The sequence below is a fragment of the Heterodontus francisci genome, chromosome 31 (assembly GCF_036365525.1).
Source record: "Heterodontus francisci isolate sHetFra1 chromosome 31, sHetFra1.hap1, whole genome shotgun sequence".
NCBI classification, from domain to species: domain Eukaryota; kingdom Metazoa; phylum Chordata; class Chondrichthyes; order Heterodontiformes; family Heterodontidae; genus Heterodontus; species Heterodontus francisci.
Genome location: NC_090401.1, coordinates 8,100,061 through 8,230,631, shown reverse-complemented (window position 1 = coordinate 8,230,631; position 130,571 = coordinate 8,100,061). Strand labels below are relative to the sequence as shown.

Genomic DNA, 130,571 nt, shown 5'->3' with positions numbered 1-130,571 from the left:
CCTCCCTCTGCTGCTGTCGTAACTCCTGGACATCCCTCTGCTGCTGGTATAACTCCTGGACCCCCCTCTGCTGCTGGTATAACTCCTGGACCTCCCTCTGCTGCTGGTATAACTCATGGACCTCCCTCTGCTGCTGTCATCAATCCTGGACCTCCCTCTGCTGCTGGTATAAATCCTGGACACCCCTCTGCTGCTGGTATAACTCCTGGACCCCCCGCTGCTGCTGGTATAACTCCTGGACCTCCCTCTGCTGCTGTTGTAACTCCTAGACCTCCCTCTGCTGCTGGAATAACTCCTGGACCTCCCTCTGCTGCTGGTATAATTCCTGGACCACCCTCTGCTGTTGTTGTAACTCCTGGACCCCCCTCTGCTGCTGGTATAATTCCTGGACCTCCCTCTGCTGTTGTTGTAACTCCTGGACCTCCCTCTGCTGCTGTTGTAACTCCTGGACCTACCTCTGCTGCCGTTGCTGTAACTCCTGGACCTCCCTCTGCTTTTGCTGTAACTCCTGGACCTCCCTCTGTTGCTGTTGTAACTCCTGGACCCCCCTCTGCTGCTGGTATAATTCCTAGACCCCCCTCTGCTGCTGGTATAATTCCTCGACCCCCCTCTGCTGCTGGTATAATTCCTGGACCTCCCTCTGCTGTTGCTGTAACTCCTGGACCTCCCTCTGCTGTTGCTGTAACTCCTAGACCTCCCTCTGCTGCAATTGTAACTCCTGGACATCCCTCTGCTGCTGGTATAAATCCTAGACCTCCCTCTGCTGCTTTTGTAACTCCTGGACCTCCCTCTGCTGTTGCTGTAACTCCTGGACCTCCCTCTGCTGTTGCTGTAACTCCTAGAACTCCCTCTGCTGCTGTCGTAACTCCTGGACATCCCTCTGCTGCTGGTATAACTCCTGGACCCCCCTCTGCTGCTGGTATAACTCCTGGACCTCCCTCTGCTGCTGGTATAACTCATGGACCTCCCTCTGCTGCTGTCATCAATCCTGGACCTCCCTCTGCTGCTGGTATAAATCCTGGACACCCCTCTGCTGCTGGTATAACTCCTGGACCCCCCGCTGCTGCTGGTATAACTCCTGGACCTCCCTCTGCTGCTGTTGTAACTCCTAGACCTCCCTCTGCTGCTGGAATAACTCCTGGACCTCCCTCTGCTGCTGTCATCACTCCTGGACCTCCGTCTGCTGCTGGTATAACTCCTGGACCACCCTCTGCTGCTGTTGTAACTCCTGGACCTCCCTCTGCTGCTGTCATCACTCCTGGACCTCCCTCTTCTGCTGGTATAACTCCTGGACCTCCCTCTGCTACTGTCGTCACTCCTGGACCTCCCTCTTCTGCTGGTATAACTCCTGGACCTCCCTCTGCTGCTGTTGTAACTCCTAGACCTCCCTCTGCTGTTGCTGTAACTCCTGGACCTCCCTCTGCTGCTGTTGCAGGTCCTGACCTCCCTCTGCTGCTGGTATAACTCCTGGACCTCCCTCTGCTGCTGTTGTAACTCCTGGACCGCCCTCTGCTGCTGGTATAACTCCTGGACCTCCCTCTGCTACTGTCGTCACTCCTGGACCTCCCTCTGCTGCTGGTATAACTCCTGGACCTCCCTCTGCTGCTGTTGTAACTCCTGGACCTCCCTCTGCTGCTGGTATAACTCCTGGACCTCGCTCTGCTGCTGGTATAACTCCTGGACACCCCACTGCTGCTGTTGTAACTCCTGGACGCCCCTCTGCTATTGTTGTAACTCCTGGACCCCCCTCTGCTGCTGTTGTAACTCCTGGACCCCCCTCTGCTACTGTTGTAACTCATGGCCCCCCCTCTGCTGCTGTTGTAACTCCTGGACCTCCCTCTGCTGCTGGAATAACTCCTGGACCTCCCTCTGCTGCTGGTATAACTCCTGGACCTCCCTCTGCTGCTTGTATAACTCCTGGACCTCCCTCTGCCTCTGTCATCACTCCTGGACCTTCCTCTGCTGCTGGTATAACACCTGGACCTCCCTCAGCTGCTGGTATAACTCCTGGACCTCCCTCCGCTGCTGTTGTAACTCCTGGACCTCCCTCTGCTGCTGGTATAACTCCTGGACCTCCCTCTGCTGCTGGTATAACTCCTGGACCCCCCTCTGCTGCTGGTATAACTCCTGGACCTCCCTCTGCTGCTGTTGTAACTCCTGGACCTCCCTCTGCTGCTGGTATAACACCTGGACCTCCCTCTGCTGCTGTTGTAACTCTTGGACCTCCCTCTGCTGCTGTTGCTGTAACTCCTGGACCCCCCTCTGCTGCTGGTATAACACCTGGACCTCCCTCTGCTGCTGTTGTAACTCCGGAAGCTTCCTCTGCTGCTGGTGTAACTCTTGGATCCCGTCTCTGCTGTTGCTGTAACTCCTGGACTCCCCTCTGATGCTGGTATATCTCCTGGACCTCCCTCTGCTGCTGTTGTAACTCAAAGACCTCCCTCTGCTGCTGGTATAACTCCTGGACCTCCCTCTGCTGCTGGTATAACTCCTGGACCTCCCTCTGCTGCTGGTATAACACCTGGACCTCCCTCAGCTGCTGGTATAACTCCTGGACCTCCCTCTGCTGCTGGTATAACACCTGGACCTCCCTCAGCTGCTGGTATAACTCCTGGACCTCCCTCCGCTGCTGTTGTAACTCCTGGACCTCCCTCTGCTGCTGGTATAACTCCTGGACCTCCCTCTGCTGCTGGTATAACTCCTGGACCGCCCGCTACTGCTGGTTTAACTCCTGGACCTCCCTCTGCCGAAGGTTTAACTCCTGGACCTCCCTCTGCTGCTGGTTTAACTCCTGGACCTCCCTCTGCTGCTGGTATAACACCTGGACCTCCCTCTGCCGCTGGTTTAACTCCTGGACCTCCCTCTGCTGCTGGTATAACTCCTGGACCTCCCTCTGCTGCTTGTTTAACTCCTGGACCTCCCTCTGCCGCTGGTTTAACTCCGGGACCTCCCTCTGCTGCTGGTATAACACCTGGACCTCCCTCTGCCGCTGGTTTAACTCCTGGACCTCCCTCTGCTGCTGGTTTAACTCCTGGACCTCCCTCTGCTGCTGGTATAACTCCTGGACCTCCCTCTGCTGCTGGTATAACAGCTGGACCTCCCTCTGCTGCTGGCATAACTCCTGGACCTCCCTCTGCTGTTGCTGAAACTCCTGGACCTCCCTCTGCTGCTGGTATAACTCCTGGAAATCCCTCTGCTGCTGGTATAACTCCTGGACCTCCCTCTGCTGCTGGTATAACTCCTGGACCTCCCTCTGCTGTTGCTGAAACTCCTGGACCTCCCTCTGCTGCTGGTATAACTCCTGGACCTCACTCTGCTGTTGCTGAAACTCCTGGACCCCCCTCTGCTGTTGCTGTAACTCCTGGACCTCCCTCTGCTGCTGGTATAACTCCTGGACCTCCTTCTGCTGCTGGTATAACTCCTGGACCCCCCTCTGCTGCTGGTATAACTCCTGGACCTCCCTCTGCTGTTGCGGAAACTCCTGGACCCCCTCTGCTGTTGCTGTAACTCCTGGACCTCCCTCTGCTGCTGGTATAACTCCTGGACCTCCCTCTGCTGCTGTTGTAACTCCTGGACCTCCCTCTGCTGCTGGTATAACTCCTGGACCTCCTTCTGCTGCTGGTATAACTCCTGGACCCACCTCTGCTGCTGGTATAACACCTGGACCTCCCTCAGCTGCTGGTATAACTCCTGGACCTCCCTCTGCTGCTGGTATAACACCTGGACCTCCCTCAGCTGCTGGTATAACTCCTGGACCTCCCTCCGCTGCTGTTGTAACTCCTGGACCTCCCTCTGCTGCTGGTATAACTCCTGGACCTCCCTCTGCTGCTGGTATAACTCCTGGACCGCCCGCTACTGCTGGTTTAACTCCTGGACCTCCCTCTGCCGAAGGTTTAACTCCTGGACCTCCCTCTGCTGCTGGTTTAACTCCTGGACCTCCCTCTGCTGCTGGTATAACACCTGGACCTCCCTCTGCCGCTGGTTTAACTCCTGGACCTCCCTCTGCTGCTGGTATAACTCCTGGACCTCCCTCTGCTGCTTGTTTAACTCCTGGACCTCCCTCTGCCGCTGGTTTAACTCCGGGACCTCCCTCTGCTGCTGGTATAACACCTGGACCTCCCTCTGCCGCTGGTTTAACTCCTGGACCTCCCTCTGCTGCTGGTTTAACTCCTGGACCTCCCTCTGCTGCTGGTATAACTCCTGGACCTCCCTCTGCTGCTGGTATAACAGCTGGACTTCCCTCTGCTGCTGGCATAACTCCTGGACCTCCCTCTGCTGTTGCTGAAACTCCTGGACCTCCCTCTGCTGCTGGTATAACTCCTGGAAATCCCTCTGCTGCTGGTATAACTCCTGGACCTCCCTCTGCTGCTGGTATAACTCCTGGACCTCCCTCTGCTGTTGCTGAAACTCCTGGACCTCCCTCTGCTGCTGGTATAACTCCTGGACCTCACTCTGCTGTTGCTGAAACTCCTGGACCCCCCCTCTGCTGTTGCTGTAACTCCTGGACCTCCCTCTGCTGCTGGTATAACTCCTGGACCTCCTTCTGCTGCTGGTATAACTCCTGGACCCCCCTCTGCTGCTGGTATAACTCCTGGACCTCCCTCTGCTGTTGCGGAAACTCCTGGACCCCCTCTGCTGTTGCTGTAACTCCTGGACCTCCCTCTGCTGCTGGTACAACTCCTGGACCTCCCTCTGCTGCTGTTGTAACTCCTGGACCTCCCTCTGCTGCTGGTATAACTCCTGGACCTCCTTCTGCTGCTGGTATAACTCCTGGACCCCCCTCTGCTGCTGGTATAACTCCTGGACCTCCCTCTGCTGCTGGTATAACTCCTGGACCTCCCTCTGCTGCTGGTATAACTCCTGGACCCCCTTCTGCTGCTGGTATAACTCCTGGACCCCCCTCTGCTGCTGGTATAAATCCTGGACCTCCTTCTGCTGCTGTTGTAACTCCTCAACCTCCCTCTGCTGTTGCTGTAACTCCTGGACCTCCCTCTGCTGTTGCTGTAACTCCTGGACCTCCCTCTGCTGCTGTTGTAACTCCTGGACCCCCCTCTGCTGCTGGTATAATTCCTAGACCCCCCTCTGCTGCTGGTATAATTCCTGGACCTCCCTCTGCTGTTGTTGTAACTCCTGGACCCCCTTCTGCTGCTGGTATAATTCCTGGACCTCCCTCTGCTGCTGGTATAATTCCTGGACCTCCCTCTGCTGTTGTTGTATCTCCTAGACCTCCCTCTGCTGTTGCTGTAACTCCAGGACCTCCCTCTGCTGTTGTTGTAACTCCTGGACCTCCCTCTGCTGTTGCTGTAACTCCTGGACCTCCCTCTGCTGTTGTTGTAACTCCTGGACCTCCCTCTGCTGTTGCTGTAACTCCTGGACCTCCCTCTGCTGTTGTTGTAACTCCTAGACCTCCCTCTGCTGCTGTTGTAACTCCTGGACCTCCCTCTGCTGCTGTTGCTGTAACTCCTGGACCCCCCTCTGCTGCTGTTGTAACTCCTGGACCTCCCTCTGCTTTTGCTGTAACTCCTGGACCTCCCTCTGCTGCTGTTGCTGTAACTCCTGGACCTCCCTCTGCTGTTGCTGTAACTCCTGGACCTCCCTCTGCTGCTGTTGTAACTCCTGGACCCCGCTCTGCTGCTGGTATAATTCCTAGACCCCCCCTCTGCTGCTGGTATAATTCCTCAACCCCCCTCTGCTGCTGGTATAATTCCTGGACCTCCCTCTGCCACTGGTTTAACTCCTGGACCTCCCTCTGCCGCTGGTTTAACTCCGGGACCTCTCTCTGCTGCTGGTATAACTCCTGGACCTCCCTCTGCTGCTGGTATAACACCTGGACCTCCCTCTGCCGCTGGTTTAACTCCTGGACCTCCCTCTGCTGCTGGTTTAACTGCTGGACCTCCCTCTGCTGCTGGTATAACTCCTGGACCTCCCTCTGCTGCTGGTATAACACCTGGACCTCCCTCTGCTGCTGGTATAACTCCTGGACCTCCCTCTGCTGTTGCTGAAACTCCTGGACCTCCCTCTGCTGCTGGTATAACTCCTGGACCCCCCTCTGCTGCTGGTATAACTCCTGGACCTCCCTCTGCTGCTGGTATAACTCCTGGACCTCCCTCTGCTGCTGTCGTCACTGCTGGACCTCCCTCTGCTGCTGGTATAACTCCTGGACCCCCTTCTGCTGCTGGTATAACTCCTGGACCCCCTTCTGCTGCTGGTATAACTCCTGGACCCCCCTCTGCTGCTGGTATAACTCCTGGACCTCCTTCTGCTGCTGTCGTCACTCCTGGACCTCCCTCTGCTGCTGGTATAACTCCTGGACCCCCTTCTGCTGCTGGTATAACTCCTGGACCCCCCTCTGCTGCTGGTATAACTCCTGGACCTCCTTCTGCTGCTGTTGTAACTCCTCAACCTCCTTCTGCTGCTGTTGTAACTCCAAGACCTCCCTCTGCTGTTGCTGTAACTCCTGGACCTCCCTCTGCTTTTGCTGTAATTCCTGGACCTCCCTCTGCTGCTGTTGTAACTCCTGGACCCCCCTCTGCTGCTGGTATAATTCCTAGACCCCCCTCTGCTGCTGGTATAATTCCTCGACCCCCCTCTGCTGTTGTTGTAACTCCTGGACCCCCTTCTGCTGCTGGTATAATTCCTGGACCTCCCTCTGCTGTTGTTGTAACTCCTGGATCTCCCTCTGCTGTTTCTGTAACTCCTGGACCTCCCTCTGCTGCTGTTGTAACTCCTGGACCTCCCTCTGCTGCTGTTGCTGTAACTCCTGGACCTCCCTCTGCTGCTGTTGCTGTAACTCCTGGACCTCCCTCTGCTGTTGCTGTAACTCCTGGACCTCCCTCTGCTTTTGCTGTAACTCCTGGACCTCCCTCTGCTGCTGTTGTAACTCCTGGACCCCCCTCTGCTGCTGTTGCTGTAACTCCTGGACCTCCCTCTGCTGTTGCTGTAACTCCTGGACCTCCCTCTGCTTTTGCTGTAACTCCTGGACCTCCCTCTGCTGCTGTTGTAAATCCTGGACCTCCCTCTGCTTTTGCTGTAACTCCTGGACCTCCCTCTCCTGCTGTTGTAACTCCTAGACCCCCCCTCTGCTGCTGGTATAATTACTCGACCCCCCTCTGCTGCTGGTATAATTCCTGGACCTCCCTCTGCTGCTGGTTTAACTCCTGGACCTCCCTCTGCCGCTGGTTTAACTCCGGGACCTCCCTCTGCTGCTGGTATAACTCCTGGACCTCCCTCTGCTGCTGATATAACACCTGGACCTCCCTCTGCCGCTGGTTTAACTCCTGGACCTCCCTCTGCTGCTGGTTTAACTCCTGGACCTCCCTCTGCTGCTGGTATAACTCCTGGACCTCCCTCTGCTGCTGGTATAACACCTGGACCTCCCTCTGCTGCTGGTATAACTCCTGGACCTCCCTCTGCTGTTGCTGAAACTCCTGGACCTCCCTCTGCTGCTGGTATAACTCCTGGACCCCCCTCTGCTGCTGGTATAACTCCTGGACCTCCCTCTGCTGCTGGTATAACTCCTGGACCTCCCTCTGCTGTTGCTGAAACTCCTGGACCTCCCTCTGCTGCTGGTATAACTCCTGGACCTCCTTCTGCTGCTGGTATAACTCCTGGACCTCCCTCTGCTGCTGTCGTCACTGCTGGACCTCCCTCTGCTGCTGGTATAACTCCTGGACCCCCTTCTGCTGCTGGTATAACTCCTGGACCCCCTTCTGCTGCTGGTATAACTCCTGGACCCCCCTCTGCTGCTGGTATAACTCCTGGACCTCCTTCTGCTGCTGTCGTCACTCCTGGACCTCCCTCTGCTGCTGGTATAACTCCTGGACCCCCTTCTGCTGCTGGTATAACTCCTGGACCCCCCTCTGCTGCTGGTATAACTCCTGGACCTCCTTCTGCTGCTGTTGTAACTCCAAGACCTCCCTCTGCTGCTGTTGCTGTAACTCCTGGACCCCCCTCCGCTGTTGCTGTAACTCCTGGACCTCCCTCTGCTTTTGCTGTAATTCCTGGACCTCCCTCTGCTGCTGTTGTAACTCCTGGACCCCCCTCTGCTGCTGGTATAATTCCTAGACCCCCCTCTGCTGCTGGTATAATTCCTCGACCCCCCTCTGCTGCTGGTATAATTCCTGGACCTCCCTCTGCTGTTGTTGTAACTCCTGGACCCCCTTCTGCTGCTGGTATAATTCCTGGACCTCCCTCTGCTGTTGTTGTAACTCCTGGATCTCCCTCTGCTGTTGCTGTAACTCCTGGACCTCCCTCTGCTGCTGTTGTAACTCCTGGACCTCCCTCTGCTGCTGTTGCTGTAACTCCTGGACCTCCCTCTGCTGTTGCTGTAACTCCTGGACCTCCCTCTGCTTTTGCTGTAACTCCTGGACCTCCCTCTGCTGCTGTTGTAACTCCTGGACCCCCCTCTGCTGCTGTTGCTGTAACTCCTGGACCTCCCTCTGCTGTTGCTGTAACTCCTGGACCTCCCTCTGCTTTTGCTGTAACTCCTGGACCTCCCTCTGCTGCTGTTGTAAATCCTGGACCTCCCTCTGCTTTTGCTGTAACTCCTGGACCTCCCTCTCCTGCTGTTGTAACTCCTGGACCCCCCTCTGCTGCTGGTATAATTCCTAGACCCCCCTCTGCTGCTGGTATAATTCCTGGACCTCCCTCTGCTGTTGCTGTAACTCCTGGTCCTCCCTCTGCTGTTGCTGTAACTCCTGGACCTCCCTCTGCTGCTGTTGTAACTCCTGGACCCCCCTCTGCTGCTGGTATAATTCCTAGACCCCCCTCTGCTGCTGGTATAATTCCTGGACCTCCCTCTGCTGCTGTCGTAACTCCTGGACATCCCTCTGCTGCTGGTATAACTCCTGGACCTCCCTCTGCTGCTGGTATAACTCCTGGACGTCCCTCTGCTACTGTCGTCACTCCTGGACCTCCCTCTGCTGCTGGTATAACTCCTGGACCTCCCTCTGCTGCTGTTGTAACTCCTAGACCTCCCTCTGATGCTGTTGCAAGTCCTGGACCTCCCTCTGCTGCTGGTATAACTCCTGGACCTCCCTCTGCTGCTGTTGCAAGGCCTGGACCTCCCTCTGCTGCTGGTATAACTCCTGGACCTCCCTCTGCTGCTGTTGTAACTCCTGGACCTCCCTCTGCTGCTGGTATAACTCCTGGACCTCCCTCTGCTGCTGTTGTAACTCCTGGACCTCCCTCTGCTGTTGCTGTAACTCCTGGACCTCCCTCTGCTGCTGTTGTAACTCCTGGACCTCCCTCTGCTGCTGGTATAACTCCTGGACCTCCCTCTGCTACTGTCGTCACTCCTGGACCTCCCTCTGCTGCTGGTAGAACTCCTGGACCTCCCTCTGCTGCTCTTGTAACTCCTGGACCTCCCTCTGCTGCTGGCATAACTCCTGGACCTCCCTCTGCTACTGTCGTCACTCCTGGACCTCCCTCTGCTACTGGTATAACTCCTGGACCTCCCTCTGTTACTGTTGTAACTCCTGGACCTCCCTCTGCTGCTGGTATAACTCCTGGACCTCCCTCTGCTGCTGGTATAACTCCTGGACCCCCCTCTGCTGCTGGTATAACTCCTGGACCTCCCTCTGCTGCTGGTATAACTCCTGGACCTCCCTCTGCTGCTGGTATAACTCCTGGACCCCCTTCTGCTGCTGGTATAACTCCTGGACCTCCCTCTGCTGCTGTTGTAACTCCTGGACCTCCCTCTGCTGCTGGTATAACTCCTGGACCTCCCTCCGCTGCTGGTATAACTCCTGGACCTCCCTATGCAGCTGTTGTAACTATTGGTTCTCCCTCTGCTGCTGGTATAACTCGTGGACCTCCCTCAGCTGCTGGTATAACACCTGGAGTTCCCGCTGCTACTGTTGTAACTGCTGGACCTCCCTCCGCTGCTGGTATAACTCCAAGACCTCCCTCTGCTGCTGTTGCTGTAACTCCTGGACCCCCCTCCGCTGTTGCTGTAACTCCTGGACCTCCCTCTGCTTTTGCTGTAATTCCTGGACCTCCCTCTGCTGCTGTTGTAACTCCTGGACCCCCCTCTGCTGCTGGTATAATTCCTCGACCCCCCTCTGCTGCTGGTATAATTCCTGGACCTCCCTCTGCTGTTGTTGTAACTCCTGGACCCCCTTCTGCTGCTGGTATAATTCCTGGACCTCCCTCTGCTGTTGTTGTAACTCCTGGATCTCCCTCTGCTGTTTCTGTAACTCCTGGACCTCCCTCTGCTGCTGTTGTAACTCCTGGACCTCCCTCTGCTGCTGTTGCTGTAACTCCTGGACCTCCCTCTGCTGCTGTTGCTGTAACTCCTGGACCTCCCTCTGCTGTTGCTGTAACTCCTGGACCTCCCTCTGCTTTTGCTGTAACTCCTGGACCTCCCTCAGCTGCTGTTGTAACTCCTGGACCCCCCTCTGCTGCTGTTGCTGTAACTCCTGGACCTCCCTCTGCTGTTGCTGTAACTCCTGGACCTCCCTCTGCTGCTGTTGTAACTCCTGGACCTCCCTCTGCTGCTGTTGTAATTCCTGGACCTCCCTCTGCTGTTGTTGTAACTCCTGGATCTCCCTCTGCTGTTTCTGTAACTCCTGGACCTCCCTCTGCTGCTGTTGTAACTCCTGGACCTCCCTCTGCTGCTGTTGCTGTAACTCCTGGACCTCCCTCTGCTGCTGTTGCTGTAACTCCTGGACCTCCCTCTGCTGCTGTTGTAAATCCTGGACCTCCCTCTGCTTTTGCTGTAACTCCTGGACCTCCCTCTCCTGCTGTTGTAACTCCTAGACCCCCCCTCTGCTGCTGGTATAATTCCTCGACCCCCCTCTGCTGCTGGTATAATTCCTGGACCTCCCTCTGCTGCTGGTTTAACTCCTGGACCTCCCTCTGCCACTGGTTTAACTCCGGGACCTCCCTCTGCTGCTGGTATAACTCCTGGACCTCCCTCTGCTGCTGGTATAACACCTGGACCTCCCTCTGCCGCTGGTTTAACTCCTGGACCTCCCTCTGCTGCTGGTTTAACTCCTGGACCTCCCTCTGCTGCTGGTATAACTCCTGGACCTCCCTCTGCTGCTGGTATAACACCTGGACCTCCCTCTGCTGCTGGTATAACTCCTGGACCTCCCTCTGCTGTTGCTGAAACTCCTGGACCTCCCTCTGCTGCTGGTCTAACTCCTGGACCCCCCTCTGCTGCTGGTATAACTCCTGGACCTCCCTCTGCTGCTGGTATAACTCCTGGACCTCCCTCTGCTGTTGCTGAAACTCCTGGACCTCCCTCTGCTGCTGGTATAACTCCTGGACCTCCTTCTGCTGCTGGTATAACTCCTGGACCTGCCTCTGCTGCTGTCGTCACTGCTGGACCTGCCTCTGCTGCTGGTATAACTCCTGGACCCCCTTCTGCTGCTGGTATAACTCCTGGACCCCCTTCTGCTGCTGGTATAACTCCTGGACCCCCCTCTGCTGCTGGTATAACTCCTGGACCTCCTTCTGCTGCTGTCGTCACTCCTGGACCTCCCTCTGCTGCTGGTATAACTCCTGGACCCCCTTCTGCTGCTGGTATAACTCCTGGACCCCCCTCTGCTGCTGGTATAACTCCTGGACCTCCTTCTGCTGCTGTTGTAACTCCAAGACCTCCCTCTGCTGCTGTTGCTGTAACTCCTGGACCCCCCTCCGCTGTTGCTGTAACTCCTGGACCTCCCTCTGCTTTTGCTGTAATTCCTGGACCTCCCTCTGCTGCTGTTGTAACTCCTGGACCCCCCTCTGCTGCTGGTATAATTCCTAGACCCCCCTCTGCTGCTGGTATAATTCCTGGACCTCCCTCTGCTGCTGGTATAACACCTGGACCTCCCTCTGCTGCTGGTATAACACCTGGACCTCCCTCTGCTGCTGGTATAACTCCTGGACCTCCCTCTGCTGCTGGTATAACTCCTGGACCTCCCTCTGCTGCTGTTGCAAGGCCTGGACCTCCCTCTGCTGCTGGTATAACTCCTGGACCTCCCTCTGCTGCTGTTGTAACTCCTGGACCTCCCTCTGCTGCTGGTATAACTCCTGGACCTCCCTCTGCTGCTGTTGTAACTCCTGGACCTCCCTCTGCTGTTGCTGTAACTCCTGGACCTCCCTCTGCTGCTGTTGTAACTCCTGGACCTCCCTCTGCTGCTGGTATAACTCCTGGACCTCCCTCTGCTACTGTCGTCACTCCTGGACCTCCCTCTGCTGCTGGTATAACTCCTGGACCTCCCTCTGCTGCTCTTGTAACTCCTGGACCTCCCTCTGCTGCTGGCATAACTCCTGGACCTCCCTCTGCTACTGTCGTCACTCCTGGACCTCCCTCTGCTACTGGTATAACTCCTGGACCTCCCTCTGTTACTGTTGTAACTCCTGGACCTCCCTCTGCTGCTGGTATAACTCCTGGACCTCCCTCTGCTGCTGGTATAACTCCTGGACCCCCCTCTGCTGCTGGTATAACTCCTGGACCTCCCTCTGCTGCTGGTATAACTCCTGGACCTCCCTCTGCTGCTGGTATAACTCCTGGACCCCCTTCTGCTGCTGGTATAACTCCTGGACCTCCCTCTGCTGCTGTTGTAACTCCTGGACCTCCCTCTGCTGCTGGTATAACTCCTGGACCTCCCTCCGCTGCTGGTATAACTCCTGGACCTCCCTATGCAGCTGTTGTAACTATTGGCCCTCCCTCTGCTGCTGGTATAACTCGTGGACCTCCCTCAGCTGCTGGTATAACACCTGGAGTTCCCGCTGCTACTGTTGTAACTGCTGGACCTCCCTCCGCTGCTGGTATAACTCCAAGACCTCCCTCTGCTGCTGTTGCTGTAACTCCTGGACCCCCCTCCGCTGTTGCTGTAACTCCTGGACCTCCCTCTGCTTTTGCTGTAATTCCTGGACCTCCCTCTGCTGCTGTTGTAACTCCTGGACCCCCCTCTGCTGCTGGTATAATTCCTCGACCCCCCTCTGCTGCTGGTATAATTCCTGGACCTCCCTCTGCTGTTGTTGTAACTCCTGGACCCCCTTCTGCTGCTGGTATAATTCCTGGACCTCCCTCTGCTGTTGTTGTAACTCCTGGATCTCCCTCTGCTGTTTCTGTAACTCCTGGACCTCCCTCTGCTGCTGTTGTAACTCCTGGACCTCCCTCTGCTGCTGTTGCTGTAACTCCTGGACCTCCCTCTGCTGCTGTTGCTGTAACTCCTGGACCTCCCTCTGCTGTTGCTGTAACTCCTGGACCTCCCTCTGCTTTTGCTGTAACTCCTGGACCTCCCTCAGCTGCTGTTGTAACTCCTGGACCCCCCTCTGCTGCTGTTGCTGTAACTCCTGGACCTCCCTCTGCTGTTGCTGTAACTCCTGGACCTCCCTCTGCTGCTGTTGTAACTCCTGGACCTCCCTCTGCTGCTGTTGTAATTCCTGGACCTCCCTCTGCTGTTGTTGTAACTCCTGGATCTCCCTCTGCTGTTTCTGTAACTCCTGGACCTCCCTCTGCTGCTGTTGTAACTCCTGGACCTCCCTCTGCTGCTGTTGCTGTAACTCCTGGACCTCCCTCTGCTGCTGTTGCTGTAACTCCTGGACCTCCCTCTGCTGCTGTTGTAAATCCTGGACCTCCCTCTGCTTTTGCTGTAACTCCTGGACCTCCCTCTCCTGCTGTTGTAACTCCTAGACCCCCCCTCTGCTGCTGGTATAATTCCTCGACCCCCCTCTGCTGCTGGTATAATTCCTGGACCTCCCTCTGCTGCTGGTTTAACTCCTGGACCTCCCTCTGCCACTGGTTTAACTCCGGGACCTCCCTCTGCTGCTGGTATAACTCCTGGACCTCCCTCTGCTGCTGGTATAACACCTGGACCTCCCTCTGCCGCTGGTTTAACTCCTGGACCTCCCTCTGCTGCTGGTTTAACTCCTGGACCTCCCTCTGCTGCTGGTATAACTCCTGGACCTCCCTCTGCTGCTGGTATAACACCTGGACCTCCCTCTGCTGCTGGTATAACTCCTGGACCTCCCTCTGCTGTTGCTGAAACTCCTGGACCTCCCTCTGCTGCTGGTCTAACTCCTGGACCCCCCTCTGCTGCTGGTATAACTCCTGGACCTCCCTCTGCTGCTGGTATAACTCCTGGACCTCCCTCTGCTGTTGCTGAAACTCCTGGACCTCCCTCTGCTGCTGGTATAACTCCTGGACCTCCTTCTGCTGCTGGTATAACTCCTGGACCTGCCTCTGCTGCTGTCGTCACTGCTGGACCTCCCTCTGCTGCTGGTATAACTCCTGGACCCCCTTCTGCTGCTGGTATAACTCCTGGACCCCCTTCTGCTGCTGGTATAACTCCTGGACCCCCCTCTGCTGCTGGTATAACTCCTGGACCTCCTTCTGCTGCTGTCCTCACTCCTGGACCTCCCTCTGCTGCTGGTATAACTCCTGGACCCCCTTCTGCTGCTGGTATAACTCCTGGACCCCCCTCTGCTGCTGGTATAACTCCTGGACCTCCTTCTGCTGCTGTTGTAACTCCAAGACCTCCCTCTGCTGCTGTTGCTGTAACTCCTGGACCCCCCTCCGCTGTTGCTGTAACTCCTGGACCTCCCTCTGCTTTTGCTGTAATTCCTGGACCTCCCTCTGCTGCTGTTGTAACTCCTGGACCCCCCTCTGCTGCTGGTATAATTCCTAGACCCCCCTCTGCTGCTGGTATAATTCCTCGACCCCCCTCTGCTGCTGGTATAATTCCTGGACCTCCCTCTGCTGTTGTTGTAACTCCTGGACCCCCTTCTGCTGCTGGTATAATTCCTGGACCTCCCTCTGCTGTTGTTGTAACTCCTGGATCTCCCTCTGCTGTTGCTGTAACTCCTGGACCTCCCTCTGCTGTTGCTGTAACTCCTGGACCTCCCTCTGCTGTTGCTGTAACTCCTGGACCTCCCTCTGCTGTTGCTGTAACTCCTGGACCTCCCTCTGCTTTTGCTGTAACTCCTGGACCTCCCTCTGCTGCTGTTGTAACTCCTGGACCCCCCTCTGCTGCTGTTGCTGTAACTCCTGGACCTCCCTCTGCTGTTGCTGTAACTCCTGGACCTCCCTCTGCTGTTGCTGTAACTCCTGGACCTCCCTCTGCTTTTGCTGTAACTCCTGGACCTCCCTCTGCTGCTGTTGTAAATCCTGGACCTCCCTCTGCTTTTGCTGTAACTCCTGGACCTCCCTCTCCTGCTGTTGTAACTCCTGGACCTCCCTCTGCTGCTGGTATAATTCCTAGACCCCCCTCTGCTGCTGGTATAATTCCTGGACCTCCCTCTGCTGTTGCTGTAACTCCTGGTCCTCCCTCTGCTGTTGCTGTAACTCCTAGACCTCCCTCTGCTGCTGTTGTAACTCCTGGACCTCCCTCTGCTGCTGTTGCTGTAACTCCTGGACCTCCCTCTGCTTTTGCTGTAACTCCTGGACCTCCCTCTGCTGCTGTTGTAACTCCTGGACCCCCCTCTGCTGCTGGTATAATTCCTAGACCCCCCTCTGCTGCTGGTATAATTCCTGGACATCCCTCTGCTGCTGTCGTAACTCCTGGACATCCCTCTGCTGCTGGTATAACTCCTGGACCTCCCTCTGCTACTGTCGTCACTCCTGGACCTCCCTCTGCTGCTGGTATAACTCCTGGACCTCCCTCTGCTGCTGTTGTAACTCCTAGACCTCCCTCTGATGCTGTTGCAAGTCCTGGACCTCCCTCTGCTGCTGGTATAACTCCTGGACCTCCCTCTGCTGCTGTTGCAAGGCCTGGACCTCCCTCTGCTGCTGGTATAACTCCTGGACCTCCCTCTGCTGCTGTTGTAACTCCTAGACCTCCCTCTGATGCTGTTGCAAGTCCTGGACCTCCCTCTGCTGCTGGTATAACTCCTGGACCTCCCTCTGCTGCTGTTGCAAGGCCTGGAGCTCCCTCTGCTGCTGGTATAACTCCTGGACCTCCCTCTGCTGCTGTTGTAACTCCTGGACCTCCCTCTGCTGCTGGTATAACTCCTGGACCTCCCTCTGCTTCTGTTGTAACTCCTGGACCTCCCTCTGCTGTTGCTGTAACTCCTGGACCTCCCTCTGCTGCTGTTGTAACTCCTGGACCTCCCTCTGCTGCTGGTATAACTCCTGGACCTCCCTCTGCTACTGTCGTCACTCCTGGACCTCCCTCTGCTGCTGGTATAACTCCTGGACCTCCCTCTGCTGCTCTTGTAACTCCTGGACCTCCCTCTGCTGCTGGTATAACTCCTGGACCTCCCTCTGCTACTGTCGTCACTCCTGGACCTCCCTCTGCTGCTGGTATAACTCCTGGACCTCCCTCTGTTACTGTTGTAACTCCTGGACCTCCCTCTGCTGCTGGTATAACTCCTGGACCTCCCTCTGCTGCTGGTATAACTCCTGGACCCCCCTCTGCTGCTGGTATAACTCCTGGACCTCCCTCTGCTGCTGGTATAACTCCTGGACCTCCCTCTGCTGCTGGTATAACTCCTGGACCCCCTTCTGCTGCTGGTATAACTCCTGGACCTCCCTCTGCTGCTGTTGTAACTCCTGGACCTCCCTCTGCTGCTGGTATAACTCCTGGACCTCCCTCCGCTGCTGGTATAACTCCTGGACCTCCCTATGCAGCTGTTGTAACTATTGGCCCTCCCTCTGCTGCTGGTATAACTCGTGGACCTCCCTCAGCTGCTGGTATAACACCTGGAGTTCCCTCTGCTACTGTTGTAACTCCTGGACCTCCCTCCGCTGCTGGTATAACTCCTGGACCTTCCTCTGCTGCTGTTGTAACTCCTGGACCTCCCTCTGCTGCTGGTATAACTCCTGGACCTCCCTCTGGTGCTGGTATAACTCCTGGACCCCCCTCTGCTGCTGGTATAACTCCTGGACCTCCCTCAGCTGTTGGTATAACACCTGGAGTTCCCTCTGCTGCTGGTATAACTCCTGGACCTCCCTCTGTTGCTGGTATAACTCCTGGACCTCACTCTGCTACTGTTGTAACTCCTGAACCTCCCTCTGCTGCTGTTGTAACTCTGTACCTCCCTCTGCTGCTGGTATGACTCCTGGCCCTCCCTCTGCTGCTGTTGTAACTCCTGGACCTCCCTCTGCTGCTGGTATAACTCCTGGACCTCCCTCTGGTGCTGGTATAACTCCTGGACCCCCCTCTGGTGCTGGTATAACTCCTGGACCTCCCTCTGGTGCTGGTATAACTCCTGGACCCCCCTCTGCTGTTGGTATAACACCTGGAGTTCCCTCTGGTGCTGGTATAACTCCTGGACCTCCCTCTGTTGCTGGTATAACTCCTGGACCTCACTCTGCAGCTGTTGTAACTCCTGGACCTCCCTCTGTTGCTGGTATAACTCCTGGACCTCACTCTGCTACTGTTGTAACTCCTGAACCTCCCTCTGCTGCTGGTATAACACCTGGACCTCCCTCTGCTGCTGTTGTAACTCTGTACCTCCCTCTGCTGCTGGTATGACTCCTGGCCCTCCCTCTGCTGCTGTTGTAACTCCTGGACCTCCCTCTGCTGCTGGTATAACTCCTGGACCTCCCTCTGCTGCTGGTATAACACCTGGTGTTCCCTCTGCTACTGTTGTAACTCCTGGACCTCCCTCTGCTGCTGGTATAACTCCTGGCTCTCCCTCTGCTGCTGGCATAACACCTGGACCTCCCTCTGCTGCTGGTATAACTCCTGGAGTTCCCTCTGCTACTGTTGTAACTCCTGGACCTCTCTCTTCTGCTGGTGTAACTCCTGGACCTCCCTCTGTTGCTGGTGTAACTCCTGGACCTCCCTCTGTTGCTGTTGTAACTCCTGGACCTCCCTCTGCTGCTGGTGTAACTCCTGGACCTCCTTCTGCTGCTGGTGTAACTCCTGGACCTCCCTCTGCTGCTGGTGTAACTCCTGGACCTCCTTCTGCTACTGTTGTAACTCCTGGACCTCTCTCTTCTGCTGGTATAACTCCTGGACCTCCCTCTGCTGCTTGTGTAACTCCTGGACCTCCCTCTGTTGCTGTTGTAACTCCTGGACCTCCCTCTGCTGCTGGTGTAACTCCTGGACCTCCTTCTGCTGCTGGTGTAACTCCTGGACCTCCCACTGCTGCTGGTGTAACTCCTGGACCTCCTTCTGCTGCTGGTGTAACTCCTGGACCTCCTTCTGCTATTGGTATAACTTCTGGACCTCCCTCTGCTGCTCGGCAAGAATGTGGCTGACGGAATATAATGTGGAAAAATGTGAGGTTATCCACTTTAGTGGAAGAAACAGATATGCAGAGTATTTAGTAAATGGTAAGAGATTAGAAAGTGTGGGCATACAAAAGGACCTGGGAGTTATTGTCAATAAGTCACTGCAAGCTAACTTGCAGGTGCAGCAAGCAATTAGTAAGGCTAATGGTATGTTAGCCTTTATCACAAGAGGACTTGAGTACAGGAGTAGCGAAGTCTTACTTCAATTGTATAGATAAAAGCAAAATCCTGCGGATGCTGGAAATCTGAAATAAAAAGAAGAAATGCTGGAACCACTCAGCAGGTCTGGCAGCATCTGTGGAAAGAGAAGCAGAGTTAACGTTTCGGGTCAGTGACCCTTCTTCGGAACTGACAAATATTAGAAATGTCAAAGGTTATAAGCAAGTGAGGCGGGGGTGGGGCAAGAGATAACAAAGTTGAAGATTTGATTAGACAAGGCCACATCGCTGACCAAAAGGTCACGGAGCAAAGGCAAACAATATGTTAATGGTGTGTTGAAGGACAAAGCATTAGTACAGATAAGGTGTTAACGGACTGAAGATTGAACAGCAGCAAGTACAAACATGAAAAAAAAGTGGATAAGCAAACTGAACAAACTAAGATGAAATGAAATAAATGCTAAAAAAACGATTGTAAAACATGTAAAAAAGAAAAAAAGAAAACTAAAAATAAAAGTAAAATAGGGGGCCCGTCATGCTCTGAAATTATTGAACTCAATGTTCAGTCCGGCAGGCTGTAGTGTGCCTAATCGGTAGATGAGATGCTGTTCCTCGAGCTTGCGTTGATGTTCAGTGGAACACTGCAGCAATCCCAGGACAGAGATGTGAGCATGAGAGCAGGGGGGAGTGTTGAAATGGCAAGCAACCGGAAACTCAGGGTCCTGCTTGCGGACTGAGCGGAGATGTTCCGCAAAGCGGTCACCCAGTCTGTGCTTGGTCTCCCCAATGTAGAGGAGACCACATTGTGAGCAGCGAATACAGTATACTACATTGAAAGAAGTACAAGTAAATCACTGTTTTTATTTCAATTGTATAGGACCTTGGTCAGACTGCACCTGGAGTATTGTGTGCAGTTTTAATCCCCTTACCTTAGGAAGGATATTATTGTCATAGAGGGAGTGCAACACAGGTTCGCCAGACTTATTCCCAGGATGGCGGGACTGTCCTATGAAGAGAGATTGGGGAAACTGGGCCTGTATTCTCTAGAGTTTTGAAGAATGAGAGGTAATCTCATTGAAACCCTACAAAATACTTAGACAAGGTAGATGCAGGTAAGATATTTCCCCTGGTTGGGGAGTCTAGAACCAGGGGACACATTTTCAAAAAAAGGGGGAAGCCACTTAGGACAGAGATGAGGAGAAATTTCTTTACTCAGAGGGTTGTGAATCTTTGGAATTCTCTACCCCAGAAGGCTGTGGAAGCTCAGTCATTGAGTATGTTTAAAGCAGAGATTGACGTATTTCTAAATACAAATGACATAAAGGGAAATGGGGATAGTGTGGGAAAAAGGCATTGAAGTGGATGATCAGCCATGATCGTATTGAATGGCAGGGAAGGCTCAATGGGCTGAATGGCCTACTCCTGCTCCTATGTTCCTAAACCGTGAGGCTGGTCTCTGCTTACTGGCTCACATTGTGGGTGTATTGGGGCTGTTGATGAAGAGATGGTGTGGGAAAGGTTGAAAAATGGATGAGGATGGTTAAGAAATTAGAATGATTGAAGAGAAAGAACATAGAAATCTCTCTATCATGGGGAAAATGGGCCAATGATGATCCGCCATGATTGCAATGCTGAATTATTTATAACCATGCGTTAATGGTGCTTTGCAGAATGACGACAGGTTCCACCAATGAAAAGCCGTCCCCACCACATGATCGCGTGTGTCTCCAGTGTCCACCGGTGGAACTTAACTTTTAAATTATAATTGCGTTGGAAACGGTAAAAAGGGCAGCAGAAGTGCCGTGAACTTCCGGTTCTGCCATCATAAACACAGCAAGATGCATAAACTACTGCCCCACTTTTTTTCATTTCTCTTTTTCTTCCTCATTAAAATTTTCACATTTTTAATTCTTTCTCTTTTTCTTCTCTTGCTTTTTCCACCTTCATATTCACGATTTCAAATTCGATATTGGTTAGTTTTATTTGGGCACAATTAGAAACATCGGGCTGGAGTTTAAGGAACCCTTGATATCGGGATCTATGGTGGGGGGTTGGTGTGCCATGAAGATGGCTCCACATGAGGTCCACCATGGACCTCAATGCCGGCAGTGCCCGGCCCGGTCCGATCCTCCTGGCGGCAGCGGGGCACCATAGCGGCACCCCCGCTGCTCGGCGACTGGAGCACAATCACCATATGCAAATACAGTAAATTAATAGATTTGCATGTAATTACCATTAATCTTGATGGCCTGCTGTGATCTTCAACTCAGTGGCTGGCACTCCCACGCCTCCGGATCCCATTCAGAAGAAATGAGGCGCAACACTGGTGGGGAGGGGGGAGGAGGTAAGATTATCAGTGCGAGGCGGGGGGAATGGGGTCAAATTAACTTCATGGGTGTAGGGGATTGTGGAAACTGTTATGATTTAAAGTTTGTGTAGTTTGGGGGGGATAGTTGGATGGTGAAGTTAAGTGTTTTGTGGGAGGAAGGGCAAATAATGAATTTAATTGTTATTGACTGGGTGGGAGAGGGGAAAAAGAAATGTATTTATTGAATTCCATTCAATTTCTCTTTAAATATTTAAATTAGCTGGTAGGACTGACAACCCTTTAAAAATGCATCATTGCCTGTGCACAGGTACCTGATGCTATTGCCAGAATGGACAGCTCGCCTTCTCCACGTGATTGTGGGGGGGGAAAGCCCACCCCAGCTATTTAAATGAACCACTGCACTTGAGATTGTGGTGGCTCCTTGGTGTGCGGCCTGCCAATCTTTTTTTCACCTGACGCTAAAATCGGCAACGGGTGTATAAAATTCAGCACATCCTTTTCTTTCTCAAGTTTCAAGTTATGAGCCAACTCTTCAATGATCTCTGCCTTCCTAGCCCCTGATTTTAAACTGACCGCTAGGTTCCCTGCTGTAGCCTTCAAATTATCATTTGTCAATAGTTTCAAGGTACTAAGTAACAAACCCTCTTTCTCCACAAAGGCCTGAGAATCAAAGGTACTCCTGTTGATTTCCCACTGAATACAGCAAAAGTAAATATGAAATGTTGTTTGTTTAAACTCTGGAAAATTTCAGTGCACCCATTTCACAGCCTAATTTAGATCAATCCCAGACGAGCCCCTAATTTTGTTATGATCTCCGTGGAAATCAACAAACGGAAATAACCGAATTTACCGAACTACACCAAAAAAATGTCACTTTTATCACTTTTAACAATCAAACCAAAATCAACATAAATTAAATGTGAATTAATAGACAAATCATGGTCAATATATATTACAAATTACACATGAACTATCAGACACAACAAAGATAGATCTCAGGGATTTACTAGGCAGTCCACTCAGCACATATGGCACCAATTACAGCTACAAAGTTTTTCAAAGCTCTGAACTTCCTCAGGTGGATCTTCAGCTTCTTTCTTTCAAGATACATCCATCGATTTTCATCCGACAGCAGTTCCCCTTCAACCTGAACTCCACGGGTACATCTTCACACTGCTCCAGAACCTCCTCAGCTCTGCTCACGATAGTCTTGATGGCGTGGATCCACCAGTATTATCTTAAGTAACCAAAACAGCTGCAGCCACTCATATTTGCCTACGGCTAGCTGCTAGATTCAGCTTCCACTCTCTTCAGCTTGCCTGCACACTGCAGTCTTTTGATCAGAGCTTGGATGGCTCTGAGTCTGTTTTATCTGGTTCCAACCAGTTCTGTCTCCCCAGAACCCTGAAAGTTTAGTTTCACTTTTAGTTAGGGACTGTCTGAAAAAAAAAAACAAGCTTTGGAACCAGAGTCAGTGCACCTAACAGAACATTCAACAAGTCATCTGTTCAGACAATAGCTTGCACAGACTCCTCCACCGGTGTCACAAACCCCAGACTCCATCACACTAGCCTTTCTAATATCTCCTCTTTATCAATTTTTAGCCCATCCAGTGTCTGTACTACCTCCTCTTTCACTATGACTTTGGCAGCATCTTCTTCTTTGGTAAAGTCAGATGCAAAGTCCTCACTTGGTACCTCAGCCACACCCTCTGCTTCCATGCGTAGATCAGCTTTTTGGTCCTTAATAAATTCCACCCTTCCTCTTACTCCCCTTTTATTATTTATATGCTTATAGAAGACTTTTGGACTTTTGGCAAAAAGGAGAAGGTGATACATTTGGGGAGGTCAAACAAGGCAAAGGAATACACGATAAATGGGAAAATACTGAGAAGTGTAGAGGAAGTGAGGAACCTTGGAGTGAATGTCCACAGATCCCTGAAGGTAGCAGGTTGATAAGGTGGTTAAGAAGGCATATGGAATCCTTTCCTTCATTAGCCGGGGTATAGAATATAAGAGCAGGGAGGTTCTGCTGGAACTGTATAACTCATTAGTTAGACCATAACTTGAGTACTGTGTGCAGTTCTGGTCACCTCATTACAGAAAGGATGTAATTGCACTGGAGAGGGTACAGAGGAGATTTATGAGGATGTTGCCAGGACTGGAAAAATGCAGCTATGAGGAAAGATTGAGAGGCCTGGGTACAGTGGAGGTGAAGGGTCTATTCACCTTAGCAGAGAGGTCAGTGACTGGGGGCATAAATTTAAAGTGATTGGTAGAAAAATTAGAGGGGAGATGAGGAAAAACTTTTTCACCCAGAGGGTGGTGGGGGTCTGGAACTCACTGCCTGAAAGGGTAGTTGAGGCAGAGACCCTCAACTCATTTAAAAGGAGTCTGGATATGCACCTCAAGTGCCGTAGGCTGCAGGGCTATGAATCAAATGCTGGAAGGTGGGATTAGAATAGGTGGATCGTTTTTCAGCCAGCACAGACACGATGGGCCAAGTGGCCTCTTTCTGTGCCTTAAACTTTCTATGATTCAATGATTTTTGGATTCCCCTTTATGTTAATTGCCAGTCTTTTCTCATATTCTCTGCCTCTCTTATTTCTCTTTTTCACTTCCCTTTGAAATTTGTATAGTCAGACTGGTTCCCACTTGTATTATCAACCTGACATCTGTCATACGCACCCTTTTTGTTTGTCTTTCATCATCCAGCAAGCTCTGGATTTGGTTGCTCGACCTTTCCCCCCTTGTGGGTATGTACTTTGACTGTACCCAAGCTATCTCATTAAAGGCAGCTCATTGGTCCATTACAGTCTTGCCTGTCAATCTTTCATTCCAATTTGCTCAGGACACATCTGTTCTCAACCAACTGAAATTGGCCTTCCTCCAATTAAGGATATTTACTCGAGATTGCTTCTTGTCCATTTCCACAGCTAATCTAAACCTTATGATACTATGATTACAGTCCAATAAATGATCCCCTGCAGACACTTGATCCACTTGACCCAATTCATGCCCCAGTACCAGATCCAGCAATGTCTCCTTCCATGTTATACTGGAAACATACTGGTGTAGAAAATTCTCCTGAACATACTTAAAAACACTTTCACCTCTCTACCCTTTACACTATTACTACCCTATTTTTATTGGGATAATTAAAGTCCTCCATTACCACTATTGACTTGTTTTTGCATTCTTCTAGTTTTAAATTTAAGAACAAAGAACAAAGAACAGTACAGCACGGGAACAGGCCATTTGGCCCTCCAAGCCTGCGCCGATCTTGATGCCTAAATTAAAACCTTCTGCACTTCCGGGGTCCGTATCCCTCTATTCCCATCCTATTCATGTATTTGTCAAGATGCCTCTTAAACGTCGCTATCGTACCTGCTTCCACCACCTCCCCCAGCAGCAGGTTCCAGGCACTCACCACCCTCTGTGTAAAAGAACTTGCCTCGCACATCCCCTCTAAACTTTGCCCCTCGCACCTTAAACCTATGTCCCCTAGTAACTGACTCTTCCACCCTGGGAAAAAGCTTCTGACTATCCACTCTGTCCATGCCGCTCATAACTTTGTAAACCTCTATCATGTCGCCTGCAGATTTGTTCCTCTATTTTTTTCCCAATAGTTGGTGACCTACAGAATACACCTAATAGTGTAATGACAAATCAATTGTTTCTTAAGTCTAACCAAATAGATTCTGTCCTTGACTACTCCAGGATATGCTCTCTCCAGCACTGTAATATTCACCTTAATCAATAATGCCACACCTCCGAAGAAGGGTCACTGACCCGAAACGTTAACTCTGTTTCTCTCTCCACAGATGCTGCCAGACCTGCTGAGTATTTCCAGCATTTCTTGTTTTTATGCCACACTTCCTCCTTTCTTTCATTCCCTATCTTTCCTGATCATCTTGTACCCAGGGATATTTAGTATCCAGTCCTATCATTTTTGAGACAGGTCTCCATTATCACCACAATATCATGGACTGGATTGTGCTGGAGGCAGGTCTACTGGCGCTAGGCCAAAAGGGCGGGGGAGCCCCACCTCTGCCTTTTTGGGACCTCCCCCCCCCCCCCCTCCCCACTACCCCACCCCAGGAGCGATCCTCCTGTCTTTTTAAATCAAAGTTTCAGGAGCCGGGGGTCCCTGAGCCTTTAAAGACTTTAAAGGGATGGGCATCCCACCTCCAAGAGCTGCCGGCCAATCAGAGGGCCAGCACCTCAGCAGTATTGGCAGCGTAACCGGGAGTGATGGCCACTGCCGGTACTGCAGAGGCCTCGGAACCCAGCCCAACGCTGGAACCCCCGGACCAGAGGTAGGTGAGGCAGAGTCACTGGGGCCAGTCTGGAAGGCCCTGGTGAGGAGGGGTGGTTGTGCTGTCCAGGTGAAAGGGAGCTCTGGGGGGTAAAGTTGTTCCTGGTGGGGGTCCTCCATGGGTCATAAATTGCCCATGAAAGAGGGACCCCCCCCCCCAAGCCCACAAGAAGGGTGCCTCGTAAAATCCCAGAGGGAAGTGGGAAGAGGCCCTTAATTGGCTATTAATATGACACTTAACGGCCTCAATTGGCCTCTGGACGGGAAGGTGGTTGTTGGTCTAGCCCGGAAGATCGTTTGGCAATGGGGAGGCAATGGGTCCTCTGTCCGCCACACCCCTTCCCCCCTCCACCAACCGTCACGATACTCTGTGTCCGCACCCGCACCCCCCCCCCGCCTCCGAATCCGCCTCAGAGGGCCTCACAAAATCCTGGCCCATATTTCTACGTGGCTATTTGCGGCTGCAGCTTACCAACCTTATTTACCACACTCCGTGCATTTATGTACATCCACTGTAAACCTAAATTAGATCTTACTGTGTGTCCTCTTAGTCTGACCCCCACTTATTACCTTACTATTTCTTACCCGAGTGCTATCTGTCACTCCCAACACTTTGTGCACCTTGTTTATCCTTCCCTTTGTGGTTCCCATCCCCCTGTCAAGTTAGTTTACACCATCCCTAACAGCACTAGAAAACCACCCATGAGGACATTGGTTCCAGCCCTGTTGAGGTGCAACCCTTCTGGTCGATACAGGTCACATCTCCCCCCAAAATGGGTGCCGATGTGTCAGGAATCTAAAGCCCTTCTTCCTGCAGCATCTCTCCAACCCTGGTTGCAGAAACGGCAGTCTGTTCCCGCAACTATCAAAATCCCTATCACTATTGTTTTCCCAATCTTCCTCCTGCCCCCCAGAGCCACCCTTTTAACCGTGGACTTGGATCTGGCTGCACCCTGCAGTGGAACCATCGCTTTCACCAGTATTCAAGATTGAATACTGGTTGGAGAGTGAGATTCACTTAGGGGACTTTGTACTACCTGCCTGTTCTTCCTTGACTGTCTGGCAGTCACCCATTCTCTCTCTGACTGCACACCCTTAAGTTGCGAGGTGACCACATCCAGAAACATGCTATGCAAGTAGCTCTCAGTCTCATGGATGCACCACAGTGACAACAGCTGCTGTTCAAGTTCTGAAACTGGAGCTCAAGTTGCTCCAACTGACGACAATGCCTGCACCTGTGGTTGTCCAGGACACGACAAACGTCTTGGAGTTCCCACATGGAAAAGGATGCACCCTGCACAGGACTGAGCTGTCCTGCCATACCTCTATTTATTAAGTAACTAAACTTGTGCAAAAAAATGTTTATACTGTTGACTAATTTAATAAGTAATAGTAATTTAGAAAGTTACAGATTCCGAGCTTTGAGTATGACACACCTCTCGAGCTACAAAGCAAAAATAAAACTCCAATACTCACCAGCGAATCACCTGCCAGCTGTCCTGTGATGTCATGCCTCAATTTTGTTTTGCTGATTTTGAGGCTCTGCCTCTTGCAGCTCCTAGGCCTGGCCCTGGATTTAACTCCCACCGCTTGTCCCATTGTCCCGCTGCTTCTCTCGCTGCTCCGCCAGCTCTCCTGTCATTCCTCCTGCTGCTCATCCCGCTCTCCCGCCACTCGTCTTGCTCACATACAAACACATATACGCACATACAGAAGACACACACAGACACCCACAGTTACACTTATGCACATGCACTCTGTGACGGAAACCACACCTGCCAAATGGAGACATATTAATTTAGTCTTATGGAACACTATTTTGAACTGTTACTGGACATTGAACATAACTTGTTTAAAAAGACCACGTGACTGAATGGCTAAAAATATGGCTGCAGCTTTGCATTCTAAGAGCCAGTTGGCTAGAGAGACAATGAAAGTACTCCCTGATCCAATTAGCTAGATGTGTTTTGTCAATAGTGATGATCAAGAGACATTGAGAGCCATTGAATGTGTAAGAGCCAGCAATCCACCCCCCCCCACTCCCCCCCCACCCCGCACCCCCCAACCCCCAACACCCGCCCCCGAGTGTGTCTGGTAAGCTTGGAAGAATTAACAAACTTTGCAGGCGATGCTATTTCAAACAAAAAGCTAGTCACATGACTAACCTGCTGGTCAACCTGGAGTTGATTGAATTGTGCTCACAGTAAAGTTTTGAGACAGACTGCTTTTTGAAGAGAAAAGAGAAGCAAGGCCTCTCTATCTCTCTCTCCCTCTCACGCAAAGTTCCAGGGACTCATGGAAGTAACTTAAGCCTCAAGACAGTGAAACAAGTTTGAAAGTATTCACTGGGCCCCAGTGAGAATTGCAAGACTCTACATCCAACCCAAAACCAGTAACTGAATTCCATCTACTACTTCAAACCTTTCCCCTTTAATTATTTCTCCTCCTCTGTATCTATTTGTGTGTGTGTTTATCGCGTATGCATGCCAGAGTGGTTGCCTCGCAGATTTTTCGTAGTTTTAACTGAGTTAGAGTTTTAAGGTTAATAAACCTGCACCTTTCTTGATTAAATATGAGAAAACCTGTCTGGTTGATTTCTTCACAATTACAATTAGAGAGCAGTGAGCAACGACTCACAGAGGGGAAGCTAAAAACACTTTTTAAAAAAGCTACACCCTTTTCCAAACCTGGGAAAGGCCGAGAGGGGAGCCCTAGACCCCTTCCTCACCTGGTTGTAACACACTCTCACATACACAGACACGCTCACACTCACACAGTCACACACACAATCACACACACACAATCACACACACTCAGACACAGTCACACACACACATATGCACTCACACACACACACCTTAAGATACACACACACAAACACAGTCACATGCACACAGTAGCACATACACATATACAAACACAGTCATGCACAGACAGTCACATATACACACCTGTTTGCACTGGTGAGTTGGTGCCTGTTTGTACTGGTATATTAGCGGCTGTTTGTACTGGAGTGTTAGTGCCAGTTTGCCCTGGGAGATTAGTATCTGTTTTTACTTGAGTGTTACTTTAGTTTTTACTTTAGTGCCTGTATGTACTGGTGCCTGTATGTACTGGTGTGTTCGTGCTCTGCTTGTACTGGTGTGTTAGTGTCAGTTTGCACTGGCATGTTAGTGCCTGTTTGCATTCATGTGTTACTGCCTGTTTTCACTGGTGTGTAAGTGCCTGTTTGCACTGGTGAGCTAGTACCAGTTTACACTGGTGTGTTAGTGCCTGTTTGCACTGGTGTGTTAGTGCGTGTTTGCACTGGTGTGTTAGTGCCTGTTTGCACTGGTGAGCTAGTACCAGTTTACACTGGTGTGTTAGTGCCTGTTTGCACTGGTGTGTTAGTGCGTGTTTGCACTGGTGTGTTAGTGCCTGTTTGTACTGGTGTGTTAGTGCCTGTTTGCACTGGTGTGTTAGTGCGTGTTTGCACTGGTGTGTTAGTGCCTGTTCGTACTGGTGTGTTAGTGCCTGTTTGTACTGGTGTGTTAATGCCAGTTTGCACTGGTGTGTTAGTGCCTGTTCGTACTGGTGTGTTAGTGCCTGTTTGCACTGGTGTGTTAGTGCGTGTTTGCACTGGTGTGTTAGTGCCTGTTCGTACTGGTGTGTTAGTGCCTGTTTGTACTGGTGTGTTAATGCCAGTTTGCACTGGTGTGTTAGTGCCTGTTTGTACTGATATGTTAATCCCTGTTCGTACTGGTGTGTTAGTGCCTGTTCGTACTGGTGTGTTAGTGCCTGTTTGTACTGGTGTGTTAATGCCTGTTTGCACTGGTGTGTTAGTGTGTGTTTGCACTGGTGTGTTAGTGCCTGTTTGCACTGGTGAGCTAGTACCAGTTTACACTGGTGTGTTAATGCCTATTTGCACTGGTGTGTTAGTGCCAGTTTGCACTGGTGTGTTAGTGCCTGTTCGTACTGGTGTGTTAGTGCCTGTTTGTACTGATATGTTAATCCCTGTTCGTACTGGTGTGTTAGTGCCTGTTCGTACTGGTGTGTTAGTGCCTGTTTGTACTGGTGTGTTAATGCCTGTTTGCACTGGTGTGTTAGTGTGTGTTTGCACTGGTGTGTTAGTGCCTGTTTGTACTGGTGTGTTGGTGCCTGTTTGTACTGGTGTGTTAGTGCCTGTTTGTACTGATATGTTAATGCCTGTTTGTACTGGTGTGTTAGTGCCTGTTTGCACTGATATGTTAATGCATGTTTGTACTGATATGTTAATGCCTGTTTGTACTGGTGTGTTAGTGCCTGTTTGTACTGATATGTTAATGCATGTTTGTACTGATATGTTAATGCCTGTTTGTACTGATATGTTAATGCCTGTTTGTACTGGTGTGTTAGTGCCTGTTTGCACTGATATGTTAATGCATGTTTGTACTGATATGTTAATGCATGTTTGTACTGATATGTTAATGCCTGTTTGTACTGATATGTTAATGCCTGTTTGTACTGGTGTGTTAGTGCCTGTTTGTACTGATATGTTAATGCCTGTTTGTACTGGTGTGTTGGTGCCTGTTTGTACTGGTGTGTTGGTGCCTGTTTGTACTGGTGTGTTAGTGCCCTGTTTGTACTGATATGTTAATGCCTGTTTGTACTGGTGTGTTAGTGCCTATTTGTACTGATATGTTAATGCCTGTTTGTACTGATATGTTAATGCCTGTTTGTACTGGTGTGTTAGTGCCTGTTTGTACTGATATGTTAATGCCTGTTTGTACTGGTGTGTTGGTGCCTGTTTGTACTGGTGTGTTAGTGCCTGTTTGTACTGGTGTGTTGGTGCCTGTTTGTACTGATATGTTAATGCCTGTTTGTACTGATATGTTAATGCCTGTTTGCACTGATATGTTAATGCATGTTTGTACTGATATGTTAATGCCTGTTTGCACTGATATGTTAATGCATGTTTGTACTGATATGTTAGTGCCTGTTTGTACTGATATGTTAATGCCTGTTTGTACTGATATGTTAATGCCTGTTTGCACTGATATGTTAATGCATGTTTGTACTGATATGTTAGTGCATGTTTGTACTGGTGTGTTAGTGCCTGTTTGTACTGATATGTTAGTGCCTGTTTGTACTGATATGTTAATGCCTGTTTGTACTGGTGTGTTAGTGCCTGTTTGTACTGATATGTTAGTGCCTGTTTGTACTGATATGTTAATGCCTGTTTGTACTGGTGTGTTAGTGCCCTGTTTGTACTGATATGTTAATGCCTGTTTGTACTGGTGTGTTAGTGCCTGTTTGTACTGATATGTTAATGCCTGTTTGTACTGGTGTGTTAGTGCCTGTTTGCACTGATATGTTAATGCATGTTTGTACTGATATGTTAATGCCTGTTTGTACTGATATGTTAATGCCTGTTTGCACTGATATGTTAATGCATGTTTGTACTGATATGTTAGTGCATGTTTGTACTGATATGTTAATGCCTGTTTGTACTGGTGTGTTAGTGCCTGTTTGCACTGATATGTTAATGCATGTTTGTACTGATATGTTAATGCCTGTTTGTACTGATATGTTAATGCCTGTTTGTACTGGTGTGTCAGTGCCTGTTTGTACTGATATGTTAATGCCTGTTTGTACTGGTGTGTTGGTGCCTGTTTGTACTGGTGTGTTGGTGCCTGTTTGTACTGGTGTGTTAGTGCCCTGTTTGTACTGATATGTTAATGCCTGTTTGTACTGATATGTTAGTGCCTGTTTGTACTGGTGTGTTGGTGCCTGTTTGTACTGGTGTGTTAGTGCCCTGTTTGTACTGATATGTTAATGCCTGTTTGTACTGGTGTGTTAGTGCCTGTTTGTACTGATATGTTAATGCCTGTTTGTACTGATATGTTAGTGCCTGTTTGTACTGGTGTGTTGGTGCCTGTTTGTACTGGTGTGTTAGTGCCTGTTTGTACTGATATGTTAATGCCTGTTTGTACTGGTGTGTTAGTGCCTGTTTGTACTGATATGTTAATGCCTGTTTGTACTGATATGTTAATGCCTGTTTGTACTGGTGTGTTAGTGCCTGTTTGTACTGATATGTTAGTGCCTGTTTGTACTGGTGTGTTGGTGCCTGTTTGTACTGATATGTTAGTGCCTGTTTGTACTGATATGTTAGTGCCTGTTTGTACTGGTGTGTTGGTGCCTGTTTGTACTGATATGTTAGTGCCTGTTTGTACTGGTGTGTTGGTGCCTGTTTGTACTGATATGTTAGTGCCTGTTTGTACTGGTGTGTTGGTGCCTGTTTGTACTGGTGTGTTAGTGCCTGTTTGTACTGGTGTGTTGGTGCCAGTTTGTACTGGTGTGTTGGTGCCCTGTTCACATTCTCCCGCTGCACGATCAGATTCCCCTTCTTATAGTGACGATTTGTAATCTTGTACCTTTCCTCGTTCATTTAATCCTTTGGATGCTGAGCCTAAAGTAAAACTTCAACGAATGGATACATTTTTTCTCTGAGGCCTGAATTGATCGATATCATACAACACAATGTTGTCCTGCATTAACCCTGGCAGAGCACAGGATACAGATCGCTTCCCCCAACTGCCAGTGACACTGTGTAACAACATCAGTTAACACTGAGTGCTTTTAGTTAAGTTTAGAGATACAGCACTGAAACAGGCCCTTCGGCCCACCGAGTCTGTGCCGACCATCAACCACCCATTTATACTAATCCTACACTAATTCCATATTCATACCACATCCCCATTTGTCCTTATACTTCCCTACCACCTACCTATACTAGGGGCAATTGCTAATGGCCAATTGACCTATCAACCTGCAAGTCTTTGGCTTGTGGGAGGAAACCGGAGCACCCGGAGGAAACCCACGCAGACACAGGGAGAACTTGCAAACTCCACACAGGCAGTACCCAGAATTGAACCCGGGTCACTGGAGCTGTGAGGCTGCGGCGCTAACCACTGCGCCACTGTGCCGCCCATACAATTTTGCCTCACTTCTTTCAAAGGAGCTTCCACAAATATCCCCATCCTCAATGATGGGGGAGCCCAGCACATCAGTGCAAAAGACAAGCCTGAAGTCTTTGTGTCCATCTTCAGCCAGAAATGCCGAGTGAATGATCCATCACGGCCTCCTCCTGAGGTCCCCAGCATCACAGATGCCAGTCCAGCCAATTCAACTCACTCCACATGATATCAGGAAATGACCGAAAGCACTGGATACTGCAAAAGCTATGAGTCCTGACAACAATCCAGCAATAGCACTGAAGATCTGTGCTCCAGAACTTGCAACGCCCGTAGCTAAACTGTTCCAGTACAGCGACATTACTGGCAGCTACCCGGCAATGTGAAAAATAGCCCAGGTATGTCCTGTACACAAAAAGGAGGACACAAAAATCCAACCCGGCCAATTACCGTCCCATCAGTCTACTCTCAATCATCAGTAAAGTAATGGAAGGTGTTGTCGACAGTGCCATCAAGCGGCACTTGGTCAGCAATAACCTGCTCAGTGACGCTCAGTTTGGGTTCTGCCAGGGCCACTCAGCTCCTGACCTCATTACAGCCTTGGTTCAAACATGGACAAAAGAGCTGAACTCAAGAGGTGAGGTGAGAGTGACTGCCCTTGACGTCAAGACAGCATTTTACCGACTATGGCATCAAGGAGAATGTGCAAAACTGAGGTCAATGGGAATCAGGGGGAAAACTCTCCGCTGGCTGGAGTCATACCTAGCGCAAAGGAAGATAGTTGTGGTTGTTGGAGGTCAATCATCTCAGATCCAGGACATCATTGCAGGAGTTCCTCAGGTTAGTGTCCTAGGACCAACTATCTTCAGCTGCTTCATCAATGACCTTCCTTCAATCATAAGGTCAGAAGTGGGGATGTTCACTGATGATTGCACAATGTTCAGCACCATTCGTGACTCCTCAGATACTGAAGCAGTCCGTGTAGAAATGAAGCAAGACCTGGACAATATTCAGGCTTGGGCTGATAAGTGGCAAGTAACATTTGCGCCACACAATTGCCAGACAATGATCATCTCCAACAAGAGAGAATTTAATTATCTCCCCTTGGCATTCAATGGCACTACGATCGCTGAATCCCCCACTATCAACATCCTGGGGGTTACCATTGACCAGAAACTGAACTGGAGTAGCCATATAATTACTGTGGCTATAACACCAGGTCAGAGGCTAAGAGTCTGGTGGCGAGTAACTCACCTCCTGACTCCCCAAAGCCTGTCCACCATCTACAAGGCACAAGTCAGGAGTGTGATGGAATACTCTCCACTTGCCTGGATGGGTGCAGCTCCAACAACTCTCAAGAAGCTTGACACCATCCAGACAAAGTAGGCCGCTTGATTGGCACCCCATCCACAAACATTCCCTCCCTCCATCAGCGGTGCATAGTGGCAGTCATGTGTGCCATCTACAAGATGCACTGCAGCAATGCACCAAGATTCCTCAGACAGCACCTTCCAAACGCGCGACCTCTACCAATAGAAGGACAAGGGCAGCAGATGCATGGGAACATCAGCACCTGCAAATTCCCCTCCAAGCCACACACCATCCTGACTTGGAACTATATATTCCTTCACTATAATTGGGTCAAAATCCTGGAACTCCCTTCCTAACAGCACTGTGGATGTACCTACCCCACATGGACTGCAGCGGTTCAAGAAGGCAGCTCACCACCACCTTCTGAAGGGCAATTAGGGATGAACAATAAATGCTGGCCTAGCCTGCGACACCCACATCCCATGATGAATTAAAAAACTGTTAAACCTTGAGAGCTGCTGCTTGGTTTTCAGAATATGGTGTGATCATACTCTGTGCTCACTGGATGTATCTATTGGAGGGAGCACTCTGTACCCAGTGGATCTATCAATCAGAGGTTTGCACTCTGCATCTGTTGGGCCTTTTAGAGGCCACATTCTTTGCCCATTGGGCCTATCTGGTAGAGGGCAGTGTTTACTCTTTTAGTTTCACTTTGGCCACTTGTGTTTATGATCAGTATTGACAGGATAAAACGCAATCTTTAAATTAAGTTCTAGCCAATTAGATAAACATTCAGAAATAATGAAAGATAAAATAAGGGGAGTGGAAAAATCAGGCACAACTGAATTAAAGCATTTAATTTTAATTTAGCAATTTGTAGAAGGATATAGGGGTAGAGTTTCTACTTTCGGGCACATTTGGGAAACCGAATGCAAATTGCATGTGAAATTCCATTGTTTGCCAAAGTGAAATTATGATGCAGGTTTTTGCCCAAACTCATTTGTATATTGTTGAATGTAAGATTTCCCTTGAATCAGCAGTATGGAGAAGCAAAAAAGGTGTGAACAACTACCTCAGGTGGGGTTATATGAAAAGTCAGATTGAAAATATTTCATTCAGAGACCGATACACGATCTGCTCGTCCAATCAGTTCCTCCAATCAGCTCCTCCAACCTGCTCCTCCAATCAGCTCCTCCTTCCTGCTCCTCCAATCAGCAACTCTGACCTTGCGAGGTCAAGTAGGTTTTTCCCTCTTGTTGACTTCCTCACCACCTGCTGCAGATATGACAGATATGTCATAGAGTCATAGAGTTATACAGCACTTCTTCAGGACTTGGCCAGCTTGGTTGGTAGTGGTGCTACTGAACCACTCTTGGCGATGGACATTGAAGTCCCCCACCCAGAGTATATTCTGTGCCCTCGCCACCCTCAGTGCTTCTTCCAAGTGGTGTTCAACATGGAACAGTACTTGAGTCGTAGAGTCATAGAGTTATACAGCACAGAAGCAGGTCCCTCGGACCATCGTGTCTGTGCCGACCATCAAGCACCTATCTATTCTCATCCCATTTTCCAGCACTTGGCCCGTAACCTTGTATTCTATGTGTTTCGAGTGCTCATCTAAATATTTCTTAAATGTTGAGAGAGTTCCTGCCTCTACCACCCCTTCAGGCAGTGTGTTCCAGATTCCAACCACTCAAATCCCCTCCAAACCTCCTGCCCTTTACCTTAAATCTATGCCCCCTGGTTATTGACACCTCCGCTAAGGGAAAAAGTTTCTTCCTATCTATCCTATCTATGCACCTCATAATTTTGTATACCTCAATCAGGTCCCTCCTCAGCCTTCTCTGCTCTAAAGAAAACAACCCTAGCCTATCCAGTCTCTCTTCATAGCTGAAATGCTCCAACCCAGGCAACATCCTGGTGAATCTCCTCTTCACCCTCTCCAGTGCAATCACATCTTTCCTATAGCGTGGTGCCCAGAACTGTACACAGTACTCCAGCTGTGGCCTAACTAGTGTTTTATACAGCTCCATCATAACCTCCCTGCTCTTATATTCTATGCCTCAGCTAATAAAGGAAAGTATCCCCATATGCCTTCCTAACCACCTTATCTACCTGTGCTGCTGCCTTCAGTGATCTATGGACAAGTACACCAAGGTCCCTCTGACCCTCTGTACTTCCTAGGGTCCTACCATCCATTGTGTATTCCCTTGCTTTGTTAGTCCTCCCAAAATGCATCATCTCACACTTCTCAGGATTAAATTCCATTTGCCACTGCTCTGCCCATCTTACCAGCCCATCAGTTCATTGTGGGAATGCTGGAATCCCTGTTCACTGCAGGAAGGGTGACATTGCGTGACTATGGGTTGCCCTGTGTCGGAAAGAACAAGTGCAATTTAAACAGCTTCCCAAACAACCGCAATCAGTGGAAACTTGCCATGGTGTTTATTTAAATCTGGGGACATGGCCAGTTTTGTGGGTGGGGCCGGCTTCAGGCAAAATGACTTTTAACCCAGATATAAAAATTGTAGGAACTCAATTTACTTAACGCAACTTACCCTTGATCTTTTGTGTAGGTTTGGCTGATTTCACCCAGTTTCTACTGATAAAACTAGTGCAAACTCTAGGTCATAACTAATATTCCAGTAATTATAGTACAGACAGCATCCTATCACTGTTATCACTGTAGTGTCAGGGGTCCTTAGCCTACACTATGTGGCATGATGTGTAAGTGTGAGGCACTGTAATAGTTAACTGTTTTGAGAAGTATATTCTGTAATTCTGCAGAAACAAATTCTTCAGTTGTAACTTTGTCATAGATTCATAGTTGGTTACAGCACAGAAGGAGGCTATTCAGCCAGGTAAATATGCACTGGCTCTCTGCAAGATCAATTTAGCTCGTCCCACTCCCCCACACCTACCCTTTCCCCATAAGCCTGCAATTTTTTTTATCTTGAGATGCTTATCTAATTCCCTTTTGAAAACCACGATTGAATCTGCCTCCATCACATTCTCAGACCGTGCATTCCAGATCCTAACCACTTGCTGCGTAAAAAAGTTTTCCCCCATGTCACCTTTGGTTCTTTTGCCAGTCACTTTAAATCAGCAGCCTCTGGTTCCTGACTCTTCCGCCAATGGGAACAGTTTCTCTTTATCCACTCTGTCTAGACCAATGATGATTTTGAACACGTCTATCAAATCTCCTCTCAACCTTCTCTTAGGAGGACAGCCCCAGCTTCTCCAATCTATCCTCATAACTCCTCCCTGGAACTATTCTCGTAAACCTTTCCTGGACCCTCTCTAAAAACCTTCACATCCTTCTTAAAGTGCGGTGGCCAGGATTGGACATACAGTTCTTGTCAGAGTACCAGTTAAATAACCCATGGGCCTCCTTCCTCTCACCTGCACCAACTCTCCCTCAATTCTCCTTTCACCACTGAAACAAGGTTTGGTTCTCAGGGCATCTCCTCATAGCTCAGTCTAGCCTATGTCTCTGAGCTATACAGTATCAGATCCCTTTCAACTTCTAGTCAAATTCACTTGAACTGGATCCCTGTATTGGATAAGTTTTATTGATACTGTGAGTGGATACTCTCAGTGACTGATCAATAATCACACCTTAATCCTCTATTTTTGGGCCTGCAATTAGCATCCTGTTCTAATCTGACATTTATCCACCCTTATCATTTGCAGATGGCTACCCTTGACCCCACCGATCGATGTCCTTAGCCCATTTTATATTACTATACAATGATTCAAGAAAAGTGTCAACACCAGGAACGTGCCCACACCCCAACCCCCCACCCCCACCTCACCCTGCTGACAGAGCAATCTAATTACCATTGTTCTCTATTCTCTATCACTTATCTGATATCCAGGGCAGCTGCCTGCCTGCAAATAATTCATTTCTCCTAAATTTTCTTTCAAAGCTTCGGGTTGCTGGTTTGAGGGTACAGGATTACTGAACCAGTCTGGCTTTTTCCCTGTCCTGAAACAGGTGATCTTGGTGGGGGCAGGGGAGTGGTGGCCCGGAGGGGTTGGGGGCGGGTGGTGAGGAATAGGGGTTACAATTAGACTCGGTACCTCTGGCTTAAAGGGACAGTTCAGCCAATGTCTCTGAACCTGACCATTGTCTAGTGAAAGTGCATGTGATGGAGAACAACAATATCAAGCTTGCCTGTGGTGCCCCGTATTGGTGAATAGCTGGTTGCAGTTCACTGTTGAAGCACACACAGTAAGTGCAATTATTGAGTGAGGTCCTGGGCTGCTGAAACTGCTGCACAGTTCTTACAGAAGTTTGGGAGAGGAAAACATAGGTTTAAGATATTCCTGCCTGCAACTGGGGAAAATAAGCATCTCTTGAAACTTTATTAAATGTGTTCTGAAGCCTAAACCTTTCCATTGGGTTTCCCTCAACCAGCTTTATTGTCTTCTCATAGACTCAAAGTTAAACCTAATAAAGCTGAGTGATTGTATGAATCACTCTACAAAGATTTGGCTGCGACTCAAGATCTCCAAACCCTGTGAATGCAGTAATAGCGTACAGCACTTTCAAACAATCTAAATGGTGCTAGTGTGTGTCCACAGTAAATGAGGCAGCAGTTAATACTGCACCACACTCACCAACATTTACAATACAGGCCATCGGGAGGACAGGAGCAAGCAACCACCTGTAAATATGTCAGTCACCTGAGTCACCTGAGCCTCTAACACTCTTCCCCAACCAAACAACATGGACTCCCACTTTCCCCCAGTCTGTCCTCCCTGGACATCTCCCTTGAGGTCCTGCTTCTGTTCTAGCCATGACTCAACTCCACAAAATACCCCAGGAGGGAGCGCCGTTTCATACATATATCCACTGAATGCATCTCAGCTTCTTTATTTATTTATTTAGAGATACAGCACCGAAACAGGCCCTTCGGGCCACCAGTGAAGATGATGCCTCACCTAGCCGAAGTTCCGCAGGCGAGTGTAGTGGAAGCTGAACATATGCCTGTGAGCAGGAGTGTCCCAGAGGGCATGGGGGAGATTAGAAAAGAGATCACTCCCACAAGAAAGGGAAAAAGGAAACAAAAATGCTCTAAAGTGAGCAGCACTTCTATGACTCACCAAAACACTCAAAGTGAGTTCAGGGTGGATCTATCCACTGCAGAGTCCAATGATCAGGGCTCAAGCCCAAAGCTAATCAAATCTCACAATCTCACTTCAGACTCCAGCAGGAACAAGGGCCCAGAGGAAATCTCAGACACTTCACAGGGCCTTAAAACCAACTTATCACCCAATACCACCACATGGAGAGAAATTATCAAGGTACTGGAACCTGTGGGTTAGAACCACATGTTGAGAAACAGCAGCTGAGGGGTTAAAGCTTGTGCATGCAGGAGAACTCGCCCTAGACAATCATGGAAACTTGCAGTCACCAAGTTTCCCCAACAACCATCCCCAGGTTATTACAAACTGATACTAAAGAAACTTTAAACCTGTTGGACAACACCTAACCATCCCAAATTAACTTCAAAGGAAAAAAATGCAAATTAAATTAACCTGGCTGCTGCAGAGAATAAAGACAAGTTGCAACAATTTTAGATTCCTGAGTGAATGAGAGTGAATGAAAAATGAATGTGTGTTTTCCTTTTTTTCTCTTTTCAATTCCTGTAATGGAATACTCCCATTGTAGCATTTCATTCTGCCTGGTCTGGAGAAGTGATGAAAGCTCTACATGCCAAATGGAAAGTATTAATTTCATCGGTTGGAACCTTGCCTGAGACTTTTACTTGAAATTGTTAAAAAGACAAGCTGGTAGCCAAGATGGCCACATATGAAACATCAAAAGAGTAGACTGGAGACAGCATGACTGATTCAACCTAGGCAGAACACTGGGGTGCTCTCTGATTAAATTACCTGAAATGGCTTTATCAGTATCAGTTAAGGGCCATCGACACCCATTAACTTTGAAAGAGCTAATTCCCACAGGGGCGGCGCAGTGGTTAGCACCATAGCCTCATAGCTCCAGCGACCCGGGTTCAGTTCTGGGCACTGTCTGTGTGGAGTTTGTAAGTTCTCCCTGTGACCGCATGGGTTTCCTCCCACAGCCAAAGACTTGCAGGTTGATAGGTAAATTGGCCATTGTGAATTGCCCCTAATGTAGGTAGGTGGTAGGAGAATGGGTGGGGATGTGGTAAGGAATATGGGATTAATGTAGGATTAGTATAAATGGGTGGTTATTGGTCGGCACAGATTCGGTGGGCCGAAGGGCCTGTTTGAGTGCTGTATCTATCTATGACTCCCACCAAGTATGACTGGACAGTTTGAGAAATAAAGCCTCGAATATCAAGGAAGCTACCAGAAGGACGTCATTGAAAACACAAAGAGATTGGGAATGTCATGTGACCACTTTGTGCAGCTCTGGAGAGACTAAGCTTGGACTCAGAAAGCAGAGAACAGTAACTATAATCCATCAAGAGAGCAACTCTCTCCAGTACCGATCTAGAGAAGACCTGGCTGCAACTGGTAAAGCCAAGTCTACAGACCACCACAACCAACAACTGGGGGTCAAGGGTCAAAACTCCATCTTCTGCCTTCTGGAGCCTAAGAAATCCCCAACTGTGCACATGGCCCAGCAAGGACTTCAAGACTACAATTTCAACTAAGGACGCTGGGACTGATATTCAGTATTTAAATTCTATTTATTCCAGACTCAACTCCAACCAGCAAAGCTGTTTTACCTCTGTAATCTATTTGTGTGTGGGTGTGACTCTCATGTATCTGAGTGTGTGAATGCATAGCATATTTTTTGTAATTTTAACCAGCTTAGAGTGTTAAGAATAATAAACTTATGTCTTTCTTGTTTAAACTCAAGAAATGTGAAGTGATGCATTTTGGGAAGTTAAACCAGGGTAGGACATATACAGTGAATGGCAGGGCCCTGGGGAGTGTTGTTGAGCAGAGAGACCCTTGGGGTGCAAGTACATAGTTCCCTGAAAGTGGCAACACAGGTAGACAGGGTGGTGAAGAAGGCATATGGCATGCCTGACTTCATCGGCCGAGGCATTGAGTACAAGAGTTGGGACATCATGTTACAGTTGTACATAATGTTGGTTAGGCCGCATTTGGAGTACTGTGTGCAGTTCTGGTCGCCGCACTACAGGAAAGATGTGATTAAGCTAGAGAGGGTGCAGAAAAGATTCACAAGGATGTTGCCTGGTTTGGAGGGCTTGAGTTATAAAGAGAGATTGGATAGGCTGGGTCTGTTTTCCCTGGAGTGAAGGAGGCTGAGAGGGGACATGATAGAGGTATATAAAATTATGAGAGGTCTCAATAGGGTAGATAGCCAGAGTCTGTTTCCCATGGTAGGGGTGACTAAAACTAGAGGGCATAGATTTAAGGTGAGAGGGAGGAGGTTTAAAGGGGATCAAAGGGGTAAATTTTTCACACAAAGAATAGTGGGTATCTGGAATGAGCTGCCAGAGGAGGTGGTGGAGGCAGGAACAGTAGCAACATTTAAGAGGCATCTGGACAGGGACTTGAATGAGCAAGGCATAGAGGGATATGGAATTAATGCAGGCAGGTGGGATTAGTATAGATAGGCATTATGATCGTCATGGACGCGGTGGGCCGAAGGGCCTGTTTCTATGCTGTACGACTATGACTCTAAAAGCTGTCTGATTGATTCTTTTGCAATTACATTAGAGGAACAGGAGCAAGCACTCACTGATGTGGTAAGTTCAATTACTGTGTGGTCAAACCAGAGAAGAGGCAAAAAGGTGAGCCTGAGACCCCTTCCTCACCTGGTCATAACACCATGCTCCCAGTGGGCACAGGTCTACCACACTCCACTCAAAATACTCACAGACCACAACACCAGAGGACAAGCAGCACAATGTGTTTCAGGTGGTGCTCTTCCTGAAGCACACAGCAGCAAAGAACTAATGAGATGGGAATAAAATATATCATCTGGTGTCAGAAATGGTAAAACCACCGAGCAACACCACCTAAACAAGCACAATTACTACATTACGACCTAGTACAAAATTCTTCTGATATATTTGAAGAAAATTTTAGGTGAGAGAGAGGCAGAGTAAGAGACAGGGTGAGAGAGACAGTGTGACAGATCGAGAGGGAGAGGGTGAGAGAGAGGATGAGAAAAGGAGCGAGACGGACAGAGAGAAATAGACGGAGCAGAGAGGGTTAAGACAGAAAGAGACAGAGTGCGGGACAGAGAGAGAGAAATAGTCAGGGAGAGACAGAATAAGAGAGAGATTCAGAATGCGAGACAGACAGAGAGAGGGAATGAGAGAGAGAGATCGAGTGAGAGAGATCGAGTGGGTGAGGCACAGTGAGAGACAGAGAGACAGACAGAGTGAGAAACATAAAGACAAAGTGAGACAGACAGAGTGAGAGATAGAGACAGAGACAAGAGTAAGATAGACAGAGTGAGAGTTTAAAGAGAGAGAGAGAGTGTGAGACAGACAGGGACAGAGAAAGAGAGGAAGACAAAGACAGAGAGGGAGTCAGACTGACAGACAGATGGGACAGTGAAAAAGAGGGAGACAGAGAGAGAGAGAAAGAGACCAGCATGAAACAGAGAAAGAATCACTGCTAGACCTGGTTCTTGGGAATGAGGTGAGTCATGTGGATCAAGTATCAAAAGGCGAGCATTCAGGGGACAGTGATCATTGTATCATAAGGTTTAGGCTGACTATGGAAAAGGACAAATAGCAATCCAGGGTAAGTATACTTAACTGGGGGAAGGCCAACTTCAAAGGGGTAAGAATGGAGCTGGGGTGAATAAATTGGAGTCAAAAGCTGGCAGGAAAACCGATAGATGAACAATGGGCTACCTTCAAAGAAGAGATAGTTCGAGCACAGTCAAGGTATATTCCCTTGAAGAGGAAAAGTAGGGCAAACAAATCCAGAGCTTCCTGGATAGCAAAAGAGGTAGAGATTAAGATAAAGAAGAAAAAGTGTGCTGATGACAGATGTCAGGTAGAAAATACTATGAAGAATCAAGCTGAATATAGAAGGTCCAGAGGGAAAGTGGAAAAGCAAAGAGAAGCAAAGAGAGAGCATGAAAAGAGACTGGCAGCTAGCATTAAAGGAAATCCCAAAGTTTTCTATAGGCATATAAATAGTAAAAGGGTGGTAAAAGGAGGAGTGGGGCTGGAGCTGGATGAACTTCAGATCATTCGGGAGGCGGAGGGGGTTATTGAGAGGAGTTATGGGGAGGTAGTCACACCTCAGGTAAAAGAAGTAGGTAGATGGGTTACCGTCAGGGGAAGGAGTGGAACCAGCAGGCAGTGCAGGGATCCCCTGTGGCCGTTTCCCTCAACAACAGGTATACCGTTTTGGATACTGTTGCGGGGGACGACTTACCAGGGGTAAGCAATGGGGTACAGGTATCTGGCACAGAGTCTGTCCCTGTTGCTCAGAAGGGAAGGGGGAAGAGGAGCAGAGCATTAGTCATTGGGGACTCCATAGTTAGGGGAACGGATAGGAGGTTCTGTGGGAACGAAAGAGACTCACGGTTGGTGTGTTGCCTCCCAGGTGCCAGGGTTCGTGATGTCTCGGATCGTGTTTTTGGGATCCTTAAGGGGGAGGGGGAGCTGCCCCAAGTCATGGTCCACATAGGCACCAACGACATAGGTAGGAAGAGAGATGGGGATTTAAGGCAGAAATTCAGAGAGCTAGGGTGGAAGCTTAGAGCGAGAACAAACAGAGTTGTTATCTCTGGGTTGTTGCCCGTGCCACGTGATAGCGAAGCGAGGAATAGGGAGAGAGAGGAGTTGAACACGTGGCTGCAGGGATGGTGTAGGAGGGAGGGTTTTGGTTTCCTGGATAATTGGGGCTCTTTCTGGGGTAGGTGGGACCTCTACAAACAGGATGGTCTTCACCTGAACCAGAGGGGTACCAATATCCTGGGGGGGAGATTTGCGAGTGCTCTTCGGGGGGGTTTAAACTAATTCAGCAGGGGAATGGGAACCTAAATTGTAGTTCTAGTGTACAGGATGTTGAGAGTAGTGAGGTCAGGGATAAGGTTACAAGGACGCAAGAGGGCACTGGCAAGCAAGAACTTGGTTTAAAGTGTGTCTACTTCAACGCCAGGAGCATCCGGAATAAGGTGGGTGAGCTTGCAGCATGGGTTGGTAACTGGGATCTCGATGTAGTGGCCATTTCGGAGACATGGGTAGGAATGGATGTTGCAGGTTCCGGGATTTAGATGTTTCAGTAAGAACAGAGAAGATGGTAAAAGGGGGCGGGGGTGTGGCATTGTTAATCAAGGAGAGTATTACAGCGGCAGAAAGGACGTTTGAGGACTCGTCTACTGAGGTAGTATGGGCCGAGGTTAGAAACAGGAGAGGAGAGGTCACCCTGTTGGGAGTTTTCTATAGACCTCCGAATAGTTCCAGAGATGTAGAGGAAAGGATAGCGAAGATGATTCTCGACAGGGGCGAGAATAACAGGGTAGTTGTTATGGGGGACTTTAACTTTCCAAATATTGACTGGAAATACTATAGTTCGAGTACTTTGGATGGGTCAGTTTTTGTCCAGTGTATGCAGGAGGGTTTTCTGACACAGTATGTAGACAGGCCAACCAGGGGCGATGCCACATTGGATTTGGTACTGGGTAATGAACCCGGCCAGGTGTTAGATTTAGATGTAGATGAGCACTTTGGTGATAGTGATCACAATTCGGCTAGGTTTACCTTAGCGATGGGCAGGGACAGGTATATACCGCAGGGCAAGAATTATAGCTGGGGGAAAGGAAATTATGATGCGATTAGGCAAGATTTAGGATGCGTAGGATGGGGAAGGAAACTGCAGGGGATGGGCACAATCGAAATGTGGAGCTTATTCAAGGAGCAGCTACTGCGTGTCCTTGATAGTATGTACCTGTCAGACAGGGAGTAAGTTGTCGAGCGAGGGAGCAGTGGTTTACTAAAGAAGTTGAAGCGCTTGTCAAGAGGAAGAAGAAGGCTTATGTTAGGATGAGACGTGAAGGCTCAGTTAGGGCGCTAGAGAGTTACAAGCTAGCCAGGAAGGATCGAAAGGGAGAGCTAAGAAGAGCGAGGAGAGGACACGAGAAGTCATTGGCGGATAGGATCAAGGAAAACCCTAAGGCTTTCTATAGGTATATCAGGAATAAAAGAATGACTAGAGTTAGATTAGGGCCAATCAAGGATAGTAGTGGGAAGTTGTGTGTGGAATCAGAGGAGATAGGGGAAGCGTTAAATGAATATTTTTCGTCAGTATTTACAGTAGAGAAAGAAAATGTTGTTGAGGAGAATACTGAGATTCAGACTACTAGGCTGGATGGGATTGAGGTTCACAAGGAGGAGGTGTTAGCAATTTTGGAAAGTGTAAAAATAGATAAGTCCCCTGGGCCAGATGGGATTTATCCTAGGATTCTCTGGGAAGCCAGGGAGGAGATTGCAGAGCCTTTGTCCTTGATCTTTATGTCATCATTGTCGACAGGAATAGTGCCGGAAGACTGGAGGATAGCAAATGTTGTCCCTTGTTCAAGAAGGGGAGTAGAGACAGCCCTGGTAATTATAGACCTGTGAGCCTTACTTCGGTTGTGGGTAAAATGTTGGAAAAGGTTATAAGAGACAGGATTTATAGGCATCTTGAAAAGAATAAGTTCATTAGCGATAGTCAGCACGGTTTTGTGAAGGGTAGGTCGTGCCTCACAAACCTTATTGAGTTTTTCGAGAAGGTGACCAAACAGGTGGATGAGGGTAAAGCCGTGGATGTGGTGTATATGGATTTCAGTAAGGCGTTTGATAAGGTTCCCCACGGTAGGCTATTGCAGAAAATACGGAAGTATGGGGTTGAAGGTGATTTAGAGCTTTGGATCAGAAATTGGCTAGCTGAAAGAAGACAGAGGGTGGTGGTTGATGGCAAATGTTCATCCTGGAGTTTAGCTACTAGTGGTGTACCGCAAGGATCTGTTTTGGGGCCACTGCTGTTTGTCATTTTTATAAATGACCTGGAAGAGGGTGCAGAAGGGTGGGTTAGTAAATTTGCGGATGACACGAAGGTCGGTGGAGTTGTGGATAGTGCTCAAGGATGTTGTAGGGTACAGAGGGACATAGATAGGCTGCAGAGCTGGGCTGAGAGATGGCAAATGGAGTTTAATGTGGAAAAGTGTGAGGTGATTCACTTTGGAAGGAGTAACAGGAATGCAGAGTACTGGGCTAATGGGAAGATTCTTGGTAGTGTAGATGAACAGAGAGATCTTGGTGTCCAGGTACATAAATCCCTGAAAGTTGCTACCCAGGTTAATAGGGCTGTTAAGAAGGCATATGGTGTGTTAGCTTTTATTAGTAGGGGGATCGAGTTTCGGAGCCACGAGGTCATGCTGCAGCTGTACAAAACTCTGGTGAGACCGCACCTGGAGTATTGCGTGCAGTTCTGGTCACCGCATTATCGGAAGGATGTGGAAGCTTTGGAAAGGGTGCAGAGGAGATTTACTGGGATGTTGCCTGGTATGGAGGGAAGGTCTTACGAGGAAAGGCTGAGGGACTTGAGGTTGTTTTCGTTGGAGAGAAGGAGGAGGAGAGGTGACTTAATAGAGACATATAAGATAATCAGAGGGTTAGATAGGGTGGATAGTGAGAGTCTTTTTCCTCGGATGGTGATGGCAAACACGAGGGGACATAGCTTTAAGTTGAGGGGTGATAGATATCGGACAGATGTCAGAGGTAGTTTCTTTACTCAGAGAGTAGTCGGGGCGTGGAACGCCCTGCCTGCAACAGTAGTGGACTCGCCAACTTTAAGGGCATTTAAGTGGCCATTGGATAGACATATGGATGAAAATGGAATCGTGTAGATCAGATGGTTTCACAGGTCGGCGCAACATCGAGGGCCGAAGGGCCTGTACTGCGCTGTAATGTTCTAATTCTAATTCTAATTAGAGATCAGAAAGGGGATTTACACATGGAGGCAGTTGAGGTATTAAATGAATACTTGGCATCTGTCTTTACCAAGGAAGAAGATGCAACCCAGGAAATGTTGAAAGAGGAGGTAATTCAGACACTAGAGGGATTTAAAATTGATGAAGAGGAGGTATTGGATAGACTGTCTGTACTTAAGAGATTAGCAAGCAGGACCTCAACGGTGGTAATTTCCGGATTATTCCCAAGGCCACATGCTCGTGAGTATAGAAATAGGAAAATACACCAGATGAATATGTGGCTGGAGAGATGGTGCAGGAGGGAGGGCTTCAAATTTCTGGACCATTGGGACTGGTTCTGGGGAAGGTGGGACCTGTACAATCCGGACAGTCTACACCTGAACAGGACTGGGACGAATATCCTTGGAGGAAGGTTTGCTAGTGCTGTTGGGGAGGGCTTAAACTAGATTGGCAGGGGGATGGGGAACCTGAGGGCAGTTTCAGATAGGGAAATTTCAGGCCAGGGAATGGAAGGCAGAAAATTAGCAAGTGACTCGGAAAGACAGAAGAAGCAAAGGTTAAAAAGTGTGCAGCACAGGAATTTGGCAGTGTTAAAAGGTATTTATTTAAATGCAAGGAGTATAGTAAATAAAGCCGCTAAGCTAAGGGCACAGATCGACACATGGCAACACAATATTGTTGCTATAACAGAAACTTGGTTTAAAGTGGGGCAAGAAAGGCAGCTCAACATCCCTGGATATAGAGTTTTCAGGCCGGATAGAGAGGGGGGGATAAAAAAGGAGGGGGTGTAGCATTATTGGTTAAAGAATCAATGACAGTTGTGAGGAGGGATGATATGCTAAATTAATCATCAAATGAGGCCATATGGGTGGAGATCAGAAATAAAAGAGCGGCAGCCACACTACTAGGAGTGTACTATAGACCCCCAAATAGTGAGAGGGAGGTAGAGGAACAAATATGTAGGCAAATTTCTGAGTGTAAAAACTATAGGGCAATTATAGTTGGGGATTTCAACTACCCTAATATCAACTGGGATACTACCAGTGAGAAGGGCACAGAGGGCACAAAATTCTTAAACTGCATTCAAGAGAACTTTTTCAGCCAGCACGTAACAAGCCCAAAAAGAGGGGGCACAATTCTAGATTTAGTCTTCGGTAATGAAGTTGGGCATGTAGATGAAGCAGCAGGGATTAATGTAGGATTAGTATAAATGGGTGGTTGATAGTTGGCGCGGACTCGGTGGGCTGAAGGGCCTGTTTCAGTGCTGCATCTCTCCATGACTCTATGAGTGGGTTACCATTTTGGAGATAGCGATCATAATACAGTTAATTTTAGCATAATCATGTAAAAGGACAAAGATAAGATAGGAGTTAAATTTCTAAATTGGGAAAATGCAAATTTTACAAAACTGAGAGATGATCTGGCGAAAGTGGATTGGAAGGAAAATCAGTGGCAAACCAGTGGGAGGCATTCAAAAGCAAGATTCTACAGGCACAGTGCAGGCATGTCCCCACTAAGATAAAGGGTGCTGTGGCCAAATCTAGAGTCCGCTGGTTATCTAGAGGCTTACAGGGTATGTTGAAGCAGAAGAAGAAAGTTTATGATGATCACAAAAACCTTAATACTTTAGAAAGCCGAGAGCAGTATAGAGAGTTAAGGGGTGAAGTAAAAAAGGAAATTAGAAAAGCAAAGAAGGACATGAAAAATATTGGCAGGTAAAATCAAGGAAAACCCAAAGATATTTTATCAGTACATTAAGAGCAAAAGGAAAACCGAGGAAAGGGTAGGGCCTATCAGAGATGTACAAGGGAACTTACATGTGGATACAGATAATGTGGGCAGGGTTCTTAATGAGTTTTTTGCTTCTTTCTTCACAGAGAGGGATGATGCAGACATTGTAGTAACAGAGGAGGAGTGTGAAATATTAGATACGATTAGTATAATGAGAGAGGAAGTACTGGAGGGTCTGACATCTTTGAAAGTGTATAAATCACCAGGGCCGGATAGATTGCATCCCAGGTTGTTAAAGGAAGCCAGGGAGGAAATAGCAGATGCACTGAGGATCATCTTCAAATCCTCACTGGATAGGGGTGAGGTGCCAGAGGATTGGAGGTCTGCAAAGCTTATACCATTGTTTAAAAAGGGTGCGAGGGATAGGCCAAATAATTATAGGCTGGTCAGTCTGACCTCAGTGGGGGGTAAATTATTAGAAGTAATTCTGAGGGACAGGATAAACTGACACTTAGAAAGGCATGGACTGATCAGGGATAGTCGGCATGGATTTGTTCAGGGAAGGTCGTGCCTTACTAACTTAATTGAATTCTTTGAGGAAGTAACAAGGAGGATTGATGAGGGTAGTGCAGTGGACGTTGTCTACATGGATTTTAGTAAGGCATTTGACAAGGTCCCACATGGCAGACTGGTCAGAAAAGTAAATGCCCATGGGATACAGGGGGATGTGGTGAGTTGGATCCAAAATTGGCTCAGAGACAGGAAGCAAAGAGTAACGGTCGACAGATGTTTTTGCGAATGGAAGGCGGTTTCCAGTGGCATTCCACAGGGCTCAGTGTTGGGTCCTTTGCTGTTTGCAGTATATAGAACATAGAACAGTACAGCACAGTACAGCACAGTACAGGCCCTTCGGCTCACGATGTTGTGCTGACCCTTTAACCTACTCTAAGATCAAACTACCTACATACCCTTCATTCTACTATCATCCATGTACCTATCCAAGAGTCGCTTAAATGTCCCTAATGTATCTGCTTCTACTACCACCGCTGGCAGTGCATTCCACGCACCCACCACTCTCTGTGTAAAGAACCTACCTCTGACATCTCCCCGAAACCTTCCTCCAATCACCTTAAAATTATGCCCCCTGGTGATAGCCCTTTCCGCCCTGGGAAAAAGCCTCTGGCTATCCACTCTATCTATGCCTCTCATCATCTTGTACACCTTTATCAAGTCACCTCTCATCCTTCTTCGTTCCAATGAGAAAAGCCCTAGCTCCCTCAACCTTTCTTCATAAGACATACCCTCCAGTCCAGGCAGCATCTTGGTAAATCTCCTCTGCACCCTCTCTAAAGCTTCCACATCCTTCCTATAATGAGGCGACCAGAACTGAACACAATATTCCAAGTGTGGTCTAACCAGGGCTTTATAGAGCTGCAGCATAACCTCGCGGCTCTTAAACTCAATCCCCCTGTTTAATGAAAGCCAACACACCATACGCCTTCTTAACAACCCTATCAACTTGGGTGGCAACTTTGAGGGATCTATGGACGTGGACCCCAAGATCCCTCTGTTCCTCCACACTGCCAAGAATCCTGTCTTTAAGCCTGTATTCTGCATTCAAATTCGACCTTCCAAAATGAATCACTTCACACTTTTCCAGGTTGAACTCCATCTGCCACTTCTCAGCCCCAGCTCTGCATCCTTATATTAATGATTTGGACTTAAATATGGGAGGCATGATTGGGAAATTTGCTGATGACAGAGAAATTGGTCATGTAATTGATAGTGAAGATGATAGCTGTAGACTCCTGAATGATATCAATGGTTTGGTTGAGTAGACGGAAAAGTGGCAAATGGAATTCAATCTGGAGAAGTGTGAGGTATTGCACGAGGGGAGAGCAAACAAAGCGAGGGGCTGCACAATAAATGGGAGGATATTGAGAGGGGTAGAAGAAGTGAGAGACCTTGGCGTGCATGTCCACAGGTCCCTGAAGGTGTCAGGACAGGTAGATAAAGTGAAGAAGGCATATGGAAAGCTTTCCTTTATTGGCCAAGGTATAGAATACAAAAGCAGGGATGTAATGCTGGAACTGTATAAAATGCTGGTTCGGCCACAGTTGGAGTATTGCATATAGTTCTGGTCACCACATTACAGGAAGTAATAGCTGCTCTGGAGAGAATGCAGAGGAGATTTATAAGAATGTTGCCAGGGCTTGAAAGTTGCAGCTATGAGGAAAGGCTTGATAGGCGAGGGTTGTTTTCCTTAGAACAGACGAGGTTGAGGGCTGACTTAATTGAGGTGTACAAAATTATGATGGACCTAGATAAAGTCGACAAGAAGGACCCGTTTCCCCGAGAAAAGTGTTCAATTACCAGGGGGCACAGATTTAAGGTGATTGGTAGAAGGATTAGAGGGAGCATGAGGAGAAACATTTACACCCAGAGGGTGGTTGGTGTCTGGAATCCACTGCCAGGAATGATTGTGGAGGCAGAAACCCTCAATTCTTTTCAAAGGTACCTGGACATGCACCTGAAGTGCTGTAACCTGCAAGGCTACGGACCCGGTATTGGAAGGTGGAATTAGATTGGGCGGCTAGATTTGTCAGTGGCACAGACACGATGTCCTTCTGTGCTGCAATTTTTCTATGGTTCTGAAGTGGATAAGGCAGCAGGACGAGATGAGATGCATTCAAGGATACTAAGGGAAATGAGGGTGGAAATCGCAGAGGCAATGGCTATAATTTTTCAGTCTTCCTTAGACTCGGGTGTGGTACCAGAGGACTGTAGAATTGCAAATTTATTTATTTAGAGATACAGCACTGAAACAGGCCCTTCGGCCCACCGAGTCTCTGCCGACCATCAACCACCCATTTATACTAATCCTACATTAATCCCATATTCCTACCACATCCCCACCTTCCCTCAATTCCCCTACCACCTACCTATACTAGGGGCAATTTATAATGGCCAATTTACCTATCAACCTGTAAGTCTTTGGCTGTGGGAGGAAACCGGAGCACCCGGCAAAAACCCACACAGTCACAGGGAGAACTTGCAAACTCCACACAGGCAGTACCCAGAATTGAACCCGGGTCGCTGGAGCTGTAAGGCTGTGGTGCTAACCACTGCGCCACTGTGCTGCCCATGTTCAAAAAAGGGTGTAAAGATAAGCCCAGCAACTACAGGCCAATCGGTTTAACTTCAGTGCTGGGAAAATTCCTAGAAAAAATAATTCGGGACAAAATCAATAGTCACATGGACAAATGCAAGTTAATTAAGGAAAGCCAGCGTGGATTTCTTAAGGGAAAATCATGTTTAACTAACTTGCTGGAGTCTTTTGCGGAGGTAATAGAGAGGGTTGACGTTGTCATGCAGACCCCCACCTGCCAAGAATGAAGCATATTGATTTCATCATCTGAACACTGATTTTAAATTGTTGCTGGAGTGAAGAAATGACTGGTTTGAAGATCACCAGACACTTGGTTGGAGAAACATTTGCATACTAAGAGACAGTGCTTGGAGAGACAAAGGAGTTGCTCACTGATTCAATTAACAGAGATTGGTTTGACAATGGTTCCACATCTTGTTGGTAAGAGACAGTACTACATCCCCCACTGAGAGCTTTGAAATCCACAAACCTCGCAGGAAAGACTGTTCCAAATAAGGAGCTAGTCACATGACTAACCTGCTGGGCAACCTGGGGTTTTTTGAATTGTGCTACAAAGAAAGAATCAGAAGGCTGTTCGCAACTGAAGCTGGAATAAGCAAGTCTCTTGCCTGGCTGTTTCTCTCTCTCGCTTTCTCCCCAAGCCATCGGAATCACGGAAGACACGTACACCTCAAGAAAGAAAAGGCTCCTATATCAGAACAAGTTGAAGCATGAACTGGGCCCCAGTGAATTGCATGATTTATCGGCAACCAAAGACTCCACATTGAAGCTTTTTCCCAAGCTTTTTCCCAGGGTGGAAGAGTCAGTTACTAGGGGACATAGGTTTAAGGTGCGAGGGGAAAAGTTTAGAGGGGATGTGCGAGGCAAGTTCTTTACACAGAGGGTGAGTGCCTGGAACTTGCTGCCGGGGCAGGTGGTGGAAGCAAGTACGTTAGCTACGTTTAAGAGGCATCTTGACAAATACATGTATCGGATGGGAATAGAGGGATACGGACCCCGGAAGTGCAGAAGGTTTTAGTTTAGACAGGCATCAAGATCGGTGCAGGCTTGGAGGGCCGAATGGCCTGTTCCTGTGCTGTACTGTTCTTTGTTCGTTCTTTGAACTTAAAGGACTGTAATTACCAAATATGGCTTCAACGTTTTCCCCTTTATTCCTTCTATTTTCTTACGTCTCTATCTGTGTTTGTGTTTATCAAATATGCAAGCTAGCATGGTCGTGTCGGATATTCGTAGTCGTTAACCGGATTAGAGTTTAAGATTAATAAACTTCCACCTTTTTTGTTTAAATCTAAGGAAACCTGTCTGATTTCTTTGCCTTACAATTGGAGCAGTGAACAAGGATTCGTTGAGGGGGAGCTAAAAACACGGTGTTTCTAAATTTAAACCCAGTTACAGTTAAACCAGGCAAAGGCTGAGAAGGGACCCCTGGACCCCTTCTCTGGTTGTAACAATGTGGTGTACATGGACTTTCAAAAGGCATTTGATACAGAGCCACACAACTGACTTGTGAGCAAACTTGTAGCTCATGGAATAAAAGGGACAGTAGGAACATGGATATGAAGTTGGCTGAGTGACAGGAAACAAAGAGTAGTGGTTTAATGGATGTTTCTTGGGCTGGAGGAAGGTTTGTAATGGAGTTCCCCAGGGATCAGTATTGGGACCCTTGCTTTTCCTGATATATATTAATGACCTAGACCTTGGTGTACAGGGCACAATTTCAAAGTTTGCAGATGATATGAAACTTGGAAGCATCGTGAACTGTGAAGAGGAGAGTGTAGAACTTCAAAAGGTCAGAGACAAGTTGGTGGAATGGGCGGACTGGCTGCAGATGAAGTTCAATGCAGAGAAATGTGAAGTGATTCATTTTGGCAGGAAGTACATGGTGAGACAATATAGAATAAAGGGTACAATCCTAAAGGGCGTGCAGGAGCAGGTTTATATGTGCATAAGTCATTGAAGGTGGCAAGACAGGTTGAGAGAGCAGTTAATAAAGCATACAGTATCCTGGGCTTGATTAATAGGGGCATAGAGTACAAGAGCAAGGAAGTTATGTTGAACTTGTATAAGACATTGCTGAAATTAGAGACATGTTGCCAAAGCTTTTCGTCTTGCACTCATCAGGACAATCGCAAGAATAACCAATGTAAGGGAAAACAACAACTTATACTACACGAAAAGTGAGTGCTGATTGGTTGGCAAGTGAACACTGATTGGTAGAGGCGTTGTCATGGAGAATCCACCAGTTTACGGTGACTGACAGTTAACTGCCAAACTTTGTTTGAAATTTAAACCAGGCAGTTTGACTCTGATTGGTCAAGGCATTGCCCTGCAGAATGAACAAGAGAATGGCTGTCACTTATTTTGTTTAGCTGAAATAGGCACAATGTTTATACATATTCTTTCTGTTTGCAAAGTACAGGGCCCTGTGTATTAATATATATAGCATCCAGTACGCACAAATGCGCCACACTGCGAGACCTACTGACACCTTAAATTGGTTGTCAGCGTTCTGCCTATCACACAAATGAGTAATGTGATATATGAATGTCAATGCCAGTGTGATGCTAGATATATAGATAATCTGTCCCAAAGACTGGCGGATCGTATCATACAACATGTCCCTTCTGCTGTTCGTAATGGGCAAGGCATAGGCCATACCCAACCAGCCCGTGCTTGCAAAACTCAAAACTCAGTGTCCAACATTAGATGTGATGCCGCGATTGGACAACAGTTTCGAAATAATCCACAGTGTGCTTAGAATTATGCTGACAAACATATTGTCAGAAGCTGACAAGCAGTTTAAGATTGTCAGTAGGGCTCACAGTGTGGCACATTTGCACGTATATATTAATATATATATATTAATACACAGGGCCCTGTTCTTTGCAGACAGAAAGAATATGTACAATCATTGTGCCTGTTTCAGCTAAACAAAATAAGTGACAACCAATCAGCACTCTCGTCTCATGCAGTATCAATTGTTGTTTTACCTTACATTGGTTATTCTTGCGATTGTTGCAAATAGCAGAAGGGACATGTTATTTGTCCTGATGAGTGCAAGACGAAAAGCTTTGACAACGTCTCTATTTTCAGCAATACTCATGTTCTGTACTACGAAACGTATATTTGTAGAAGATAAAAGCAAAATACTGCAGATGCTGGAAATCTGAAATAAAACAAAAAACGCTGGAAATACTCAGCAGGTCTGGCAGCATCTGTGGAGAGAGAAGCAGAGTAAACATTTCAGGTCAGTGACCTTTCATCAGAACTGGCAAAGGTTAGAAATGTAATAGGTTTTAAGCAAATAAAGTGGGGATGGGGCAAAAGATAACAAAAGGGAAGGTGTTGATAGGACAGAAGGTCAGAGAGAATAACTGACCAGAAGGTCATGGAGCAAAGGCAAAGGGTTAGTGGTGAAAAAAAAAGCATTAGTGCAGAGAGGGTGTTAAATGACCAAATAAGGAACAGCCCTGGCCAAAGCACAACATGAAAAAAACAGTGGGCAGGCACATGGTAAAAAAAAAATGAATGATGAAACAAACTAAAATAAAATAAAAAGTAAAAAGAAAAGAGGAAGCTAAAAATAAAACACGGGGGCCAGACATGCTCTGAAATTATTGAACTCAATGTTCAGTCCGGCAGGCTGTAGTGTGCCTAAACGGTAAATGAGATGCTGTTCCTTGAGCTTGCGTTGATGTTCACTGGAACACTGCAACAAGCCCAGGATAGAGATGTGAGCATGAGAGCAGGGGGTGTGTTGAAATGGCAAGAAACAGGAAGCTTGGGGTCATGTTTTTGGACTGAGCGAAGGTGTTCCGCAAAGCGGTCACCCAATCTGCATTTGTTCTCTCCAATGTAGAGGAGAACGCATTGTGAGCAGCAGATACAGTATATTAAATTGAAAGACATACAAGGAAATTGCTGCTTCACCTGAAAGGCATGTTTGGGGCCTTGGATAGTGAGGAAAGAGGATGTAAAAGGGCAGGTATTACACCTCCTGCGATTGCACAGGAAGGTGCCATGGGAAGGGGACGTGCTTTCAGGGGTAATGGAGGCGTGGACCAGCGTGTCACGGAGGGAATGATCCCTTCGGAATGCTGACAGGGGAGGGGAGGGGAAAATGCGTTTGGTAGTGGCATCATGTTGGATGTGGCGGAAATGGCGGAGGATGATCCTTTGGATATGGAGGCTGGTGGGGTGGAAAGTAAGGACAAAGAGGAGCCCTGTCGCGGTTCTGGGAGGGAGGGAAAGGGGGGAGGGCAGAGGTGTGGGAAATGGGCCGGACACAGTTCAGGGCCCTGTCAACCACAGTGGGAGGGAAATCCTGGGTTGAGAAAAAAGGAAGACATATCAGAAGCACTGTCGTGGAAGGTTGCATCATCAGAGCAGATGCGTTGGAGATCGAAAAGCTGGGAGAATAGAATGGAGTCCTTAATGGAGGCAGGGTGTGAAGAAGTGTAGTCGAGTTAGCTGTGAGAGACGGTGGGCTTATAAGAATATTAGTGGACAGCCTATCCCCAGAGATGGAGACAGAGAAGTCGAGGAAGGGAAGGGATGTGTCAGAGATAGATCATGTAAAGGTGAGAGAGGATGGAAATTGGAAACAAAGTTGGAAACAAAGTTGGTAAAGTTTTCCAGTTCGGGGCGGGAGCAGGAAACGGCACCGATACAGTCATCAATGTACGGAAAAAAGGGTTGGGGGAGGAAGCCTGAGTAGGACTGGAACAAGGAATGTTCGACAAATCCCACAAAAAGTTAGGCAAAACTAGGACCCATGCGGGTACCCATAGTAACACCTTTTACTTGAAGGAAGTTGAAAGAGAAGTTGTTCAATGTGAGAACAAGTTCAGCCAGGCGGAGGAACAAAAGAACAAAGAACAGTACAGCACAGGAACAGGCCATTCGGCCCTTCAAGTCTGCGCCGATCTTGATGCCTGCCTAAACTAAAACCTTCTGCACTTCCAGGGACCGTATCCCTCTATTCCCATCCTATTCATGTATTTGTCAAGATGCCTCTTAAACGTCATTATCGTACCTGCTTCCACCATCTCTCCCGGCAGCAAGTTCCTGGCACTCATCACCCTCTGTGTAAAGAACTTGCCTCGCACATCCCCTCTAAACTTTTCCCCTCGCACCTTAAACCTATGTCCCCTAGTAACTGACTCTTCCACTCTGGGAAAAAGCTTCTGACTATCCACTCTGTCCATGCCACTCATAACTTTGGAAACCTCTATCATGTCATCCCTCCACCTCCGTCGTTCCAGTGAAAACAATCCGAGTTTATCCAACCTCTCCTCATAGCTAATGCCCTCCAGACCAGGCAACATCCTGGTAAACCTCTTCTGTACCCTCTCCAAAGCCTCCACATCCTTCTGGTAGTGTGGTGACCAGAATTGTACGCAATATTCTAAGTGTGGCCTAACTAAAGTTCTGTACAGCTGCAGCATGACTTGCCTATTTTTATACTCTATGCCCCGATCGATGAAGGCAAGCATGCCGTATGCCTTCTTGACTACCTTATCCACCTGCGTTGCCACTTTCAGTGACCTGTGGACCTGTAAGCCCAGATCTCTCTGCCTGTCAATACTCCTCAGGGTTCTGCCATTTCCTGTATACTTCCCACCTGCATTACATCTTCCAAAATGCATTACCTCACATTTGTCCGGATTAAACTCCATCTGCCATTTCTCTGCCCAAGTCTCCAACCGATCTATATCCTGCTGTATCCTCTGACAATCCTCATCACTATCCACAACTCCACCAACTTTTGTGTCGTCCGCAAACTTACTAATCAGACCAGCTACATTTTCCTCCAAATCATTTATATATACTACAAACAGCAAAGGTCCCAGCACTGATCCCTGCGGAACACCATTAGTCACGTCCCTCCATTCAGAAAAGCACCCTTCCACTGCTACCCTCTGTCTTCTATGACCGAGCCAGTTCTGTATCCATCTTGCCAGCTCACCTCCGATCCCGTGTGACTTCACCTTTTGTACCAGTCTGCCATGAGGGACCTTGTCAAAGGCTTTACTGAAGTCTATATAGACAACATCCACTGCCCTTCCTTCATCAATCATCTTCGTCACTTCCTCAAAAAACTCAATCAAGTTAGTGAGACACGACCTGCCCTTCACAAAACCATGCTGCCTCTCGCTAATAAGTTCGTTTATTTCCAAATGGGAGTAAATCCTGTCCCAAAGAATCCTCTCTAATAATTTCCCTACTAAGGCTCACCGTCCTATAATTTCCTGGATTATCCTTGCTACCCTTTTTAAACAAAGGAACAATATTGGCTATTCTCCAGTCCTCTGGGACCTCACCTGTAGCCAATGAGGATGCAAAGATTTCTGTCAAGGCCCCAGCAATTTCTTCCCTTGCCTCCCTCAGTATTCTGGGGTAGATCCCATCAGGCCCTGGGGATTTATCTACCTTAATGCTTTGCAAGACACCTAACACCTCCTCCTTTTTGATAATGAGATAACTGAGACTATCTGCACTCCCTTCCCTAGGCTCATCATCCACTAAGTCCTTCTCTTCGGTGAATACTGATGCAAAGTACTCATTTAGTACCTCGCCCATTTCCTCTGGCTCCACACATAGATTCCCTCCTCTGTCCTTGAGTGGGCCAACCCTTTCCCTAGTTACCCTCTTGCTCTTTATATATGTATAAAAAGCCTTGGGATTATCCTTAATCCTGTTTGCCAATGACTTTTCATTATCCCTTTTCACCCTCCTGACTCCTTGCTTAAGTTCTTTTCTACTGTCTTTATATTCCTCAAGGGATTCGTCTGTTCCTAGCCTTCCAGCCCTTACGAATGCTTTCTTTTTCTTTTTGACTAGGCTCACAATATCCCGCGTTATCCAAGGTTCCCGAAACTTGCCAAACTTATCCTTCTTCCTCACAGGAACATGCTGGTCCTGTGGAGGGTGGTGGTGGATGGGAACTGTTTGGGCCTCTGTTCAAGGAAGAAGCAGAGAGCTCTCAAACCGTCCTGGTGGGCGTTGGGGGTGAAGAGAAATTGGACGTCATAGTGAAGAGGAGGAGGTTAGGGCCAGGAAACTGGAAATTGTCAAAATGACGTACGGCGTCAGAAGAGTCATGGATGTCGGTGGGAAGAGACTGGACCGGGAAGAAAAGATACAGTCAAGATAGGAAGAAATAAGTTCAGTGGGGCAGGAACAGGCTCAAACGATGGGTTTGCCAGGACAGTCCTGTTTGTGGAGGAGGAGGTGAAGTCAGTGACAGTCCTGTGGACATTAGCTTGATGTTCGGTGGTGGGGTCATGGTCCAGGGGGAGATAGGAAAGAATGTCTGAGAGTTGGCGCTGAGCCTATGCAAGGTAGAGGTTGGTACACCAGACAACAACAGCACCACCCTTGTCTGCAGGTTTGATCACAATGTCGGGGTTAGACCTGAGAGAACGGAGTGCAGCAAGTTCAGAGGGAGACAGGTTAGAGTGAGCGAGGGGAGCAGAGAAATTGACATGACCAAAGTCTCGCCGACAATTTTCAGTGAAAAGAACAAGAGCGGGTAAGAAGCCAGAGGGCAGGGTCCAGGGAGAGAGAAGGATTTGGCCAGGGCTGTTCATTATTCGGTCATCTCTGCTTTGTCTTTCACCACACCTTTAATGCAGCCTTTGCCTTTGCTCCATGACCTTCTGGTCAGTTATTCTCTGTGACCCTCTGTCCTATCAACGCCTTCCTTTTGATTATCTTTTGCCCCACCCCCGCTTTATTTGCTTAAAACCTATTACATTTCTAAATTTTGCCAGTTCTGATGAAAGGTCACTAGGGTGTTGATTTGCACATGGGATTCTGATATTATTGCTATCACAGAGACATGGTTGAGGGAGGGACAGGACTGGCAGCTCAATATTCCAGGGTATAGAATCTTGAGGCGTGACAGGGAGGTGCATTGCACTGTTGATCAAGGAGTCAATTACTGCAGTAAGGAGGGATGATATCTTAGAAGGTTCCTCAAATGAAGCCATTTAGGTAGAACTTAAAAACAAAAGGGGGGCAATCACTTGGCTGGGAGTGTACTACAGGCCTCCAAACAGTCAAGAAGAGATGGAGGAACAGATATGTAGGCAAATCTCAGAGAAGTGTAAAAATAATATGGTAATAATAGTAGGGGATTTCAAAAACCCCAATATTAACTGGGTTGGTCTTAGTGCAAAAGGCTTAACGGGGGCAGAATTCTTAAAATGCATACAGGAGACCTTTTTGAGCCAGTATATAGAAAGTCCTGCAAGAGAAGGGGCAGTACTGGAATGAACCCGGACAAGTGGTAGAAGTGTCAGTGGGGGAACATTTCGGGGATAGTGACCATAACTCTGTAAGATTTAAGATAGTTATGGAAAAGGACAAAGATGGACCAGAAATAAAGGTACTGAATTGGGGGAAGGCCGATTTCTATTTGATACAACAGAATCTGGACAAAATGGACTGGGAGCAGCTACTTGTAGGAAAGTCTACATCACATCAGTGGGAGTCATTCAAAGAGGAAATTGTGAGAGTTCAGAGTCAACATGTACCCGTTAAGGTGAAGGGTAGGACTAACAGGCCCAGGGAACCCTAGATGTCAAGGGATATAGAGTATTGGATCAGGAAAAAAATGGAGGCTTACGGCAGATCCCAAGTGCTGAAAACAGCGGAGGCACTAGAGGAGTTTAGAAAGTGTACGGTGGCACTTAAAAAAGTAATTAGGAGAGCGAAGAGGGGACATGAAGAAACACTGGTGGGCAAGATAAAGGAAAATTCTAAGGTGTTTTATAAGTATATTAGGGTACGAGGATAAGCAGGGAAAGAGTAGGGCCCATTAGGGACCAACGTGGCAATCTTTATGTGCAGCTGGAGGACATAGGTGAGGTTTTAAATGATTACTTTTTATCGGTGTTCACTATGGGGAAGGATGATGTAGGTGTAGAGATCAGGGAGGGGGATTGTGATATACTTAAACATATTAGCATTGAAAGGGAGGAAGTATTTGCTGTTGTAGAGGGCTTAAAAGTGGACAAATCCTCAGGCCCAGATGCGATGTATCCCAGGCAAGGGGTCTGATTGCAGGGGCTTTGACACAAATTTTCAAATCCTCTCTGGCCACAGGAGAGGTACCAGAGGATCGGAGGACAGCCAATGTGGTACCATTATTCAAGAAGGATAGCAGGGATAAATCAGGTAATTACAGGCCGGTGAGTCTAACATCAGTGGTTGGGAAAATATTGGAAAGAATTCTGAGGGACAGGATTAATCTCCACTTGGAGAGGCAGGGATTAATCAGGAATAGTCAGCATGACTTTGTTAGGGGGAGATCGTGTCTAACTAATTTGTTTGAATTTTTCGAGGTGACTAGATGTGTAGATGAGGGTAAAGCAGTAGATGTAGTATACATGGATTTCAGTAAGGCTTTTGATAAGGTCCCGCATGGGAGATTGGTTAAGAAGGTAAAAGCCCATGGGATTGAGAGCAATTTGGCAAATTGGATCCAAAATTGGCTTAGTGGCAGGAGGCAGAGGGTTGTTTTTGCGATTGGTAGCCTGTGACCAGTGGTGTACCACAGGGAGCGGTGCTGGGACCCTTTCTGTTTGTAGTGTACATTAATGATTTAGACGTGAGTATAGGAGGTATGATCAGTAAGTTCACAGATGACACGAATATTGGTGATGTCTTAAATAGTGAGGAGGAAAGCCTTAGATTACAGGACGATATAGATGGGCTGGTAAGATGGGCGGAGCAGTGGCAAATGGAACTTATTGCTGAAAAGTGTGAGGTAATGCATTTTGGGAGGACAAACAAGGCAAGGGAATATACAATGGATGGTAGGACCCTAGGAAGTACAGAAGGTCAGAAGGACTTTGGTGTACTTGTCCATGTATCATTGAAGGCAGCAGCACAGGTAGATAAGGTGGTTAGGAAGGCATATGGGATACTTGCCTTTATTAGCCGAGGCATAAAATATAAGATCAGGGAGATTATGATGGAGCTGTATAAAACTATATAAAAGTATAAAGCTGTATAGTTAGGCCACAGCTGGAGTACTGTGCACAGTTCTGGTTACCACACTATAGGAAGGATGTGACTGCACTGGAGAGGGTGCAGAGGAGATTCACCAGGATGTTGCCTGGGCTGGAGCATTTCAGCTATGAAGAGAAACTGAAAAGGCTAGGGTTGTTCTCCTTAGAGCAGAGAAGGCTGAGGAGGGACATGATTGAGGTGTACAAGATTATGAGGGGCATTGATAGGTTAGATAGGAAGAAACTTTTTCCCTTAGCGGAGGGGTCAATAACCAGGGGGCATAGATTTAGGGTAAGGGGCAGGAGGTTTAGGGGGGATTTGAGGAAAAGTTTTTTCACCCAGAAGGTGGTTGGAATCTGGAACACACTGCCTGAAGGAACCCTCACAACATTTAAGAAGTATTTAGATGAGCACTTGAAACACCATAGCACAGTGGCGCAATAGTTAGCACTGCAGCCTCACAGCTCCAGCGACCCGGGTTCAATTCTGGGTACTTTTTTTTTTAGAACATTACAGCGCAGTACAGGCCCTTCGGCCCTCGATGTTGCGCCGACCTGTGAAACCATCTGACCTACACTACTCCATTTTCATCCATATGTCTATCCAATGACCACTTAAATGCCCTTAAAGTTGGCGAGTCTACTACTGCTGCAGGCAGGGCGTTCCACGCCCCTACTACTCTCTGAGTAAAGAAACTACCTCTGACATCTGTCCTATATCTATCACCCCTCAACTTAAAGCTATGTCCCCTCGTGTTTGCCATCACCATCCGAGGAAAAAGACTCTCACTATCCAACCTATCTAACCTTCTGATTATCTTATATGTCTCTATTAAGTCACCTCTCCTCCTCCTTCTCTCCAACGAAAACAACCTCAAGTCCCTCAGCCTTTCCTCGTAAGACCTTCCCTCCATACCAGGCAACATCCTAGTAAATCTCCTCTGCACCCTTTCCAAAGCTTCCACATCCTTCCGATAATGCGGTGACCAGAACTGCACGCAATACTCCAGGTGCGGTCTCACCAGAGTTTTGTACAGCTGCAGCATGGCCTCGTGGCTCCGAAACTCGATCCCCCTACTAATAAAAGCTAACACACCATATGCCTTCTTAACAGCCCTATTAACCTGGGTGGCAACTTTCAGGGATTTATGTACCTGGACACCAAGATCAGTTCCGAAGAAGGGTCACTGACCCGAAACGTTAACTCTGCTTCTCTTTCCACAGATGCTGCCAGACCTGCTGAGTGAATCCAGCATTTCTTGTTTTTGTGTTGACCAAGATCTCTCTGTTCATCTACACTACCAAGAATCTTCCCATTAGCCCAGTACTCTGCATTCCTGTTACTCCTTCCAAAGTGAATCACCTCGCACATTTCCGCATTAAACTCCATTTGCCATCTCTCAGCCCAGCTCTGCAGCCTATCTATGTCCCTCTGTACCCTACAACATCCTTCGACACTATCTACAACTCCACCGACCTTAGTGTCATCCGCAAATTTACTAACCCACCCTTCTGCACCCTCTTCCAGGTCATTTATAAAAATGACAAACAGCAGTGGCCCCACAACAGATCCTTGCGGTACACCACTAGTAACTAAACTCCAGGATGAACATTTGCCATCAACCACCACCCTCTGTCTTCTTTCAGCTAGCCAATTTATGATCCAAAGCTCTAAATCACCTTCAACCCCATACTTCCGTATTTTCTGCAATAGCCTACCGTGGGGAACCTTATCAAACGCCTTACTGAAATCCATATACACCACATCCACTGTTTTACCCTCATCCACCTGTTTGGTCACCTTCTCGAAAAACTCAATAAGGTTTGTGAGGCACGACCTACCCGTCACAAAACCGTGCTGACTATCGCTAATGAACTTATTCTTTTCAAGATGATTATAAATCCTGTCTCTTATAACCTTTTCCAACATTTTACCCACAACCGAAGTAAGGCTCACAGGTCTATAATTACCAGGGCTGTCTCTACTCCCCTTCTTGAACAAGGGGACAACATTTGCTATCCTCCAGTCTTCCGGCACTATTCCTGTCGACAATGACGACATAAAGATCAAGGACAAAGGCTCTGCAATCTCCTCCCTAGCTTCCCAGAGAATCCTAGGATAAATCCCATCTGGCCCAGGGGACTTATCTATTTTCACACTTTCCAAAATTGATAACACCTCCTCCTTGTGAACCTCAATCCCATCTAGCCTAGTAGCCTAAAACTGCCTGTGCGGAGTTTGCAAGTTCTCCCTGTGACTGTGTGGGTTTTCACCGCGTGCTCCGGTTTCCTGCCAAAGACTTTCAGGTTGATAGGTAAATTAGCCATTATAAAAAAATTGCCCCTAGTATAGGTAGGTGGTAGGAATATGGGATCGATATAGGATTAGTATAAATGGGTGGTTGCTGGTTGGCACAGACTCAGTGGGCCAAATGGCCTGTTTCTTTGCTGTATAACTGTATGACCTGAAATGTTAACTCTGCTTCTGTCTTCACAGATGCTGCCAGACCTGCTGAGTATTTCCAGCACTAGTTTGGTCTCAGGATCGAGAACATGAGGGCACAGATTTTAAATATTTGGTAAGAGAAGCAAAAGTGACATGAGGAGAAACTTTTTCACGGTGCGAGTGGTTAAGGTCTGGAATGTGCTGCCTGAGAACATGGTGGAGGCAGGTTCAATTGAAGCATTCAAAAGGGAATTAGACAGTTACATGAAAAGAAAGAATGTGCAGGGTTACTGGGAGAAGGCGGGGGAATGGAACTGAGGGAACTGCTTTTTCGGAGAGCCGGTGCAGACATGATGGGCTGAATGGCCTCCTTCTGCACTGTAACGATTCTGTGATTCTGAGCGAGAGACAGACAGACAGAGACAAAAGAGGGAAAATTTGGATAAGGCCCGAAAACGGGTGCTGGGATCATGATGTGCAATTAACCCGCATCCATTTGTTGCGATGCACTCAAACTTCATGCTGCATGCTAACTGAAATGATAGTAATGTGCAGGCAGCACTAAATGGCTGTTGAGTGGCTGCATGCCTCAGCAAAGGGTCCAAGCCCATGTGAAGCCAGCACCACTTAAAGTTAGCCTATATTAAAGGGGAGGTGCATTTTGGCTGCAGCAGGTGCTGGAAGTGTCTGGATAAGAGTGCCAAAGCAGGCAGAACACTGAATAATGGCACAGCAGGTCAGAAAGGCTGCTTCAAGATTCTCCAACGCAGCACTGGAGGCCTTGGTGCACGGGTGTACAGGGCTAGAGGGGTACTGTAATCACTGGGAACTGGGAGGCCCACCAGACAGACATTGTGAAGACAATGGGAGCAGCCATTGTGGTCATTGCAAGCAGTGTAGCTCTGAGGACCTGGACGCAATGTCACAAGTTCAATGACCTTGCACGAATGATCAAGATCAGTGAATGCATCTTCCAATGCCATATTCTACCAACTGATTCCAAAAACTGCCACCTGGCCAGGCACTGGCATCAGATCATAAAATCTAGGAGGAGCAAGCGACTAACATTGTCACTCGATTCTCATACTCGCAGCCACAAATTCTGATACTGAAACATTCGCGCCACACAAGTGACAGGCAATGACCATCTCCAACAAGAGAGAATCTAACCCTTGACATTCAATGGCATTACCATCACTGAATCCCCCACTATCAACATCCTAGGGGTTACCATTGACCAGAAACTGAACTGGAGTAGCCATCTCAATACCGTGGCTACAACAGCAGGCCAGAGGCTAGGAATCCTGCAGCGAGTAACTCACCTCCTGACTCCCCAAAGCCTGTCCACCATCTACAAGGCACAAGTCAGGAGTGTGATGGAATACTCTCCACTTGCCTGGATGGGTGCAGCTCCAACAACACTAAAGAAGCTCGACACCATCCAGGACAAAGCAGTCCACTTGATTGGCACGCCATTCACAAACATTCACTCACTCCACCACTGACGCACCGTGGCAGCAGTGTGTACCATCTACAAGATGCAGTGCAGCAATGCACCAATGCTCCTTCGACAGCACCTTCCAAACCCACAACCTCTACCAACTCGAAGGACAAGGGCAGCAAATGCATGGGAACATCACCACCTGCAAGTTCCTCTCCAAGTCACACACCATCCTGACTTGGAACTATATTGCCGTCCCTTCACTGTCGCTGTGTCAAAATCCTGGAACTCCCTTCCTAACAGCACTGCGGGTATACCTACCCAACATGGACTGCATCGGTTCAAGAAGACAGCTTACCACCACCTTCTCAAGGGCAATTAGGGATGGGCAATAAATGCTGGCCTGGCCAGCGACGCCAACATCCCATGAATGAATACAAATAAAAAAATTGCCAGGCCCCTCACCCTTTTTTTGCAGACGAGCAGACAGTGTTGGAACAAAGAAACCAGTCCCTGCTTCCCCAATACACAGAAGACATGGTCAGACCAGTTTAGTCACATGACTAACTGGTTGTTTGGAGTTTTTTGAACTTGCCATAGAGTTTTAAAACTCAGAAAGCTGTTTGCTCCTGGACTGGAAAAGACCTCTCTCCTGTCTGCTCATATCTTTCTAACCTCCTTTGGAATCCATTGAAGACACAGGAACCCCAAGAGAGAAAAGTCTCCTACAATGACCCGCTTCAGCGACCCGGGTTCAATTCTGGGTACTGCCTGTGTGGAGTTTGCAAGTTCTCCCTGTGTCTGCGTGGGTTTCCTCCGGGTGCTCCGGTTTCCTCCCACATGCCAAAGACTTGCAGGTTGATAGGTAAATTGGCCATTAGCAATTGCCCCTAGTATAGGTAGGTGGTAGGGAAATATAGGGATAGATGGGGATGTGGTAGGAACATGGAATTAGTGTAGGATTAGTATAAATGGGTGACTGATGGTTGGCACAGACTCGGTGGGCCGAAGGGCCTGTTTCAGTGCTGTATCTCTAAATAAATAAATAAATAAATGAACAAGGTTTAAGAAGAATACTGGGCCCCAATGAAAAGCAAGAATTACAGTTAGTTCGAAGCACAGTAACAAGAAACTCTTCTGATATTACCTCAAATCTCTCTATTTTATTTTTTCTTCTGCCCTTTTCTGTCCCCTTTGCATGTGCGTATCGCGTATGCATGCTAGCGTGGGGCGCGGCGTGTATCCATAGGCCTTAACCAAATTAGAGTTTAAGTTTAAGGTTTAATAAATTCCACTTTTCTTCTTTAAATCTAAGAAAGCCTGTTTATGCTAATTTCTTTGCCTTATAATTGGAAAATGGACGACAAGGATTCACCAAGGGGGAGTTCAAATCACAGTGTGTTTAAAACAAAAATATGTTAAAATAAGACCAGGTGAAGGCTAAAAGGGACCCCTGGACACCTTTCTCACCTGGTCCAAACAGAAATTTGGATGCTAGCCTCTGGGATTTTACCCACAAATGAGAGAAGTTGGAAGTGGGAAGCCAAATTGTTCCCAATCAAAAAAAAGCAAAATTAATACAGGTTTTCTTGTGATTGTGTGTGATTGAATACTAACAAGTCTGCAACTGAAGCGAGCCGCTCTCCAAGCCAGGGTGAAGAAACTTGGGATAAGTTAAAAGTACAGCCTATGGAGGAGTTGAGAAGAATGGCGGAGCAGTGTGGGATCACTGTACGTGGCAAGAATAGGAAGTCTGAACTCCTAAGGCTAATGGCCAACCATATTTCCCCTGAATCTGAAGAGGTAGTAGCAATGTTAAAAGTAGACCCAGACAGAGTACTGCTGGCAAAGATACAATTGGAACAAAGAGAGAGAGAGAGACAGGAGGGGGAGAAAGAAAGAGTCTTCCAGAGGACCGTGAAGAAATAGAAAGGAGAGACAGACAGACAGACAGGAGAAGGAACGCGAGAGCGGGTAGAGAGAGAGAAAGAATATTCCAGAAAGAATGCGAAGAAAGACAGTTGAGGTGGCTTGAGTTAACTAAGGTGTGACCCCCCTTTACCCCCCTTCCACCCCCCCCACCCCCGTCCCCTTCCCTGCTCCACCCTCTCAGCTCACCCCCTCACAACCCCGTCCCAGCCCGCCCCCCCCCCGCACCATCTTCACCCCGCACCCCCTTCCCCTGCACCCCCCCCCACCCCCTCCCTCTACCCCTCCCCCTTGCATCCCCTCCTCCCACCGGCACCATCCTACACCTGTGTAGGGGCCCCAACAACCCCACTGCCTTGTGGGCGTCTCGGGAGAGACCAAGGCTAAGGGAGTAAACCCTAACAGAAAATCCGGAGCGGAACCCCGTAGGCGGTCATGTGTCACCTTTGGCATGTTTCCGGCAGTTCCTGCAGCCATACTGGTGCCAAACGTCGTGTCCTGCACTCCTTTGGACCCCACCAGAAAGGCCGAGAGGGGGGTTTTGACGACTGGGCAACTCTCAACCTCCATAAATTTGCCCAGGCATGCGCCATGGAGAGGTCACTCCATAGTTGCCTCACAGCGACTGAAACAACACGGAAGGCAGCAGTTACGGGTTATAAGTCCAGATAAATTGGCGTAGAAACTGGGCGCCACGGGTTGCCTTTGTCGGTGGGAGAGGTCATTGCACCTCACTGGACAGCTACCGCCCGCCTCAAACCGGGCAGCCCCCGGTCAATAAGGTTCTGTCCCGCCACAGTCTGCCTGCTTCAATGGGTGCTTGGAGCTCAGGGTCATTGCCCGAAAGGTGGACTGATACACCGCACCAAACAACATGAAAAAAGGAAAGAAGGTACCAGCCCTTCGCTTTGCAAGCTGGAACGTCAGAACTATGTGTCCTGGCCTGTCGGAAGACCTTACACAAATCAACGATTCTCGGAAGACCGCCATCATTAACAACGAGCTCAGTAGACTCAATGTGGACATTGCAGCACTTCAGGAGACTCGCCTCCCCGCGAGTGGCTCTCTAGCAGAGCAAGACTACACCTTCTTCTGGCAGGGCAGGGATCCTGAAGAACCAAGACAGCATGGAGTGGGCTTCGCCATCAGAAACTCCTTGCTCAGCATGATAGAGCCTCCCTCAAATGGCTCGGAACGCATACTGTCCATCCGACTGCTCACCACCTCTGGTCCAGTACACCTACTCAGCATCTATGCTCCAACACTCTGTTCCGCACCTGAAGCTAAAGACCAGTTCTATGAACAACTCCATAACATCATTAGCAGCATCCCCAACACCGAACACCTATTCCTGCTGGGGGACTTTAATGCCAGGGTTGGGGCCGACCATGACTCATGGCCCTCCTGCCTTGGGCGCTATGGCGTTGGAAGGATGAATGAGAACGGGCAGAGACTGCTTGAGTTGTGTACCTATCATAACCTCTGCATCACCAACTCGTTCTTTCACACTAAACCCTGTCACCAGGTTTCATGGAGGCACCCAAGATCACGTCGTTGGCACCAGCTAGACCTCATTGTCACAAGGCGAGCCGCCTTAAACAGTGTTCAAATCACACGCAGCTTCCACAGTGCGGACTGCGACACCGACCACTCCCTGGTGTGCAGCAAGGTTAGACTCAGACCAAAGAAGTTGCATCATTCCAAGCAGAAGGGCCACCCGCGCATCAACACGAGCAGAATTTCTCACCCACAGCTGTTACAAAAATTTCTAAATTCACTTGTAACAGCCCTTCAAAACACTCCCACAGGGGATGCTGAGACCAAGTGGGCCCACATCAGAGACGCCATCTATGAGTCAGCTTTGACCACCTACGGCAAAAGTGCGAAGAGAAATGCAGACTGGTTTCAATCTCATAATGAAGAGCTGGAACCTGTCATAGCCGCTAAGCGCATTGCACTTTTGAACTACAAGAAAGCCCCCAGCGATTTAACATCCGCAGCACTTAAAGCAGCCAGAAGTACTGCACAAAGAACAGCTAGGCGTTGCGCAAACGACTACTGGCAACACCTATGCAGCCATATTCAGCTGGCCTCACACACCGGAAACATCAGAGGAATGTATGATGGCATGAAGAGAGCTCTTGGGCCAACCATCAAGAAGATCACCCCCCTCAAATCTAAATCGGGGGACATAATCACTGACCAACGCAAACAGATGGACCGCTGGGTTGAGCACTACCTAGAACTGTACTCCAGGGAGAATGCTGTCACTGAGACTGCCCTCAATGCAGCCCAGCCTCTACCAGTCATGGATGAGCTGGACATACAGCCAACCAAATCGGAACTCAGTGATGCCATTGATTCCCTAGCCAGCGGAAAAGCCCCTGGGAAGGACAGCATTACCCCTGAAATAATCAAGAGTGCCAAGCCTGCTATACTCTCAGCACTACATGAACTGCTATGCCTGTGCTGGGACGAGGGAGCAGTACCCCAGGACATGCGCGATGCCAACATCATCACCCTCTATAAAAACAAAGGTGACCGCGGTGACTGCAACAACTACCGTGGAATCTCCCTGCTCAGCATAGTGGGGAAAGTCTTTGCTCGAGTCGCTCTGAACAGGCTCCAGAAGCTGGCCGAGCGCGTCTACCCTGAGGCACAGTGTGGCTTTCGTGCAGAGAGATCGACTATTGACATGCTGTTCTCCCTTCGTCAGATACAGGAGAAATGCCGTGAACAACAGATGCCCCTCTACATTGCTTTCATTGATCTCACCAAAGCCTTTGACCTCGTCAGCAGACGTGGTCTCTTCAGACTACTAGAAAAGATCGGATGTCCACCAAAGCTACTAAGTATCATCACCTCATTCCATGACAATATGAAAGGCACAATTCAACATGGTGGCTCCTCATCAGAGCCCTTTCCTATCCTGAGTGGTGTGAAACAGGGCTGTGTTCTCGCACCCACACTTTTTGGGATTTTCTTCTCCCTGCTGCTTTCACATGCGTTCAAATCCTCTGAAGAAGGAATTTTCCTCCACACAAGATCAGGGGGCAGGTTGTTCAACCTTGCCCGTCTAAGAGCGAAGTCCAAAGTACGGAAAGTCCTCATCAGAGAACTCCTCTTTGCTGACGATGCTGCTTTAACATCTCACACTGAAGAATGCCTGCAGAGTCTCATCGACAGGTTTGCGTCTGCCTGCAATGAATTTGGCCTAACCATCAGCCTCAAGAAAACGAACATCATGGGGCAGGATGTCAGAAATGCTCCATCCATCAATATTGGCGACCACGCTCTGGAAGTGGTTCAAGAGTTCACCTACCTAGGCTCAACTATCACCAGTAACCTGTCTCTAGATGCAGAAATCAACAAGCGCATGGGTAAGGCTTCCACTGCTATGTTCAGACTGGCCAAGAGAGTGTGGGAAAATGGCGCACTGACACGGAACACAAAAGTCCGAGTGTATCAGGCCTGTGTCCTCAGTACCTTGCTCTACGGCAGCGAGGCCTGGACAACGTATGCCAGCCAAGAGCGACGTCTCAATTCATTCCATCTTCGCTGCCTTCGGAGAATACTTGGCATCAGGTGGCAGGACTATATCTCCAACACAGAAGTCCTTGAAGCGGCCAACATCCCCAGCTTATACACACTACTGAGTCAGCGGCGCTTGAGATGGCTTGGCCATGTGAGCCGCATGGAAGATGGCAGGATCCCCAAAGACACATTGTACAGCGAGCTCGCCACTGGTATCAGACCCACCGGCCGTCCATGTCTCCGTTATAAAGACGTCTGCAAACGCGACATGAAATCGTGTGACATTGATCACAAGTCGTGGGAGTCAGTTGCCAGCATTCGCCAGAGCTGGCGGGCAGCCATAAAGACAGGGCTAAATTGTGGCGAGTCGAAGAGACTTAGTAGTTGGCAGGAAAAAAGACAGAGGCGCAAGGGGAGAGCCAACTGTGCAACAGCCCCAACAAACAAATTTCTCTGCAGCACCTGTGGAAGAGCCTGTCACTCCAGAATTGGCCTTTATAGCCACTCCAGGCGCTGCTTCACAAACCACTGACCACCTCCAGGCGCGTATCCATTGTCTCTCGAGATAAGGAGGCCCAAAAGAAAAGAAAGACAGAGTATTCCCAGTGAAAGCATGGCCAATATGGAGGAGCAGAACTCAAGGCTGGGTATAAAATTGCTAAAACCCGCCCAACTAATTCCAAAATTCAATGAGGAAGATGTGGAAGTGTTTTTTGTGTCATTTGAGAAACTGGTAAGGCAGCTAAAATGGCCAGCTGAGACCTAGTCTCTTAATACAAAGCAAGCTAACTGGAAAAGCCCATGAGGTTTATTCCTTGTTTCCAGATTAGAGTTCATCAAATTATGAACTGACCAAAAATGCAATCCTCGGGGCATATGAATTAGTACCCAAAGCCTACCGCCAAAAGTTTAGAACCCTCAAAAAGCAAGCTAATTCTGGGAGGGAGGGGAAGGGGGGAGGGCAGAGGTGCGGGAAGTGGACCTGATGCAAAGCACAGCAGAGCAAGCTGTGGCTTTAACTGCAGTAAGAGTGCAATCCAGGAAGCTTACTACGGCCAGTGCAGGAAAAGTTAGTAGGATTCCTGAAGGTGATCAGGGTTTTGTGTCTGAAGGGAAAGTAACCCCATAACCCCTCAAGTGGGGAAAGCAAGCCCATAGTGATTCTCAGGGACACAGGGGCCACTAGATCCCTTTTACTGGGAAAAGGCCTGACCTTTCCCCCAGAGAGTGCAGTGAACACTCGAACGGTGGTGAATGGTATTGGAGGTCAGTGTATGCCTGTACTAGTACACTGGGTGCACCTGGAGTGCGACTTAGTTTTGGGACCGATGACCATAGGGATTGTCCCTAGTTTGCCTGTGGATGGGGTTGATCTGGCAGGGGTGAAGGTGGTAGCCGCCCCACCCCCCCACAAACAGTGAAAGAAAGACTGCAGGAGGTCAGAGAGACAAGGCGGTGGCAGGAGATGGTCTCCTGCAGTTTCTCTGAATGTGTAGTGGATCAGGACATGATGAAACCAACTCCCCCAGAAGAGACTGCATTGGCACTGCAGGCCATGAGGCATGTCTGTCTGAGACTTTCTTTGGAAAGTTAGGAGATCCAGGGAATGAATTAAATGGATTTTTCCTCCTAGCTGAGGTTCAGCGAGCCGACCCAGTATTGCGAGAGTTAGCACAGGCTGCCCAGTCTGAAAGTGAAGCAGAGGGAGTCCCTGATTAGTACCTCATTCTTTAAATAGTAGCAATGAGGAAATGGAGTCCTCCTCACAGACCTGAGGGCAAGGAGTGGACAGTGGGGCGGCACAGTGGCGCAGTGGTTAGCACTACAGCCTCACAGCTCCAGCGACCCGGGTTCAATTCTGGGTACTGCCTGTGTGGGGTTTGCAAGTTCTCCCTGTGTTTGCGTGGGTTTCCTCCCACATGCCAAAGACTTGCAGGTTGATAGGTAAATTGGCCATTAGCCCCGAGTATAGGTCGGTGGTAGGGAAATATAGGGACAGATGGGGATGTGGTAGGAATATGGAATTAGTGTCGGAGTAGTATAAATGGGTGGTTGATGGTCGGCACAGACTCGGTGGGCCGAAGGGCCTGTTTCAGTGCTGTATCTCTAAACTAAACTAAGTAGTTCCCAGTTAGTGGTGCCACAGAGGTACCAGGGAGAAATATTAAGAAGGGCCCACAAGACTACAGTAGCTGTACATGCCGGTATACAAAAAACTAAAGCTGGCATAAGACAGCAGTTTGACTGGCTAAAACTCCACAAAGATGGGGTGGAGTACTGCAGGAGTTGCCACATGTGCCAGGTTGAGAGGAAACCCCAGCCTACAGTGAAACCTGCACCTCTAAGTCCTGTATCAGTGTTCGGAGGACCCTCCAGCAGAGGGCTGGTGAACTGTAAGGGACCCCCGCCAAGAACAAAAGGGGACAGGCAGGCACATGGCTGGCAAAAGTTTAGAAAGAGAAGGGGAAAAAGTGACCAAGAGGGCAGGTTAAAGGAAGTTCGGGAGGAATGAAAACCCCTACTGTCTGGTCAACCAACCCCGATAAATGTGAAAAGTTAAACCCCACATCCTCCTACGTAAATGCAGACCCTAGAAGAACCCCACCAGAGTTGCTAACAGCATTTACAGGAACCTGCAGAGACAAAGAGAGACCTCCAGGAGGCACCAAAACTGTGAGGGTGATGCCTCACCTAGTCCAAGTGCCACAGGAGAGTGCAGTCAAATCTGCACAAATACCTGCAGGTAAAAATGTCTCAAAGAACAAAGGGGAGATTAACAAAGAATCCTCCCCTACAGTCAGAGGACACCTTTCTCACCTGGTCGTGACAGCTGGAGCACAGAGGCAGGATCAACACATGGTGAGTCAGCAGGTACAAGTGGCCTGCAGCAGGGCCAGGGAGAGAAAGCATCACAGGTACCAGCTCACCAGAGGTTGCTGCAGAGGATGAGGACTTTGATGGTGTGGTCTACAGAAAAGGCTGATAGGCAAGCACAATGAAATGCTTGGTATTTGTCAAGCTTGCCAGAAAGCCTGTGTAACTCTCAAGCAGCATGGAGGAGTTGGCACCAACCTTGCACATGGCTTTGTGCAGAGCTTGGAGCCCGTCCTTTCCAGTGTGGAATTGATGATTAACTCCACTTGCCGATCTAACCATGATGCAGCGCCTGATGGCCGATAATTTTTTTTTATTCGCTCATGGGATGTGGGCATTGCTGGCTAGGCCAGCATTTATTGCCCATCCCTAACTGCCCTTGAGAAGGTGCTGGTGAGCTGCATTCTTGAACCGCTGTAGTCTTTGGGGTTTAGTATACCCACAGTGCTGTTACCCATAATGTCTCAGCTTTTGTTGCAGAATAACGCTGCAGTGGAAGCTCAGACTGAGGTCATGTAATCTCAGCTTGCCGCCATGAATGCTCAGACTGCTGCCATCCTGGTTGCGGATACCAGCGCTCAAAGGATCTTGCAGGGTGTCACAGCAGTGCAGCAAGCTAAACATAAGAACATAAAAAATAGGAGCAAGAGTAGGCCATTCGGCCCCTCAAGCCTGCCTCGCCATTCAATAAGATCGAGGCTGATCTGCCCCCGACCTCAAATCCTCTTTCGTGCCAGCTCTTCATAGCCCTGAACTCCCCAATATTTCAAAAATCAAACTACCTCCTCTTTAAATACTTCAAACCCCCTAGCAATAAAGACCAAGATTCCATTTGCCTTCTTAATTACTCACTGCACCTTCATGCTAACTTTTTGTGTTTCATGCACAAGAACACCCAGATCCCTCTGTGCTGCACTTTTTTGAAGTCTCTCTCCACTTAAATAATAGTCTTTCGATTCTTCCTACCAAAGTGCATGACCTCACACTTTCCTACATTAATCTCCATCTGCCAAGTTTTTGCCCAGTCACTCAACCTATCCATATCCCCTTGCAGATTCTTTATGTCCTCATAATAACATGCGATCCCACCTATTTTTGTATCATCAGCAAATTTAGATATATTACACTCAGCCCCCTCCTCCAAGTCATTAATATAGATAGTAAATAATTGAGGCCCTAAGACAGATTACCAAGATTGCTGGGACAACACCCCAGAGGAGAGGCACTGGCTCCGTGCAGCACAAACCTTCTGTCCTCTTTCAGGATGACAGCATTCATCTTCCCACCATGGCCACTCTGCCAGTGCCCTTGCTGTTGCCTGTCAGACAGCCAGCCCAGAACGCTGCTACCATGACCAAGGTGGTACAGTCTGGAGCCAGGACTTCTAGGCCCAGACCAGCATGATATCACCCTTCAAGATCTCCTGCAGTCTCCCCCACTGAAAATCAGCACCTTCCACCAGCAATGCTGCAGCCACCGGAGTAGCACTGTGTTAAAGCACTAGGACAGGAAAAAGCACATGGAAGGCAGGCATAAAGGGAATGCACAATGGCATTAGTTGTCTTCTGTAGAAATATTGGTTAGTTTGATTTATAAACTTGGTTTGGAACGGTTGTTTTGTGGTGACTTTTATTTCAGCAGTGTGGTCAAGAGGACGTTGTGATGGTCAGTAATAGAAGGATGGCAAGGTGTGGAACTGTTGGTGAAACAGGAATTGGGGTTGTGTTCACTGTTTACACAGTTGGATGAGCCAATCATGGGCAGCCTGGCCGGAAAAGGGATGCATTTGCCTTCTCCTCCTCTTCTTGCTCCTCAGCTGCCTGCTGTACATCTGGTGACAAAGGCTGTGCCTGCATGATGGCGAGGTTGCGCAGGATGAAGCAGACCATAATGAATTGGGAGACACACTTCAGAGTGGTCTAGGCACAGGAAGCATTGCTTGAGTACCCCAATGGTCTGAGTGCTTACACTTCTAGTGTGGTCAACCCCGGATGCCATTTTCGTGAGCTGTTAGCCTGGGCACTGGCAGTGTGTACCAGAAGTATGCAGAATGGCAGCTGGTGATGTCCGTCAGCGTCTAACATAGGAACATAGGAGCAGTAGGCCATTGAACCCAACGAGCCTGCTCCGCCATTCAATACGATCATGGCTGATCATCCACTTCAATGCCTTTTTCCCACACTATCCTCATATCTCTGTATGTCATTTGTATTTAAAAATTTGTCAATTTCTGCTTTAAATATACTCAATGACTGAGCTTCCACAGCCCTCTGGGGTAGAGAATTCCAAAGATTCACAACCCTCTGAGTAAAGAAATTTCTCCTCATCTCTGTTCGAAGTGGCTTTCCCCTTATTTTGAAATTGTGTCTCCTGGTTCTAGACTCCCCAACCAGGAGAAACATCTTACCTGCATCTACCCTGTCTATCCCTTCAAGTATTTTGTAGGTTTCAATGAGATCACCTCTCATTCTTTGAAACTCTGGAGAATACAGGCCCAGTTTCCCCAGTGTCTCTTCATAGGTCAGTCCCGCCATCCCGGGAACAAGTCTGGTGAACCTTTGTTGCAATCCCTCTATGGCAATAATATCCTCCAAAGGTAAGGGGACCAAAACTGCACACAGTACTCCAGGTGCGGTCTAACCAAGGTTCTATACAATTGTAAGTAAGACTTCACTGCTCCTGTACTCAAATCCTCTTGCGATAAAGGCTGACATACTTCTTAATTGCTTGCTGCATCTGCATGTTAGCTTTTAGTGACTTACTGACAAGAACACCCAGGTCCCTTTATACATCTAGACTTTCTAATCTCTTACCATTTAAGAAATACTCTGTGCATCTGTTCTTCCTACCAAAGTGGATAACCTCACATTTTTCCACATTATATTCCATCTGCTACATTCTTGCCCACTAAGTCTGTCCAAATCTCCTTGAAGCCACTTTGTGTCTTCCTCACAACACACAATCCTACCTAGTTTTGTGTCATCTGTGAACTTGGAAATACTACATTTGGTCCCCACATCCAAAACACTGATATATATTGTGAACAGCAGGGGCCCAAGCACTGATCCCTGCGGTACCCCACTAGTCACAGCCTGCCAACGCGGGAGTGACCCGTTTATTCCTACTCTCTGTTTTCTGCCTATTCACCAATCTTTAATCTATGCCAGTATATTACCTCCTATCCCATGTTCTTTAATTTTGTGGGGTAATTTATCAAAGGCCTTTTGAAAATCCAAGTATACCAGATCCACCGACTCCCCTTTATCAATTCTGTTCGTAACATATTCCCACACAGCTATTTGTGCCTGTAGCTCACCAACCTTACTCACTGCAGTTTGTATGTTTACATATGAACATATTAATTAGAAGAGGTATGCCATTCGGCCCCAGGAATCTGCGCTGTCATTCAATAAGATCATAACTGATCTGTTTGTCTTGAATTCCACACTCCCATCTACTCCTGATAACCTTTGATTCCCATGCACAAGAATCTATCTACCTCCGCCTTAAAAATATTCAATGACCCCGCCTCCATCACCTTCTGAGGCAGAGAGTTCCAAAGTCGCACAACCCTCTAAGAAAAGATTTCTCCTCATCTCTGTCCTAAAAAGGCAACTCCTAATTTTAAAACAGTGTCTCCTAGTTCTGGACTCATCCACAAGAGCAAACATCCTTTCTACATCCACCTGTCAAGACTGTTCAGGATCTTACCTTCTTCAATCAATTCTCCCCTCACTCTTCTAAACTCCAGTGAAAACAAGCCCAGTCTGTCCAACCTTTTCTCATAAGACAACCTGCTCATTCCAGGTATCAATTTAGTAAACCTCCTTTGAAACGCGTCCAACGCATTTACATCCTTCCTTAAATAAGGAGACCAGAACTGCACACAGTATTCAAGATGTGATCTCACATATGTGTATCACTGAAGCATAACATCCTTACTTTTATTTTCAATTCCTCTTGTAATAAAGGATAGCATTCCATTAGCCTTCTTCATTACTTGCTGTACCTGCATACTAACTTTTTGTGACTCATGCACTAGATTACCTAGATCCCTCTGCACCCCAGAATTCTGCAGTCATTCTCTGTTTAAGTAATACTCTGCTTTTTTATTCTTCGTCAAAGTGAACAACTTCACATTTTCCTACATTATACTCCATTTGGAAGATTTTTGCCCACTCACTCAACCTATCTATATCGGTCTGCAGCCTCATGTCCTCTTCACAACATACTTTCCTACTTATCTTTGTGTCACCTACAAATTTAGCTACCATGCCATCGCTTCCCTCATCTAACACATTGATATAAATAGTAAAAAGTTGAGGCCCCAGCACAAACTCCTGCGGGACTCCACTCATTACATCCTGCCAATCAGAAAAGGACTCATTTCTGCATATTCTCTGTTCTATGCCAGCCAACCAATCTTCTATCCATGCTAATATGTTACCCCCTACACCATGAGTTCCTACATTGTGCAATAACCTTTTATGTGGCACCTTGTCAAATGCTTTCTGGAAATCCAAGTTCAGTGAGTCAATGGGCTCCCCTTTATCCACAGCACATGTTACATACATGCATTGTAAACCTGTCTTTGTATTCTTAGAAATTCTTCTTAGTCTGCTCCTATCTAATTGGTACTCCTCCCATCTCTCGTACTATGCAACATTCTCACTTTGTCTGACTTATTCCTCTTTTCTACTTCTCTATGTTGATGCCCATCCCCCTGCCAATTTAGTTGAATGGCCTCCTTCTGTGTCATAATGACTCTATGACCTATATTTGACCAGGCACTTCCAGCATCCAATGGAAATTATAACTGCAGATCATAACAGACAAAGAAATGGACAGTTCTGAAGAAGGGTCACTGACCCGAAACGCTAACTCTGCTTCTCTTTCCACAGATGCTGCCAGACCTGCTGAGTGAATCCAGCATTTCTTGTTTTTGTTAAAGAAATGGGCAGTACTGCTCCCCACCCATTTTTGCATTGCTGCCTTCCCATTAACACAGAAAACAAGTGGTGAATGTGAACCACCTGCTGTCCGGTGTACAGTAAAGAGGAAGAGCTCACGTTCTGTAACAGTGTGTGAAATAAGCTGCATGGAAGATGCTTTGCCTCATCAACATGACCATGGCCCCTTGTGCAACCAAGTTTCAGAAACATTGGGTTCCCTTCTCCAGTATTTTTAATTTGGAGTTCAATGTGTGGACTTCATTACAAACTCATGTCTACAAATTTACCAGCTGAGTATGATACTGGCTGTCTTGTCTCCTCCTTGCAGCTGCAACATCTCCCCATGTCTGCACTGCGCACCCTCATGGCTTCACATCGTCACTGTTTCTTTTTTGTTTGTGCCTGCACTGTCTCCTCCGTGTGGCTGCAGTGTTCTTGTGTTAGCATTGTACCTTTGTGTCTGCACTACATCTTCCTCACGTCTGCTTTATCTGTCTCGTGTCAGACAAAATGCATATTTTCAAAAGGCCTTTGATAAGGTACCACATAATAGAGTCGTGACTAAGCAGCATGTGGAGTCAGGAGACAAGTAGCAGACTCGATAGCAAGCTGGTAACAAAACAGAAAACAGAGATTAGGGGTTGAAGTTAGTTAGTCAGACTTGTAGAAGTTGGGAAATGGTGTTAAATAGTGATCAGTGCTGGGACTGACAATATTGAAAATGCTGGTCCCTTTAATTAAACAGGACTTATTTCAGTGTTAATAGAGAGCAGGTGATGCTCATTATAGTTTTGTATCTAAGGGCTGGGTCTTTGGCCAGTTGGGGTGGTTTCTTCTGGACAGAGAGTTTGTCCAGAAGGAAAGAGTGGGAACTGATGTTTGAACTGAACTATGAATTGTCAATAAAACAGTTGTGGATCAGAGACTGCCATTTGCTTCCACATTTTGGTGACTGGACATCCCTTGTTTTGGATTCCCCCACCAAAGGAAATAGTTTATCTCTATCTACTTTATCACTTCCCTTAATCATCTTAAACATAGCTATTAAATCATTCCTTAATCTTCTATATTTAAGCGTATACAAACCTAGTCTAAGTAACCTCTCAATGTAACCCTTTTCGCCCCAGTATTATTCTGGATTTGACTTGGAAATTGGAAGTCCAATTTCAAAGTATGTGGATGACACCAAATTGGGGAATTTTGTTAATAGTGGAAGACTAGGACAAATACAAGAAATGGCATGGAATTGGAAAATGAATTCAATATAGTTAAGCCTGAGGTCTTGCATTTGGCAGAAAGAATAAGGTTCTAAAATAGGAGTCTAGATGGGGTAGAAGAGCAGAGGAATCTGAAGGTTACACTGATTACTAATAGTACCAAGGCAAATTAATAAGGTCATAAAGCAAATATTTTGAGAGGAATAGAACTGAAAAGAGAATTTATGTTAAACTTGTATTAAACCTCGGTTCGACCACATTTGTCCTGTCAACAGTGCTGGTTTTTACATCGTAAAAAGGATATAGAGGCACCAGAGAAGGTGCAAGAAAGATTTATTAGAATGACAACAGAATTGAGAGGGGTTATTTTCTCTCAAAGAGAAGGCTGAGGGGGTGACACAATTGAGGTCTTTAAAAGTATGAAAAGATTTGATAGGGTAGATGTAGGGATGATGTTTCTACTTGTGGGGGAGACTAAAACTAAATGTCATAAATATAAGCTAGTCAGTAATAAATCCAAAAAGGAATTTGGATAAATTTATTTGGTATTTATCCCACTAATGATTAAAATATATGCGGTCCCAGCACATTTCAGTCATGTCCACTGCAGAAAAAAAGTTTCCGCAAGTAGACCAGAATGGAAACTTGCAACGTTTTGCATGTGGTCAACAATCAATCATGTCATGCGACTATCAACTACTTATTTATCACACAATTATGTACCAGAGACCACATTATTTGCTCATTGCCCTTCCTGTCCAGGATGTAGTAAACATCACACAATTAGAGCACAGTCAAACTAAAAGTAATATTCCAATTTATTTACAGGTAAGAAATTACACAGAACCACAGCAAATAACATTACAATACTTGATTTATACAATATTTAAACTGTTCCAAAGTAATAAAGTATCCAAAATCTTGGCATTGTGGAATCTGGCTGTAATGATCAATTTGCCCCATAATCCAAACAATCACTATAACCGACTTACAGTTCATTTCTCACTTTGAACATCTCTTCCATCAGCTGCTCAGTCTCTCCTCTCAGCTTCTCCACTTAAAACAGTGATTTAAAGTTCAGACTATATTTACCTTAGTTTAGTCCCACTTGCAATGTGTTTGAGTGACCAGTGTCATGAACAGTACTGACCAGCAATTTGATGAAGTATAAAATTGCCAACTTCATCCAGGGATCATTCATTTTATACTGCTGAGCTACTTATTTTTTTGCAGCTCTCTGGCATGGATTTCCATACAGCTGGTGGCGCAGTGAACGCAAGGTAATGGAACCCTCCTGTTCTGTAGCCTGCTGTACTCATTCCGATCTCTGCAAGTTACACCGTTATGGAGGAAACATTGAGTGCCTTACTCACAGTTGCAAATATATTGCACTAACCCAATGCAGTTAACAGTAGATGAATGGGATGAGAAGGAATAATGTGCTCATCCTCACAAATCAAAACTTAAACATTTCACAATTAAGGAATGATTGACAATGATCCACGTCAGCCACCGGCAGGACGCACCCAGTTTCTAGGAGCTGACTGGTGGAAGAAAGCACATCAGCATGGGAAAGGTGACACAGGGAAAACTGCAGCACCTGAATTTACTGAAGATATAGAGGATTGATACCAGTAGAGCAAATCACATGCAGCCAGCGGGGAGTATCACACTGACCCCGGGGTTCTGAGCGGGCAGTATCACGCTGACCCAGGAGCAGTGATTGGGGAGTATCACACTGACCTTGGGGCAGTGACTGGGGAGTATCTCACTGACTCTGGGGCATTGACCAGTGAGTATCTCACTGACCCTGGGGCACTGACTGTGGAGTATCTCACTGACCCTGGGGCCGTGAGCAAGGAGTATCACACTGACCCTGCGGCAGTGAACGGGGAGTAGCACACTGACCCTGGGGCAGTGAGGATCAACAACAACTCTGTTTATATAACACCTTTAACAAGATAAAATCAAAGCTCTTCACAGGAACAGTATAAAGCAAAATTTTATACCGAGCCACATTAGGGCAGATGGCCAAAGATGGAATTAGGGAGGGAATTGCAGAGCTTAGGGCCTAGGCAACTGAAGGAACAGCCGCCAATGGTGGAGCATTTAAATCAGGGATGCTCATGAAGCTAGAATTAGAAAGGTGTGGATAGCTCAGAGGATTGTGGGGCTGGAGGAGATTACAGAGAGAGGGAAGGGGGCGAGGTCATAGTGGGACTTGAAAACAAGAATGAGAGTTTGTAATTTGAGGAGTTGTGTTAGAAATTAGGAATATGCACAGAATATATATAGATGATATTTATCTTGGAATAAGGTAGCGGATTAAATTGATGCTGTAAGTTTCGTTTTACTAGAAATCGCTTAAGTTTCAATTCACTAGAAACAAGGTGTAATGAATATTTTGAGTTATGACAGTTGTCCCAGTGCAGGGGAACCAATAATACAGGAAAGGGACGTGGCCAGATGACGCTTCTGTAATAGTGGAAAAGCAACTGGGTACACGTCTGAAAAAAACATTATAAAGCTGTGTTAAGTTTGTCTTTTACCATTGTTTAACAAAGCTGTTTGTTAAAATACGTAAGTTAACTAGTATGTGACAATAGAATAGGTGTTTTTGTGAACATAGTGAATCAGTGTTTGGTACAATAGTTTGATAAAGGGAATAGAGTAGTTCGACTGGCCAGCTGGCGTGAACAAATAGAAACCAACAATCCTTAACATACTGTAAGGGCATGATAAGGATGGGCTTTTCTCCATGGTTTGAACATGGAGAACTCAACATGTTATTGGGCACCTTGTATTAAAGGGAAACCTCTATAGGACAATGAGGCCTTGTCAATAATGAACCCCAGGTTTACCCCTGAAAAACAGTATAAAGGATAAATTTTGGAAGCACTCCAGTTACAATAGGCGGTGGAGAGAAACTTCCGAGGGTGGATCCATGATGAATTTAGTCTAAAATGCTTGGGTAGTTTGGGAAGAAGCAAGGCACTGAGAGAAAAGAGAAAGAGAAGCGCTGTTTGCACATGCCAGCCGTCCAGTCTGATCAGGTCCAATACTCGCTATTTGTCACGGTCAAATGTTTTTTGCTGTACAGCTAGTGCATTAGATTCTGTCTTCTACTCCAGTTAAACTCAACACATTCACCATATTAGTTGCAATCGACCCTGCTTAAACTGAAACTCTACAATTGCTTGACCAGGAGCCAATGTCGATCAGCGAGCACAGTGGTGATGGCGGAATGGAACTTGGCGTGAGTAAGGAGACAGGAAGCACAGTTTCGGATGACCTCGTGTTTATGGAGAATAGAGTATAGCAGACCTTGGGCCTGTGGGCAGTATCACATTGACCCCATGGCAGTGAATGGGGAGTATCATATTGACGCCAGGCCAGTGAATGGGGAGTATCACACTGACCCTGGGCCAGTGAATGGGGAGTATCACACTGACGCCAGGCCAGTGAGTGGGGAGTATCACATTGACCCCAGACCACTGCATGGGGAGTATCACATTGACCCCAGGCCAGTCAGTGGGGAGTATCACACTGACCCTGGGCCAGTGAATGGGGAGTATCATACTGACGCCGGGCCAGTGAGTGGGGGGTATCACACTGACCCCGGGCCAGTGAGTGGGGAGTATCACATTGACCCCAGACCACTGCATGGGGAGTATCACATTGACCCCAGGCCAGTGAGTGGGGAGTATTGCGTAATGAGAGAGGAATAATTGACAATCTAGTTGTGCGAGACCCCTTGGGGATGAGCGACCACAATATGATAAATTCTTCATCAAGATGGAGAGTGGCCTAGATGATTCTGAGACTAAGGTCCTGCATCTTAATGAAGGAAACTACGAAGGTATGAGGCACGAGTTGGCTATGATGGATTTGGAAACATTACTTAAAGGGATGAAGGTGGAAAGACAATGGCAAACATTCAAAGAGCGCATGGATGAACTACAACAATTATTTATCCCTGTCTGGCGTAAAAGTAAAACGGGAAAGGTAGCCAAACCATGGCTTACAAGGGAAATTAGAGATAGCATTAGATCAAGGAAGAAGCATACAAATTCGCCAGAAAAACAGACTTGAGGATTGGGAGCAGTTTAGAATTCAGCAAAGGAGGACCAAGGGATTGATTAAGAAGGGGAAAATAGAGTACGAGAGTAAGCTTGCGGGGAACATAAAAACTGACTGTAAAAGTTTCTATAGATATATGAAGAGAAAAAGATTGAAGACAAATGTAAGTCCCTTACAGTCAGAAACAGGGGAATTTATTATGGGGAACAAAGAAATGGCTGACCAACTAAATGCATACTTTGGTTCTGTCTTCATAAAGGAGGACACAAATATCATACCAGAAATGTTGGGGAACACAGGGTTTGGTGAGAGAGAGGAACTGAAGGAAATCAGTATTAGTAGAGAAATGGTGTTGGGGAAATTGATGGGATTGAAGGCCAATAAATCCCCAGGGCCTGATAATCTACATCCCAGAGTACTTAAGGAAGTGGCCCTAGAATTAGTGGATGCATTGGTGGTCATCTTCCAAGATTCTGTAGAGTCTGGAACAGTTCCTACAGATTGGAGGGTAGCTAATGTAACCCCACTATTTAAAAAGGGAGGTAGAGAGAAAGCAGGGAATTATAGACCAGTCAGCCTGATGTCAGTAGTGGGGAAAATTCTAGAGTCCATTATAAAAGATTTTATAGCAGAGCACTTGGAGAACAGTGGTAGAATCAGACAGAGTCAGCATGGATTTACGAAAGGGAAATCATGCTTGACAAATCTACTAGAATTCTTCAAGGATGTAACTAGTAGAGTGGATTAGGGGGAGCCAGTGGATGTGGTTTATTTGGACTTTCAGAAGACTTTCGGCAAAGTCCCACATAAGAGATTAGTGTGTAAAATTAAAGCGCATGGGATTGGGAGTAGTGTATTGCAATGGACAGAAAATTGGTTGGCAGACAGGAAACATAGAGTAGGAATAAACGGGTCTTTTTCCGAATGGCAGGCAGTGACTAGTGTGGTACCGCAGGGATCAGTGCTAGGACCCCAGCTGTTCACAATATATATTAATGATTTAGATGAGGGAACTAAATGTAATATCTCCAAATTTGCAGATGACACAAAACTGGATGGGAGGGTGAGTTGTGAGGAAGATGCAGAGAGGCTTCAGAGTGATTTGGACAAGTTAAGTGTGCATGGCAGATGCAGTATAATGTGGATAAATGTGAGGTTATCCACTTTGGTAGCAAAAACAGGAAGGCAGATTATTATCTGAACAGCTATAAACTGAGAGAAGGGAATATGCAACGAGCCCTGGGTGTTCTCTTACACCAGTCGCTGAAGATAAGCATGCAGGTGCAACAGGCGGTAAAAAAGGCAAATGGTATGTTGGCCTTCATAGCGAGAGGATTCGAGTACAGGAACAGGGATGTCTTGCTGTAATTATACAGGGCCTTGGTGAGGCCACAGTTTCGGTCTCCTTATCTGAGGAAGGATGTTCTTGATATAGAGGGAGTGCAGCGAAGGTTTACCAGACTGATTCCTGGGATGGTGGGACTGACGTATGAGGAGAGATTGAGTCGGTTAGGATTATATTCGCTGGAGTTCAGAAGAGTGAGGGGGGATTTCATAGAAACCTAGAAAATTCTAACAGGACTTGACAAGGATATTCCCGATGGTAGGGGAGTCCAGAACCAGGGGTCATAGTCTAAGGATACGGGGTAAACCTTTCAAGACTGAGATGAGGAAAAATTTCTTCACCCAGCGAGTGGTGAGCCTGTGGAATTCGCAATCACAGAAAGCAGTTGAGGCCAAAACATTGTATGTTTTCAAGAAGGAGTTAGATATAGCTCTTGGGGCGAAAGGGATCAAAGGATATGGGGGGAAAGCAGGAACAGGTTACTGAGTTGGATGATCAGCCATGATCATAATGAATGGCGGAGCAGGCTCGAAGGGCTGAATGGCCGACTCCTGCTCCTATTTTCTATGCTTCCATGACCCCAGGCCAGTGAGTGGGGAGTATCACACTGACCTTGGGCCAGTGAGTGGGGAGTATCACATTGACCTTGGCTTGGGCCAGTGAGTGGGGAGTATCACACTGACCCCGGGCCAGTGAGTTGGGAATATCACATTGACCCCGGGCCAGTGAATGGGGAGTATCACACTGACCCCGGGCCAGTGAGTGGGGAGTATCACACTGACCCCGGGCCAGTGAGTGGAGAGTATCACACTGACCCCGGGCCAGTGAGTGGAGAGTATCACATTGACCCCGGGCCAGTGAGTGGGGTGTATCACACTGACCCCGGGCCAGTGAGTTGGGAATATCACATTGACCCCGGGCCAGTGAGTGGGGTGTATCACACTGACCCCGGGCCAGTGAGTGGGGAGTATCACACTGACCCCAGGCCAGTGATTTGGGGGTATCACACTGACCCCGGGCCAGTGAATGGGGAGTATCACACTGACCCCGGGCCAGTGAGTGGGGTGTATCACACTGACCCCGGGCCAGTGAGTGGGGTGTATCACACTGACCCCGGGCCAGTGAGTGGGGTGTATCACACTGACCCCGGGCCAGTGAATGGGGAGTATCACACTGACCCCGGGCCAGTGAATGGGGAGTATCACACTGACCCCGGGCAAGTGAGTGGGGAGTATCACACTGACCCCAGGCCAGTGATTTGGAGGTATCACATTGACCCCGGGCCAGTGAGTGGGGAGTATCACACTGACCCCGGGCCAGTGAGTGGGGAGTATCACACTGACCCCGGGCAAGTGAGTGGGGTGTATCACACTGACCCCGGGCCAGTGAATGGGGAGTATCACACTGACCCCGGGCCAGTGAATGGGGAGTATCACACTGACCCCGGGCAAGTGAGTGGGGAGTATCACACTGACCCCAGGCCAGTGATTTGGAGGTATCACATTGACCCCGGGCCAGTGAGTGGGGAGTATCACACTGACCCCGGGCCAGTGAGTGGGGAGTATCACACTGACCCCGGGCAAGTGAGTGGGGAGTATCACACTGACCCCAGGCCAATGATTTGGAGGTATCACACTGACCCCAGGCCAATGATTTGGGGGTATCACATTGACCCCGGGCCAGTGAGTGGGGAGTATCACACTGACCCCGGGCCAGTGAGTGGGGAGTATCACACTGACCCCAGGCCAGTGATTTGGGGGTATCACATTGACCCCGGGCCAGTGAGTGGGGAGTATCACACTGACCCCGGGCCAGTGAGTGGGGAGTATCACACTGACCCCGGGCAAGTGAGTGGGGAGTATCACACTGACCCCGGGCAATTGAGTGGGGAGTATCACACTGACCCCAGGCCAGTGATTTGGAGGTATCACATTGACCCCGGGCTAGTGAGTGGGGAGTATCACACTGACCCCGGGCCAGTGAGTGGGGAGTATCATACTGACCCCAGGCCAGTGATTTGGGGGTATCACATTGACCCCGGGCCAGTGATTTGGGGGTATCACATTGACCCCGGGCCAGTGAGTGGGGAGTATCACATTGACCCCGGGCCAGTGAGTGGGGAGTATCACACTGACCCCGGGCAAGTGATTTGGGGGTATCACATTGACCCCGGGCCAGTGAGTGGGGAGTATCACACTGACCCCGGGCCAGTGAATGGGGAGTATCACACTGACCCCGGGCCAGTGAGTGGGGAGTATCACACTGACCCCGGGCAAGTGATTTGGGGGTATCACATTGACCCCGGGCCAGTGAGTGGGGAGTATCACACTGACCCCGGGCCAGTGAATGGGGAGTATCACACTGACCCCGGGCCAGTGAGTGGGGAGTATCACACTGACCCCGGGCCAGTGAATGGGGAGTATCACACTGACCCCGGGCCAGTGAATGGGGAGTATCACACTGACCCTGGGCCAGTGTGTCGGCAGTATCACACTGACCCCGGGCAAGTGAGTCGTGAGTATCACACTTATCCTGGGGAAGTGAGCGGGGAATATCACACTAACTCTCTCGCAGTGAGGACCAACAAGAACATGATAAAACCAAAGCTCTCCACAGGGGCATTTCTGACAAAATTTGATACCGAGCCACATAAGACAATATTAGGGCAGATGGCCAAAGAGCGGTCCCAAGGAGCACCTTAAAGGAGGAAAAAGAGGTCAAGAGTCAGAGAGGTTTAGGGCAGGAATTGCAGAGCTTAGGGCCTAGGCAACTGAAGGAACAGCCGTAATCGTGGAGCATTTCACATTGGGGATGCTCATGAAGCTAGAATTAGAAGGGTGCAGCTCTGAGCTCAGCGGATTGTGGGGCTGGAGGAGATTAGAGAGAGAGGGAAGGGGGCGAGGTTATACTGGGACCTGAAAACAAGAATGAGAGTTTGTAAGTTGAGGCTGTGTAAGAAATATGGAATATGTGTAGAATATATATAGATGATATTTATCTTGGAATAAGGTAGCGGATTAGATTGATGCTGTAAGTTTCGTTTTACTAGAAATCGCTTAAGTTCCAATTCACTAGAAACAAGGTGTATTGAATATTTTGAGTTATGACAGTTGTCCCAGTGCAGGGGAACCAATAATACAGGAAAGGGACGTGCCCAGATGATGCTTCTGCAATAGTGGAAAAGCAACTGGGTACACGTCTAAAAAAAAACACATTATAAAACTGTGTTAAATTTGTCTTGTTCAACAAAACGGTTTGCTAAAATATGTAAGTTAACTAGTATGTGACAATAGAATAGCTGTCTTTGTGAACATAGGGAATCATGCTTTGGTACAATAGTTTGATAAGGGAGTAGAGCAGCCAGACTGGCCGTCTGGCTTATGAGCAGCTCTAAGCATAAACAACCGTGAACAAATAGACACCAACATTGGGAATGTTGACAGTAAGTTTGAAGGCTGGTATGTCTCAGGGGAATTGTTCAACTCTCATGGGGAAACAATCCTTAATATACTGTAAGGGCATGATAAGGATGGGCTTTTCTCCATGGTTTGGACAAAGAACTCAACATGCTATTGGGCACCTTGTATTAAAGGGAACCCTCTACAGGACAATGAGGCCTTGTCAATAATGAACCCCAGGTTTACCCCCGAAAAACAGTATAAAGGATAAAATTTGTAAACACTCCAGTTACAATAGGCGGTGGAGAGAAACTTCCAAGGGTGGATCCATGATGAATTTAGCCGAAAACTCTTGGGTAGTTTGGGAAGAAGCAAGGCACTGAGAAGTGAAAGAGGAGAAAGAGAAGCGCTGTTTGCACATGCCAGCCGTCCAGTCTGATCAGGTCCAATACTCGCTATTTGTCACGGTCGAATGTTTTTTGTTTAGTTTAGTTTAGTGATACAGCACTGAAACAGGCCCTTCGGCCCACCGAGTCTGTGCCGACCATCAACCACCCATTTATACTAATCCTACACTAATTCCATATTCCTACCACATCCCCACCTGTCCCTATATTTCCCTACCACCTACCTATACTAGGGGCAATTGCTAATGGCCAATTTACCTATCAACCTGCAAGTCTTTGGCTGTGGGAGGAAACCAGAGCACCTGGAGGAAACCCACGCAGACACATGGAGAACTTGCAAACTCTACACAGGGAGTACCCAGAATTGAACCCGGGTCGCTGGAGCTGTGAGGCTGCGGTGCTAACCACTGCGCCACTGTGCTGTATAACTAGTGCATTAGATCCTGACTTATACTCCAATTAAACTCAACACATTCACCATATTAGTTGCAATCGACCCTGCTTAAACATGAACCTTTACAATTCCTTGACCAGGAGCCAATGTTGATCAGCGAGCACAGTGGTGATGGGGAAATGGAACTTGGCGCGAGTTAGGAGATAGGAAGCAGAGTTTTGAATGACCTCGAGTTTATGGAGAATAGAGTATAGCAGACCTTGGGCCTGTGGGCAGTGAGTGAAGAGTATCACACTGACTACAGGGTAGTGAGTGGGGAGTAGCACATTGACCCTGGGGCAGTGAGCGGGGAGAATCACATTGATCCTGGGGCAGTGAATGGGGAGTTTCACACTGACCCTGGGGCAGTGAGTGGGGAGTATCACACTGAGCCTGGGGCAGTGAATGGGGAGTTTCACACTGACCCTGGGGCAGTGAGTGGGGAGTATCACACTGGCCCTAGGGCAGTGAGTATGGAGTACCACATTGATCCTGGGGCAGTGAGTGGGCAGGATCACATTGACCGCGAGGCGGTGAGTGGGGAGTGTCACACTGACTCTGGGGAAGCTTGTTAAGTTTTAAAGGGCATTACGGTGACTACCAAGCAGTAGAAGAGGTGAATGCCAATGACACTGCCTTGGTGACAGGAAGAAGGTGTTCAGAAATGGACAACAGGGAGGCGGTGGCATAGTGGTAATGTCACTGGACTAGTAATCCCCATAGCCCAGGCTAATGCTCCGGGGACGTGGATTTGAATTCCACCATGAATGAATTAAAAAAACATAAATTTTCACTGCTACACTACCTTCAATGTAGTAAATTATCTCAGAACATCATTTCGCTGGGGTGTAAATTGGACAAAAATGGATGCCATGACAAAAATGGAGACAACAGTAAGGTTGATTGTAAGCTTGGCCAATAAAGTGGGTTTATACAGAAGGAATTCTAATATATTGGGTCTGGTTGGCTGATTTAACAACATCCAATAATGAGGTGAGGCAAGGGGATGGTAAGTGTGGGGAAGGAGGTTACAGAACTGGCAGAAATTACTGAGATAGGGAAAGGCAAAGCCATGATGGGATTTAAGCCCAAAGATGAGAATTTGAAGTTTGAGTAATTCGGGGAATGGGAGCAAATGTAGGTCATCAAGGAGTGGTGAAGGGGGAAAGGACTTGGTAGGAAACAGTCAGAGTTTTGGATGAAGTGAAGTTTGCAAAGGGTGAAGAAAGGGTGGCTGGCCAGGAAAACATTGGAATCGTCGAGTCTGGAGACAACAAAGGCATGGGTGAGGGTTTCAGCAGCATTGCCTCAGGACTGAGGCATTGATAGTGATAGGCAATTTTATGGAAGTTGAAGTAGGTGGTTTAGTTACAGAGAGGTGGGGTAGAATGTTCATTTCGGGGTTGGATATGACACCAAGGGTGTAAACAATACAAATAAAGGTGTTGGCAAAGAGCTTAAACTGTAACAATAATTCCCAGTAATATTATGAAAATAGCTGATAACATTTACATACATGTCAAAGGAGCAGTGCAGTTAAGATTAATCAATCAAGATATCAGACCTGTCAAATAAATGGGCAAAAGAATAGCCAATGCACTAAAAGGAAACACCTAACCAAAAAGGGCTGGCCAGCCATTGGAACGCACTTCTCCAGAGAGACCACCTACAATCAATTCTATCCAACCCATGTAATCTTCTGAGAATAGGCTGTGCTAAATTTAATCAAGGTAAATTTCAGAGTGGGTATGTGACAGTCCATCTCATACTGTCCACCTTTGGGCCGTTTTCTTTCTTTGGTGTGACAATTCTTGGACCCGAACAGCTCACAAAAATCTTTCTGTTGCACTTTAAAAATTGCCAAAAAGACAGCAACTCGGAGCGGAACAAAAAAAAAGAGGGCCTGGTGACAGGGACCAAAACATTTGACCTTGCAAAAAAAAAATCTGAAATTTTCTTGGGAAATAATTAAGGTACAGTCTGAAAATGTGCTTTGTGGCAGCTTTTGAGAGCAGGGAGGTGGTGAGACAGGAGGATCTAGGGAGGCAATTCCAGAGGGCAAGGATGTAGAGACTGGAACAGTGGGCACTTAATGGCAGGTTGGGTGAGGGAGGTCATGAATGTATGACTGAGAGATCAGGTAGGTAGAATGTGGAGACCATGACGGGATTTAGGAGCATAAATGAGAATCCTATGACTGTTTCACTAAGGGTTAGCGAGGCAGTGGATCTGGGAAAGGGTAAGGTGATGGGAGTGTGTGTGGATCAGAAACAGGGCACAGTCTACTGAACGTGCGGTAATTTATGGAAAATGGAAACAAAGGCTGGATTATTATGGGCCCCTAGGATATGGGATGGGAGGCAGGAGGCCCATAAAATAGCGAAGGAAGGCTGGGTTGGTGGGGGGGGCTGGTGTGGTGGTGGAGTGCCGATTGTGTTCCCTTCACCATGCAATTTTATTAGGGGTGGGAAAGGCTGAAGATGGCCATCCAGCCCAGAGGCCAACTGTAGGCCCTTAAGTGGCCAATTAATAGTGCTACTGATACTACTGAGCTACCAGCCCTCTGATTGGCCAGCAGCTCTTGGGGGCATGATCCCTGCCCTTAATGGGACAAGGACTCCAACAGATAATTGCCTGAGTGCCGTGAAATACAGCCGGAGTGGGGGGTGTCTCCAAAGGGCCGAGGTGGGGTCCCCTCGCCTTTTAGTTCTGGCATTGGGACCCCCGCCGGCTCCATAAAATTCAGCTCAAGCAGACCAGCTAAAAGAGCATTAGAGAAAAGGCAGGAATTAAATGGAATCTCACTAAACTTAAGGGTTCTGAAATTTCTTGCCATTTCTGGGGTGTAATATCAGGAGAACTGAATGCACTATTCTGCAGATTGGGGCAGAAGCCAGTTCTGCTGGTTTTCCATCTCAAAATCAATGCAGCCAAGTTCCTGATCATGTGCTGGTCCTCTCCACATTCCACCCACCTAGCCCCATTTAAGTTTATTAAAATTTATTTGTATTTAGGCAGAAGGCTTGGTGCAGCAGATTTCTGGAAGTTTTGCTTCCAATGTACTGAGGCTCACACAGAACGAGGTTCTGAAAGTTCACCTGCTCCAAGCTGAGACTGGTGGAAATGAGGAACCTTTGAGCCTGAAGAGGTCCAGAAACTTTGTCAACAGGTTTCTGGAGTACTCTGTTTTGTTTGTTTCTCCACAGATAGCATTGGATTTTGTCCCCAGTGATCCACTAAAAACCAGGTTTGAAAATTCCTTTGTTTTCCATTATAATGGTCGAATAGGAGCAGGACAGGATGGAGGAAAGGAGACTGAGACAGCTTCTGAGCAATATATTACCCTCCGCTTAAATAATTTACAGGCTACACAAGTTTATGCAGACTTTAGAGAGGGTCACTGTGTGAGAAGAGTGCCCTTCAACAAGCAGGCAGTAGAAGAACCAAGCCAGCTACTGCATGAATATTTGTGGCCAAGATCTCCAGCCCAGACAGCTCTGTCTGCAGCTGTGAAAGTGATGACCACACTGAACTTTTGAGTTGTCTTACTAGATCATTTCAGGCAACCACAGGGGATAAGTGTAATATCACCCAATTTGGTAAGAATGTGGCTTTGCAAACTCCCTTGGTCAACAGCAGTACCCCCACCCCCGCCACTGACCTCCACCTTCCCGCACCAACTCAATTTCATCAACAGAAAGAGCTTTCACTCCCTGAATGCTCAAATTATGTATGACAGCATGCAATAAATTCTCCATGGGAGATTTGCATGAAGTTGCCATGATGAATTCATTCTTCGGAATTCTTGTTCATCAGTAACGATAATTTGTGAGGAACGTTTAGTCCTTGCAACTCACTAAGAGTTGAGAGAACAGATGAGGGGCAACACAACAAGGCATGCACCTTTACCAGAAGGGTCATTCAGAGGACCATCTGGGTCTTAAAGAGGCAGGGCTCTGCCGTATGCTCCAGATCATGTGCCCCACATAGTTATAGCTTGCTGTGCCCTGCACAACATAGCAATCTAAATAAAAGGCCTGGACATGGACAGGTACATGCTTGTGGAGCAGGGTCTAGTTATCCTGGAGGCAGAGTTACACGGAAGAGACTATCAGGCTGACTGTGGCTACAAGACCCCTCAGTGACTGCACAAAGCTAAGCACTGAAGTCTTCTCATCTTAGGACAGCAACTTTGCCACAACTCCAAGAACTCCTCCTCCCCATCTTCAAACAAGTGATAAATCCTTCACTCCAGTACCCATCCTAGATCATCACATCATACTTTGTTGGCTCTACAGGACCATCCAAGTCTTATTCATCTGATTGAATAACTGAGCATAAAGTAAGTGCACATTTTCCTTTATTACAACCAACCCATAAGCAAACACAAACCATCCTACTTTCTTTTCACGTAGTGCTTTCCTGGAGTAGCTAAACGTGCCTTTCTGTCTCCTATTCTATTGTTTCTCCTAGGTGCAACCTGAGTATCACAAGATGTGATTGGTTGCTCCAGTGCTACAAAAGGTTCATGAGACTGAGGTGGCCCTCCTCCTAGGGCAGTTTGCTCCTGGCAGGGAGCCGCCGCTGGCTGCATCTCTTGAGCCTCTGCCTGGGTAGTCTGGTATCGCCTCCTAAATTCCGCTGGCCTGGTGCTGTGAGAGGGTAGGCCAGAGGCCTGCCATGTGTTGCTGTCCTGAGAGCCAGCTACTCCAGGCAGGTTACCCTCAGGCTTCGCCATTGCACTGGGCCCTGTATTTGTACTCCCATTGACCAGTGGTATGGTTGGTCTAATGGCAGATATCAGATCCTGAAAGCCCTGAGTCACGGCAGCTTGTATCCCAGACCCCAGAGTCTGAAAGCCAACACGTAGGGTGCTGTCTAATCTCTCCCCTATTACTGCCAGGGCAGCACTTTGCACTTCTGTGGGGGTGGGGGCATGGACTGGCTCCTGGGCATTTTTGAGGTGGGGGTGTGCTGCAGATTCCAATGAAGCTGCCACATGTTCCATTGATGTCTGCAGTGAAGTGAAAGCTTCCTTGATACTGCTGCAAATGAGGGCCGTAGACTCCAAAGTCACAGCTGTCAGATGCTGCACATCTTCGAAGACTGAGCGCAGAGCCTGCACGTACGTATGATGCTCACTGAACACCCTTCTCTTTGCGCGAGTACCCATGAAATCAGAGTCCCATGGCTCTGAAGCCAGGGGCATCCTTCTTCTCAGCCTCCGCTGAGAAAGTGGCACATCCTCACCCATTCCCCACTCCTCTGGCTCCCTCATGCCTTGGGAATCACCCAGTGCCACTTCCTCGCTAACGCTGTCCAACTGTGCCCGCGTGACCATATCTGAGCTGGAGCGTGGGAGTGAGAAAGCCAGGGATGCAGGGGGTGAGACTGAGGGGGTTGGGACAGAGGAACACGGAGCTGGATCAAGCTGCAGGGACTCACGATCTGGCTTGTTCTCATCATCCTCTTCCTCATCATCATCATAATCAATAAGGAAGCATAGTTTCTCCTCCTCCTCTTCATCATCATCATCATCTTCATCATCCTCCGGCCCCCATTGTTGTGATGGCTCTGCAGGAAAAGAATAAAAGCTAAGAATCTATGAACATAGCCCCCAGGAATTAGGGAGTCAGCTTGTGGTTAGCGGCCGGAGCACTGGGATGCTATACTGTCTGTCCAGATGTACTGGCACTAACCTGTAGTCTGCACTGTTACACCAATTTCACCATCTGCCACCACGGCGAGACCACACTGCCTGCCCAGCAGCTCCACTGCCTGTTCCTCATAGGGGGTGAGCTCCTTAATGTTGGGAATGCCCCCCCTGCACTCCTGCCTCTCACGGGCATTGTGCATAAGTTTCTCCTGTAAAAAGAATGGGTCATTAGGTTTTGGTTGGCATTTGAGAGATTTCTTCCAATCAAATAGCTGAAGTTCTCGATCTGGTAGTTAAAACTTAGGAAAATGTTTAAGGTTCTACATACAAGGAATTACAGTCAGGGACCTGGCTACACATATTGTGAGATCCCAAGTTAGTGCCCACCTTTCCACCTTAACCACAGTGCCATGTGAAGGAGTGGCTGCGGTTGTTACATTTTAGAGGGTGATATACATAATAGTGGCCAAAGGAAAGCGTCCAGTGTGTTACAAAAGCAAAATACTGTGGATGATAGAAATCAAATAAAAACAGAAAATGCTGGAAATACTCAGACAGCGTCTGGAGAGAAAAACAGAGTTAATGTTTCAGGTTGATGACCTTTCATCAGAACTAGAAAAGTTATAAATGCAATAAGTTTTAAGCAAGTGAAAGGGGCAAAGGATCAAATAAAATGTGCATACTACATGTGCTATGGTTATAGCCGATGAATGCTGGACAGACCACTGACTCATTCGCTCGGTACTGGGGTTTGAGGTGGCTTCCAAAAGGAACCGACAGCTGCAGAAAGTATGGAGGAAGTTTGAGGTTTCTAGCCTGTTAAATGCCATCAAGCTCAAGGAACTTCAAGAATAAATCAAATCAAACTACAGGAACAGATGGTCACCCCATCAAGCAATGTCCAAGATGACTAGCAATCGGTGATTTATCATCACTCATACATGCCATGAAATCTTCACACACAGCACTAAAAGACACCAAGACTGGGTTTGATGAGAGTGGTACAGAAATATGCAAACCCATTGATTGTAAATGGACAGCATTCCAAACCTGGCAACAGAATCCAAACTCCACAGAAAAGAAGCTCACCCATCAGACAGCAAAAGAGACCCTGCAATTTGATGAACACTGAGAAGGCTGAAGAAATTCAATTCCTCACTGATACATACACATGACACGTGCACCTTTTTCAAGGCAACCAAAGAGATCTATGGACCCTCAACACCCTGACCAATACTGTAAAATTCAAAGATGGAAGGATTCTCCTCAAAGACACAGGAGGTATCAATATCTGCTGGAAAAAGCACTTTGTAGAACTACTCAATCAGAACTCTGCAGTGGACATGCAGTTGATGGAGAACTTCCTACAACATACAACCAGAAGTAAGCTAGACGATGATCTAACGCTCGACCAAGTGATAACTCCTGAAAAACAACAAAGCTTCTGGTCCTGACAATGTCCCTGCAGAAGTACTGAAACACAGAGGAGACATTCTGGTCTCTCGGATATATGCCCTATTTGTGAAGCTCTGGTAAAATGAAGAAACTCCAAGTGACCTTAGAGACACCATGATGATCACAATCTTCAAGAAAGGAGACAAGTTTAACTATAGCAACTATAGGGCATTGCTCTCAACTGCTGACAAAGTCCTAGCTAGACTATTTCTTCATCACCTCTCGCCAACTGGAGAGGAGGTTCTCCAGAGTCCCTTTGAGACCAGCCAGAGAAATAACCAATATGATCGTCACAGCATGCCAACTTTAGGAAAAGTGCAGAGAGCAGAACATCCCTCTGCATATGGCTTTCTACTGTCTCAGAAAAGCCTTCAATTTATAGAACATAGAACATTACAGCGCAGTACAGGCCCTTCGGCCCTCGATGTTGCGCCGACCTGTGAAACCATCTGACCTACACTATTCCATTTTCATCCATATGTCTATCCAATGACCACTTAAATGCCCTTAAAGTTGGCGAGTCCACTACTGTTGCAGGCAGGGCGTTCCACGTCCCTACTACTCTCTGAGTAAAGAAACTACCTCTAACATCTGTCCTATATCTATCACCCCTCAACTTAAAGCTATGTCCCCTCGTGTTTGTCATCACCATCCGGGGAAATAGACTCTCACTATCCACCCTATCTAACCCTCTGATTATCTTATATGTCTCTATTAAGTCACCTCTCCTCCTCCTTCTCTCTAACGAAAACAACCTCAAGTCCCTCAGCCTTTCCTCGTAAGACCTTCCCTCCATACCAGGCAACATCCTAGTAAATCTCCTCTGCACCCTTTCCAAAGCTTCCACATCCTTCCAATAATGCGGTGACCAGAACTGCACGCAATACTCCAGGTGCGGCCGCACCAGAGTTTTGTACAGCTGCAGCATGACCTCGTGGCTCCGAAACTCGATCCCCCTACTAATAAAAGCTAACACACCATATGCCTTCTTAACAGCCCTATTAACCTGGGTGGCAACTTTCAGGGATTTATGTACCTGGACACCAAGATCTCTCTGCTCATCTACACTACCAAGAATCTTCCCATTAGCCCAGTACTCTGCATTCCTGTTACTCCTTCCAAAGTGAATCACCTCGCACTTTTCCGCATTAAACTCCATTTGCCATCTCTCAGCCCAGCTCTGCAGCCTATCTATGTCCCTCTGTAACCTACAACATCCTTCGGCACTATCCACAACTCCACCGACCTTCGTGTCATCCGCAAATTTACTAACTCACCCTTCTACACCCTCATCCAGCTCATTTATAAAAATGACAAACAGCAGTGGCCCCACAACAGATCGTTGCGGTACACCACTAGTAACTAAACTCCAGGATGAACATTTGCCATCAACCACCACCCTCTGTCTTCTTTCAGCTAGCCAATTTCTGATCCAAAGCTCTAAATCACCTTCAATCCCATACTTCCGTATTTTCTGCAATAGCCTACCGTGGAGAACCTTATCAAACGCCTTACTGAAATCCATATACACCACATCCACGGCTTTACCCTCATCCACCTGTTTGGTCACCTTCTCGAAAAACTCAATAAGGTTTGTGAGGCACGACCTACCCTTCACAAAACCGTGCTGACTATCGCTAATGAACTTATTCTTTTCAAGATGATTATAAATCCTATCTCTTATAACCTTTTCCAACATTTTAACCACAACCGAAGTAAGGCTCACAGGTCTATAATTACCAGGGCTGACTCTACTCCCCTTCCTGAACAAGGGGACAACATTTGCTATCCTCCAGTCTTCCGGCACTTTTCCTGTCGACAATGATGACATTAAGATCAAGGACAAAGGCTCTGCAATCTCCTCCCTAGCTTCCCAGAGAATCCTAGGATAAATCCCATCTGGCCCAGGGGACTTATCTATTTTCACACTTTCCAAAATTGATAACACCTCCTCCTTGTGAACCTCAATCCCATCTAGCCTAGTAGCCTGAATCTCAGTATTCTCCTTGACAACATTTTCTTTCTCTACTGTAAATACTGACGAAAAATATTCATTTAACGCTTCCCCTATCTCCTCTGATTCCACACACAACTTCCCACTACTATCCTTGATTGGCCCTAATCTAACTCTAGTCATTCTCTTATTCCTGATATACCTATAGAAAGCCTTAGGGTTTTCCTTGATCCTATCCGCCAATGACTTCTCGTGTCCTCTCCTCGCTCTTCTTAGCTCTCCCTTTAGATCCTTCCTGGCTAGCTTGTAACTCTCAAGCGCCCTAACTGAGCCTTCACGTCTCATCCTAACATAAGCCTTCTTCTTCCTCTTGACAAGCGCTTCAACTTCTTTAGTAAACCACGGCTCCCTCGCTCGACAACTTCCCCCCTGCCTGACAGGTACATACTTATCAAGGACACGCAGTAGCTGCTCCTTGAATCAGCTCCACATTTCTATTGTGCCCATCCCCTGCAGTTTCCTTCCCCATCCTACGCATCCTAAATCTTGCCTAATCGCATCATAATTTCCTTTCCCCCAGCTATAATTCTTGCCCTGCGGTATATACCTGTCCCTGCCCATCGCTAAGGTAAACCTAACTGAATTGTGATCACTATCACAAAAGTGCTCACCTACATCTAAATCTAACACCTGGCCGGGTTCATTACCCAGTACCAAATCCAATGTGGCATCGCCCCTGGTTGGCCTGTGTCAGAAAACCCTCCTGCACACACTGGACAAAAACTGACCCATCTAAAGTACTCGAACTATAGTATTTCCAGTCAATATTTGGAAAGTTAAAGCCCCCCATAACAACTACCCTGTTACTCTCGCTCCTGTCGAGAATCATCTTCGCTATCCTTTCCTCTACATCTCTGGAACTATTCGGAGGTCTATAGAAAACTCCCAACAGGGTGACCTCTCCTCTCCTGTTTCTAACCTCGGCCCATACTACCTCAGTAGACGAGTCCTCAAACGTCCTTTCTGCCGCTGTAATACCCTCCCTGATTAACAAAACCACACCACCCCCTCTTTTCCCATCTTCTCTGTTCTTACTGAAACATCTAAATCCCGGAACCTACAACATCCATTCCTGCCCCTGCTCTACCCATGTCTCCGAAATGGCCACAACATCGAGATCCCAGATACCAACCCATGCTGCAAGCTCACCCACCCCAGGATGCTCCTGGCGTTGAAGTAGACACACTTTAAACCAAGTTCTTGCTTGCCAGTGCCCTCTTGCGTCCTTGTAACCTTATCCCTGACCTCACTACTCTCAACATCCTGTACACTGGAACTACAATTTAGGTTCCCATTCCCCTGCTGAATTAGTTTAAACCCCCCCGAAGAGCACTCGCAAATCTCCCCCCCAGGATATTGGTTCAGGTGAAGACCATCCTGTTTGTAGAGGTCCCAACTACCCCAGAAAGAGCCCCAATTATCCAGGAAACCAAAACCCTCCCTCCTACACCATCCCTGCAGCCACGTGTTCAACTCCTCTCTCTCCCTATTCCTCGCTTTGCTATCACGTGGCACGGGCAACAACCCAGAGATAACAACTCTGTTTGTTCTCGCTCTAAGCTTCCACCCTAGCTCTCTGAATTTCTGCCTTAAATCCCCATCTCTCTTCCTACCTATGTCGTTGGTGCCTATGTGGACCACGACTTGGGGCTGCTCCCCCTCCCCCTTAAGGATCCCAAAAACACGATCCAAGACATCACGAACCCTGGCACCTGGGAGGCAACACACCAACCGTGAGTCTCTCTCGTTCCCACAGAACCTCCTATCTGTTCCCCTAACTATGGAGTCCCCAATGACTAATGTTCTGCTCCTCTTCCCCCTTCCCTTCTGAGCAACAGGGACAGACTCTGTGCCAGAGACCTGTACCCCATTGCTTACCCCTGGTAAGTCGTCCCCCGCAACAGTATCCAAAACGATATACCTGTTGTTGAGGGAAACGGCCACAGGGGATCCCTGCACTGCCTGCTGGTTCCCTCTCCTTCCCCTGACGGTAACCCATCTACCTACTTCTTTTACCTGAGGTGTGACTACCTCCCTGTAACTCTTCTCAATAACCCCCTCCGCCTCCCGAATGATCCAAAGTTCATCCAGCTCCAGTTCCCTAACGCGGTTCTCGAGGAGCTGGAGTTGGGTGCACTTCCCGCAGATGCAGTCAGCAGGGACACTCTTGGCGACCCTTACCTCCCACATTCTGCAGGAGGAACATTCAACTGCCTTAACCTCCATTCCCTCTATTCTAAATTCCCAACAAATCTACTGAAAAACCCCCCAAAAAAAGTCAAAACTTGTTAGCTTATCAATCCGACGGACAGAACTTTTTAAATAAAAAGCTTACCTTATCAACACACCAGAGTCCTTTTTTTCTGGTTAGAGGAGGAGGATGGGTGGGAGACCCTACCCGAGTAGTGTTTCGGGTAAAGCACAAATATGTAACCTCACCTCCCCAGCAGTCCCCTGGTCCGCCGAAACAATAGGTAATTAACTTTAACTTTAAGCTGAAACTGACCTCTCAGCTGTTCGCTCGCTCGCACTATCAGCAATTTGGTGAACTGACTGCCTTTTGGAAGGTGCTACAGCGATATGATTGCCAAGCTAAGTTCAAAAACATCATTTATCCCCTACCTGACAATATGCAAATGACATGAATGCAACAGCTCCACTACAGACCCATTCCCTGTCAAAATAGGTGTCAAACAGGGGTTTGTCATTGCACCAACTCGATTCTCAATCTTTCTTGCAGCAACCGATGGTAAACTCTCTAACTCCAACCAGCTGAAGGCCAAAACCACGACAACCAGCCCACTCCAAATGTTTCAAATCCAACACCTGCAGCTGAGATTCATGGTGAAGTGCTGGAAAATGTCCCTCACTTCCCATATCTCGGAAGCTATCTATCCCAAAAAGCTGACATTGATGAAAAGGTGGACCAGCAAATCCAATGTGCTAGCTAAGCCTAAGGTAGATTAGGTACTCGAATTTTCAAGAAGCGTGATTTCAGACCTGACACTAAACTCAAAATCTATCTGGCAGTGGTTCTCTCCAAACTTCTCTTCGGTGCTGGAGCTTGGACAACTTAGAGATGCCATATCAAGGACCAAGAATATCATCAACACTGTCTTAGAAGGATCCTGCGAATCAAGTAGGAGGACAAAAGAACAAACATGAGCATCCTCCAAGACAGATTTTTAAAAATTATTCTTTCATGTGATGTGGGCGTCACTGGCAAAGCCAACATTTGTTGTCCATCCCTAATTGTCCATGAGAATGTGGTGGTGAGCTGCTTTCTTGAACCGCTGCAGTCATGTGTAAGGTGGTAGATGGGGTGCCAATCAAGCATGCTGCTTTGTCCTGGATGGCGTCAAGCTTCCTGAGTGTTGTTGGAACTGCAGTCATTCAGGAAAGTGGAGAGTATTCCATCACACTCCTGACATGTGCCTTGTAAATGGTGGACCTGCTTTGGGGAGTCAGAAGGTGGGTTATTCACGGCAGAATGCCCAGTCTCTGATCTGCTCTTGTACCCACAGTATTTATATGGCTGCTCCAGTTCATTTCTGGTCAATGGTAACCACCAGGATGTTGATAGTGGGGGATTCAGCAATGGTAATGCTGTTGAATGTCAAGGGGAGATGGTTAGATTCTCTTTTGTTGGAGATGATCATTGCCTGGCACTTGTCAGGCGCAAATGCTACGTGCCACTTAGCAGCACAAGCCTGAATGTTGTCAAGGTCTTGCTGCATCTGGACACAGACTGCTTCAGTATCTGAGGAGTTGTGAATAGTACTGAACATAGTGCAATCATCAGTGAACATCCCCACTTCTGACCTTACGATTGAAGGAAGGTCATTGATGAAGCAGCTGAAGATGGTTGGGCCGAGGACACTACCCTGAGGAACTCCTGCAGCAATGTCCTGGTATGCCAAGTATAGACGCTGTGATAATCTCAGATCAGCTGAGATGCATGAGACATGTTATCAGAATGCTTGATTCAAGACTGCCCAAATAGGTGCTCCACTCAATGCTATGCCATGGAGCCAAAGAAAACATTTCAAAGGCAATCTCAAAGCTTCCATAAAGATCTGCTCCATTATCAACACATGGGAAGCAGATGCCCAATCGTGACCAAAATGGTGATCCATTATCAGAAATGGTTTCAAGACCTTCCAATCAACAAGAGCAGCCATTGAGAGAGAACAGCAAGAGAGATGGAAAGAGAGGGCAGCTGCTCGAGCCAACAATCCACCATCACCACTACAGGCCAACAACTGATGTTCTCACTGTGGAAGAGCTTGCAAGGTTAAAATAGGGCTCATAAGCCATCTGTGAACCCACAGCCAACACTGACCTCACTTCCACCCAGCCATCTGCAAGGAAGAATCATCCTCTATACGAGGGATTGCCGATGACTGAGAAGTTTCTCCTGTAAGAAGAATGAGTCATTAGGTTTTGGTTGGCATTTGAGAAATTTCTTCCAGATGGAATGAAATAGTCAAAGTTCTAGATCTGGTAGTTAAAGCTCAGGAAGATGTTTAAGGTTCTGCATGCAAGGAATTACAGTCAGGGACCTGGCGACACGTATTGTGGGATCCCAAGTCAGTACCCCGCATCCAACCCCCCCTCCTCTTAACCACAGTGTGAAGGAGTGGCTGTACAGTTGTTAAATGTTAGACAGTGTCCAAGGGAGTGTGTCCAGCATGTTACTAAAGCAAAATATTGCAGATGCTGGAAATCTGAAATAAAAACAGAAAATGCTGGAAATACTCAGCAGGACAGGCAACAGCTGTGAAGACTGAAACAGAGTTAAAGCTTCAGATCGATTGATCTTTCATCAGAACTAGAAAAATTATAAATGCAATCAATCAGTTTTCAGCAACTGAAAGGAAGGAGGGTGGGGAGAAGAACAAAAGGGAAGGTCTGCGATAGGGTGGAAGACAGGAAAGTACAAATTACAAAAGAGTTGATGGTGCAAGTCCGAAGCGAGTGGTAACGGGACAAGTAAAGAAACAAAAAGTGTGTCAAGAGGCGGTGTGAATGGCAGATTGAGGAATAGCTGATGTCTGAAAGCAAAAACAACAGAAAAATGAGAGTAAAACCAAAACTGGCAAAGAAAAAAAAGGAACAAAATGAGGGCAGTGATTATAGTCTGAAAGTGTTGAACTTAATGTTCAGTGCCCAATTTTAGACTATAATCGCTGCCCCCATTTTGTTCCATACATCTTTGTAGGTTTTGGTTTTACTCTCATTTTTCTTGTTTTTTCTTTTCGATGGCAGCTGTTCATCATTCTGCCATTCACACCTCCTCTATACACATCTTTGTTTCTTTACTTATCCCATTACCGCTCCCTTTGGCCTTGAATCACCAACTCTCCTGTCATTTAATCTCTCCTCTCTTCCACCCTATAACAAACCTTCCCTTTTGTTCTTTTTCCCACCTCCCCCTTTTTACTTGCTATTACATTTCTCACTTTTCCCAGTTCTAATGGAAGGTCATCAACTTAAAACATTAATTCTGTTTTTCTGTTCACTGATGCTACCTGATCTGCTGGGGATTCCAGTATTTTCTGTTTTTGTCCCAAGTGTTACCTTGCCTGCCCTCGTCAGGTCATTGAACTTCTTCCGGCACTGGTCTGCAGTCCTGGAGGTGAGAGAAGTGGCATTCAGTGCCATTGCCACCTCTCTCCACATGGCACGCGAAATAGGTTTTTGAGGTTTCCTGCCATGCACACCCAGCAATCTGTCTCTCCTTGGATGCATCTCATTCAGAAGGGTTTGCAGGTCGTTGTCTGTGAAATTTTGAGCCCTTCTTCTCTGCCTCTTTGAGCTGCCATGCTCCCTTGTTTGTGTGTTGTTTCCAGATCCTCCAAGAGAAGACACGCTTTAAAAAATGGCACAAAAATCACACATAAGCCAATGATGACAGTTACCTGACAGTTAACCCAGTTGCTGCAACCCCAGCCTGCCGCTGAAGGTTTCAGCCTTTTAGAAGGCTGTACCTCTAACTTGCAAGCTCCCACATAGCAATACGCCCACAGTACACAGGATTCACGGTACAAAAACACCAAAAAACTTAGTTTTTAGTTTTAGAGATACAGCACTGAAACAGGCCCTTCGGCCCACCGAGTCTGTGCCAACCATCAACCACCCATTTATACTAATTCTACACTAATTCCATTTTCCTATCACATCCCCACCTGTCCCCCTATATTTCCCTACCACCTACCTATACTAGGGGCAATTTATAATGGCCAATTAACCTATCAACCTGCAAGCCTTTGGCATGTGGGAGGAAACCAAAGCACCCGGAGGAAACCCACGCAGACACAGGGAGAACTTGCAAACTCCACACAGGCAGTACCCAGAATTGAACCCAGGTCGCTGGAGCTGTGAGGCTGCGGTGCTAACCACTGTGCCGCACTGAGCAGGATCACCAAGCATTCCTGCCTGAGAGGTAAAGCCCAGTGTAAACGCTGTGGAACTCTAAGTAGATTAATAGGCTATTACTTACATAGATATCTAACCAGATATGTCGGTTAATGTATAGAGAGGTTCTTCTCCTGGGCCTGTGGCCCGGCACAGTGGATTGCCTGGATGGAGCAAATATTGAGTGGGTCGCCGTGCATGACAGTAAACAGCATGACTCTCCCATATTCACTGCATGCATGTGCAGACCCAGAAAATACCCCAAAAATAACTCATATAGCAAATTATAAATACATCTGCCTGCACTAACACTATCTGCACTTATTACAGAAAGTCCTACATTGGGCAAATGGCACTGACCAGGTTATCATCAAAGGCGTCAATTACAAAAGTATATTAAGCAACCGACTAGTACAGGCAGTTTAATAAGTACTTACCCATTTAAAAGCTCCACTGATTTCAGGCAGTTTGTCAGCTGATTGAAGCTGCCCGAAGTCTCCATCGGCGTTTTGCCCTGTAAGCTACGTGTAAGAAAATACCAAGTTAAACATGCCGCAGTTTGTCAGTTTCCCAGCAGTCAGAAAGTAAAAATTTCAGACAGCTTTGGCAATTACTTCATTAGTTTTATCACCTACCATCACATCAGCACGATCCCACCCACTAAATACAATGGGGACAGTGTGGCTAAATTCCCAATAATGTATTATATCTACATAATTCTAAATAGTCTCCCCAGTGTTACCCACAGTAAATAAAGAGCTGGTTGGGTTTAAAAGAAAAACAGGGGAAATGGGGACCGGGGGTAGGGAGGAAAGCAGGTTGCAGAGTGTTTGGGTAGGCCATTAAAATACTTGTATTTATACAGCATCTTTAAACGAGGAAAATAAGAGCAGTAATTTGCAGCGGCGACAGGGAGAGCGAGGTGGCAGCTGGGTAAGTAAGTCCTATATATTTGGGCAGCAGCTGAACCCGAGACACTACACCTGTAGTGTCTCCCACCCGCCCTCCTCCTCTAACCAAAAAAAAAGGACTCGGTGGTGTGCAGATAAGGTAAGGCTTTTTCTACTTTTTTTTCCGCGTGATTGGTAAAAACTTTTCGTTCCTTTTTAATTTATCTAAGTTAAGACTAAGTTAAGCTTAAGATTAAAAATGGCAGGAGATCTCAGACCCGTGTTATGCTCCTCTTGCTCAATGTGGGAGCTCAGGGACACGGCTGATGTCCCTGACTCCTTCACGTACTGGAAGTGTGACCAGCTGCAGCTCTTGTTAGACCGCATGATGGCTCTGGAGCTGCGGATGGACTCACTTTGGAGCATCCGCGATGCTGAGGAGGTCGTGGATAGCACGTTTAGCGAATTGGTCACACCGCAGATTAGGATTGCTGAGGGAGAAAGGGAATGGGTGACCAAAAGGCAGAGAAAGAGCAGAAAGGCAGCGCAGGTGTCCCCTGCGGTCATCTCCCTCCAAAACAGGTATACCGTTTTGGATACTGTTGCGGGAGAAGGCTCACCAGGGGAAGTCAGCAGTAGCCAGGTTCATGGCACCGTGGCTGGCTCTGCTGTTCAGAAGGGCGGGAAAAAGAGTGGAAGGGCTATAGTCATAGGGGATTCAATTGTAAGGGGAGTAGACAGGCGGTTCTGTGGTCGAAAACGAGACTCCCGAATGGTATGTTGCCTCCCAGGTGCACGGGTCAGGGATGTCTCAGATCGGCTGCAGAACATTCTGAAGGGGGAGGGTGAACAGCCAGTTGTCGTTGTGCACATAGGCACCAATGATATAGGTAAAAAACGGGATGAGGTCCTACAAGCAGAATTTAGGGAGTTAGGAGCCAAGTTAAAAAGTAGGACCTCAGAAGTAGTAATCTCAGGATTGCTACCAGTGCCACGTGCTAGTCAGAGTAGAAATGAAAAAATAGTCAGGATGAATGCGTGGCTTGTGAGATGGTGCAGGAGGGAGGGGTTCAGATTTTTGGGAAATTGGGACCGGTTCTGGGGGAGGTGGGACTATTACAAATTGGACGGTCTACACCTGGGCCGGACTGGAACCAATGTCCTTGGGGGTGCTTTTGCTAACGCTGTTGGGGAGGGTTTAAACTAATGTGGCAGGGGGATGGGAACCAAATGAGGAGGTCAGTGGACAGTAAGGAGGTAGTAACTAAAGCCTGTAAGGAACGAGATAATGAAGTCAGCGTGACTAAGGGGAAGAGTAGGCAGGGAGCAGATGATGAACGCAAAGGGACTGGTGGTCTGAGGTGCATTTGTTTTAATGCAAGAAGTGTAGTAGGTAAGGCAGATGAACTTAGGGCTTGCATTAGTACCTGGGAGTATGATGTTATTGCTATTACTGAGACTTGGTTGAAGGAAGGACACGATTGGCAACTAAATATCCCAGGATATCGATGCTTCAGGCTGGATAGAGAGGGAGGTAAAAGGGGTGGAGGAGTTGCATTACTGGTCAAAGAGGATATCACAGATGTGCTGAAGGAGGGCACGATGGAGGACTCGAGCAGTGAGGCAATATGGGCAGAACTCAGAAATAGGAAGGGTGCGGTAACAATGTTGGGGCTGTACTACAGGCCCCCCAACAGCGAGCATGAGATAGAGGTACAAATATGTAAACAGATTATGGAAAGATGTAGGAGCAACAGGGTGGTGGTGATAGGAGATTTTAATTTTCCCAACATTAACTGGGATTCACTTAGTGTTAGAGGTCTAGATGGAGCAGAATTTGTAAGGAGCATCCAGGAGGGTTTTCTAGAGCAGTATGAAAATAGTCCAACTCGGGAAGGGGCCATACTGGACCTGGTGTTGGGGAATGAGCCCGGCCAGGTGGTTGAAGTTTCAGTAGGGGACTACTTTGGGAATAGTGATCACAATTCCGTAAGTTTTAGAATACTCATGGACAAAGACGAGAGTGGTTCTAAAGGAAGAGTGCTAAATTGGGGGAAGGCCAACTGCACCAAAATTCGGCAGGAGCTGGGGAATGTAGATTGGGAGCAGCTGTTTGAAGATAAATCCACATTTGATATGTGGGAGGCTTTTAAAGAGAGGTTGATTAACGTGCAGGAGAGACATGTTCCTGTGAAAATGAGGGATAGAAATGGCAAGATTAGGGAACCATGGATGACAGGTGAAATTGTGAAACTAGCTAAGAGGAAAAAGGAAGCATACCTAAGGTCTAGGCGGCTGAAGAAAGACAAAGCTTTGGAAGAATATCGGGAATGTAGGACCAATCTGAAACGAGGAATTAAGAGGGCTAAAAGGGGTCATGAAATATCTTTAGCAAACAGGGTTAAGGAAAATGCCAAAGCCTTTTATTCATATATAAGGAGCAAGAGGGTAACGAGAGAAAGGATTGGCCCACTCAAGGACAAAGGAGGAAAATTATGCGTGGAGTCAGAGAAAATGGGTGAGATTCTAAACGAGTACTTTGCATCGGTATTCACCGAGGAGAGGGACATGACGGATGTTGAGGTTAGGGACAGATGTTTGATTACTCTAGGTCAAGTCGGCATAAGGAGGGAGGAAGTGTTGGGTATTCTAAAAGGCATTAAGGTGGACAAGTCCCCAGGTCCGGATGGGATCTATCCCAGGTTACTGAGGGAAGCGAGAGAGGAAATAGCTGGGGCCTTAACAGATATCTTTGCAGCATCCTTAAACACGGGTGAGGACTGGAGAATTGCTAATGTTGTCCCCTTGTTTAAGAAGGGTAGCAGGGATAATCCAGGTAATTATAGATTGGTGAGCCTGACGTCGGTGGTAGGGAAGCTGCTGGAGAAGATACTGAGGGATAGGATCTATTCCCATTTGGAAGAAAATGGGCTTATCAGTGATAGGCAACATGGTTTTGTGCAGGGAAGGTCATGTCTTACCAACTTAATAGAATTCTTTGAGGAAGTGACAAAGTTGATTGATGAGGGAAGGGCTGTAGATGTCATGTACATGGACTTCAGTAAGGCGTTTGATAAGGTTCCCCATGGCAGGCTGATGGAGAAAGTGAAGTCGCATGGCGTCCAGGGTGTACTAGCTAGATGGATAAAGAACTGGCTGGGCAACAGGAGACAGAGAGTAGCAGTGGAAGGGAGTTTCTCAAAATGGAGACGTGTGACCAGTGGTGTTCCACAGGGATCCGTGCTGGGACCACTGTTGTTTGTGATATACATAAATGGTTTGGAGGAAAGTATAGGTGGTCTGATTAGCAAGTTTGCAGACGACACTAAGATAGATGGAGTATCAGATAGTGAAGGGGACTGTCAGAGAATCCAGCAGAATATAGATAGATTGGAGAGTTGGGCAGAGGAATGGCAGATGGAGTTCAATCCGGGCAAATGTGAGGTGATGCATTTTGGAAGATCCAATTCAAGAGTGAAAATGGGCTTATCAGTGATAGGCAACATGGTTTTGTGCAGGGAAGGTCATGTCTTACCAACTTAATAGAATACAATAAATACAATACAATAAATGGAAAAGTCCTGGGGAAAATTGATGTACAGAGAGATTTGGGTGTTCAGGTCCATTGTTCCCTGAAGGTGGCAACGCAGGTCAATAGAGTGGTCAAGAAGGCATACGGCATGCTTTCCTTCATCGGACGGGGTATTGAGTACAAGAGTTGGCAGGTCATGTTACAGTTGTATAAGACTTTGGTTCGGCCACATTTGGAATACTGCGTGCAGTTCTGGTCGCCACATTACCAAAAGGATGTGGATGCTTTGGAGAGGGTGCAGAGGAGGTTCACCAGGATGTTGCCTGGTATGGAGGGCACTAGCTATGAAGAGAGGTTGAGTAGATTAGGATTATTTTCATTAGAAATACGGAGGTGTACAAAATCATGAGAGGTATAGACAGGGTGGATAGCAAGAAGCTTTTTCCCAGAGTGGGGGATTCAATAACTAGGGGTCACCAGTTCAAAGTGAGAGGGGAAAGGTTTAGGGGGGATATGCGTGGAAAGTTCTTTACGCAGAGGGTGGTGGGTGCCTGGAATGCGTTGCCAGCGGAGGTGGTAGATGCGAACACGATAGCGTCTTTTAAGATGTATCTAGACAGATACATGAATGGGCAGGAAGCAAAGAGACACAGACCCTTAGAAAATAGGCGACAGGTTTAGATAGAGGATCTGGATTAGCGCAGGCTTGGAGGGCCGAAGGGCCTGTTCCTGTGCTGTAATTTTCTTTGTTCTTTGATATAAACAAGAAGCAGCAAAACAGAGAATGGAACAGGCGCAGGAAGAAAAAAGTTCAGACTGGGGCCTGGATGGTGCTGGGGTTGGTGTGTACATTGAAACAGGGGTCGGGTGGGCCTAGGATACAAGGCCCCCCCTATAGGATGGAGCCAGAACCTTTAATAGCGAGGGGAAACACAGGAATAAGAGGCCATTCAACCCCTCGAGCCTGTTCCACCATTCTATTAGATCTTAGCTGATCTGCAACTTACCTCCATCTAAGTGCCTTGGCTCCGCTTCCCCTGATACCGAACAAAAATAATCGATCTCAGTTTTGAAATTTTCAACTGACATCTGGCTTCAACTGATTTTTTTTTTTGTGGGGGAGCAGGGAGGGAAGAGTTCCATATTTCCACTATCCTAGTGCTTCTTGACGTGACCCCTGACTGGCCTGGTTTTCATTTTATGATTCTGCCCCCTTGTTCTGGACTCCCCAACTAGAGGAAATCTACCCCATCAAATACTTTAATCATCTTACATACTTCAATTAGATCATCCCTTCATCTTCTATCCTCGAGGAAATACAAGATTAGCCTATGCAATCTGCCTTCATATTAATCGTTTTAGCCCCAGTATCATTCTGGTCACTCCCCACTGCACTCCTCCAAACCCAATATATCCTTCCTGAGATACGGTTCCCAGATGGGGTCTAACGAGAGCTTTATAAAACTATAACATAACTTCCACCTCTTTGTGTTCCAGCCCTCCTGAGATAAAGCCAAAAATTCAATTAGCTTTTAATTTTTTTTTGTACTGGTTTACTAACTTTTAGTGATTTCTATACTTGGATCCCAAAATCTCTCCACTCATATACAGTTCCTAGCTTTCCACCATTTAAAACACACTGACCTTTCTTCGGTTCAGAGTGATGACTTCACACCTCCCCACAGTGAACCCCACTTAGTCAGATTCATAGAGTTATACAGCACAGGAACAGGCCCTTCGGCCCATCGTGTCCGTGCCAGCCACCAAGCACCTAACTATTCTAATCCCATTTTCCAGCACTTGGCCCGTAGCCTCGTATGCTATGGCGTTTCAAGTGCTCATCTAAATACTTCTTAAATGCTGTGAGGGTTCCTGCCTCTACCACCTCCTCAGGCAGTGTATTCCAGATTCCAACCACCCTCCGGGTGAAACATTTTCTCCTCAAATCCCCTCTAAACCTCCTTCCCCTTACCTTAAATCTATGCCCCCTGATTACTGACCCCTCCGCTAATAGAAAAAGTTGCTTCCTATCTAACCTATCAATGCCCCTCATAATTTTGTATACCTCAATCATATCTCCCCTCAGCCTTCTCTGCTCTAAGGAAAACAACCCGAGCCTTTTCAGACTCTCTTCACAGCTGAAATGCTCCAGCCCAGGCAAAATCCTGGTGAATCTCCTCTGCACCCTCTCCAGTGCAATCACATCCTTCCTATAGTGTGACTATATAGTCCTTCCTATATACTTGACACAGCTTTACCCACTCGGCACCGCAGCCTCACAGCTCCAGCGACCCGGGTTCAATTCTGGGTACTGCCTGTGTGGAGTTTGCAAGTTCTCCCTGTGTCTGCGTGGGTTTCCTCCGGGTGCTCCGGTTTCCTCCCACATGCCAAAGACTTGCAGGTTGATACGTTAATTGGACATTATAAATTGCCCCTAGTATAGGTAGGTGGTAGGGAAATATAGGGGCAGGTGGGCATGTGGTAGGAATATGGAATTAGTGTAGGATTAGTATAAATGGGTGGTTGATGGTCGGCACAGACTCGGTGGGCCGAAGGGCCTGTTTCAGTGCTGTATCTCTAAAACTAAAAACACTCACTTAATCTGTCAAGGTCCCTTCGCAACTTTCTGCTCCCATTTACACTATTTACTGTGCTACCGAACGTATTGCCATCTGCAAACATGGATCTATGGCTCTCAATTCATGTATATGAATCATTGATAAATTTACCGAAAAGTTGAGGCCTCACTGCAGATCCCACATTTTACCAATTGGTATACATACCCATTATGCATGCTCTCTGGCTCTTACCTCCGAACCAAAATCCTACTGGAGGAGCTGGGAAATGAGACCACAGTGCCGGACTACTGAGCTAAAATGAAGCTTCGAGCACAGAATCACAGAATAATACAGTGCAGAAGAAGCCCTTCGGCCCATCGAGTCTGCACCGATGCATTAAAGACACCTGACCTGTCTACCTAATCCCATTTGCCAGCACTTGGCCCATCGCCTTGAATGTGATAACGTGCCACGTGCTCATCCAGGTACTTTTTAAAGGATGTGAGGCAACCCGCCTCTACCACCCTCCCAGGCAGTGCATTCCAGACTGTCACCACCCTCTGGGTAAAAAAGTTCTTCCTCAAATCCCCCTTAAACCTCCTGCCCCTCACCTTAAACTTGTGACCCCTCGTAACTAACCCTTCAACTAAGGGGAACAGCTGCTCCCTATCCACCCTGTCTATGCCCCTCATAATCTTGTACACCTCGATCAGGTCACCCCTCAGTCTTCTCTGCTCCAGCGAAAACAACCCAAGCATACCCAACCTCTCTTCATAGCTTAAATGTTCCATCCCAGGCACTATCCTGGTGAATCGCCTCTGCACCCCCTCCAGTGCAAGGGCGGCACAGTGGCGCAGTTGTTAGCACTGCAGCCTCACAGCTCCAGGGACCCGGGTTCGATTCTGGGTACTGCCTGTGTGGAGTTTGCAAGTTCTCCCTGTGTCTGCGTGGGTTTTCTCCGGGTGCTCCGGTTTCCTCCCACAAGCCAAAAGACTTGCAGATTGGTAGGTAAATTGGCCATTATATAGATTGTCACTGGTGTAAGTGGGTGGTAGGGAAATATAGGGACAGGTGGGGATGTGGTAGGAATATGGGATTAGTGTAGGATTAGTATAAATGGGTGGTTGATGGTCGGCACAGACTCGGTGGGCCGAAGGGCCTGTTTCAGTAGGGCGGCACAGTGGCGCAGTGGTTAGCACCACAGCCTCACAGCTCCAGCGACCTGGGTTCAATTCTGGGGACTGCCTGTGTGAAGTTTGCAAGTTCTCCCTGTGTCTGCGTGGGTTTCCTCCGGGTGCTCCGGTTTCCTCCCACATGCCAAAGACTTGCTGGTTGATAGGTTAATTGGCCTTTATAAATTGCCCCTAGTATAGGTAGGTGGTAGGGAAATATAGAGACAGGTGGGGATGTGGTAGTAATGTGGAATTAGTGTAGGATTAGTATAAAATGGGTGGTTGATGGTCGGCGCAGACTCGGTGGGCCGAAGGGCCTGTTTCAGTGCTGTATCTCTAAACTAAACTAAAACATCTTTCCTATAATGTGGCGACCAGAATTGCACAAAGTACTCCAGCTGTGGCCTTACCAAAGTTCTATACAGCTCCAACATGACCTCCCTGCTTTTGTAATCTATGCCTCGATTGATAAAGGCAAGTGTCCCATATGCCTTTTTCACCACCCTATTACCTGCCCTTCTGCCTTCAGAGATCTATGGAAAAACACGACAAGGTCCCTTTGTTCCTCGGAACTTCCCAGTGTCAGGCCATTCATTGAATACTTCCGTGTCACATTACTCCTTCCAAAGTGTATCACCTCACACCTTTCAGGGTTAAATTCCATCTGCCACTTTTCTGCCCATTTGACCATCCCGTCTATATCTTCCTGTAACCCAAGACACTCAATCTCACTGTTAACCACTCGGGCAATCTTTGTGTCATCCGCGAACTTACTGATCCTACCCCCACATAGTCATCTATGTCGTTTATATAAATGACAAACAATAGGGGACCCAGCACAGATCCCTGTGGTACGCCACTGGACACTGCCTTCCAGTCACTAAAACAGCTGTCTGTCATCACTCTCTGACTCCTGCAGCTAAGCCAATTTTGAATCCACCTTATCAAGTTACGTTGTATCACATGTGCATTTGCTTTCTTGATCAGTCCTCCATGTGGGACCTTGTCAAAGGCTTTGCTGAAATCCATGTAAACTACATCAACTGCACTACCCTCATCTACACACCTGGTCACAGGCTCAAGAAATTCAATCAAATTTGTTAGGCATGACCTCCCTCTGACAAAGCCATGCTGACTATTCCTAATCAAATTTTGCCTCTCCAAGTGGTGATAGATTCTCTCCTTCAGAATTTTCTCCAATAGTTTTCGTACCACTGACGTGAGACTCACTGGTCTGTAGTTCCCTGGCTTATCTCTACAACCTTTCTTAAATAGCGGGACCACATTAGCTGTTCTCCAGTCCTCTGGCACCTCCCCCGTGGCCAGAGAGGAATTAAAAATTTGGGTCAGAGCCCCTGCAATCTCCACTCTCGCCTTCAGGGATCTATGGACACTGTGCTGACTGACAGTGGGGATGGGATAAGATGAAAGAGCCAGACTGTCATATAGGTTGCATTTGAAGAAATAGAAGGGGAACGTTAAATCAAATATATATAGACATAGACAGCTAATAAAAAGCTCTAGAAACGGTTCCCAACTTGGAAATCCACAGAAGGGCTGCAGTGTAATGAAGCAGGTAGAGACATGCTGTGTAAAATACACTGGAAGACAGGCAGAGTCTACCCGCTGCATGGAGGCCTGAACCATGAAAGCCCTTTGTTGACAAAAATAAGCCTCAAAAATCAGGCCATCAGGAAGTTAGGGTTTTGGGAAAGCGTGTGCATGGACAAAAATTTTAATACAAGACCAGTTGCTCTCCCAAGGCAAAGTACAGACATTAATAAAGAGGAGGTATTAGAAAGGCTGGTTGTACTTAAGGTTGATAATTACCAGGACCAGATGGGAAGCGTCTAAGGATGCTGAGTGAAGTAAAGACGGAAATTGTGGAGGCACTGGCCAGAATCTTCCAGTCTGCCTTAGACTGGAGAATTGCAAATACTTGTTCAAAAAAGGGTGTAAAGGTACACCCAGCAACTACAGGCCAGTCAGTTTAATATTGGTGGTGGGAAAGCTTTTGGAAACAATAATCCACCACAAAATTAACAGACACTTGAATAAATGCGGAATAATTAAGGAAAGCCAGCATGGATTTCTAAAGGCAAATTGAGTTCAACATGTTTTTTGATGAGGTAACAGTGAGGGTTGATGAGGAGGATATGGTGTACATGGACTTCCAAAAAGTGTTTGATAAAGTGCCATATAACAGGCCCATGGAACAAAAGGGACAGTGGCAGCATGGATATGAAGTTAACTGAGAGATTGGGAACAGAGAGAAGCAGCGAACAGTTGTTTATCGGACTGGAAAAAGATATATATTGGAAAGGAGGGGCAAAAGGGAAGGGGGTGGAGGAGGAACGGGGGGGGGGGGGTGGAGGAGGAACGGGGGGGGGGGGTGGAGGAGGAACGGGGGGGGGGTGGAGGAGGAGGAACGGGGGGGGGGTGGAAGAGGACGGAGGTGGGGGGGGAGAGGAGGGGGGAGGAGGGGAGGAGGAAGGGGAGGGTGGAGGAGGAGGGGGGAGGAGGAACGGGGGGGGGAGGAGGAATGGGGAGGGTGGGGAGGAGGAACGGGGAGGGGGGGGTGAGGAGGAACGGGGAGGGGGGTGAGGAGGAACGGGGAGGGGGGGGTGAGGAGGAACGGGGAGGGGGGGGTGAGGAGGAACGGGGAGGGGGGGAAGGAGGAACGGGGAGGGGGGAAGGAGGAACGGGGAGGGGGGGAAGGAGGAACGGGGAGGGGGGGAAGGAGGAACGGGGAGGGGGGGAAGGAGGAACGGGGAGGGGGGGAGGAGGAACGGGAAGGGGGAAGGGGAGGGGAGGAGGAATGGGGTGGGGAGGAGGAATGGAGGGGGGGAGGAGGAATGGAGGGGGGGAGGAGGAACAGACGGGGGGAGGAGAGGAACGGGGGGGGGGAGGGAGAGGAGGAACGGGGGGGGGAGGAGGAAAGCGGAGGGGGGAGGAGGAACGGGGATGGGGGAGGAGGAACGGGGATGGGGGAGGAGGAACGGGGAGGGGGAATGGGGAGGTGGGAGGAGGAGCGGGGAGGAGGAGCGGGGAGGGGGAGGAGGAATGTGGAGGCGGGGGAGGAGGAGCGGGGAGGCGGGGGAGGAGGAGCGGGGAGGCGGGGGAGGAGGAGCGGGGAGGGGATACGGGGAGGGGAGAAGGGGAGGGGAGACGGGGAGGGGAGAAGGGGAGGGGAGGAGGAACGGGAAGGGGGGGAGGGGAGGGGAGGAGGAACGGGGTGGGGAGGAGGAGCGGGGAGGGGGGAGGAGGAGCGGGGAGGGGGGGGGAGGAGGAGCGGGGGGGGGAGGAGGAATGAAGAGGGGGGGCAGGAGGAATGGGGAGGGGAGGAGGAGAAACGGGGAGAGGGGGAGGAGGAACGGGGAGGAGGGGGAGAGGAGGGGAGGAGGAACGGGGGGGGGGAGGAGGAACGGAGGAACGGGTGGGGAGAGGAGGAATTGGGGCGGGGAGGAGGAACGGGGAGGGGAGGGGTGGAGCGGGGAGGAGGGAGGAGGAGCGGGGAGGGTGGAGGAGGAACGGGGAGTGTGGAGGAGGAACGGGGAGGTGGGAGGAGGAGCGGGGAGGAGGGAGGAGGAGCGGGGAGGAGGGAGGAGGAGCGGGGAGGAGGGAGGAGGAGCGGGGAGGGTGGAGGAGGAACGGGGAGTGTGGAGGAGGAACGGGAAGGGGGAGAGGAGGAACGGGGATGGGGGAGGAGGAACGGGAAGGGGGAGAGGAGGAACGGGAAGGGGGAGAGGAGGAACGGGGATGGGGGAGGAGGAACGGGGAGGGGGAATGGGGAGGTGGTAGGAGGAGCGGGGAGGAGGAACGTGGAGGCGGGAAGAGGTACGGGGAGGGGGGAGGAGGAACGGGGAGGGGGGAGGAGGAGTGGGGAGGCGGGGGAGGAGGAATGGGGAGGGGCGGGGGAGGAGGAACGGGGAGGGGGGGGAGAGGAGGGGAGGAGGAACGGAGGGGGGAGGAGGAACGGGTGGGGAGAGGAGGAACGGGTGGGGAGAGGAGGAATTGGGGGGGGGAGGAGGAACGGGGAGGGGAGGGGAGGGGAGTGGGGAGGAGGAACGGGGAGGAGGAACGGGGAGGTGGGAAGAGGAGCGGGGAGGGGGGAGGAGGAACGGGAATTGGGGAGGAGGAACGGGAAGGGGGGAGGAGGAACGGGGAGGGACGGAGGAGGAACGGGTAGGGACGGAGGAGGAACGGGTAGGGACGGAGGAGGAACTGGGAAGGGGGGAGGAGGAACGGGGAAGGGGGGAGGAGGAACGGGGAAGGGGGGAGGAGGAACGGGGAGGGGGAGAGGAGGAACGGGGAGGGGGGGAGGAGGAACGGGGAGGGTGGGAGGGGGAACGGGGAGTGGGGGAGGGGAGGGGAGGAGAAACGGGTGGGGGAGGAGGAACGGAAGGGGGGGAGGAGGAACGGGGGGGGGGGGGGAGGAGGAACGGGCGAGGGAGGAGGAACGGGGAGGGGGGGAGGAGGAAAGGGGAGGAGGGAGGAGGAGCGGGGAGGGGGAGGAGGAATGGGGAGGCGGGAGGAGGAACGGGGAGGGGGGAGGAGGAACGGGGAGTGTGGAGGAGGAACGGGAAGGGGGGAGGAGGAACGGGGATGGGGGAGGAGGAACGGGGATGGGGGAGGAGGAACGGGGATGGGGGAGGAGGAACGGGGAGGGGGAATGGGGAGGTGGGAAGAGGTACGGGGAGGGGGGAGGAGGAACGGGGAGGGGGGAGGAGGAGTGGGGAGGCGGGGGAGGAGGAGCGGGGAGGCGGGGGAGGAGGAGCGGGGAGGGGAGACGGGGAGGGGAGAAGGGGAGGGGAGGAGGAGCGGGGAGTGGGGGAGGAGGAGCGGGGAGGGGGGGGGCAGGAGGAATGAAGAGGGGGGGGCAGGAGGAACGGGGAGGGGAGGAGGAGGAACGGGGAGGGGGGGAGAGGAGAGGAGGAGGAACGGGGAGGGGGGGAGAGGAGGGGAGGAGGAACGGGTGGGGGGAGGAGGAACGGAGGGGGGGAGGAGGAACGGGTGGGGAGAGGAGCAATTGGGGGGGGAGGAGGAACGGGGAGGGGAGGGGAGGGGAGTGGGGAGGAGGAACGGGGAGGAGGAACGGGGAGGTGGGAGGAGGAGCGGGGAGGGGGGAGGAGGAGCGGGGAGGGGGGAGGAGGAACGGGGAGTGTGGAGGAGGAATGGGAAGGGGGGGAGGAGGAACGGGGATGGGGGAGGAGGAACGGGAATTGGGGAGGAGGAACGGGAAGGGGGGAGGAGGAACAGGGAGGGACGGAGGAGGAACGGGGAGGGACGGAGGAGGAACGGGTAGGGACGGAGGAGGAACGGGGAAGGGGGGAGGAGGAACGGGGAAGGGGGAGGAGGAACGGGGAGGGGGGGAGGAGGAACGGGGAGGGGGGGAGGGGGAACGGGAGTGGGGGAAGGGAGGGGAGGAGAAACGGGTGGGGGAGGAGGAACGGAGGGGGGGAGGAGGAACGGGCGGGGGAGGAGGAACGGGGAGGGGGGGAGGAGGAAAGGGGAGTGGGGGGAGGAGGAAAGGGGAGTGGGGGGAGGAGGAACGGGGAGGGGGAGGAACGGGGAACGGGGGGGGAAGAGGAACGGGGAGGGGGGGAGAACGGGGGGGGGAAGAGGAACAGTGGAGGGTACAGGGAAGGAAGATATGGGAAGGAGAGCAGAGGGGAGGGTAGGAGAGCGGATAAGGGGAGATTACAAGTGAGAGGGAGTGATGAGAAAGACTACCGGATGTCCCAAAGCACTTTACAACCAATGAAGTACTTTTCAATTGTGATCACTATTGTAATGTAGGAAATGCAGCAGCCAATTTGCACACAGCAAAATCCCCCAAACAGCAATGTGATAATGACCAGACAATCTGTTTTTGACATGTTGATTGAGGGATAAATATTGACCAGGACACGGGGACAACACCCCTGCTCTTCTTTGAAATAGTGCCATGGGATCTTTTACACCAACCTGAGAGCGCAGATGGGGCCTCGGTTTAACATCTCATCTGAAAGACGGCACTGCTGACAGTGCAGCACCCCCTCAGTGCTGTATTGGAGTGTCAGCCTTGATTTTTGTGCTCAAGCTTCCAAAGTGAACTCGACACCATAACCTTCTGACTCAGAAGCAAAGGTGATAGGGGAAGGGGGCGCACGGGGAAAGGGGAATGTGGGAGATGAGGGGCAGAGGGTGGGGGATGAGGGGTAGAGGGTGGGGGATGAGGGGCAGAGGTGGGGGGATGAGGGGCAGAGGTGGGGGGATGAGGGGCTGGGGAAGAGGATGAAGGGAGTGGGGTAGAGGGATGAGTGGGTGGGGTAGAGGGATGAGGGGGGGTGGGGTGGAGGGATGATGGGGAGCGGGGTGGAGGGATGAGCGTGTTAGCTGTAAGGGGTGGGGTGTTAGGGGTAGGAGTAGGTGGAGAGTGGGGGTAGGGGGATAGTGGGGGGAAGAGTGGGGGGAGGGGGTAGATGAGTGTGGGGGAGGGGGGAGATGAGTGTGGGGGGAGGGGGGAGATGTGTGTGGGGGGAGGGGGTAGATGAGTGTGGGGGTAGATGAGTGTGGGGGAAGGGGGGAGATGAGTTTGGGGGGCGGGGAGTATGGGGGTAGGGGGAGGGGAGTGTGGGGGGAGGGGGAGGGGTGTGGGGGGAGGAGGAGGGAAGTGTGGGGGGAGGGGGAGAGAGTGGGGGAGGGGGAGGGGGAGAGAGTAGGGGGAGGGGGAGAGAGTGGGGGGAGGGGGAGAGAGTGTGGGGGAGGGGGAGAGAGTGGGGGGAGGGGGAGAGAGTGGGGGGAGGGGGAGAGAGCGGGGGTGGAGGGGGAAGAGTGGGGGGGGAAGGGGGAAGAGTGGGGGGGAGGGGGGAGAGTGGGAGGGAGGGGAGAGAGCTGGGGAGAGTGGGGGGTGAGAGTGTGGGGGGGAGAGAGTGGGGGGGGGAGAGAGTGGGGGGGAGAGAGAGTGGGGGGGAGAGAGAGTGGGGGGGAGAGAGAGTGGGGGGGAGAGAGAGTGGGGGGGAGAGAGAGTGGGGGGGAGAGAGTGGGGGGGGGGGAGAGAGTGGGGGGAGGGGGCAGAGTGAGGGGGGAGGGTGTGAGAGAGTGGGTGGAGTGGGGTGAGTGAGGGGGGATGAGGAGAGTGAGGGGGGATGAGGAGAGTGAGCGGGGATAGGGAGAGGGGGGTGAGTGAGGGGGGGGGAGCGGGGATGAGTGGGGGTAGGGGCTAAGTGGGGGGGGAGAGGGCTGAGTAGGGGGAGAGTGGGGTGAGAGAGTGGGGTGAGGGGGGAGAGAGTGGGGGGAGGAGGGGGAGAGTGGGTGGAGGGGGAGAGAGAGTGGGGGAGGGAGAGTGGGTGATAGTGGGAGGGAGGAGGGGGTGAGAGTGGGGGGGAGTAGGGGGTCAGAGTGGGGGGAGGGGATGAGAGGGGGGGAATGGGGGAGAGTGGGTGGAGTGGGGGAGAGTGGGTGGAGTGGGGGAATGAAGGGGGGTGGGAGTGGGGGGCGGGGGGGGAGAATGGGGGGTGCGAGTTGGGGGGAGGGGGGAGAGTTTGGGGGAGGGGTGTGAGCGTGGGGGGGAGGGGGGTTTTGGGAGGAGGGGGATCTGGGTGGGTGTGGGGTTATGGGGAGGGATTTCTGGTGTGGATGTGGGGTTATGGGGAGAGAGGGATCTGGGTGGGTGTGGGGTTTTGGGAGGAGGGGGATCTGTGTTGGTGTGGGGTAATGGGGGGAGGGGGATCTGGGTGGGTGTGGGGTTATTGGGAGGTTTATCTGTCTGGAGTGGGTGTCGGATTATGGGGGGAGGGGGATCTGGGTGGGTGTGGGGTTATGGGAAGAGGGGGATCTGGGTCGGTGTGGGGTTATGGGGGAGGGGCATCTGTGGTGGATGTGGGATCTTGGTGGATGTGGGGTTATGGGGAGACAGGAATCTGGGTGGGTGTCGGGTTATGGGAGGAGGGGGATCTGGGTCGGTGTGGGATTATGGGGGAGGGGGATCTGGGTGGGTGTGGCGTTATGGGGAGGGGGATCTGGGTGGGCGTGGGGTTATGGGGGGAAGGGGATCTGGGTGGGTGTGGGGTTATGGGGGGAGGGGGATCTGTGTTGGTGTGGGTTTATGGGGGGGGGGGAGAGGGATCTGGATGGGTGTGGGGTTATGGGGGAAAGGCATCTGTGTTGGTGTGGGGTTATGGGGGGAGGAGGATCTGTGTTGGTGTGGGTTTATGGGGGGAGAGGGATCTGGGTGGGTGTGGGGTTATGGGGAGGGGGATCTGTGTTGGTGTGGCGTTATGGGGGGAGGGGGATCTGGGTGGGTGTGGGGTTATGGGGGGAGGGGGATCTGGGTGGGTGTGGGGTTATGGGGGGAGGGGGATCTGCGTGGGTGTGGGGTTATGGGGAGGGGGATCTGTGTTGGTGTGGCGTTATGGGGGGAGGGGGATCTGGGTGGGTGTGGGGTTATGGGGGGAGGGGGATCTGGGTGGGTGTGGGGTTATGGGGGGAGGGGGATCTGTGTTGGTGTGGGTTTATGGGGGGGGGGGGAGAGGGATCTGGATGGGTGTGGGGTTATGGGGGAAAGGCATCTGTGTTGGTGTGGGGTTATGGGGGGAGGGGGATCTGGGTGGGTGTGGGGTTATGGGGGGAGGGGGATCTGGGTTGGTGAGTGGTTATGGGGGAGGTGGATCTGTCTGGAGTGGGTGTCGGGTTATGGGGGGAGAGGGATCTGGGTGGGTATGGGGTTATGGGTGAGGGGGATCTGGGGTGAATGTGGGGTCATGGGGGGAGGGGGATCTTGGTGGATGTGGGGTTACGGGGAGAGGGGGATCTGGGTCGGTGTGGGGTTATGGGGGAGGGGGATCTGGGTGGGTTTGGGGTAATGGGGGGAGGAGGATCCATGTTGGTGTGGGTTTATGGGGGGGGAGATGGATATGGGTGGGAATGGGGTTATGGGGGTGGGGGATCTGTGTTGGTGTGGGGTTATGGGGGGAGGGGGATCTGGGTGGGTGTGGGGTTATGGGGGGAGGGGGATCTGTGTTGGTGTGGGTTTATGGGGGGAGAGGGATCTGGGTGGGTGTGGGGTTATGGGGAGGGGGATCTATGTTGGTGTGGGGATATGGGGGGAGGGGTATCTGGGTGGGTGCGTGGTTATGGGGGGAGGGGGATCTGGGTGGGTGTGGGGTTATGGGGGGAGGGGGATCTGGGTGGGTGTGGGGTTATGGGGGGAGGGGGATCTGGGTGGGTGTGGGGTTTTGGGAGGAGGGGGATCTGGGTTGGTTGGGTGTGGGGTTATGGGGGGGGGATCTGGGGTTGGTGTGGGGTTATGGGGAGGGGGATCTGGGTGGGGGTGGGGTTATGGGGAGGGGGATCTGGGGTGGGTGTGGGGTTATGGGGGAGGGGGATCTGGGTGAGTGTGGGGTTATGGGGGAGGGTGATCTGGGGTGGGTGTGGGGTTATGGGGAGGGGGATCTGGGTGGTTTGGGGTTATGGGGGGAGGGGGATGTCTGGGGTGGGTGTGGGGTTCTGGGGGGTGGGGGATCTGTCTGGGGTGGGTGTGGGGTTATGGTGGTGAGGAGTATCTGGGTGGGTGTGGGGTTATGGGGGGAGGGGGATCTGTCTGGGGTGGGTGTGGGGTTATGGGGGAAAGGGATCTGGGTGGGTGTGGGGTTATGGGGAGGGGGATCTGTCTGGGGTGGGTGTTATGTTATGGGGGGAGGGGGTTCTGGGTGGGTGTGGGGTTATGGGGGAGGGGGATCTAGGTGGGTGTGGGGTTATTGGGGGAGAGGGATCTGGGTGGGTGTGGGGTTATGGAGGGAGGTGGATCTGGGTGGGTGTGGGGTTATGGGGGAGGGGGATTTGGGTGGATGATGGGTTATGGGGCGGGGGATCTGGGTGGGTGTGGGATTATGGGGAAGGGGGATTTGTCTGGGGTGGGCGTGGGGTTATGGGGGGAGGGGGATCTGGGTGGGTGTGGTGATTTGGGAGGAGGGGGATCTGTCTGGGGTGCGTGTCGGGTTTTGGGGGGAGAGGGATCTGGGTGGGTGTGGGGTTATGGGGGAGGGGAATCTGGGTGGTTTGGAGTTATGGGGGGAAGGGGATCTGGGTGGGTGTGGGGTTATGGGGGGAGAGGGATCTGGGTGGCTGTGGGGTTATGGGGGAGGGGGATCTGGGTGGGTGTGGGGTTATGGGGGAGAGGGATCTGTCTGGGGTGGGTGTCGGGTTATGGAGGAAGAGGGATCTGGGTAGGTATGGGGTTATGGGGATCTGGGTGGGTGTGGGGTTTTGGGAGGAGGGGTAACTGGGTGGTTGTGGGGTTATGGGGAGGGGAATCTGGGTGGTTTGGGGTTATGGGGGGAGGGGGATCTGGGTGGATGTGGGGTTATAGGGGAGGGGGATCTGGTTAGGATGCGGGGTCATGGGGGGAGGGGGATCTTGGTGGATGTGGGGTTATGGGGAGAAGGGGATCTGGGTGGGTGTGGGGTTATGGGAGGAGGGGGATCTGGGTGGGTGTGGGGTTATGGGTGGAGGGGGAACTGGGTAGGTGTGGGGATATGGGGGAGGGGGATCTGGGTGGGTGTGGGGTTATGGGGAAGGGGATCTGGGTGGGTGTGGGGTTATGGGGGGAGGGGGATCTGTCTGGGGTGGGTGTGGGGTTATGGGGGGATGGGTATCTGGGTGGGTGTGTGGATATTGGGGGAGGGTGATCTGGGGTTATGGGGAGAGGGGGATCTGTCTGGGGTGGGTGTGGGGTTATGGGGAGGGGGATCTGTGGGTGTGGGGTAATGGGGAGAGGGGGATTTGGGTGGGTGTGGGTTATGGGGGGGGATTGGGTGGGTTTGGGGTTATGGGGCGGGGGATCTGGTTGGGTGTGGGGTTCTGGGGAGAGGGGGATTTGGGTGGGTGTGGGCTTCTGAGGAGAGGGGGATTTGGGTGGGTGTGGGGGATTTGGGTGGGTGTGGGGTTATGGGGGGGGATCTGGGCGGGTGTGGGGTCATGGGGAGGTGGATCTGGGTGGGTGTGGGGATATGGGGGGGGATCTGGGTGGGTGTGGGGTCATGGGGAGGGGGATCTCGGTGGGTGTGGGGTCATGGGGGGGGATCTGGGTGGGTGTGGGGTTATGGGGAGGGGGATCTGGGTGGGTGTGGGGTTATGGGGGAGGGGGATCTGGGTGGGTGTGGGGTTATGGGGGGAGGGGTATCTGGGTGAGTGTGGGGTTATGGGGTGAGGGGTTTCTGGGTGGGTGTGGGGTTATGGGGGGAGGGGGATCTGGGTGGGTGTGGGGTTATGGGGGGGAGGGGGATCTGGGTGGGTGTGGGGTTATGGGGGAGGGGGATCTGGGTGGGTGTGGGTTATGGGGGGAGGGTGATCTGGGTGGGTGTGGGGTTATGGGGGGAGGGGATCTGGGTGGGGTTATGGGGGGAGGGGGATCTGGGTGGGTGTGTGTTATGGGGGGAGGGGGATCTGGGTGGGTGTGGGGTTATGGGGAGGTGGATCTGGGTGGGTGTGGGGTTATGGGGAGGGGAATCTGGGTGGGTGTGGGGTTCTGGGGGGAGGGGGATCTGGGTGGGTGTGGGGTTATGGGGGGAGGGGGATCTGGGTGGGTGTGGGGTTATGGGGGGAGGGGGATCTGGGTGGGTGTGGGGTTATGGGGGGAGGGGGATCTGGGTGCGTGTGGGGTGATGGGGGGAGGGGGATCTGGGTGGGTATGGGGTTATGGGGGGGGGAGGGGGATCTGGGTTGGTGAGTGGTTATGGTGGAGGTGCATCTGTCTGGAGTGGGTGTCGGGTTATGGGGGAGAGGGATCTGGGTGGGTATGGGGTTATGGGGGAGGGGGATCTGGGGTGAATGTGGGGTCATGGGGGGAGGGGGATCTTGGTGGATGTGGGGTTACGGGGAGAGGGGGATCTGGGTCGGTGTGGGGTTATGGGGGAGGGGGATCTGGGTGGGTGTGGGGTAATGGGGGGAGGGGGATCCATGTTGGTGTGGGTTTATGGGGGGGGGAGTTGGATATGGGTGGGAATGGGGTTATGGGGGAGGGGGATCTGGGTTGGTGTGGGGTTATGGGGGGAGGGGGATCTGGGTGGGTGTGGGGTTACGCGGAGAGGGGGATCTGGGTCGGTGTGGGGTTATAGGGGAGGGGGATCTGGGTGCGTGTGGGGTAATGGGGGGGGGATCCATGTTGGTATGGGTTTATGGGGGGAGAGGGATATGGGTGGGAATGGGGTTATGGGGGAGGGGGATCTGTGTTGGTGTGGGGTTATGTGGGGAGGGGGATCTGGGTGGGTGTGGGGTTATGGGGGGAGGGGGATCTGTGTTGGTGTGGGTTTACGGGGGGAGAGGGATCTGGGTGGGTGTGTGGTTATGGGGGGAGGGGGATCTGGGTGGGTGTGGGGTTATGGGGAGGGGGATCTATGTTGGTGTGGGTTTATGGGGGAGAGGGATCTGGGTGGGTGTGTGGTTATGGGGGGAGGGGGATCTGGGTGGGTGTGGGGTTATGGGGGGAGGGGGATCTGGGTGGGTGTGTGGTTATGGGGGGAGGGGGATCTGGGTGGGTGTGGGGTTATGGGGAGGGGGATCTATGTTGGTGTGGGGTTATGGGGGGAGGGGAATCTGGGTGGGTGTGGGGTTATGGTGGGAGGGGGATCTGGGTGTGTGTGGGGTTATGGGGGGAGGGGGATCTGGGTGGGTGTGGGGTTATGGGGGGAAGGGGATCTGGGTGGGTGTGGGGTTATGGGGGGAAGGGGATCTGGGTGGGTGTGGGGTTTTGGGGGGAAGGGGATCTGGGTGGGTGTGGGGTTCTGGGGGGAGGGGGATCTGGGTGGGTGTGGGGAGGGGGATCTGTGTGGGTGTGGGGTTATGGGGGGAGGGGGATCTGGGTGGGTGTGGGGTTATAGGGGAGGGGGATCTGGGTGGGTGTGGGGTAATGGGGGGAGGGGGATCCATGTTGGTGTGGGTTTATGGGGGGAGAGGGATATGGGTGGGAATGGGGTTATGGGGGAGGGGGATCTGTGTTGGTGTGGGGTTATGTGGGGAGGGGGATCTGGGTGGGTGTGGGGTTATGGGGGGAGGGGGATGTGTTGGTGTGGGTTCATGGGGGGAGAGGGATCTGGGTGGGTGTGGGGTTATGGGGAGGGGGATCTCTGTTGGTGTGGGGTTATGGGGGGAGGGGGATCTGGGTGGGTGTGTGGTTATGGGGGGAGGGGGATCTGGGTGGGTGTGGGGTTATGGGGTGGGGGATCTATGTTGGTGTGGGGTTATGGGGGGAGGGGAATCTGGGTGGGTGTGGGGTTATGGTGGGAGGGGGATCTGGGTGTGTGTGGGGTTATGGGGGGAAGGGGAATTGGGTGGGTGTGGGGTTATGGGGGGAAGGGGATCTAGGTGGGTGTGGGGTTATGGGGGGAAGGGGATCTGGGTGGGTGTGGGGAGGGGGATCTGGGTGGGTGTGGGGTTATGGGGGGAAGGGGATCTGGGTGGGTGTGGGGTTATGGGGGTTGGGGGATCTGGGTGGGTGTGGGGTTATGGGGGGAGGGGGATCTGGGTGGGTGTGGGGTTATGGGGGGAGGGGGATCTGGGTGGGTGTGGGGTTCTGGGGGGAGGGGGATCTGGGTGGGTGTGGGGTTATGGGGGGAGGGGGATCTGGGTGGGTGTGGGGTTATGGGGGGAGGGGGATCTGGGTGGGTGTGGGGTTATGGGGGGGAGGGGGATCTGGGTGGGTGTGGGGTTATGGGGGAGGGGGATCTGGGTGGGTGTGGGTTATGGGGGGAGGGTGATCTGGGTGGGTGTGGGGTTATGGAGGGAGGGGGATCTGGGTGGGGTTATGGGGGGAGGGGGATCTGGGTGGGTGTGTGTTATGGGGGGAGGGGGATCTGGGTGGGTGTGGGGTTATGGGGAGGTGGATCTGGGTGGGTGTGGGGTTATGGGGAGGGGAATCTGGGTGGGTGTGGGGTTCTGGGGGGAGGGGGATCTGGGTGGGTGTGGGGTTATGGGGGGAGGGGGATCTGGGTGGGTGTGGGGTTATGGGGGGAGGGGGATCTGGGTGGGTGTGGGGTTATGGGGGGAGGGGGATCTGGGTGCGTGTGGGGTGATGGGGGGAGGGGGATCTGGGTGGGTATGGGGTTATGGGGGGGGGGAGGGGGATCTGGGTTGGTGAGTGGTTATGGTGGAGGTGCATCTGTCTGGAGTGGGTGTCGGGTTATGGGGGAGAGGGATCTGGGTGGGTATGGGGTTATGGGGGAGGGGGATCTGGGGTGAATGTGGGGTCATGGGGGGAGGGGGATCTTGGTGGATGTGGGGTTACGGGGAGAGGGGGATCTGGGTCGGTGTGGGGTTATGGGGGAGGGGGATCTGGGTGGGTGTGGGGTAATGGGGGGAGGGGGGATCCATGTTGGTGTGGGTTTATGGGGGGGGGGAGTTGGATATGGGTGGGAATGGGGTTATGGGGGAGGGGGATCTGGGTTGGTGTGGGGTTATGGGGGGAGGGGGATCTGGGTGGGTGTGGGGTTACGCGGAGAGGGGGATCTGGGTCGGTGTGGGGTTATAGGGGAGGGGGATCTGGGTGCGTGTGGGGTAATGGGGGGGGGATCCATGTTGGTATGGGTTTATGGGGGGAGAGGGATATGGGTGGGAATGGGGTTATGGGGGAGGGGGATCTGGGTGGGTGTGGGGTTATGGGGGGAGGGGGATCTGTGTTGGTGTGGGTTTACGGGGGGAGAGGGATCTGGGTGGGTGTGTGGTTATGGGGGGAGGGGGATCTGGGTGGGTGTGGGGTTATGGGGAGGGGGATCTATGTTGGTGTGGGTTTATGGGGGAGAGGGATCTGGGTGGGTGTGTGGTTATGGGGGGAGGGGGATCTGGGTGGGTGTGGGGTTATGGGGGGAGGGGGATCTGGGTGGGTGTGTGGTTATGGGGGGAGGGGGATCTGGGTGGGTGTGGGGTTATGGGGAGGGGGATCTATGTTGGTGTGGGGTTATGGGGGGAGGGGAATCTGGGTGGGTGTGGGGTTATGGTGGGAGGGGGATCTGGGTGTGTGTGGGGTTATGGGGGGAGGGGGATCTGGGTGGGTGTGGGGTTATGGGGGGAAGGGGATCTGGGTGGGTGTGGGGTTCTGGGGGGAGGGGGATCTGGGTGGGTGTGGGGAGGGGGATCTGTGTGGGTGTGGGGTTATGGGGGGAGGGGGATCTGGGTGGGTGTGGGGTTATAGGGGAGGGGGATCTGGGTGGGTGTGGGGTAATGGGGGGAGGGGGATCCATGTTGGTGTGGGTTTATGGGGGGAGAGGGATATGGGTGGGAATGGGGTTATGGGGGAGGGGGATCTGTGTTGGTGTGGGGTTATGTGGGGAGGGGGATCTGGGTGGGTGTGGGGTTATGGGGGGAGGGGGATGTGTTGGTGTGGGTTCATGGGGGGAGAGGGATCTGGGTGGGTGTGGGGTTATGGGGAGGGGGATCTCTGTTGGTGTGGGGTTATGGGGGGAGGGGGATCTGGGTGGGTGTGTGGTTATGGGGGGAGGGGGATCTGGGTGGGTGTGGGGTTATGGGGTGGGGGATCTATGTTGGTGTGGGGTTATGGGGGGAGGGGAATCTGGGTGGGTGTGGGGTTATGGTGGGAGGGGGATCTGGGTGTGTGTGGGGTTATGGGGGGAGGGGGATCTGGGTGGGTGTGGGGTTATGGGGGGAAGGGGATCTGGGTGGGTGTGGGGTTATGGGGGGAAGGGGATCTGGGTGGGTGTGGGGTTATGGGGGGAAGGGGATCTGGGTGGGTGTGGGGTTATGGGGGGAAGGGGATCTGGGTGGGTGTGGGGTTATGGGGGGAGGGGGATCTGGGTGGGTGTGGGGAGGGGGATCTGGGTGGGTGTGGGGTTATGGGGAGAAGGGGATCTGGGTGGGTGTGGGGTTATGGGGGTTGGGGGATCTGGGTGGGTGTGGGGTTATGGGGGGAGGGGGATCTGGGTGGGTGTGGGGTTATGGGGGGAGGGGGATCTGGGTGGGTGTGGGGTTCTGGGGGGAGGGGGATCTGGGTGGGTGTGGGGTTATGGGGGGAGGGGGATCTGGGTGGGTGTGGGGTTCTGGGGGGAGGGGGATCTGGGTGGGTGTGGGGTTATGGGGGGAGGGGGATCTGGGTGGGTGTGGGGTTATGGGGGGAGGGGGATCTGGGTGGGTGTGGGGTTATGGTGGGAGGGGGATCTGGGTGGGTGTGGGGTTATGGGGGGAGGGGGATCTGGGTGGGTGTGGGGTTATGGGGGGAGGGGGATCTGGGTGGGTGTAGGGTTATGGGGGGAGGGGGATCTGTGTGGGTATGGGGTTATGGGGGGAGGGGGATCTGGGTGGGTGTTGGGTTATGGGGGGAGGGGGATCTGTGTGGGTGTGGGGTTATGGGGGGAGGGGGATCTGGGTGGGTGTGGGGTTATGGGGGGAGGGGGATCTGGGTGGGTGTGGGGTTATGGGGGGAGGGGGATCTGGGTGGGTGTGGGGTTATGGGGGGAGGGGGATCTGGGTGGGTGTTGGGTTATGGGGGGAGGGGGATCTGGGTGGGTGTTGGGTTATGGGGGGAGGGGGATCTGGGTGGGTGTTGGGTTATGGGGGGAGGGGGGGTTGGCTGTTGTTTCCGGGAGCTGCGATTCGGTGGCGGGGACTGGGCAGTCCTGGTTGCGGAAGCTGGGAGCAGCCTAATGGCCTGAACCGGCCCGCTCACACTGCCGGGAGGGTCGGGAGAGAGGGTGGGGGAAGGGCGGGCGGAACCGAACATTAACTCACGTGGAACGGCGGCGCGAGCCGGACCGTCAGAGCCCGGGTTAAAGGTCACTGACCCGAGGAGAGGAGGCTCCAAGATGGCGGCGCGGCGCTGAGCGGCTCCGGGCGAGGTGCGCATGCGCTAGCCGGTTACCAGGCTTAGGCGGGGCGGCTGCCATGGCAACTGGCCGGTTCGCCAGGCCTTAAATCGCAGCGAAAAGATTGCTTTAATTATGTTTATTGTTTAAAATATTAACTTAACAATGGTTTGTGTCTGGGAGTAGCCCCTCGAGCCTCTCTCAGCAGTTCATCAGGCTGATCTGCTTCTTAAGCCCATCTCTGTATTGGATATCCTCAGACACTCTGATACAAAAATCTATTGGTCAGTTTCGAAATTTTCACTTGACCCCCAGCGTCTACTGCTTTTCTTTTCTTTGGTTCATGGGATGTGGGCGTCGCTAGCCAGGCCTGCATTATTGCCCATTCCTAATTGCTTTTGAGAAGGTGGTGGTGAGCTGCTTTCTTGAACCACTGCAGTCCATGTGAGGTAGGTATACCCACAGTGCTGTTAGGAAGGGAGTTCCAGGATTTTGGCCCAGCGACAGTGAAGGAACGGTGATATATTTTCAAGTCAGGATGGTGTGTGTCTTGGTGGGGAGCTTGCAGGCGGTGATGTTTCCTTGTCTCTTCCTCTAGTTGGTAGAGCTGGCAGGTTTGGAAGGTGTTGCCTGAGTAGTCTTGGTGCATTGCTGCAGTACATCTCATAGATGTACATACTGCTGCCACTGTGCGTCGGTGGTGGAGGCAATGGGCTAAACAGGGTGCCAATCAAGCGGGTTGTTTTGTCCTGTGGTGTCGAGCGTCCTGAGAGTTGGAGCAGCACCTATCCAGACAAGTGGAGAGTATTCCATCACACTCCTAACTTGTGCCTTGTAGATGGTGGACAGGCTTTGGGGAGTTCGGAGGTGAGTTACTTGCCGCAGGATTCCTAGCCTCTGATCTGCTCTTGCAGCTACCGTATTTATATGGCTACTCCAATTCACTTTCTGGTCAATGGTAATCCCCCAGGGGGATT

At 49.6% G+C, this 130,571-nt stretch overlaps 1 protein-coding gene across 8 annotated transcripts; it reads right to left on the bottom strand.

The window, feature by feature from the left end:
- Window positions 1-21,567: 21,567 nt before the first annotated feature.
- Window positions 21,568-129,612, bottom strand: LOC137347065 (myb-related transcription factor, partner of profilin-like). Of its 8 annotated transcripts, none has more exons than XR_010968853.1 (7): window positions 118,772-119,085; window positions 105,090-105,173; window positions 103,816-104,107; window positions 94,810-94,975; window positions 94,556-94,684; window positions 26,456-26,754; window positions 21,568-22,101 (listed from the first exon to the last, which is right to left on the bottom strand). XR_010968853.1 is itself a non-coding variant. In XM_068011084.1 (6 exons), the coding sequence occupies exons 1-6, from the start codon at window positions 118,801-118,803 to the stop codon at window positions 22,091-22,093; spliced, it is 714 nt and encodes a 237-aa protein (XP_067867185.1). In that variant the 5' UTR covers window positions 118,804-119,079; the 3' UTR covers window positions 21,573-22,090. The 8 variants fall into 8 exon arrangements, 5 of the variants coding, with proteins under 5 accessions (XP_067867185.1, XP_067867184.1, XP_067867182.1 ...); XR_010968855.1 differs by lacking the exon at window positions 26,456-26,754 and adding an exon at window positions 34,295-34,497 and having other exon boundaries at window positions 21,571-22,101; window positions 118,772-119,077; XR_010968854.1 differs by lacking the exon at window positions 21,568-22,101 and adding an exon at window positions 34,295-34,497 and having other exon boundaries at window positions 26,674-26,754; window positions 118,772-119,077.
- Window positions 129,613-130,571: the final 959 nt, after the last annotated feature.

What these genes read in the sequence shown, in the direction of transcription:
- LOC137347065 (XM_068011079.1), bottom strand. Translation starts at nt 118,803, where the DNA reads ATGTTAAACCGAGGCCCCATCTGCGCTCTCAG. An exon ending in GGCCCCATCTGCGCTCTCAG is followed by an intron (nt 105,174 to 118,771) that starts GTTGGTGTAAAA and finishes TCTTACACGTAG; the next exon opens with CTTACAGGGCAAAACGCCGA. An exon ending in TGATGAGAACAAGCCAGATC is followed by an intron (nt 80,775 to 94,555) that starts GTGAGTCCCTGC and finishes TGTAACTTGCAG; the next exon opens with AGATCGGAATGAGTACAGCA.